General features: G+C 42.9%; 1 protein-coding gene across 1 annotated transcript; it reads left to right on the top strand.

Moving 5' to 3' along the window:
• Nucleotides 1-29,960: 29,960 nt before the first annotated feature.
• On the top strand, nt 29,961-88,381 carry LOC134573698 (histo-blood group ABO system transferase 2-like). Its single transcript, XM_063433481.1, has 7 exons — nt 29,961-29,997; nt 39,604-39,678; nt 46,931-46,990; nt 48,901-48,945; nt 72,399-72,434; nt 74,645-74,779; nt 87,667-88,381. Coding segments are annotated over exons 1-7 (1,068 nt in total). The 5' UTR covers nt 29,961-29,995.
• Nucleotides 88,382-139,929: the final 51,548 nt, after the last annotated feature.

A 139,929-nucleotide genomic window follows, 5' to 3' on the forward strand; every position in this document is an offset into this window, starting at 1 on the left:
TTCTTGCAGGCCTCACTTCCAAGGGGTCTACGGACCCAGTAGCGCACGAATTGTGCCAAGTGGTCGGGCAGTGACTAGTCCGAGGACCTGGGGCGTCGGATAGATTGAGGCTCTAACAGAGGTTCTCCAGTAGTGCCCAAAAGGGTATCGTCCCCCAACATTGTCGTGGGGGCCCTAGTCGGTGGCGCGTCTTCCTCTTCCCAGCGTCCACCGGGACCCTCACCAAGGTCCTCAACCCAAACATCTTCTCCATCTGAGGGAGGCTGGTCTGCCCGCCACACATCCAGCGCGGCCAAGGTGGGGGGGGGGTAAGGAGGCCTCCTCCCCTGCGCCCGATAGGCGGTGGCGCCTGACCGGCGAGGTTGTCAACCTCAAACCACGTCACTTCGCCGGAGTCTTGCCCGTCCGGGAGCGTGGTTCAGGGTCTTCACCCTTTCAATAGCGCGTTCGCGCACTTGCATGCTCTCGCACCTGAGAGTCTGACTCATCCGAGTCTTCTGCCAAATGAGGGGTTCCACACACACCCCTGTCCGTATGTGGTTGAGGGAGGGCCCTAGCCAGGGCTTTTTCAACAGATGCGGTCACAGCCGCATTAAGTAAAGCCTGCAAATTCTGCTCCTGTGCAGAGGCGTCTTAAAGTCTGAGTCTATGATACTTGATACCTACGAAGCTAGAAAACAGGTATCATTAGCAGGCAAAAGGGGCAGCACCCCTAGTGTTGGCAGAGGCAAGTAATAATGCATGCAGGCTCAACAAACCGTTATCCAGGGTATGGAGCCACCAGTCCCATAGCATGCATAGTATGGCACAGACAAAGCAGGCCAATCATGGGGCACAGACAAAGCAGGCCAATCAAGGGGCACAGACAAAGCAGGCCAATCAAGGGGCACAGTCAAGGCAGGCCAATTATAAAGGCACAGACAAGGCAGGCCAGTATAAGGGTACGGGCGGTACCGACCCATAGGTATAATGCAGGCGGAAACCTAGATCCTTTTAGACATGTAGTAGAATCTTGACTATTAGGGTGCAGGGTAGAGACGAAGCTGGGTCCTTATAGGCAAGGTTCTTCAAGATAGCGAAACACTTTAGTTTTTATATGGCTGTGCCTAATCCATTAGGCCACAAAATACGAGTGCCATGCTCAACCACCCAGATGGGGTCTGAACCCACAATCCCTGGCTTTGGACGCCAGTGCTACCTCCATCAGGCAACTGAGGCTTGATTAGAGCAGTCCTAGTTCAATAAGTGGGTAAGGACACCAGGCAGGGACACCTGCAGGAGGCACACAGTGCCATGTGGAAGTCAGGAAAACCAGTAAACCGTAAAACCATGTCCATAGAAAAACATGCAGGGCAAGCACACATGCAAAGAATCGAAAACTAAAGTCTATTGCTTAGTTACTTGGGGAGGTGAGGGGGATTGAATCTGCGACCCTCATATATGGGGCATAATTTATGATGCAAGGGCTCACAGAGCTGCCTCACATGGACAGAAAAGAAAGCTTTCACCAAAAAATACGCACCCCCAAACCGCCCAGGAGATGGGGAAACACACTGGACCAACTAGTCACTGAACCTTTAATAAGGCAGTGACGCGCGCGGCAAGCACAGAGGAGAGCCGCGCACCCGCTGCCCGACCACGCGGTCGCGGGGAGGGTGACCGGGAGCGGAGGCTCCCGCGGCAAATGAGTAGATCCCTGCTCCGTCCCCACTCTGATAACAGTGTTAGCGAGTGAGCGGGGACGCGGGCAGGGTAAAGAACGAAACGGGGATTCCCGCTCGGCGGACGAAGCCGGCGGGCGGGAATCAAAGGCAACACACGAGGGATCGCAGGAGTCTTTCTCCGCGGTCCCGGCGGTCGGCACGGGGAGCGGTCGGAAGACCGCTTCTCGGCGACCACCACGGCCAATAAGCCAGAGGAAACAGAATAAACAATAAAGCCAACAGGGTAAAACAAAACTCCCCAGGAAAAAACAGGCACAAAAGAAATAAACACATGGTAAACTACCAGTAATCTGTATAAATAAACACATGGCAAACTACCAGTAATCTGTATAAATAAACACATGGCAAACTACCAGTAATCTGTATAAATAAACACATGGCAAACTACCAATAATCTGTATAAATAAACACATGGCAAACTACCAATAATCTGTATAAATAAACACATGGCAAACTATCAGTAATCTGTATAAATAAACACATGGTAAACTATCAGTAATCTGTATAAATAAACACATGGTAAACTATCAGTAATCTGTATAAATAAACACATGGTAAACTACCAGTAATCTGTATAAATAAACACATGGTAAACTACCAGTAATCTGTATAAATAAACACATGGTAAACTACCAGTAATCTGTATAAATAAACATATGGCAAACTACCAGTAATCTGTATAAATAAACATATGGCAAACTACCAGTAATCTGTATAACTAAACACATGGTAAACTACCAGTAATCTGTATAAATAAACACATGGTAAACTACCAGTAATCTGTATAAATAAACACATGGTAAACTACCAGTAATCTGTATAAATAAACACATGGCAAGCTATCAGTAATCTGTATAAATAAACACATGGCAAACTATCAGTAATCTGTAAAAATAAACACATGAAAAAACTATCAGTATTGTAAAGGAAACATTCCCCAAAGAAAATAAAAGAGCCAGAAAGGCACATAAATCTCACAACCAAGCATAGTTTATAACAATCATAAATAAATCACACTAAATCCCAAAGCCACCCACTAGAAGCAGGAGGCAGTGGTACTCTGACCTGTACTGATGCAGAGCAGCAAAGAAAGAGGAAATGGTGGCTTAGGAGGAGCCTTATATAGATACCTTATGTTTTGTCTTTGGTGTTTATCTCTCTATGTTAATGTGCTTCTGTGGAGTTCTAGTAAAGAGAGACTTAAGCAAATATGAAGCCTCCTGTCATGCTATAAAATTTATATTGTACATAAGTTGCTTCCTCTTGATGGAGTGCTATACTAAGTGTTGATAATTTGAAATGTTTTTATTGTCTTACAGAACTGTACCAACAGAGAATATTTTTGCATACCTTTTAAGTGTTTTATCCACAAGCCGGGACCAATGCAATTTTTTTAAATATTAAATTGTGGTGTTTATTTAAGCATTTATCTTTGTTGCAGACAGCTGCTGTAAAAAAAATAAAAATAAAAAATCTTCCCTTGCTAATCTAATAAACCTCCTTTTTTATGAATATTTAAATGCTCCTATATTTAGATCCATAAAGAGTATGAAAACAAGTTTCAAGAGTCATATTATGAGTAGATCAGAAGTTCAAAACATCATTATGTGTCACACATTCTCTAAAGAATAACCATATAAGAGGCTCATCATTTCTTACACTCCCCCGTCCCGCCCCCCTCCCCCCCATTTATTTTAAATAAGATTTCAAAAACAATTAGTAAAGTGTAGAAAGATTATTCACAGAAATGTAAATAATTCTAAGAAACATAATAAGGTGACATTGATAAGTTGATGTTCTCTTCCTGCTGAAATATTTTATTGAACATGGAGTAGGGGTGACGTTTTTTGGGGTTAGGATACTATGGAACAAGGAGCGAGTCGTCTTTTATCTCACCCTTATAAACTCAATATGACGGTTCAGTTGAAAGATAAGCCATACCAATCATAACATGGCATTAATGTAATTCTTGAGTGTTTTAAAAGGAGTGTGGGGGAGCGGGGGGTAAGCTCATTTCTTTGTAACATGATTTAAGGTACTTGTTTATTGCTTTGAATGTTGTAATGTTATCACCAAATTATCTAATTACCTTCTTATATACTTAATACTATTAAGTATACTAATGTGATTGAAATAATACAAATAAACAGAAATATAAAATGAGATATAAATTATCTATATAATGGTATACCACATAGACATATGCGGTATATACTGTAGTAGGTAAAATGTGTGAATTAACAATCTTTAGTAGGACAAAATAATATGTTATTCTGTATGGATGTAGTGTGTAAATGTGTTGATATGTTTTGGATACCAGTTTGTTAACTTAATACTTGTTCTTTGTACTGGACTGTTAAATACTATAGCCCATGCTGCCACCCAAGTGGTAGTTGGAGTGCAAGACTTCATCCAACGTGTAATAACTTATTGTGTCAAGGAGTTCCTCAGTCCCGGTATGGACATTTGTAATGTTTTGCATTCAGTACTTATCTGTTAAGTTAATGGTACAGAAGAAGTAGGAAAATTGTAAGTAAAAGACTGTTTGGGGTATGTGTTATAAAGGGCTTAGTTAAGAAGTAGTTGGAAGAGAAATTAGCCTGGATCTTTGTGAAGGATTACAAGATGTGTTTTGGTTTAGTTGGTGAAGGAACATTATTGAACTCAGTATTTAAAAGTCAAGAGAGAATCTGCATTGCAGTTTTCTGTATGGAGTCATGTTTTACGAACCTGTATTAAATTGAGTAATGTAATCACAAGAAGCAATCATTAAGTTTGACATTGGTTTATAAAACATAAAAATAAATGTATACCTCTGGGTGTCCATTCTATATATCTACCACTTTTCTTTCTTTTGTTTTGTAGGATATAAAGATTAATTATTTTAGAATGGTGGATTTATTTAGGCGGTGTAGTATGATTGTTCAATATGAACTAGTTGTGATTTATATAAGATAAATTGTATGGTTTTTGTATGTGTGATGTATTTAGTTTTGTGGAAATGGATCTTTGCCCGTGTAGACAAAAATTCTTGCATCGGTCTAGTGCCTGATAGACCTCAATTATGCACTTCTTTAGATCTCCTGATACCAGGAGTGCCATGTGAGCCCTCTTATTATGGATAAAAATTACTCAGAAAATCATCTCTCTTAATGCAAAAGGGTTCAATAGCCCTAGAGAACATAGACTTCTGCTCAGATAGATTAAATGACCTTGAGCAGAACTGACCTTTGTCCAGGAAACCCATATTCCTAAGGCCTCCAATATAAAATCAACTGATCATATTTATAACAGAGCCTACATCTCAAGTTCCTAGATGAAGTGACCATACTAATCAAAAAGAGCAGTCTGCTATGAGTGAACAATGTACTTTGAGATGAAGAGTGTAGATATGTCTGTATAACTGGCACCCTATATGCTTAAGTACACCTTTTCTTTAATAGTTGTGCCCCAACTTGATATGACCCACAGTTTCTGGAGACATTACCACTAGAAGACCAGGGCTTATAAATATTAACAAGTAGGGGGGGGGGGGGCTTTAATTCGGCTCCATGTCCTGGACAAGATAGGAGAGCCCGACCAGGGATACAGAGATCACACAAGATGTAAGGCAAAGATAAACTCTTAAGTTTCTCTTAGGTTTCAAACCCAGCATGATTGATGCTTGGTGGGTCCTAGAGTAAAAGTTTTACTCAACTAGAATAGAAATGTTTCCAAATGAGCTCTCCATTACTACATATAATAGAAGGGAATCAATCAAATCCATAACGGATTCTGATTATGTGGACATTGCAATCTACATAACTCCTGCTGCCACAGCCTCACCTGGATTTGGAAGTTGAATACCTCACTATTCTGCAATAGGCAGGTCATGGATGAGGCTGCCGCATCCATAACCTAATATTTCTCTTGATGTCCAAATGTCTATAGTATGATCAGCCCAAAAGGCTGTGATGAGGGGCCACTTTATTAAAGTAAAGTATATGTCATGGTGCAAATGCCTTTTTGTCATGAAAAAAGCAATAGAATTGACTCCTTATTGGCTAGAGGACACAAGTCTAGACTGTGGAAACCACCTATCAAGGCAATTAGTACAGCTGGGGGAATGGTAGTTACATCTCTAGGCAAGATCTTAGTAGCCTTTACGGCATATTACAGTTACAGTCATACACTCATTCTCCAATTAAAAGAGAAAACAGTCTGACACACATGGAAGATTTACAGTCTTTCTTTTCGTCTTTGCAGCTCCTGGACCATCTGGATGAAGCTATGGCATAATTCGGCTAGGAAATCCTTTTGGAGGAAGTCCAATCTTCTATTCCTGCTCTCAAGTGGTCCAAAGCTCCAAGTCTATGGTGTAGCATATTACAAAGTATTCCACGATATCATAGGGTCCATTTCACAATCCTGGTTAACAAATAACAAATACTACAATAGAAGACTCTTGTACTGTTTGTAAAGAACAGACTACTGTATTCCTGTAATAACAATAATGTATGCCTGTACATGTCCTCAATTTTATGGCATTACAGGAGGCTTCATATTTGCTTAAGTCTCTCTTTACTAGAACTCCACAGCAGCACATTAACATAGAGATAAAAACACCAGAGACAAAAAAAATCAGGAATCTATAAAAGGCTTCTCCCAACTAACTATTTCCGATTTCTTTCCTGCTCCTCAGACAGTACAGGTCAGAGTACCACTGCCTCCTGTTATATATGGGTGGTTGTGGATATTTGACTGTATTTATATGTTTATTACTGTATTGATTTATTTGTTTAGAGGGTATTTTTTCATCTACCTTCTTAGTGCTGTAGTGATTGATTTATTTAGCTATACTGTATTTTTGTACAGGTTGGATCCCGCCCGCCGGCTCAGTCCGCCGAGCGAGATCCTCTGCTACCCATACAGTGCGGTGGCCCCGAGCATCCACTTCCCCGCGACCGCGTGGTCGGGTGGGGGCGGGGCCGGCCAGTTACCAGACTTACCGCATTAGTTCCGTCGATGGCAGGCACATGTGCTGTAGCTTTGACTGGGACTCAGCTATGACTTGGGCGCATTGCACCCTCAGGCTGTCCTGGCTTTGTGCCCCATGTGGCTGCCAGGATAGGCTACTGGGAACCATAGTGGATGATATAGATCACAGGCATGCTATATAGAGCTGTGCACAACCCCTCAAGGGTTACAGGCACAACTGGCAGTGTTACCACTTATACTCATCCCCCCCCCTTTTTGTTTGTTCAGATGATTGCTTGCAGCGCTCTGTTTTATCATTTTGACCAATGGAGCACTTCTTGTGAGGTAACTCAGTTGGTGAGTTCCCTGACTACAGGTGTACTCATTATGCAAGTTCACTATTTACGGAGTGTCAGGCACTATTTAACTGAAGTGCGTTATCTACAGTTACACAATGGAATGCTTGGTGCAGTCACACAGAAGAATGCTATCTACAGTTACACAGTAGAAGGCTATGTACAGTTACATAGAAGAAGGCTATGTACAGTTACATAGAAGAAGGCTATGTACAGTTACATAGAAGAATGCTATGTACAGTTAGATAGAAGAAGGCTATGTTCAGTTACACAGAAGAAGGCTATGTTCAGTTACACAGAAGAAGGCTATGTACAGTTACACAGTAATATACTATGTACAGTTACATAGAAGAATGTTATGTACTGTTACACAGAAGAGTGTTATGTACAAATACACAGAAGAATGTACGTACAGTTACACGGAAGAGTTGTACGTACAGTTACACAGAAGAATGTTATGTACAGTTACACAGAAGAATGTTATGTACGGTTCCACAGAAGAACGAATTGTATGTTTACACAGAAGGATGTTATGTACGGATGCACAGAAGAGTGTTACGAACAGTTACACAGAAGAAGGTTACGTACAGTTACACAGAAGTGTGTTATGTGCTATTAATATGAAGAAGTGTTATGTACATCTTATCTGAAGAGCGAAAGGTACATTTTATCGGAGAATGGAATGTGCAGTTCCTCACCTGTACATTTCTGAAGGTCCTGACTTGTGTGTGCCCCAGGACTTGGCCGGCTTTGTCCGTGCCTTACTGATTGGCCTGCTTTGTCTGTGCCCCATTGATTGGCCTGCTTTGTCTGTGCCCCATTGATCTGGCCTGTGCTGTCTGTGCCAGAATGTCTGCATGCCAAGCCTACTGCCACATACTCACGCTTGTGCATTGCATGTGCTGCCCAACTTGCCTCGGTCACTATATGGGGTGCTGCCCCTATCTTCCTACCGGTGACTCTTGTCCTCTATACTCCTTGAAGTCACTTTGCCTGGGACCGCTGCACAGGAGAACCCTTATCGGGGTTAACAGTGCAGACAATGACTACTATGGCAGTGACCGCCTCTGTGGAATTAGGCTTCAGCCAGGGTCCTCCCTTAATCTTATCAGGAGCGTAACGCTAGAGGGCCCACCTTTAAAACGGCAGACGACTTGAACGAGTCAGACTCTCCTGGAGGAGAGCAGGCAAGGGCACATAAGCGCTACTGGAAGGGTGAAGGCCCTGAACCAGTGACTTGAATGAGTCCGACTCTCCTTGAGGAGAGCAGGCAAGTGCACATGAGTTCTACTGGAAGGGTGAATGCCCTGAACCAGGCTCCCGGAAAGATAAGACTCCGAGGAGTGGCTAACCCCTCTGCAGTCGGCCAGACTGCCCTGCCTATATGGTGCGGGGAAGGCGATGACCACCGGATGCGTCAGTGACCACTTTCTTAAAAAGGCAGCCGACTTGGAGGAGTCAAACTCTCTGAGTGGAGAGCAGTCAAGGGCGCATAAGCACTATGGGTAGGATGAAGGCCCGGAACCAGACGCCCGGAAAGATTGGACTCCGGAGAAGTGTCTAGCCCTGATATGATCGACCTTGACGGCCAGACGACACTGTCTATGTGACGCAGGGGTGAAGGTCCCCGTAAACCCCCCACCATGGCCGCCCTAGCTGAATGGCGGGCGGACCGGTTCCCCTCGGAGGGAGAGGACGATGGGGGTGTGGATTATGATGACGGCCCCTAGTGGCACCATTAGATGTAGAACAAAGTCCACTACAGGTGCCCCGACGACCTTGGAAGAAGAGGTCGTCTCGTGAATCGCCCCTGTTCGACCCTCTATCCATTGCTAACCTGGTTTCTTTGGAATGATCTCTGCCTGATCACCTAGCACCATCGCTGCGTTTCTGGGCCCGTAGACCGCTGGCTTGAGAAGCCCGCAGGATAATTCAAGCGGTATTCCCAGCTGGGCTCCCGAACAAAGTAGCCGCAAACCCAGACTTAGACCTCGATGGGGCACTGCGGTTTTGCTGGTTAAGCACCTGTCTAGTATTCAGGAGATCCTGAGTGCGGCCCACTGCAGTGCCTATACTATTAAGTCCGCACTGGAAAGCCGATGGTTCTCCGCTACACGAGCGAGTTGTGCTAGCGGAACATACGAGGTAGTATAAGAGCTGTCCTTTTTTACATGGAAGTACTTCACGGAGGCTTATCTCAGCTCCAACCCATACCTTTTATAGGGGATTGGACCCTTGACCCGGAATTTCACACTTGCCTCCACTTTCGGAGGACATCCCAGACAGGGCCCCGAGTCTGGGGTGGCAGACGACCCTCTCCTAAACGCAGTTTGGACCGCTGGAGGTGCTTGGGATAAAGGGATCAGAGCCCCTCGGAGTCCCGGCAATATTCATTAGTTACTGTGAATTAGACGCGGCCCTCAAGAAACTTCTAGGGACCGCGGGGCCCAGTTCTGGTAAGGTGACCTCTATTTTCTCCCTGGTGAGATAGGTATCTTGTGCATCAGTTATTTGGGCGACAATACAACCTGGTTGGCAGGTTGGGAGGAATTGAGGACATTCAGGAATACCAGAACTATCTGAAGAGATCTTTCTCGTTTTCCACGCGTTGGGACCCGGACGCAACTCTTCATCGATATAGGACATCTTGCTGTACGGTCTACCTGGACTGGCTTGCCGGACCCCGTGCGAGGTACCTCCCAGACCAAAAGGTCAGATGCTCCCTGCGTTTTCCCTTGCATGGTGACCCTGACCTAGTTGGACCTCCTAATTTTGCTACCGCTTTTACAGGGTTCGGGTATTGTTCGGTCACTTTATTACCGGGGACTGCCATATTAATTAGATTAGGTAGCGCATACGACTGTTGTCGGTGGGCCTCGCTCTGCTTAGAATTCCCTTTACGATTCCTGAGGACGGGTATTCATCTCCCCAGGGGGTACAAACATTTTTGTCATGCTCTTATGGTGGGTTCTGTCGGGTTTTGCCCATTCACTGATTCTGGATTTATTTCAGTTATTATACCTTGTTTTTCTTTCAGATGGGTTCGGCGGTTCGGACCTTAGTTGTCTATCAGCCTTAGTCGGACCCGAGGGTCATATTCTTACTTTGGTAGCGCTCCCACCTTTAGGCGGTGTTCGACGTCACTGTTTGTTTAAATGGTTCTTCCCTTTTTCTCGCCCTTCATGTACCGCTTTGTTGTGGTTGGCATTGGCAGGGCGTATAGGTTTTTTTCAGATCACTTCAGTCCGTAACACGGCGACTTCAGGTACCGACATGGCGGGCGTTTTTCTCCAAGACATTGTACGCCGGTTACGAGGGGCTATCTTCATAGAGTTTATATTGGTACGGCGGATCGTGTTTCTTTGGTCTTTGCTGTCTGAGCGTTAAAACAGCAAATATGAAGCCTCCTGTCATGCTATAAAATTGTAGATTATACTAGCTTTAGTGTAACTATAATCTTAATTTTATTAATGACAGGAGGCGAATATTTCCCTCCCAGTTTCATCCTCCCCTTGTTGTTTGTTGGTTTGACTGACTTGTTGTTTTTTCACCTGGTCTCCTGGGCTAGGTTGGTTATCTGGTGGAGTTGGGGTTTATCTGGGATACGGTACCGTCAGTATTTTATGATGGGGATTCAGGTTTTTTCACTATCTGGGATATTATACTGTCAGTATTTACGATGGGGATTCATGTTTTCTCAGTACATTTCATTCGCTAATCAGTGTTTACGATTCTGTTTATCTTGTTTCAGTTTAATGGTTTGGCTACAGTTCTTAGATCCGACTACTCTACAGGATAAAGGTCAAGTCTTCACCCACTGGTTCCATGGTTTCAAGTTCGCATGGCATTCATCGTTATGTTATGTTTGTTTCTCCTGTTATTGTAGTTGTGCTGTATTTTTCATGTACTTTATTTGACGCAGTGTGAAAGAGGAAATAGTTAGTTGGGAGAAGCCTTTTATAGATTCCTGATTTTTTTGTCTCTGGTGTTTTTATCTCTATGTTAATGTGCTGCTGTGGAGTTCTAGTAAAGAGAGACTTAAGCAAATATTCGCCTCCTGTCATTAATAAAATTAAGATTATAGTTACACTAAAGCTAGTATAATCTACAATTGTTATATCTGATGTTGCTTTGCTGGTGCCTGTCAAAAATAGAGAATAAAAAAAAAAAAATATAGAAAAATGTATTTTGACAGATGCAAGAGTTAAAGAGGGCCCTGCTCAGGTGTGCATACAATCTAGAACTTTTATAGTTTAATTACATATTAAACAATGAGAAAGTAGGAATTTTTACATAAGTAATCGTTACCAACAAACACTATTCACCAACAATTAGCTTAGATATGAATTGTCATGCAATTCAGATTGGACTTTACCCTTATAAACTTTATTAATAGACTTCAGACCTTTTAGATCTTATCTCTGTACAACACACAAACATAATTTTGTCCAGTAGAATTTTTTTTTTCTTCATTCCTTAGACAGTGATGAAGAAATAAATATATTTTCTGATTTATAGCTCAGAGATGTGGGTCCTGGGTGTGTGCACTTTGCTTCAGTCTGTATGTGTCACGGAGTATAACCCTAACACGCAGAGTTTAGGATAGCAAGGAACAGACTAAGGAAATATAACCATCTTACCGGGCCTGAGAGTGGCCAGACTTAACATTAGACAGACTAAAGCGTAGACGAAATACAAACAAGACAGGCAAGGGTTAAAGAGAAACTCAGTCATGAAACAAAGCCAAGGCCAATACCAAGATGCAATGCAATAACTCAAGCAACGCACTAAAGGGTACTGGGAACAGAAACCACAATATGGCACGGAATCTAGGGCTAGGTAGATTTAAAGGAACACTATAGTCACCTAAATTACTTTAGCTAAATAAAGAAGTTTTAGTGTATAGATCATTCCCCTGCAATTTCACTGCTCAATTCACTGTCATTTAGGAGTAGTGATGTACCGAACTGTTCGCTGGCGAATAGTTCCTGGCGAACATAGAGTGTTCGCGTTCGCCACCACGGGCGAACACATGGGTGGTTCGATCCGCCCCCTATTCGACATCATTGAGCAAACTTTGACCCTGTGCCTCACGGTCAGCAGACACATTCCAGCAAATTAGCAAATTAGATTGAAGAGCAGTTAGTTGTCTGCCAGCTTCTGTGTCAGGCTCAGTGGATACTGTGCCCATTTGCCCAGTGCCACCACTCATATCTGGTGTCACAATAGCTTAAGCTTGACATTTAAAAATATTTTTTTTTTCACTGTAATAGACTGAAGAGCAGTTAGTTGTCTGCCAGCTTCTGTGTCAGGCTCAGTGGATACTGTGCCCATTTGGCCAGTGCCACCACTCATATCTGGTGTCACAATAGCTTAAGCTTGACATTTAAAAAGAAAAAAACTTTTTTCACTGTAATAGATTGAAGAGCAGTTATTTGTCTGCCAGCTTCTGTGTCAGGCTCAGTGGATACTGTGCCCATTTGCCCAGTGCCACCATTCATATCTGGTGTCACAATAGCTTAAGCTTGACATTTTAAAAATAATTTTTTTTTTCACTGTAATAAATTGAAGAGCAGTTAGTTGTCTGCCAGCTTCTGTGTCAGGCTCAGTGGATACTGTGCCCATTTGCCCAGTGCCACCACTCATATCTGGTGTGACTATAGCGTGCCTTTATAAACAAAAAAAGTGTTTCACTGTAAGCTAATAGCAGTTCGTTGTCTGCAAGCGTCTGGGAGTCAGGCCTTCAGCGTGTGCTCTGCCAACCTCAGCAAGTGTAATTTGCCACTCATATCTGGTGTCTGTATAGCGTGCTTTTACAAAGAAAAAAAGTTTTTCAGTGTAAGCTAATAGCAGTCAGTGTCCTTAAAGCGGGTGTCAGGCCTTCAGCGTGTGCTCTGCCAACCTCAGCAAGTGTACTTTGCCACTCATATCTGGTGTCACAATAGCGTGCATTTAAAACCAAAATACTTTTTTCACTGTTATAGATTGAATAGCAGTTAGTTGTCTTCAAGCGGGTGTGTCAGGCCTACAGCGTGTACTCTGCAGACCTCTGCCATTGCACATTGCCACTCATATCTGGTGTCACAATAGCGTGCATTTAAAACCAAAACACTTTTTCAGTTGGCAGTGTCACGCCGTCTTGGGTTTGACTTGCTTGAAAGCAGAGAGTCACACCGGACAAGCACTCCTGTCCGCCCTGAACGCACAGGTGGAAAAGTGGCTGACTCCACAGCAACTGGATATCGGCAAAGCGGTTTGTGACAACTGAAAAAAATTGTTAGCGGCATTGAAGTTGGGCAAGTTGACACATGTGCCGTGCATGGCACATGTGTGTAATCTGATCGTACAACGCTTTGTGCATAAGTACACAGGCTTACAGGACGTCCTGAAGCAGGCCAGGAAGGTGTGTGGCCATTTCAGGCGTTCCTACATGGCCAAGGCGCACTTTGCCGATATCCAGCGGCGAAACAACATGCCAGTGAGGCGCTTGATTTGCGACAGCCCGACACGTTGGAATTCAACACTCCTTATGTTCGACTGCCTGCTCCAACAAGAAAAAGCCATTAATGAATATTTGTATGACCGGGGTGCTAGGACAGCCTCTGGGGAGCTGGGAATTTTTTTGCCACGTTACTGGACGCTCATGCGCAATGCCTGTAGGCTCATGCGTCCTTTTGAAGAGGTGACAAACCTAGTCAGTCGCACCGAAGGCACCATCAGCGACATCATACCATTTGTTATCTTCCTGACGCGTGCCCTTCGAAGAGTGCTGGATCAGGCCGTAGATGAGCGTGAAGAGGAAGAGGAAGAGTTGTGGTCACCATCACCACCAAAAACAGCCTTATCAGCATCGCTTGCTGGACCTGCGGCAACGCTGGAAGAGGATTGTGAGGAAGAGGAGTCAGAGGAGGAATGTGGCTTTGAGGAGGAGGAGGAAGACCAACCACAATAGGCATCCCAGGGTGCTTGTTGTCACCTATCTGGTACCCGTGGTGTTGTACGTGGCTGGGGGAGCCAGAAGCTCAAGGAAGCAGGCTGAAGGGTCAGTGTTAGGACCCGCTTAGGGGGGTCTGCCTTGACGTTGGCAGGTGGGCATTCCCTCCAATGTCCATTGGAGCAACTAAATGACATCCAATTGTCTAAATATACATAGGGATTAAGGAGAGAGCGCAGGTAACTTTTTCTTTTCTTTGGTTTTTACAAAATACACATTGCAAAAACCTTGTTATATGTGTATATGCCAAAATAAAGAAAAAACATAATTTCACTCGAATATTTAGCAGAGATTGGCGATGAAAAAGTATCAAACTAACCTTTGGTAAATAGCCTGTGATGTCTACTTTATATAAATATATACTTTTGTGTGGCAATTTTTTTTTCTGTGATGGCTGCTAAACCTACAAGACAAACATACCAACTTCTAAAATTTTTGCAAATTGAAATTGTATTTTAGTCCTTGTATTTTGTGACCTGTAACTTTCAAAATAAGCTGAAATCCGGGGGGCGTGTCCTGACCGCACATGTGAGCAGACGTGCAGGACTGGAGCTCTCCCGGCCCGCGGCACCTCCACAGTGAGAATAACCCTCGAAACGAGCGAAAAAACCGACATCCCGGCAGGTAAACGCCCCAGCCCCTGATGGCATCAAAAAAATTTAAACAAAAAACCCTAAATCCACACTTAGAACGGCCGCAACCCGCGGAGCCAAAAATCCAAGATGGCGCCGACGGACAGCACTCGCCTGCACACAGCACTGACACAGGAGAATGCCTGTCAGAGCTCAGCAGCCCAGCAACAAATGTCTCTATCAGGCTCATAATGCAAGAGCTCCAGACCTCATTTAAAGCTGATATCCAACAAATGACCGCGGATATTAGAGCAGACATCCACAGCATGGGGGAGCGCACCACCCGCCTAGAGGACAAGACAGAGGAGCTGGTGGAGGCACATAACTCTATGGCAGAGGCCTACACAGACCTGGAACGCAAGTTAAAATCCCTGGAGGAAAAAGTGGCTGACCAAGAAGACAGGAGCAGGCGGAACAATATACGTTGAAGGGGTATACCAGAGGCCATATCACAACAAGATCTGCCTAGGTATGTCAAAGATTTATTTAAAGCCCTGATCCCCACCCTGTCTGAATTTGATCTAATCCTGGACAGAACCCACAGGCTACCTAAGCCCAAACATCTTCTGCCCGACACTGCAAGAGACACGATCACAAGAGTACATCATTTCACCGTCAAGGACAGAATCATGCAGACCTCCAGAAACATGGACAAATGGCCGGAAAGGCATAAAGATATCAAGATTTTCACAGATCTATCTTCAGCGACCATGCTTAAACGCCGAGCCTTTGCACCAATAACAGAGGCGCTGAGAAACGCAAATATCCCCTACAAGTGGGGCTTCCCTACAAAACTACTAATTAAAAGAAACGGCGTGGGCAAACCCATCATGACTCCAGAATACGGCAAAAAAGCGCTTCAAGAATGGAACGTACCCTTCCTGCCTACCAGCCCGTGGAAGAAACAAGCAGCAGCCCAAGCGCCAAAAACACTCTCCAAAGACTGGTCGCGAGTCCACAGGGCCCCCCAAGCACGCACAGACCAAGACCAGTCACCGACCTGAAGGCCCAGACTCGCCGCCGCACCACTTCCTCCAACGGACTTATCGTACAGGTTTCACTTGTTTATGTTTATGTTAAAATTGCAGTTTACCTACGATGCCCAATAAGGGTACAACTGAAGGCCATAGGCCTAGCCGCACCGGGCGAGTGACTCCCCGATGCATTGAGCTCGACCCAGGTTATTGTTGATCTCCTCCATACAGAGATCCCAGTACCACACTTCGTGTAATACACCCCTACGGCTCTAGTAGCCCAATTTCTCCGTTGCTCTAGGCAACCATATGCCACCGAATGGTGACTTACGGAATGTTGTATATAGTTTACCCCCCTGTTTCCCCCTTCTCCTTCGTACCACCCTCCCTCTAAGAGTACTCTGCAAATTCTGAGTAATGGTTATACTAGATTGTATGATTCTCAGGCCACCAGTGTACACGATTTTGAAACGCAAACCCCTGATACAGCTCCTCCCACGATGGCCAGATGGGGATTAAGCTCATGTCCCTAAATGTCAAGGGGCTTAACTCTCCCAATAAAAGGAGATTAGCCCTACAAGAAGCGAAGAAATGCGGGGCCCAGGTAGCATTTTTCCAAGAGACCCACTTCCAGTGGAGCTCTCGACCCAAATTTAACTCTAAATGGTATCCTCATGATTTCCACACATGTTATTCGGCTAAGAAAAGAGGGGTCTCCACGATGATTAGCAAAGAAGTGGCATTCTCCTTAATCAGGAAAATTAGTGATGAAAAGGTCGATATTTAATTTTACAATGTATGTTGAATAATGCACCATATACTCTAATCAATGTGTATAGCCCTAATGAAAATCAGAACGAGTTTTTGCAGATGATATTGGCTTTAACTGATATGTATAAACACGGGGAGGTGATCATTGGAGGCGACATGAATTGTCTACTAGACAGCAAACTGGACTTCTCTTCCACTGCCCAACTCAAGAGTAGCACACTCAAACACAGAACTACACTAACGACAAAAATATGCTCCACACTAACGACAGCTCGCATAGTAGATCCATGGCGCATTTTACACCCAACAGACGTAGACCATACATGCTACACAGCAGCCCACAACAGCTACTCCCGGATAGATTGATTCCTTGTCCCCGCCACATCGATGACCCAAATAGAAGGAGCTTCAATTGGGGTAATGATGTGGTCGGACCACGCTCTCATCACGCTCAGCATTAAAGAAGCATTTACTAATAAGGGGTCCGGCTCCTGGAAACTTAACGAATCCCTTTTAGCAGACCCGTCCATAATATCCCAGATAACGGAAGATCTACGACACTATATTGAGTAAAACACGACTGCTGATTCCACTATTGAACAAATCTGGCTAGCCCACAAAGCGGTTATCAGGGGCAGTTTTATAAAACATGCCAGCTACACTAAAAAACAAAGAATAGCTGAGTATACCAACCTTTTAGAAGAAATCCGCACCCTGACTCACTCCAACAAAAGAGACCCGCACCCAACCACAAAATCAAAACTTCTAGCTCTCCAAAGCAAATTAAACAACATCGAGCTAGCCAAAACCACATACCTACTTAGGAAACTGAAACACAACTTTTTCACGAGCGGTAACAAAGCTAGTGCAATTCTTGCATCACAACTAAAAAAAAAAGAAATGTCGCCTCCAGGATCGCCTTCGTTAACGACTCTAAGGGTAAAAAGGTAACGAACCCCCAAGACATTGTGGACCAATTCGCCCATTACTACGGTGAACTGTATAACCTCAAACAAAACCCCAATGTGACCGCACCAACCCCAGACAAAATAGATGAATTCCTAGCTACCTTAGACCTACCCAAACTGACAGAAGAGGACCTGGCGCCTTTGACGAAACCTTTCTCTCTAGATGAACTCACAAACGCAATCTCCCAACTCCCAGCGCACAAATCACCGGGTCCTGATGGTTTATCAAACGCATATTGCAAAACCTTCTCGCCTACCATAGCGCCACTGTTCCTCCAACTAGTCAATAAATGTGCTACGACAGGCGCACTCCCGAAGGAAATGCTTTTAGCTCATATTTCTACCCTTCCCAAACCGGGCAAACCCCCCACACACTGTAAAATTTTTCGGCCTATATCCCTTCTAAATGGGGATGCCAAGCTCTATGCGAAGCTACTCAGCAATCGTATTGCACCCCTCCTACATAAAATAGTTCACAACGACCAATCTGGGTTTGTCAGGGGCCGCCAGGGCTCGGACAACACCAGGAAAATTTTAAATATGATCTCCACATTGGAGTCCAAAAGATCATCTGGCCTCCTCCTCGCATTAGACACGGAGAAGGCCTTTGATCGCCTGCACTGGGCTTACATGGCTAAAGTCTTGGAACGTTTCAACTTCCCAATATCCACCATAAATAGCATAATGGCTCTATATCATCACCCGGCAGCAAAGGTATCACACGGAGGGTTCCTCTCAACTACATTCTCCATCACCAATGGCACCCGCTGGGGATGCCCCCTTTCGCCCCTGCTGTACATACTTGCCCTAGAACCCTTGGCCCAAAAGATCAGATCACACCCCGAGATACCGGGAGTCAATATTCACAACAAAATGTATAGTCTAGCACTGTTTGCTGATGATATCTTTATAGCTCTATCAGACCCGAAACGATCTCTCACTCCTCTGTTAAACTTACTACGGGAATTTGGCGATGTCTCTTACTACCGCCTAAACCAAGACAAAACCCAAGCCCTACCAATAAACATGCCAAAGCCACTGTTAGACACACTCCAGACCTCCTACCAGTTCGACTGGAAACAGCAATCTCTAACATACCTAGGAATAAAAATAGCACCCACGATCTCTGCCATATCACAACTAAACTACAAACCCCTGCTAACATTATGTAAAGTGGAAATGAACAAATGGAAGCACACAAAACTCTCATGGTTAGGCAGAATCAACTCCTACAAAATGATGATCCTCCCACGGATACTTTATATTTTTAGGATGATACCATTGGGGATCACACCCCAATTTTGTAAAGCCCTACAAAAATTATGTGGCACCTACATCTGGCAGGGGAAAAGACCCCGAGTATCCCTAGCACTTCTCCAGACTGCCCCACGACTCGGAGGAGTGGGCCTCCCAAATCTGAAGCAATACCATAGGGCAGCGATTCTATCCACAGGCATACTCCTACATGCCCCCCCAGGCACACTACAATGGGTGGACATGGAGAGAACACAATTTCCAACCACATCTCTAACCGACTACATATGGACGCCGAGGAAGTTTAGAATTAAACGCACAGGCCTATTCCCAACCACACAGCTCACAATTTCCATATGGGACACCTTTATGGACACTATAGGACACAAAGACATATTACACACCAAATCTCCAATCTCGATAGTACCCGGCATCCCCCTCAGAGACTGGAACACGGCAGGAGTGACAAAAATCTCGCAGCTCTTAGATGCCAAGGGCGTAATACCGTTCCCGATCTTGCAAGAGCAGTGGCAACTCCCCAGTAGGGCCACTTTCTCCTACCTACAAGTAAAAAGTGCGCTGCAAGCACACTCACCTGCGCTAATTCCAACACCAGACACAACCAGACTTACCTCTTACCTACTCCTAAACAGGTGCTGGACAGCACCCACGAAAGCCAAATCACTTGCTTTATGCTACAAGGCATGGCAGGAAGTCTCAATCACCACAGCACACCCCTACAAACTTCATTGGGAGACAGACTGCGGGACGGTGCTGACGGACAGCGACTGGCTAAGTGCACTTAATGGCCTCTCCAAGTGGACGAAGTGCTACACGCACATAGAAGCCCATAAAAAACTCCTCTACCACTGGTACATGACCCCTCAGAGGCTACATCGCATATATCCCAACACACCCAACACCTGCTGGAGGTGCGGGGCATCTGTGGGCACATTAGAACATCTGTGGTGGTCATGCGTCGGCATCCGAACGCTCTGGACTGCCGTATCCACGACACTTGACCAACTCCACATCCCTACATTCCGACTCTCGAGGACCTCGTGTCTCCTACTCCTATTTCCAACACACCTCACCCTAGCACAAAAACAAATCGCAGCTCTCACTATTCTAGCGGCAAGGAACCTGCTAACGCTGCACTGGAAATCGCAGATATGCCCATCCCTGGCCCAACTCCAAACCAAACTCACACAATACAAAATCTACGAAAGAATGGCAATAACATCCCCACAAAAGAAACTACCGTATATACTCGAGTATAAGCCGACCCGAATATAAGCCGAGGCCCCTAATTTTATCCCAAAAAACTGGGAAAACTTATTGACTCGAGTATAAGACTAGGGTGGGAAATGCAACAGCTACTGGTAAATTTCTAAATAAAATTAGATCCTAAAAAAAATATATTAATTGAATATTTATTTACAGTGTGTGTATAATGAATGCAGTGTGTGCGTATGTGTGTGTGTATGAGTGCAGCGTGTGTGTATGAGTGCAGTGTGTGTGTGCATGAATGCAGTGTGTGTGTGCATGAATGCAGTGTGTGTGTGTATGAATGCAGTGTGTGAATGCAGTGTGTGCAGGGCCGGTGCAAGGATATTTGCCGCCGTAGGCAAAAAAAATTTTGCCGCCCCCTCCCCCCCCCATATGTCCTGACTTCCCCTCCTCCTCCCTCAGTGGTCCTTACCTCCCCACCCCCGTGTTCCTTCACCCCCCCCCCAGTGGCCCTGACTCACCCCTCCCCTAGTGGTCCTTACCCTCCCCTCCCCTAGTGGTCCTTACTTCCCCCTCCCCTCCCATAGTGGTCCTTATCCCACCCCCTCCCTCTCATAGTGGTCCTTATCCCCCTTCTCCCTCCCATAGTGTTCCTTATCCCCCCCATCCCTCCCATAGTGGTCCATATACCCCCCTCCCTCCCATAGTGGTCCTTATACCCCCCCTCCCTCCCATAGTGGTCCTTATCCCACCCCCTCCCATAGTGGTCCTTATACCCCCCCTCCCTCCCATAGTGGTCCTTATACCCCCCTCCCTCCAATAGTGGTCCTTATCCCCCCCCCCCTCCCTCCCATAGTGGTCCTTATCCCCCCCTCCCTCCCATAGTGGTCCTTATCCCCCCCCCTCCCTCCCATAGTGGTCCTTATACCCCCCTCCCTCCCATAGTGGTCCTTAACCCACCCCATCCCTCCCATAGTGGTCCTTATACCCCCACCCTCCCATAGTGGTCCTTATACCCCCCCCACCTCCCATAGTGGTCCTTATACCCCTTTTTTTTGTTATTATTAATTTTTTTTATTATTATTATTTTTTTATTATTATTTCTTATTTTATTTATATATTTTTTTTTTCGTCCCCCCTCCCTGCTTGATATATGGCAGGGAGGGGGGCTCTCCTTCCCTGGTGGTCCAGTGGCAGTTCAGTGGGGGGGAGAGGGGTGCTGGCAGAGCTGTACTTACCTTTCCTGCAGCTCCTGTCAGCTCTCTCCTCCTCTGCGCCGTCCGTTCTGCTCTTCTGTCAGCTTACACTGTAAGTCTCGCGAGAGCCGCGGCTAGCGCGAGATTTACACTGGGAGCTGACCGAGGTGCTGACCGGACGGCGCAGAGGAGGAGAGAGCTGACAGGAGCTGCAGGAAAGGTAAGTACAGCTCTGCCAGCACCCCTCTCCCCCCCAGTCTGTATTATGGCAATGCAAATTGCCATAATACAGACCTTGACTCGAGTATAAGCCGAGTTGGGGTTTTTCAGCCCAAAAAATGGGCTGAAAAACTCGGCTTATACTCGAGTATATACGGTAACATTTGACATAAACTGGGGTGACTGGGAGGGAGAGGTGGAGGACACAGGAGACACACATAGATAAACTCTAAGCCACAAAATACGTCAACGAACTAGATGTCAGGGTACCTGTAGTCTCTACCCCTGAGACGGGTAGAGACTTAGACGTTTTTCCATCCAGACGGCATGATTCTCCCGTTCCTCGCGGTCCCCTCGCGCATGTAAACGCCGGCCGCGAGAGAACTATGCCTTTTTGTAACGTGACGCTCAATAGTCGACGTCATGACGCTATTCTAGCCTGACCTGTCAGTCAAATCCCGGACACGAATCAGGTCTCGGCGGAGGCGTGATTAGTCTCTAGAACCAGGGTATTTTAGGGAGCTCTCAGCATTTGCTCATTGCCCTGTCGTGGTTCTAGCCAGCCTAGTCACACAGTGCTCTTGTATTCTCCTGTCTTTTGGTTCTGACCCGGCTTGTTATTACTTACCTGTCTTCTCTGTTATCCTTGACCCGGCTTGTCTCTCGCTTACCTGTCTTCTCGTTCCCTCGACCTCGGCTTGTCCCTGACCATTCTATACGTAGTATTACGTTAAGTCCGGCCATTCTAAGGTCCGGTATACGTATCTGCTACTCTTTGTACTCTGCGTGTTGGATCCCTGTCCCGATCCTGACATTACGACAGGGCCAATGGATCCTGCAGGTACAAACTGTCAGCTTGGTTCTCCTGATCCTAGGTTTGACGCCATGGATCATAGAATGGATCAGATGGCACTAGCACTACAGGCGTTACTATCACGTCCTAATAATTCACCTGAAGAGATGCGTAACACTTCTATTCCTCCTGTGAGTTCAGGGCTAGAGGTAGCCACTGTAGGTGCTTCTTCCCGAGTTACCCCACCTGTACGTTATGCTGGTTCTCCTGAAAGGTGTCGTGGCTTTTTGAACCAGATCAGTATCCATTTCGAGCTACAACCCCGTTCCTACCCTACTGATAGGGCAAAGGTGGGATTTATTATCACCTTACTCATTGAGAAGGCTCTGAGATGGGCTAATCCGTTGTGGGAGAATGATAATCCGTTAGTCTATAACTATAATGCCTTTGTAGCTGCTTTTAGAAGAACTTTTGACCCCCCTGGCAGAAAGGTCAATGCAGCTAGATTACTGTTGCGCCTTAGACAAGAGAACCGAACACTTGTGGATTACGCACTAGAGTTCAGGTCTTTGGCGGCAGAGGTTAAGTGGAATGAACAGGCTTATATAGACGTATTTTTAAACGGATTATCCGATGTAATACTTGACGAGGTAGCGACGAGAGAGCTTCCCGAGAATTTGGAGGACTTAATTTCCTTTATCTCTCGCATTGACGAACGTCTAAGAGAGAGGCAGAACACTCGAGATAGAACCGGTAGACCTTCCTTTAGACCAGCTCCTTCATTTCAAAGTCCTGAAACCAAAACTCCACAGTTTCCAGAACCTATGCAGATAGGCCTTACTCACCTCTCAGAAGAGGAGAGACAGTACAGGAGAAGGGAGGGACTGTGTATGTATTGTGGAGTCAGAGGTCACTTACGTTTGAATTGTCCCAATCGCCCGGGAAACGCTCGCACCTAAGTTTCTCTAGAGGACAGGCCTTGGGTGTTTCTATTGTGTCCTCTACTCATAACTACAAAGAACACAGGCTTCTATTACCCGTCTCTTTAACTTGGGAGAAGGGAACTTTAGAGACTGTGGCATTGATAGACTCCGGAGCTGCTGAGAGCTTTATCGACCAAGTTTTTCTCACCAAACACGCTATCCCATCCCAGTTAAGGAAGACACCTTTGGCTGTTGAGGCCATAGATGGTAGACCTTTAGTTGAGCCTGTGATTTTCCGGGAGACTACACCTCTTAACTTAACTACTGGTATTCTACACAAGGAGGAGATATCTCTACTACTCATTTCATCTCCTTCTGTTCCCATAGTCCTGGGATACTCCTGGCTGAAGAGACATAACCCCATTATAGATTGGAAATCAGGGGAAATAGTCTCGTGGGGTCAGGGTTGTCAAGAGAGATGTTTAAAGAGAGTGTCACCCCTTTGTATTGTTAACACACTTAATAACTCTACCGACTCTACCAAAGTACAGATACCGTCCTTGTATCTAGATTTAAAGGCGGTATTTGACAAAGGAAAGGCTGATACCTTACCACCACACAGGCCTTTTGATTGCAAAATTAATTTACTTCCTGATACTATGCCTCCCAGGGGCCATGTATACCCTTTGTCTACGAATGAGAACTTAGTCTTAGAGGAGTATATTCGTGAAAACCTAGACAAAGGGTTCATTAGGAGATCCTCCTCCCCTGCTGGGGCTGGATTTTTTTTTGTTAAAAAGAAGGATGGTTCTTTAAGACCTTGCATTGACTACCGAGGTTTGAACAAGATAACCATTAGACATGCCTATCCGATTCCCTTGATCACCGAGCTTTTTGATCGATTAAAGGGTTCCAAGATTTTCACTAAGTTAGACCTCAGAGGTGCTTATAACTTGGTGAGAATTCAGCAGGGACACGAGTGGAAGACTGCGTTCAATACTCGTTATGGGCACTATGAGTATACTGTAATGCCTTTTGGTCTCTGTAATGCCCCGGCGGTATTTCAGGATCTAATTAATGAAGTTCTTAGGGAGTTTCAACATGACTGTGTTATTGTATACCTCGATGATATACTTATACATTCCAGGGAGATTGAGACTCACCACGGACAGGTCAGAAGGGTTTTGCACAAACTTCTTCAACATGGCTTGTACTGCAAATTGGAGAAATGTAGCTTTGACCAATCCCAGACTACCTTTCTTGGTTACGTGATTTCTGGAGAGGGGTTTGAAATGGATCCGGAGAAACTCCAATCCATTTTAGATTGGCCTTTACCTAAGGGTCTCAAGGCCATTCAGAGATTTATTGGTTTCTCTAATTATTACAGACGTTTCATTAAGGGTTACTCCTCTATTATTGCTCCTATCACCAATATGACCAGACAAGGGGCTGACACTAAGAATTGGTCTACTGAAGCACTTCTGGCTTTTAAGACTCTCAAGGAGCTGTTTGCTTCCGCACCAATTTTAGTTCACCCTGATACTACTCTGCCTTTCCTACTCGAAGTTGACGCTTCTGAGACGGGTATAGGTGCCATCCTGTCCCAAAGGTTGGGTGTGGATAAACCATTACATCCATGTGGGTATTTTTCCAAAAAATTATCGGGTACTGAGAGCATACTGAGATATGACATTGGTGACAGGGAACTCCTAGCGGTTATCATGGCTTTAAAGGAGTGGAGACATCTATTGGAGGGGACTTTGCATCCTGTTACCATTTTGACGGATCATAAAAACTTATCCTATATTGGGGAGGCTAAACGATTATCATCGAGACAGGCCCGTTGGTCTATATTCCTCACTCACTTCAATTACATACTCACATATAGGCCTGGTTCTAAGAATTCTAAAGCTGATGCCTTGTCTCGCCAACATGAACCTTCTGCCATATCTGAGCCGGTTTTATCCTCTATAGTACCTAAGTGTAACATCATCGCTAACACAACTCTCAAAATCCATTCTCCGCTTCTGGATCAGATCAGGAGCTTGCAGCATCTGGCACCTAGACTGACTCCTGCGTCTAGACACTTTGTTCCTCCTGAACTCCAACTGGAGCTCTTACAGTGTCTTCACGAGAGTAAGGTGGCTGGTCATCCGGGCGTTCACAAAACATATTCCTTGATCTCTAAGGATTTTTGGTGGCCTTCTTTACGGAGGGATATTAAGGATTTTATCGGAGCCTGTGAGGTCTGTACTAAGACTAAACTACCTCATTCGCTTCCTTGTGGTCTCTTACATCCCCTGGAAGTTCCAGAAAAACCTTGGTCCTGTTTGGCGATGGATTTTATTGTGGATTTGCCTGTTTCGAAAAAGCACACTGTTATTCTCACAGTGGTGGATAGGTTTACCAAGATGGCTCATTTCGTGCCTTTACCTAAACTTCCGACTTCACCTGAATTAGCGGAGATTTTTGCTAAAGAGATCTTTCGCTTACATGGGATACCTTCCGAGATTACTTCTGATAGAGGTTCACAGTTTGTTTCACGTTTCTGGAGATCATTCTGTTCTCAACTAGGCATTAAATTGAATTTTTCTTCTGCTTATCACCCTCAGTCTAACGGAGCCGCTGAACGTACCAATCAAAAGATTGAACAATATCTGCGTTGTTTTGTTTCTGAACACCAGGACGATTGGGTCGGTCTGATTCCTTGGGCAGAGTTCGCACACAATAATCTTGTTTGCGATTCAACTCGCTCTAGCCCCTTTTTCATGAATTATGGTTTTCATCCTTCCATTCTTCCGTCGGTTCCTTCTTCCCAGGGGGTACCGTCAGTTGATACTCATGTTGCCAATCTGAAGAAGTTATGGGATCAGACTCGACAAATTCTCCTACATAATTCTATACTGTATAAAAAACACGCTGACAAACGCAGAAGGCCGGCTCCTAGTTTTGTCCCTGGTGATAGGGTATGGTTGAGTACTAGAAACATTCGTTTGAAAGTACCGTCTATGAAATTCGCTCCTCGCTACATTGGACCCTATAGGATCCTGAATCGAATTAATCCTGTTGCGTATCGCCTAGCGCTCCCCTCTGCCTTACGTATTCCTAATTCCTTTCATGTTTCCTTGCTAAAACCCCTGATCTGAAACAGATTCTCTTCCAAGGTCTCCTTTCCTCACTCTGTTCAGGTTGAGGGTCAGGAGGAGTACGAAATCAACTCCATCATCGATTCTCGAATCTCCTGGGGGAAAATTCAATACCTGGTTGACTGGAAGGGATATGGTCCAGAAGAGAGGACCTGGGTACCACAGGAGGATGTCCATGCTCCTCGTCTTCGCAGGGCTTTTCATTCCCGCTTTCCATCTCGTCCCGGTTCCTTCCGCCCGGTGGGCGTTTCTGAGAGGGGGGGTACTGTCAGGGTACCTGTAGTCTCTACCCCTGAGACGGGTAGAGACTTAGACGTTTTTCCATCCAGACGGCATGATTCTCCCGTTCCTCGCGGTCCCCTCGCGCATGTAAACGCCGGCCGCGAGAGAACTATACCTTTTTGTAACGTGACGCTCAATAGTCGACGTCATGACGCTATTCTAGCCCGACCTGTCAGTCAAATCCCGGACACGAATCAGGTCTCGGCGGAGGCGTGATTAGTCTCTAGAACCAGGGTATTTTAGGGAGCTCTCAGCATTTGCTCATTGCCCTGTCGTGGTTCTAGCCAGCCTAGTCACACAGTGCTCTTGTATTCTCCTGTCTTTTGGTTCTGACCCGGCTTGTTATTACTTACCTGTCTTCTCTGTTATCCTTGACCCGGCTTGTCTCTCGCTTACCTGTCTTCTCGTTCCCTCGACCTCGGCTTGTCCCTGACCATTCTATACGTAGTATTACGTTAAGTCCGGCCATTCTAAGGTCCGGTATACGTATCTGCTACTCTTTGTACTCTGCGTGTTGGATCCCTGTCCCGATCCTGACACTAGACCAGGGGTAGGCAACCTACGGCACTAGTGCCATGCACGGCACTCGAGGTGTCTTTGCACGGCACTCAAGGCTGCTACAGCCAAACAGGCTCTGGCCTATCAGGAGTCCCAGTGAAACTGCAGATATCTGCTAATACCAAAAGGTGGTGAAGGACAATCCTCAATTTATGCATTGCAGCACATAGAGGAAGTGAATGGGAATCCACACTCTAGAAGAGCAACCTGCAGCTGCTGTCCTTGACCTGTACCTGGCCAGCCTGGTTCCCACTGGAACCCAGGGAAGCCACCCACACTGCTAGATTTACTCTAACAAATAATACGAACAGCCCACAAACAAACATACATACAATCCGCACAAACGTAAGCCGCTAACAATCCACATACATGCACACAACCCCACATGCAACCCCAAACAGCCCCCACACATACACACACTACCGAACACACAATGTGGCATTTCCATCCACACACACACACACACACACACAATTCCACAAGCAGCCCCCATACACAGCCCACATTCATATGTATCATACACGATACCACAAACTACTCCTGAACATATACAATATAATAGCTCATATGCGCACAAATACAACGATACAAAGCATTTACAGTATAAATAACACAAGCAGAATACGGCAGCATACACACCTCAATTTAAAAAAATAGGACCGGCACGCCACGGGACATCACAATCCTATATCGGCACAGTGCTGCTAAAAGGTTGCCTACCCCTGCACTAGACAAACCCCACCACGAACCAGCGAGACCTAATATCAGAAGAGAACAGGACACAAGCGATTCACATATAGTACTATACCATGCTCTGACAGTACTCTCACACCCCTCTTCCCTTCCCTTACCCACCCATCGCCTACCCAACACCCTCCCCGCCCCCACACCAAGTTCTCACTCCACTAGGGGGGCTACCCACTTTCGTACTAGCTCTCCCATTAGTTGAGGTATGTTCTAGCACTCCCCAACACATGGACCAAATTCGAGTTGACAAAACGAAGCACCATGAGCCTTACAGCCCATAATGATACTCAACTCGACTAACTCGACCATGTACACCCACAGCCAGAGCCACGGGAGATCCCCCTGCTTGGCTCCTACAGACGAATACTCAGCATTTAACAGATCTATGGATACAACCCGACTCAATAGGACGCTATGTATGTTTGTACCACTTTACCATGTATTATCTCAGCTTCTGTAAAAATCAATGGAACAGATGACCGAGTAAAATGCCGAAAAGCTGTACCGCCCTCTAATATACCCTTTTTACTTCTGTACCCCCTCACGTTTTCAAGAAATCAATAAAATACAAATTTGAAAAAAAATAAGCTGAAATCCTATACACATAAATTAATTTATTTTGAATTACGTTTTCTAAGCTGGACATATTATGCACACACTATTATTGTCAAAACTGTGAAAAAAAATTATTTTAATTAATGATAATGTATCTATGTATATGTGACATCAAAGTAAAGCCCTGTTTGCCCTCTAAAAAACTGTATATAATATGTGTTGGTGCAATAAATGACAGAGATGCAAATTGTGTTTGAACACAAACAGCAAAGAATGCAAAAATGGCTTGTGTCCTTAAGGGTAAGTCAAGCTTCTGAAGCTGTGTCCTTAAGGGGTTAATAAAGCTATTTGAAAATAAACACATTAATAAGATAAAAGATTGAAAAATATTTTTACGGTCTAATCCCTAACAAGGAGGGGAAGAGATTTACATTAAGATGTTCTCGTTGTAAAGCTGCTGTTCATTAACAAATTATTGTTTAATTTTAATATCACATTTTGTCAGCTAGATCGTACAATGTATAATATTAAATCTTAGTAAATCTGGATCCGCCCTCCCTCATCTTTATGATTTTCAACAATTAACAATTTGTTAATAAGCAACCGCTTTTTTTATCCACTTGAGAAAGCGGAAAGTTGAGAAACATGTTGTATTTAATCTTTTTTGCCATTTTTATTATTTTACGATCTGGCATCTGAGTTTTACTTATTCCAGAGAGATACTACTCCAAAGCATCCTTGGTGGGGATTATACCACTTATGCCCTATCATTGAGCAGTGTCCCTGTCCGCCCAACTAAATGTGAGTAACCATTTAGTATTTTTACACACTCTCCTGGTTTTATCACAGTGAGCACTATTGTTATTTTTTTATGTAACATATGGTCCCCATCTGGCAAGATATCTACTTACAACACTCCCTCATGTATTCCATAAGTGGGGAATATACCACTGTATGCTGTTTATACTAGAACTAGTTTTTAGCTCTCAAAAATGTGAGTAGGACCATATAGACCTTTTTTTATTGGCTGCTACCTATTTGGGTTTTATTGTACTGTTAGATTTTCTTTTCTCTTTCATACGGATCCCACGAACCCCTTGATCCCACCATTCCATAGACGTCTCTACCTCAGATAGAACTGTGATTGTTCTCTCATCCCAAGGTTTTACTGGACTCTTTTTGTACTGTTCTTTATATATATATATATATATATATATATATATATATATATATATATATATATATATATATATATATATATATATACATATATATATATATACATATATATATATATACTGTGTATATGTAAAAATATACCTATTATTATTTTATTGATCTCTCTCTGTATTATGTATCATTGTTTATTTCTATATTACTACTTGCTTATATTTAATTGTACAGATTATCTCTGTGGTGCCACCTTTTTCTACTTCCTTATACCTATATACCTATAGGGCCTGTGAGGGAGCCCTATCCTTTAGGAGCACTGCCTTTATTTAAGTTTTTAAGTGCTGATTCTTCTTTACACTTTTCACCAGATCATGCTATGTATAATAATAATTAATCTTTCTAAATATAGATCCACCCTCCCCTGTAGTATTTTCATGTGATAAGCATAGGCAAATAATAATTAATAACAGCATTACAACGAGATGTATATCTCTTCCTCTCCTAGCTCTGGTTAGTATTACCTTTATCCTGCGTAGATTGAAGAATGTAAGTACTTTCATGTCTGTGTTATTAAAAACAAAAAAATCTAATACACAACATATAAGGTATACGATATGCAAAGAATATACAATGAATATGTACTTAACTAAATACCACCAGAACAGAATGTTTGTTGTCAACATTCAATGATTATTTAACCCCTTAAGGACACAGCTTCAGAAGCTTGTCTTACGCTTAATGACACAAGCAATTTTTGCATTTTCTTGCTGTATGCGTTCAACTTCAATTTGCATCTCTCTCGTTTATTGCACCGACGCATACTATATACTGTTTTTTTAGAGGACAGAAAGGGCTTTAATTTGATGTAACATATATATATATATATATATATATATATATATATATATAAATGCTTATTTATTATTAAAAAAAATACAGAAAAATGCCAAAAAAAGTTTTATTTTGTGTTTTTTGTACAGTTTTTGCAATAATAATGTGTGCCTAATTAGTGCAGGTTAAAGAAAGTAATTAAAAATAAATTCATTTAGTTGTTCTGATTTACAGAATATATAATGTGGAGCGATTTTAGAGTTTGGTATGCTTGTCTTGTAAGCTTAATAGCCATAAAAGAAAACAAAATTGCCACACAAAAGTATATATTTATATAAAGTAGACATCACAGGCTATTGTCCTAAGGTTTTTTTGACACTTTCTATGTAGCCATTTCACCGCCAATCTCTGCTAAATATTGGAGTAAAATTTAGTATTTTGGGGTTTTTGGCACACAAACTTATAACAAAGAACTTCTCATGTGTATTTTGTAAAGTTGGTGTGTGCTATTCCTGTACAAGGTTTTATTATGTATTCAGTTACTTCTGCTGAGTACAACGGTACCCCCATTGTATGTCTTTGGCACTATTTTGTGAAGCTACAGTGCCATATAGGAGACCTGTCCGTTTCAACATTTACAGTAGAATTTTGACAGGCGGATTTAATGGGCCTATGCTTCAATTTGGGGTATTATAGCAGTTTGACTTTTCAAAAAAAACTCACAAAGGCCTACCATTTGTAAAAGTAGACACCTCAGGGTATCTCATATGGTGCATATTGTGCTTTAACATGCCCCCATTTTTTCACCAATATATGCCAAAGTATGTGGTAAAATATAATTTTGGGCATTTTTTACATATGGATTGCATTTTTGCTGGGCATTTTGTACATTTCATATGTGCCACTAAGTTCAAACCCCCCAAATTATGCTCAGCTAAGCCTTCTGAGTAAAACATTATGCCCAATGTATGACCTAGACACTATTTTGTGAAGTTACACTGCTGTAAAAGAGACATAACAAGTTAAGTTTTTTAAGTGTTAATTTTCATGGAGTGTTTTGATGCATCCGTGTCCCACTTTGGAGCACTTGAGCAGGCTACATATTACAACTACACTATAAAGGCATACCATTTCTTAAAGAAGACATCCCAGGGCAATTCAAAAGGCATTTTTTGAACCTTAGCGTGGGATAATTTTTCCGCTAGCTTGTACCAAGTGTAGTGGTAATACGCATTTTTTCTGCCTTTTTGACACACAAAGTGAGTTTGCGCAGTATATTTTTCAAACCTTATGTGTACTACGACTGTATAATACTTCATATGTTGCTCAACTATGTCGGCTGAGTACAGCAATACCCCCGTATGTACCTTTGCCAGGTATATGTGGACATTGAAGGGGCACATTTGAGACACAGCCATTCCAGTTTTTTTCAAAACTTTGAATTTTTACGCTGTGTCCATGTCCCATTTTAGAGTATTTTACAAGGCTATATAATCCAATTACCCCATAAAGGCATACCATTTCTTAAAGAAGACATCCCAGGGCAATTCAAAAGGCATATTTTGAACCTTAGCATGGGATAATTTTTCCGCTAGCTTGTATCAATTTGTACCACATTTGAGACACAGCCATTCCTGTAGCCCAATGTAGCCAAAGCACAGCTTAGCGGAACAGGGCCTTGACAGGGGTTAGGGAGCGGGCTTAGGAGGAAACGGCCAGGACTGGTGGTTTGTGGGTAAAGGGGGTTTGGCTATTTAAATAGGTAGCCATTTTGTAAAGATCACTTTTAATCTCCTACCTGGTTAAGTTTGTCCCGCCCACCCTCCCTAGGTCTGTATGGGACTGTGGGGTATCCCGTTTTGTCACAGCGGCAGGATAGGGAGCCTAAGAAGAGGAAGGAGGCTCCCCAGGAAGAACGTGATGGACAGGAAACATTGTGGTCATTGGTGGTTGGTAGGTTTCGAGTCCTGGAGGTGGCTCAGAACCTGGTGGGGTAGGGGTATCCGGGTATACCCCTGCCATGGTTTATTATGTTGGCACTTTAAGTTATTTATGTTAGAGTAAAGGCGAAATGTTATATATATATATATATATATATATATATATATATATATATATATTTGTGTTATCTATGTGGGGTCATTGCCTTTTATATTAAAAGAAGGATACGGATGTAAGGGCGGAGCATGGGGGGACAATGACCCATATTACATGTTAAGTTATTATGGTTATATATATTATATTATTATTCTAATTATTCTAATTGTTATTTTGGAGATTGTTTAATAAAGCTGTGGACGATTTAACCCATATTCCTTAGTGTCAGAGTGTTATTGGGAGTAGGTATATGGGGGGTGTTTGTCCTAGATTCCGACTGCCCATATGGCGACTATACACCGGTCAAGTTTTTTTCAAACTTTGAATTTTTACGCTGTGTCCATGTCCCATTTTAGAGTATTTTACAAGGCTATATAATCCAATTACCCCATAAAGGCATACCATTTCTTAAAGAAGAGATCCCAGGGCAATTCAAAAGGCATATTTTGAACCTTAGCGTGGGATATTTTTTCCGCTAGCTTGTACCAAGTGTAGTGGTAAAAAGCATTTTTTCTGCCTTTTTGACACACAAAGTGAGTTTGCGCAGTATATTTTGCAAACCTTATGTGTACTACGACTGTATAATACTTAATATGTTGCTCAGCTACCAAGTGTAGTGGTAATGAGCATTTTTTTATGTATTTTTTTACTTTGTAAATCTTTTTTTTACTTTGTAAAACTTTTTTTACTTTGTAAAACCCGTTTTTAAACTTTTTTTTTACTTATTAAATGTTTTACATTTTCTTAACTTTTTTTACACTTTTACATTTTTTTCTAAACTTTTCTTTTACCGTTAACCCCTAACTAGCAGTAAGCAGCACTAACAGTAAATTCCCCATTTTCCCATAACTCCCACCCACCCCAACTAGCAAAATATATAATTAGAAAATACGTAAATGAATTAATTAAATAAATTGAACCCCTGAGGGTTAAAATAAATAAAAGTTAATCCTCAGGGGTTAAAAAAAATTAGATCACAGTATAATACTGCGATCTGTATGTTGATCACTGTAGGCAGTGATCAACTGGCAGGGAAGGGGTTAATTTTTATTTAGACTGGGTAAAGGGGGGTGGTATTTTTTTTTTACCTAAACGTTACTAAAACAGTTAAAAAACATTTTTTTTACCTTTTCAAAGCTTATTTTAAAAAAAATGTAACGTTAACCCCTAGTTAGCCTAACACCAAATTCCCCAATTCCCCACTAACTTCCACGCATTCCAGCTAGCTAAATATATAATTTTTAAATATTTAAATTAATTAATACAATAAATTTAACCCCTGAGGGTTAAAAAAACAAATAATTAACCCTCAGGGGTTAAAAAAAATCAGATGACATTAAAATGTATACCCTGCCAATTGATCACTGTAGTCAGTGATCAATTGGCAGGGAAGGGGTTAATTTTATTAAAACAGGGGAAAGGGGGGGTGGGATTTAACTTTATTTAAAGTCCCTTTAACTTTATTTAAAGTCCCTTTATTTTAAGTCCCTTTAAGTGCAGGGAGGCGGAAGGTGAGTATTTGGAGCACATGTGCTCACTCTGACATGCTGTCAGAGCGAGCACCGGTGCTGGGGCAGCCCGATCGGGTGCTCCCGGTCTGCCTCTAATACTGAGGCAGACCGGAGCACCGTTAACCCCCCGATCGCCGAGATTGCGGCGATCTGGGGTTAACTTTAGTAAATGACGGAAATTTTCCGTCAGCGGTCCTTAACTGAAGGACAAGGTTGACGGAAAATTTCCGTCACCGGTCGGGAAGGGGTTAAAACGTTCTTTTTATTTACATGTACAAACTGCTAATATTGAAATGGGGTAAATTTACAAAAGAATTTCTAAGAATTTGCAAGAAAATTTTCATTTCAGGCCAAAAAAAACTGAACTGCAAATTTAGAGGAATTTTAGGTTTTTATAAATTTTCTCGTGTTATTAATAAACTCCAGATATCTAGTCAGATCCCAACATTATTTCATTATTGTCTATGATATTCGTTATCTATAAAGATGTTTACACTGCAGCACTTTGATGTCTTCAAATCAAGAATTTTTTGTTAGATAATAAACCTTTAAACACTACTGACTTGTATTTGAGTGAAACATTTATAAAATGTATAAAATTTATAAATGTAGTGCAAAACGGGAATTTGATATATAGGGATCTCTATTCAAAAATGCATAAAAATATAATATATTAATGTAAATACAAGCAAATTTATATTTTGAATACATCTGTATGGTATATATCTTTCTTCACATTTATTCTGACAGAACCATTTGCATGCAAATTGGCATTTTACAAAAAACAAAATATCAAGTATGTGATAAACTCAAATATATCGTCATAAGGGTGAAATATTTTGCTTACAGTATTTTTAAGAATTGTCGTATAAAGCAAAATAAAAAAGAAATTTGAGTAGAAGAAAGGCTGTAAGTTGTATTATGCGTGCTAGAGCTATATCATTTTTTGTGTTTATGCATGCCACTTATTAGTTCAGTTTAAAAAAAAATGTTATATGTGTTTAGTATTTTTTATTATGTATATATTTTTTTAAGTTACCTGTCCTTAAATAGGTCATGATATTTCTCATGCAGATATAGTTTCTACTTTATCTAAAAAGCGAACAGAATGTATCACACAACAAGTATGCTATTATAAATGTCATTTTATTTTCCAAAATGTATTTTAAATTCACTTGTCAAAGTTTTGGAGACACATTTACTTCAAATGTGCAAATAGTTCAAAAAAGTGCATTTTCAATTCTTGGTCCTGCTTACTATAATGAAGCCCATGGAATAAGCAAAGCTAGGTGGAATGGGCCTTGACAGAGCCCCCGGTGCCGGGGGATGGTTTAGTTTAATTGGGGGTTGGTCGGTTTTTGGTAAGTGGGATAGGTCAGGAGGAATACTTACCTTTAGATTTGGTGGTAGGTTTGAGCTCGGCGGTAGCTACGAACCTGGGGGTGTAGGGGTGTCTCGGTATGCCCCTACACTGGAAATGGATGCCCTTGGTGGCTGGGATAATGGTGTAGGGGTGTCTTGGTATGCCCCTACAGTGGAAAGGGATGCCCTTGGTGGCTATGGTAATGGCGTAGGGGTGTCTTGGTATGCCCCTACAATTGGAAATGGTTGCCCTGGGTGGCTGTGTTAATGTTTATGTTATTTATGTTATGTTACACTGTTATAAGGATGTATTATGTAAATATGTTTTGAGGTCATTGTCTGGGTATTTAGTCATGTTAATTGGGGGGATGTCTTTTCAAGCGTTGGTGACAATGACCTCTTAAATTTATATCTTATTTCATATATATATATTTATATAATTTAATAAAGCCGTGGAATATTTTTGCCAAATAATTCTTGTCTGTGTTTATTGAAGGTTAGAATTGGTTATAACAGGAATAGGCCAAAGAGACGACAATGCGCATGTCATGATTTTAAACCAATGTATCTTAAAAACAATAACAGGTGTAATGCCTCTAGTTTTACTGTTTTTTTTTTTTCATATTAAAACGCATGCATTGAAATAGTTTAACATAATTTATATTACAAAACAATGTTATCTCCAAGTCTCATGTGTCTTATACATGAACTCTGCATCGAAGTCAGGGTTATTCAATAAACTCTGAAGTGTATCGAATTAAAATCTAAATTGCAAACGTTCAACAAAAAATTACTGATCTGATAAAAATTCTCCAACTTAGCTTTGGTCACAACTTGTCTATTTTAAACCCAATTTTACAAGTCAGAGATTGAGTTGCTACAATTCAGAGCTTAGTGAATAGCCCTTAGTGTATTGTTACAAGGTTGCATTTTTGAGCATTTATCGAAGACAATTATACATTAGACATGATGGCAGGAAAAGCTATTTGGTTAGACTGAACTTGTAGGCAGACAAAAGAAAGGTGTATCCCGCGCCTAGTATTTTATATGTGCAAAATATACATATATATGTTCTCAAGTATATCCAGAAGAAACCGAACCTCGGAATAAAACAGAGAATAAAAAACAATAGTGCAATACAGTAATTAAAATATTTTGGGCGGTGGTGAGTATAGCTATATATAATCCACTCACATTTATACGAGCTATAACAGAGCTCAGCTGTGAAGCGCTTGGACGGTACAATCCCCGTCTTAGGATATGTTGTTGTGGTACATACAGGTGCTTCCAAAGTGCAATATGCGTGGTATATGCAAAAAAAAGGAAAATAGCAGCCAATGGTGAAGTAAGTACCAGTAATAGTGTAAATAATGGATAGTATTGTACTTACAATTGCTAGAGCATGTAACCTGCTCTAGTATGATCAGCTTAGGTGGTATAATCCCCACCAAGGATATACAGGATCCAGGAGGTAAAAGAATGAATATAAAAAATAACTTTAAAAGTATACTTTAATATAAACAAAATATAAACAAAAACCATAAAAGGTATAAAAAGTTAATGTCGCCAATCCTAATTGTAGCTATATTTACAAAATGCTGCCATTAACCATATTGCCAAGTAATTCCATGGTAGAGGAAGTTAAGTTTAGTATGCCACAATAATTAAAATATTTTTATTATAGTATTAAATTTATATTGTATCAATAATTGACTTATCCTTTTCATTAAATTTATATCATATTAAAGTATTATTTTACCAAATGTGATGCAACTAATTGTGCAGGCACAGGACAAATATTGTCACTCAGACGGCCACCAGAGGGACTTCCTATCATGCAGGGCCCTAAAAATGCCCTGTACACGTCAGCCTGTCAGCAGAGGAAAGCCTGTCAGCCTGTCAGCAGGCAAAGACCGCGAGCTGAGCTGTCAGTCAGCTCAGCTCGCGGCTTTGCACACCGCGCTCATGCGCAGTAGTGTGCTCGGGACTTCAGAGGGCGGCATGAATGCCGCCCTCTGAAGTATGTGCTTCCAAATGGAAGCGTCTGATTGCTCCCTGCTCGCGCCCGCCTATTTCGTCATTTTGACGAAATAGGGGGCGTGGCTTCACGAGGCTCCCGGCGCTGGAACCAGGTGAGTAAAAGACTCTGCCTGGAGAGTCCCTTTAATAGTTATTGAATTTTTTTGATAGATTATAAAAAGACAAACATGTCACATAGCCGAGCAGGATGCTACATAAAAAGGCATTTTAACCCGGAAATAACATACAATACCTTACAAACAACAACTAAGACAGAAAGTATCAATTTACAATATTAAATTCAATAATTGCAGAAAATAAGCATAACCACACCTACACAGAAAGACAAAGATGGGCTATAGCTTACAAACAGGACACTCACAATTGGTCTTACAAAGGATAAAAAAAAAAAAAGAGAGAGAGAGTCAAATTACCCATAAATAAAGTTACTTTAATATCTACTAAAGGATCAGAGAGATCATAATAAACTATCCTAATCTTGCTTTCATCACAGCTTGGCCAAAATTGACATACATAGTACCCAAATTCCAGCCCGTTACCAGCCTGTAATGTCTACAATACATTTAGAATAAAACTCACAAAGTCCCTCATTAGGGAAGTTATTACTCAAGAGTAAGCCCTTCTCCATCTCAAGTTGATATAATAGTTGTGCTTTAAGTTTGCCTTTATTTGGGATTTCCGTATTTTTCCAAAATCTAGCAATTAGAATTTTAGTTGGCATTAAGCAATGGACCGTCATCAATTCTAGATTACCTTGTATTTCTAAGCCAAAGAGATGGAGAAGTGCAAAATCCGCTTTACACTCAGGACGTATACTTCCAATTCTAAAAATAAGATCAAATATGATATTCCATAGAGGTTTAATTCTGGGACAAGTCCACCAAATATGGAGTAAGGTCCCTTCAGGATAGAAGCACCGCCAACAATTTGGGGGGTTAGAAATTGATATTTTAGAAAGTCTTACAGGGACCAAATACCATCTAAACAAAATTTTTGTGAAAGTCTCAAGGATATTCAGGTTATGTATATGTTTCCTCGTCAACAGAAATGCTTTACACCAGTTATTATAGGGAATGGAGATACCCAAGTCTTCTTCCCATTTAGTTAAAGCATTAGGTATATCCGGGACCCCCTGTGAGTTTTATCAAATCTATCGCAAGAGAGAATACCTTCTTTACATCTAAGCCTGAAAAAATCTTCCTGAACAGGTTACCCTTATCATCAGCTAAAGAAATAATATGATCTTTAAGAAACCTCTTAAGACCTAGATAATTAAATATTTCTTTATAGTAAATATATACATATTGTATAATCTTGATTATCTGAGCAAGCCCAATGCTTCCCCACAGGAAAGCAGTAGGAGGCAAGTGCGCATGCCTACCAAATTGCTGTGCTGCACCAACTAAATACTAATCTAGTCTTCAGCATAGGAGTAAGTTTTTTTGTTTGTTTGTTTTTTCTTTTAATTTAAAATTACCTATTCAATGTGTTACATTTATTTAAAATATTATTGATAAAAAAAATTTTTTATTTATTCACTCCACGTCCTTCCATAGGTCTTCTAAATGTCAGTATTGTGTTAGTTATGCATAGTAGATCTTTAGGTGAGGACTGCACTGAGAGAACTGATTTGTCGTCGGTTTCATTTTTTGGTATTTTGACACATATACAAAACATTGTCTTTCCCTGCTACTTTTGTAACCCTAATGCGTACTAACTAAGCAAAAGACTATCAAAAGATGAGAGGGGCGTATAATGGGCAGGATCCTGGTTTGGGGGCTGGTTGACTGACTGGTCAATGAAAAACTTAAAACATGAGTAACATCATGAGTCTATAGCCCTACATTTGGACCACTTCTATACCATCTCTTTGAGTCTTTAAGACTTTACAGTTTCCTTTATTTAATTAATCTTTTTTAATCCATTTTGAATTAAATAAATATATTTTTTTTAACAGATTATCACAATTCTTACACAATGTCTTAATTCATTTGAGGTTGGACTTCCTCGAGGATATGTCCCTTGAGAAGTGGATGCTGAAGTGATTGCAGTCAATTAGCATGGCAAACATTGTACTACAGAGCAAAGAGCTCTTTAGCCATCCACATTGCATTTAATGTATCTGTTAAACACAAATTAGGGCCCGGCAGGCTGAATATTTGCCAATTTGGACATATCAGGCCTGTATTACTGTAACCCATCAGTAAGGAATTAGAACGGGTTTTATAGAGAGCCTAACACAGGTAAGAACAGATAGCATTCTCAGATATAATGATGATATTGTAACTTCTTCTTCATTTTTCTGTTGCAGGGCAAGCCTGTATCTACAAAAATGGGTTCTGTTGATTTTACTTGTACTGCTTCTATTCTCGGTGTCATGCATCTGGTGAGTATAGCTGGTTCTGAAGGCTTTCCCATATGTTCAGCAGTTTTTCCTCCAAGTAGTTCAGTAAAAGTATTGTGATCAATTGTGACTGGTTATTTGGGAAGTCCACAAAGGTAAGTGAATACTACCGTTACCACATGCCATCAAAGTAACCTTGTAAAAAAAATTAAAAATGATGTGGTTATTTAACAAGCAATAAGTTGTCTTGTGTTTTTGAAAAGCAAGGTCATTAAAACGTAGCCATGAAGCCTCATTTATCTTGCCCTACTCTACATTGTAAGAAATTATGACCATCTTACAAGGATATTATTTTAAGGAATGTGCGACAAATAAGGCACAAACACAAGTGTATAATAAAATGTATTGTCAATATTGATTTAGAATACTGTTACAGATTTAAAAAGGATTTACACAATACACATTATAACCAATACAGTACAAAACCAAAAAGGTACATTGAAAAGGGCAATACTTAAACATTTAAATGAAGATCTTCCCCTTGCGCCTTCATCTTGGGTAATCTGAAACAGTCTCTCTCCGTTTACCATGGCACCTGTGCTTGCTGTACTGTCCTCTCCAAAAGAGACAAAGAGAGAAAGAGAGGAGAGAGTTGAGGAGCCCTACCTCCTTGGCTGTTGTTCTTTTATAGACTGATTCTTGCAGTCATTAACTACCCAGAATCCCATTTCCCTCCCAAAAGTGTTTTATCCAGACCCCTTTTTCCAGAGAGTTTTGTCTTTACACAAGTCTTTCCCTTTGAACTCTTCCCTCCAGCTATACTGTAACATTGTGTAAGATGTGACCAGTTAGGGTTGGTTTTTGGGTAGGTCGGGAGCAAGCCTGGACTTCTTTTAGAGACAGGATGGCTTGGAAAAAAACACTTCAATGGGTACACCTAGATGTTCATTACTCTGATCTTCTGATACCATGATTTGTACCCTTTGTACCCATTGATGACAACCCCCTTTAAAATGTAAATGGAATTCCATTGTGAAACCAGATAGCTTATTACACAACTTTCCTTCACAAAGCATATGTCAATAAATTAAAATAGAAAATATAATTTTTAAATGCACCCCATTTCTTACACATTATTACTATCGACACTCTGCACTAAACACAACTCAGTAGAGCGGTTAATTTATTTTCCAAGCCTCGGCTTTGAGAGGGATTGCAAATGCTTCCCAAGCCATTTTCCTGTCATGCTGTACAGAAGCCTTTGTAGGTCAGCCTACAGGGTTTAATATAAGCAGCTGAAGTAGAAAAGGGTGTGCTGAGCAGATAAAGTACTACTTTATGGTAACTATGTATAGTGAAAATGAACATATGGGTTAAGTAAAACCTCACCCAGAGGTTCCATAGTATGAGGTAGCACTTAAAGTATCAATAGACAAAAAAACACCTTGTTAAACCTCGATGGCCCTAGGGTCACTGAGGTTTAGGATCTATAAAAGGGGATATGTATATATTGGATGTGCCAGTAACAAAACAAAATAGAAATGGTCTTTATTACACATGGATCAATCAATAATATGCTTATGATAGTACATACAGATACAAATTGCAGGTTTCACTCCTAACTAGGTAAACTAAAAAGCTGTATTTGATGGGCTCTTCAAGGAAATCTATATATCTAATGGATAGCATGCATACAACATTGAATATGAAATCCAAGATACCAACAGAGGAGTTGAAAGAAAAAACAGCTATATAAGATGTAGGCATTCCATAAAAATTATAGGCTGAACAAGGGATGATGCTAATGAAGGCACAAGGAACAACAAGCTATGATAAAGTAATATTTGGCCAAGATGATGCACTGCAGATGTGTGTTACAAAGTTGACAAAATGCTGCCCATTCTTTGCTTGGACCAAGTGAACATTCTATGAATATCCTTGCAATATAAATGCTGTCCCTGAATAGGTTGGCAGCGGAGATACTTTGATCTCCCCTGTCGTCTTGCGGCCCACCAGGCATTTCCCCGGTTTACCCTACGGCCAGTCCAGGCCTGCTGTCTTGTCAAGTCACACCAGCAGCTGATAGTGGGTGATAACTTTTTTTACTAATATATGAATCCCCTTTTTGCTTGTCTATATTTCGTTGTGGTCAGATGAGCTTATTACGTGAAAAAAACTGTGAAGGCAGATTAAAGTGGCACTGTCACAGTTTGGGTACTGTGCCGAATTCTCAAAGTCCCCCAAAGGTGACATCGAAGCTGGAGGTGGATGACAGCCAGAGGAATTGACACTTAGGCTCTACTTTGGGTCAAGAAAAGTCAGGTGAAGAAGAAATACAGAGACAAAGTAGTCCCTATACTATAGTATCATTGGTATGCGTGAGAAGATAAAATGAGAAAAACTTATCATTTGGAATATGGAACCATACTACAAATTATCTGTTGTGATAATGTGTTATAATGCTTAATGGATACATACAATAAAAAACAGGTTATACCCTTGACCTCTAACTGCAGTCTCTATTACTGCAGTAATATGAATAAACCTATCTCTCCTAGATAGTCAAACAGTAATATACCACAAATGACAATTGGAACAATAGTCAATAGCAGATCTTATATACTGAATGCAACAGACTAAGTAATAAAGTCCAATATTAGTCTGTGCAAGTCTCCTTTATCCCAGGTATTTTCTTGGATAGTAGCACTCCACAATAGAGGTGAATATGTGAAAAAGATACAGAGAAAAATGAATTAGTGACTCTCTGTATTAATACAGTACATGAGAAGCAGTCCAGATGAATTAAAAATACACCTTGCTTTATTAGAGTCTTAGCTCTCAGCTAAAATCAGTATGTAAAAGCTCAGATAAAACTTTTCAATAAAATAATAATAATCAGACTTCATTACCATGTATCTATAAGCTGATATACAAAGTGCATATTAGGTGCAGACCTTGTATTGCTCATGGCGTCTAGGATCAGCAGCTTAGATGTTACTTTGCTGGATACAATACAGGTAAGTGTTCCCTAGATGCTGGCTTTCAGTAATCAGCAATCAGTCCTTCCAAGCGCGTTTCTCCGTCAGAACGGCTTTTTCAATGGATACGGACTGTCAGGCAGTTGCCGCTTATATAGCAATGTATTTCCCTCAATTTTCACATATCAATAAACATGCATTTTAAATCATTTTACATACACAGTATTTAATATTGTTACATCATTATAATATTGGCACATATTCTTAGATTCTCATTCTTAATCTCAAATATTATGTTGCATTTCTTGTTACCACTTGTGACCATAGTTACTCCCGTTGGATATCAGTTTAAACGTAACGGTCATTTACTTAAACTCTTATTTCATTAATATATTACGGAAGAATGATCAAACTGAATAATGTGCATCACTATACTCCATAGCGCATACTGTTTATACTGATCTCGGAGGGGAATCTATTGGAAAAATAAATTCTAATGCAAATGGTGCTTGTATCTTCTATCTAATATTGCAATAGTGCAACATATTAACTTGAAATAATGGATAGTACTATATTTATATTAATCCCTTCTACTATCTTATCATGGATATTTATTAAAGAGACCTTGTCCTTTTCTTTTTAATGTGTAATTGGGACATTATTGATACAAAAAAGGATAACAAATAAAAAATAAAAAATAAAAATAATAAATATAGAAGTAAGAGTAAGAGATAATGATAAATGATAAATGAGCTGTCTCAATGGCAATATTACAGGAGTAGAATCTAGACATAGATGAAGTAGAAATGTCCTGCATAGTGAGGTAAATAAATAAGACTCTCAATGTCAATAATTGCAGGTTTAAAAATTTAAAAATAATTAAAATAATTAAGAATTGAAACATAAATTTACAGTATGATAAAAATAGTGTCCTATATGGAGAAATAAGTGTCATTTTCAATCATACTATACACTGCTGTATATAAATAGCATCCTCATTAAAGGGACCTGTCCTGCTAATAAAATTTTAATTTACTTAATTGTTATTCTAAAATGTTTTCAAGCATGATAGAAACTTCCTAAATGATTCTATAACATTCTCTTCTTTCTCAAAATGGTGTTGCATAGAAATAATCGGCTCATTTCTTAATTATTATTATTTTATTATTATTATTATTATTATTATTTTATTATTTATATAGCACCAACAAATTCCGTAGCGCTGTACAATGGGTGGACTATCAGACACATAATTGAGATCAGACAACTGGACGTACAGGAACAGAGGGGGTTGAGGGCCCTGCTCGATGAGCTTACATGCTAGAGGGAGTGGGGTATAGTGACACAAAGGGTTAGAGTAGGGGAATTAAATAGTTTGTTAGAGAAGGGTTTATTGAGTGCTGGGTAGGTCATTTTTACAGTTGCAGGAAAGGAGTCATGGGGTGGGGGATGAGAAGCCTGCTGACAGTGTAATTGATACGCTTTAATGAAGAAGTGAGTTTTCAGAGATTTTTTGAAGGAGTGGAGGCTGGGTGAAAGTCTGATTGAGGAGGGAAGGGAGTTCCACAGAAGAGGTGCAGCCCTGGAGAAGTCTTGAAGGCGAGCATCAGAGGTGGGGATCCGGGCAGAAGATAGGCGTAGGTCTTGGGCTGAGCGCAGGGGTCTCGACAGGGCATACTTGTGTATGAGGGAGAATAGGTATGTTGGAGCAGCATTATGTAGGGATTTGTAAGCAAGCGCCAGAATTTTGAATTGGGCCCTATATCTAACTGGAAGCCAATGCAGGGACTGACAGAGCGTGGAGGCGTGGTAGGTGCGACCGGACAGGAAAATAAGCCTCGCAGCCGCATTCATTATAGATTGCAAGCTGGGAACATGTAAGACCAGTGAGAAGGGGATTGCAATAGTCAAGGCGAGAGAGAACAACAGCATGAACCAGTACCTTCGCTGCGTCCGGTGTTAGATATGGGCGGATGCGCACTATGTTCTTGAGTTGGAAGCGACAGGATTTGGCTATCGATTGGACATGGGGAGTAAAAGAGAGGTCAGAATCAAGAAGAACCCCTAGGCAGCGAGCTTGTGAGGTAGAAGTGATAGTAGCGCCGTTGACTTGGATGGAGACAGGCACAGGAGTAGCAGCACTTGAGGGATGAAAAACTAGAAGTTCTGTTTTGGACAGGTTGAGTTTAAGGAAGTGAGCAGCCATCCAGTTGGAAATAGCAGAGAGGCAGTCAGAAACACGAGTCAAGGTGGGCGGAGAGAGATCAGGGGAGGACAGGTAGATTTGTGTGTCATCTGCATATAAATGATATTGAAAGCCAAAGGAGCTGATGAGTTTACCAAGGGAGGCAGTATAGATAGAGAACAGTAGGGGGCCGAGGACAGAACCTTGGGGGATGCTGACAGAGAGGGGTTGGGGAGAAGAGGCAGTGTCAGAGAAAGAAACACTGAAAGAGCGCCTTGAGAGGTAGGAGGAGCACCAGGATAAAGCAGTATCCCGTAGACCAAAGTTACGGAGAATGTGAAGAAGCTGTTGATGATCAACAGTGTCAAAGGCGGCAGAAAGATCAAGGAGGATTAGGATAGAGTATTGGCCGCGAGATTTAGCAGCAATTAAGTCGTTGGATACTTTGGTCACAGCAGTTTTGACAGAGTGACCAGCGCGGAATCTAGACTGAAGGGGGTCAAGCAGAGAGTTGGATTCGAGAAAGTCTGTCAATCTGGCGTACACAACTCTCTCGAGGATCTTGTAGGCAAATGGCAGTAGCGAGATAGGGCGGTAGTTGGATGGGGAGTTGGGATCAAGGTTGGGCTTTTTCAGAATCGGGGTTACAGTTGCATGTTTGAAGGGTGAGGGAAATGTGCCAGAGGAAAGGGAGAGATTGAAAATGCTAGTGAGAGGAAGAGCAAGAGAGGGAGACAAAGTGCGGATGAGATGCGAGGGAATAGGATCGAGGGAGTAGGTGGTGGGGCGGGAGGACAGGAGCAGAGCAGAAACCTCTTGTGCTGTAGCAGGTGCAAATGAGCATAGGATGGCAGGGGGAATGGGGTTGGGTGTTGTATTGATAGGGGTAGGAGAGAGATTAGAGATCTCGTTCCTGATTGTAGAGATCTTCTCAGTGAAATGAGATGCGAAGTTTGTGGCGGACAAGGTGGTGGAAGGAGGGGGAGTCACAGGGCGAAGAAGGGCATCAAAAGTGTGAAACAGGTGTTTGGGTTGATGGGACAGTGTGCTTATGAGGGTGTTGAAGTAGTTAACTTTTGCAGAGGAAAGAGCCATGCTGTAGGAGCGCAGCATAAATTTATAGTGGACAAAGTCAGATGCAAAGTGAGACTTTCTCCAGCAGCGTTCAGCAGTTCTGGAACATTTTTGGAGGTAACGGGTCAGCTTGGTGTGCCAGGGTTGTAATTGGGGGCGCTTGCTGCGTTTAACTGTAGGAGGTGCCATGATGTCACGTTGAGAGGAGAGAGTGGAGTTGTAGAGTGTGGTTGCAGAGTTAGGGCAGTTGAGATTTGAGATGGGTAAAAGGAGTGTTTGGAGTTTGGTGGAGAAGTGCTGGAGATCGAGGGACTTGAGGTTTCTGCGAGGTTGGAGAGTTGATGGTGGTGCAAATTTTGATATGGGGTATGCAGATGTTAAATGTTAGCAAAAAAACACGTTAATTGGCACTGTAAAATTAGTTTTCATTTATAGATTTTTTGGTAAGCAAATGTAAGTCAGTTTGCTTCCATGAACTCAGAGATTGTAAGTTTGTTTGAGCAGACTCGTCTTCAGCTCTAAATACCCCCTTTGTATAATTGTAAAATGCTGCAAAATATGTTTAAGTTATATAAATGCTAATAACAATAGTATTAATAATAACGAATGCCATGAACAAGTCAAAATCAGTCAGACAAATTACTTCAGACAATTTATATATATCTTGACCAAAAGGCACTTCCTCATTTTGTGTAAACCACGTTGGGTTTGCCATTTTCTTGGCATTCTCAAGATTTGACTTACATTTGTGTAATCCATCCTTACAAGATTAGTTACTTCAGAGCCAATTTACAAACGTTGTGCCAAAAATCACTTCCTTATTTTTTATCAAGCACGTTAAACACCTTGTTCTTGGCAAAGCTTTGACTTACATTTATCTAATCAATGCTTACAAAAGGAAAACATATACTGAGAGGACTCGCACAGGCAGATTTCAGTTTAACTTCTGTTCTTTTCAGACTTTTATTGCTTGTCCTGTACACTATCCACTGTTTAATTCTTCTAGGTCAAAAGTAATCATTAAATGAAAAGTGAAACGTGTTTTTTTCTTCTTCAGGTATACTTCTAGAACCAATGCTTGGCATCGTGTCTTACTATTTGCAAGCAATGCCGAGGAGTGAGTAGTGTTACAGTTCTGCAAATAAAATATTTCTTATCTAATCTAAGATTTTAATTCAGCTTAATGACCAACCTAGGTGCCTGTTCAACTCTGTATATATATATATATATATCAATCCTTCCCTTAACCCTTCAGACTTTCCTTAAATTAAGAATACTCATGAGAACAGATAGAGCAATCTCGACCATTAAGGTGGCTCTGTCACCTCAAACTTACATTCCTCCCATTGTTTCCTCTTTCATTCCTCCCATTGTCTTCCTCCCATTGTCTTCCTCTTTCAGAAGCTGTTTTTATTTTCTTCTTGTCTGATCTATTTCTCTTTAAAACATAAGCCAAAGTAGGGACTTCTTTGTCTTAAGTATTTTTCCTATGCTTGACAATTGTGACAAAAAGGGTGGAGCTCCACTTCCTTTGTCAAGATTCCAAACTGTAGTAAAAATACATTAAAAAAAAAGTAGTCACCCATTTGTCTTTTGTCTTTAAAAAGAAATCAGAAAATAAAATCAGAAAATAAAAAAAGAGCAACAGGTTCAGAAAGTGGAAACAATAGGAGAAAGTAAAGTTTGAGGTGATAGAGCTACAGTAACTAGCACCTTAATTATACATTATTTAAAATAAGAAATGGTAATTGGCCTAAATGTAATGTATTAAACAATAAGAAGAAGTACCATATTGTGGAAAAGATCTCTGGATCATAAATATCTGTCTCTTCTCATGATCCAAGTAAAACCATTTATACTTTAATAGTTAATGCACAGAGGCCCACAATAGGATTATATACACTGATCAGCCATAACCTTAAAATCACCTGCCTAATATCATGCAGGTTCCCCTCGTACTGCCAAAACAGCTCTGATCAATCGAGACATGGACTCCACAAGACCTCTGAATTTGTCCTGTGGTATCTGGGGCCAATACATTAGCAACAGATCCTTTAAGTCAGCCTTCGTCCCATAGTGCATATTGCTGCCATCTGTTCCCCATGTAAGCAATGCAAATGCACCCACCCATCCCTTGATCTAAAAGAAAATGTGATTAATCAGATCAGGCAACTTTCTTTCATTGCTCAGTGGTCCAGTTCTATCGCTCATATCCCCATTATAGGTGCTTTCGGCAGTAGATAGGGGCCATCCTGGGCTCTCTGACCATTCTGAAGCTATGCAGCCCCATATGTAGCAAACTGCAATGCATTGTGTGTTATGAAACCTTTCTTTCATGGCTAACACAAGGTTTTCAGCTTTTCTGTATGATCTGACCAGCTGGGCTTGCTTTTCATCATGTGAGTCAGTAGGCTTTGGGCTCCCATGGCCCTGACGCTGCTTTACCCATTGCACTAACCACTTCAAACCGGGAACACCTCACAAGACTTGATTTTTTTTGTGTTGTTATGACCCAGTCATCCAGCCATCACTATGGCTCAGATCTTTTTTCGCTTGCCCATTTTTGCTGCTTCCAACACATGAAATTTAAGAACAGACCATTCACTTGCTGCTTAAGATATCCCACCCCTTGACATGTGACATTGTAATGATATCATCAAAGTCATTCACTTCACCTACCAGTGGTTTTATCGTTGTGGATGATCAGTGTATACAGCCAACGAGGATCCTGCTAACCAAGTAGACATCCAAAACAGACAATACCAATCAGGTCCACAACGGCTGGTCAGCAGTATAATTTACATAATGTGAAAAATGGTAACTGACACAATAATTGGAATATTTGCAGTTTATGTGAATTCTACTAGAGTTAAAGATCATACTTTTTGACTGAGAAATATGGTGAAACTAATTTTCTGATTTAATTTGCTTTCTGTTTATTTTTCAATATCATTGAATGCTTGCTGCTGATGTCATGTGGCAGTTTGTTTTATATCTCATATAATTATTTTAAACCTGTTGTTACAGTGTATTCAGTGCAGACCAAATAAAAGAACCAAAACTTCTTCAACGGTAACTTAACATCTGATAACATAATGATATTGTATACTGGTGCAATCACAAGGAGTTTGGTACAAATGATTCCTTGTACTATTATTTATTGATACTACAATATACTATTTGTATGAGTGTAGCGGATTCCACCACAAAATCATTACTGTCAGTAACTCTGTCGGCTACATAATAACACTGGGAATCACAGCAGTGGCTGTGTGATCATATTATGCCACCCACTACCAGGGCCGCCACCAGAAATTTTGGGGCCCTAACTCAGCTCAGGGGGTGGGCCCCCTGGGGCCCGCCTCCAATCCCGCCCACAGGGTCCGCCTGCAAATCCCGCCCACAGGAATACACACAGACACAAAAACACACACTGATACAAAAGGACACAGACACACACACACACACACACAAGAATACATACTAACAGACATACATACTGAAACAGAAAGACACGCATATAGGCATATGTACTGACACACACATACTGAGACATATACACATTTACAGACACACAGGCATACATAGTGACAGATAGACACATACTAACATACATACAGACACACATGCATGAGGACTTACACATATATACACCGACATTACATACATACACACAGACATACATTAATTCATACTGGCATACATACATATATACATACAGACATACAGACATACAGACATACAGACATACACACACATACATAGTCACAGACTTTCTGACATACACACAGACATACACACAGACATTCTGACATACACACAGACATTCTGACATATACACAGACATTCTGACATACACACAGACATTCTGACATACATACAGACATACTAACATACACACAAACATACTGACATACGTACAGACATTCTGACATACACACAGACATACTGACATACGTACAGACATACTGACATACAAAGACATTCTTACATACATACTGACATACACACAGAGATACTGACATACACACAGACATACTGACATACACGCAGACATACTGACATATGCACAGACATACTGACATAACATACGTACAGACATACTGACATACACACAACAATACTGACATACACACAGACATACTGACATACGTACAGACATACTGACATACACACAGACATACTGACATACATACAGATATTCTGATATACATACAGACATACTGACATACACACATACATTCTGACATACACACAGACATTCTGACATACACACAGACATTCTGACATACACACAGACATTCTGACATACACACAGACATACTGACATAAATAGAGACATACTGACATAAATAGAGACATACTGACATAAATAGAGACATACTGACATACATACAGACATTCTGACATACATACAGACATACATACATTCTGACATACACACAGACATTCTGACATACATACAGACATTCTGACATACATACAGACATTCTGACATACATACAGACATACAGACATTCTGTCATACATACAGACATACTGTCATACATACAGACATACTGACATACACACAGACATACATACATTCTGACATACACACAGACATTCTGACATACATACAGACATTCTGACATACATACAGACATACATACATTCTGACATACACACAGACATTCTGACATACATACAGACATGCTGACATACATACAGACATTCTGACATACATACAGACATACAGACATTCTGACATACACACAGACATACTGACATACATACAGGTATTCTGTCAGACATACAGACATACTGTCATACATACAGACATACTGACATACACACAGACATACATACATTCTGACATACACACAGACATTCTGACATACATACAGACATTCTGACATACATACTGACATACACACAGACACACAGACATACGGACATACACACAGACATACTAACATACATACAGATATTCTGACATACATACAGACATACTGACATACATGATACAGACATTCTGACATACACACAGACATTCTAACATACACACAGACATACTGACATACATACTGACATGGCTCAGATCTTTTTTCGCTTGCCCATTTTTGCTGCTTCCAACACATGAAATTTAAGAACAGACCGTTCACTTGCTGCCTAAGATATCCCACTCCTTGACATGTGACATTGTAATGATATCATCAAAGTCATTCACTTCACCTACCAGTGGTTTTATCGTTGTGGATTATCAGTGCATACAGCCAACGAGGATCCTGGTAACCAAGTAGACATCCAAAACAGACATTCCCAGCTAGGGAACAGAAATGCTGGCCAACATTATCATTTACAAAATGTGAAAAATGGTAACTGCCACAATAATTGGAATATTTGCAGTTTATGTGAATTCTACTAGAGTTAAAGATCATACTTTTTGACTGAGAAATATGGTGAAACTAATTTTCTGATTTAATTTGCTTTCTGTTTATTTTTCAATATCATTAAATGCTTGCTGCTGATGTCATGTGGCAGTTTGTTTTATATCTCATATAATTATTTTTAAACCTGTTGTTACAGTGTATTCAGTGCAGACCAAATAAAAGAACCAAAACTTCTTCAACGGTAACTTAACATCTGATAACATAATGATATTGTATACTGGTGCAATCACAAGGAGTTTGGTACAAATGATTCCTTGTACTATTATTTATTGATACTACAATATACTATTTGTATGAGTGTAGCGGATTCCACCACAAAATCATTACTGTCAGTAACTTTGTCGGCTACATAATAACACTGGGAATCACAGCAGTGGCTGTGTGATCATATTATGCCACCCACTACCAGGGCCGCCACCAGAAATTTTGGGGCCCCTAACTCAGCTCAGGGTCTGGGCCCCCTGGGGCCCGCCTTCAATCCTGCCCACAGGGTCCGCCTCCAAATCCCGCCCACAGGAATACACACAGACACAAAAACACACACTGATACAAAAGGACACAGACACACACATACACAAAAATACATACTAACAGACACACATACTGAAACAGAAATACACGCATACAGGCATATGTACTGACACACACATACTGAGACATACACACATATACAGACACACAGGCATACATAGTGACAGATAGACACATACTAACATACATACAGACACACATGCATGAGGACTTACACATACATACACCGACATTACATACATACAAACAGACATACATGAATTCATACTGGCATACATACATATATACATACATACAGACATACTGACATACACACACATACATAGTCACAGACATTCTGACATACACACAGACTTTCTGACATACACACAGACATACACACATACATTCTGACATACACACAGACATTCTGACATGCACACATATATTCTAACATACACACAGACATACTGACATACATACAGACATACTAACATACACACATACATACTGACATACGTTCAGACATACTGACATACACAGACATTCTTACATACATACTGACATACACACAGACATACTGACATACGTACAGACATACTGACATACACACAGACATACTGACATACATACAGATATTCTGACATACACACATACATTCTGACATACACACAGACATACTGGCATACATACAGACATACTGACATACATACAGACATTCTGACATACATACAGACATGCATACATTCTGACATACATACAGACATACAGACATTCTGACATACACACAGACATACTGACATACATACAGACATTCTGACATGCATACAGACATACATACATTCTGACATACATACAGACATTCTGACATACGTACAGACATACAGACATTCTGACATACACACAGACATACTGACATACATACAGGTATTCTGACATACATACAGACATACTGATATACACACAGACATTCTGACATACACATAGACATACTGACTTACATACGTACATACATACATACATACTGACATACATACAGACATTCTGACATACATACTGCATACATACATTCTGACACACACAGACATTCTGACATACATACAGACATTCTGACATGCATACAGACATACTGACATGCATACTGACATACACACAGACATACTGACATACACACAGACATACAGACATACATACAGACATACTGACATGCATACAGACATTCTGACATACATACATACAGACATACATACATTCTGACATACACACAGACATTCTGACATACACACATACATTCTGACATACATACAGACATACTGACATACATACAGACATTCTGACATACATACAGACATACTGACATACACACAGACATTCTGACATACATACTGACATACACACACATACATACACACAGACTTTCTGACATACACACAGACATACACACATACATTCTGACATACACACAGACATTCTGACATACACACATACATTCTAACATACACACAGACATACTGACATACATACAGACATACTAACATACTAACATACACACATACATACTGACATACGTACAGACATACTGACATACACAGACATTCTTACATACATACTGACATACACACAGATATACTGACATACACACAGACATACTGACATACACACAGACATACTGACGTACGTACAGACATACTGACGTACGTACAGACATACTGACATACACACAGACATACTGACATACATACAGATATTCTGACATACATACAGACATACTGACATACACACAGACATTCTGACATACACACAGACATACTGACATACATACAGACATACTGACATACATACAGACATTCTGACATACATACAAACATACATACATTCTGACATACATACATACATTCTGACATACATACAGACATACAGACATTCTGACATACACACAGACATTCTGACATACACACAGACATACTGACATACATACAGACATTCTGACATACATACAGACATACATACATTCTGACATACACACAGACATACTGACATACATACAGGTATTCTGACATACATACAGACATACTGACATACACACAGACATTCTGACATACACATAGACATACTGACATACATACGTACATACATACATACCGACATACATACAGACATTCTGACATGCATACTACATACATACATTCTGACATACACACAGACATTCTGACATACATACAGACATTCTGACATACATACAGACATTCTGACATACATACTGACATACACACAGACATACTGACATACATACAGATATTCTGACATACATACAGACATACTGACATACACACAGACATTCTGACATACACACAGACATACTGACATACATACAGACATACTGACATACATACAGACATTCTGACATACATACAGACATACATATATTCTGACATACATACAGACATTCTGACATACATACAGACATACAGACATTCTGACATACACACAGACATTCTGACATACACACAGACATACTGACATACATACAGACATTCTGACATACATACAGACATACATACATTCTGACATACACACAGACATTCTGACATACATACAGACATGCTGACATACATACAGACATTCTGACATACATACAGACATACTGACATACACACAGACATTCTGACATACATACAGACATACATACATTCTGACATACACACAGACATTCTGACATACATACAGACATGCTGACATACATACAGACATTCTGACATACATACAGACATACTGACATACACACAGACATTCTGACATACATACAGACATTCTGACATACACACAGACATACTGACATACACACAGCCATTCTAACATACACACAGACATTCTAACATACACACAGACATACTGACATACATACAGACATTCTGACATACATACAGACACAATCTTTCAAAATACAATGTAATCAACTGTATTTGAGTTCTCATTTTAAATGACATCACTTTATATTTAGAAAACACAATACTGTATAAACAAACAAAAAAGTATATTCTTAGATTCATCCTATTATGTTATATGTGTTTAATGCCCGTTAGGGTATAGAGATTATCTAATATTATATTGCTTACTTTTCATACCATCTCAATTGAAAACTGCCTATTTTTTATTATTACAATTTGTTCATTTATATTTTTTATATAGCATATAATTACTTTATTAATGTAATAATTTATTTATTCTGCAATTATACTGTATTTATATTGATACACGAGCAATAGTCTTCTTTTCAAATATTCTATCAATTTTTTTCTAAATTATTTACATACAATATAATACGAAACATGTTGATAGCTTCAGAAATTAATTAATTAATTCAAAATATTGACCGTTCAACTTTTTTATTCATGTCTTTTATATTTTTATCCATATGTAAATTTAAACAAAACACACCAGGTCCATATTGGCGCTCAATCCATTTATCCATTTTTTCTGTATGAACTACTCTCCAATCAGGATAAACATGTTCAAATTCTAAAAAATGTTTTTAGCCCCTTAGTGACCATACAGTTTTTCAATTTTCTTACCGTTTTGGACCAGGGCTGTTTTTACATTTCTGCAGTGTTTGTGTTTACCTGTAATTTTCCTTTTACTCATTAACTTTACCCACAGATATTATATACCGTTTTTCTTGCCATTAAATGGTCTTTCTAAAGATACCATTATTTTCATTATATCATATAATTTACTATACATTTTTTTTTATAAATAAAAAACACACTTTTTCAAACTTTGACCCCCAAAATCCATTGCACATCTACAACCGCCAAAAATGTTGTCCTGATCTTAGAAATACCCAATGTTATCATGTTCTTAGCTTTTTTTGCAAGTTATAGGGCAGTAAGTACAAGTAGTACTTTGCTATTTCCAAACCATTTTTTTTCAAAATCATCGCAAGTTACATTCTAACACTGATGTCTGTCAGGAATCCCTGAATAACCCTTCACATGTACACTGCTCAAAACAATAAAAGGAACACTTAAACAACACAATGTAACTCCATTCAATCACACTTCTGTGAAATCAAACTGTCCACTTAGGAAGCAACACTGAGTGCCAATCAATTTCACATGCTGTTGTGCAAATGGGAAAGACAACAGGTGGAAATTATAGGCAATTAGCAAGACACCCCCAATAAAGGGGTGGTTCTGCAGGTGGTGAACATAGACCACTTCTCAGTTCCTATGCTTCCTGGCTGATGTTTTGGTCACTTTTGAATGCTGGCGGTGCTTTCACTCTAGTGGTAGCATGAGACGGAGTCTACTGGCTCAGGTAGTGCAGCTCATCCAGGATGGCACATCAATGCGAGCTGTGGCAAGAAGGTTTGCTGTGTCTGTCAGCGTAGTGTCCAGAGCATGGAGGCGCTACCAGGAGACAGGCCAGTACATCAGGAGACGTGGAGGAGGCCGTAGGAGGGCAAAAACCCAGCAGCAGGACCGCTACCTCCGCCTTTGTGCAAGGAGGAACAGGAGGAGCACTGCCAGAGAACTGCAAAATGACCTCCAGCAGGCCACAAATGTGCATGTGTCTGCTTGAACGGTCAGAAACAGACTCCATGATGGTGGTATGAGGGCCCGACGTCCACAGGTGGGGTTTGTGCTTACAGCCCAACACCGTGCAGGACGTTTGGCATTTGGCAGAGAACACCAAGATTGGCAAAATCGCCACTGGTGCCCCGTGCTCTTCACAGATAAAAGCAGGTTCACACTGAGCACATGTGACAGATGTGACAGAGTCTGGAGACGCCGTGGAGAACGTTCTGCTGTATGCAACATCCTCCAGCATGACCGGTTTGGCAGTGGGTCATTAATGGTGTGGGGTGGCATTTCTTTGGGGGTCCGCACAGCCCTCCATGTGCTCGCCAGAGGTAGCCTGACTGCCATTAGGTACCGAGATGAGATCCTCAGACCCCTTGTGAGACCATATGCTGGTGTGGTTGGCCCTGGGTTCCTTCTAATGCAAGACAATGCTAGACTCATGTAGCTGCAGTGTGTCAGCAGTTCCTGCAAGACGAAGGCATTGATGCTATGGACTGGCCTGCCCATTCCCCAGACCTGAATGCAATTGAGCACATCTGGGACATCATGTCTTGCTCCATCCACCAACGTCACGTTGCACCACAGACTGTCCAGGAGTTGGCAGATGCTTTAGTCCAGGTCTGGGAGGAGATCCCTCATGAGACCGTCCACCACCTCATCAGGAGCATGCACAGGCATTGTAGGGAAGTCATACAGGCACGTGGAGACCACACACACTACTGAGCCTCATTTTGACTTGTTTTAAGGACATTACATCAAAGTTGGATCAGCCTGTGGTGTGTTTTTCCACTTTAATTTCGAGTGTGACTCCAAATCCAGACCTCCATGGGTTGAAAAATTTGATTTCCATTTTTTTATTTTTGTGTGATTTTGTTGTCAGCACATTCAACTATGTAAACAACAAAGTATTTCAGAAGAACATTTAATTTATTCAGATCTAGGATGTGTTATTTTTGTGTTCTCTTTATTTTTCGGAGCAGTGTATATAATTTTTTTTTTTTTTTTAATTCTTTATTTTTGAGTGCAGTGTTAAATTTACATTTCAGCATTATCACATAGCTTCAGAGGTAGAGTAACAATGTATCTGTTAACGTCATCATGGTGTGCTGCACTTTTTTTTGTTTTTAGTACATAAGTTATAGCAGTTTACAAACAGGCGTACCAGCAAACATGCTGAACAAAATATGAGGGTAAAGATTGAAATAAGTTTGTAATTTAGTGTTTGTAGTGTTTAGTTTCAGTGTATGTAGTGTAGGTTAAGTTAATAGTTAGATGAGTAGCGTGCAGTTCTTCTATTAGCGTAGACATCAATATATTGTGTAACATAAGGAGCTGTGTTGGGGTTTCAAGATGTTGTGTGCATACCGGTGAGTGTCTTCTAGTAAGAAGAGTAATGTTATTCAGGCTAAGCATGCTATCTATGAACATATTCCTTCAGGCATGACAATGGTTAGACAAACATGTGAAAGCAGAGGACATAATACTTCTCATTTTGTTTGTCGTGGAAACCATTAAAATAACTCAAGAGTAAAGCTACAAAAAACAATAACAACAACAAGGATAATGGTTTCTTGTTTCAGGACTATGGTATGTGTGGACCTCGTATGAGCAGGCTGTAGTGTAGCGATATGTTGTTAGTGTGTAGGCTAGGGTGCATGAGAAATGCAGGCTAGTAACACAGTTATGGTATCATACATTCTGAGTGTTGTGTGTGACTGTCATAAGGCAATTACAGCGTGGGTTAAAGTGTGCATAAAGCATTTGTCAGTATGTTATCACTTATAACTTTGCTTATCTGCAGGTTAGTGAGTCCGTGGCAGTTCAGCGTTAGGCATGTCAGCCATGTAGATAAAATGCAACAGGCGTCTCAATGAAGGATACAGCAGGCGTGAGACACATGTAGCTAGTCCACTCCCGGCCCTTAACCCACGCCAGTTCTCGAGGCCTGTCGCCTGGCAGCAAGGTTCTGTTCGGCAGTATGGAGTATCCAGCCGTCTCGCGGGAAGCAGGAGGTCATGTTGGCAGCGGTGTCAGAGCTCCGTTCTCCGCCATAGCCCCTAAACTGGACATCTCTGCTGTGGAGGTCTGCTCCGGTGTTGCTGTGCGGGGTGTGTATCCTTTCTGCCTTCTGTGTTGCGGCGTTGGCCGGGAGGGTTTGAAGCTTGCTGCGTTGGGTGCCGGGGTTTTGGTCGATGGGAATACTCGTGTGCTTGGGTTGTTTAAAGATCCTGGTGTCGCTTGCTTGTGGATTGTAGCGTGCTCCCCAGAGGTATGGCACCCTTTCCCGCCTCAAGGCCCGCTGGAGTCTGCGTTGCCGGATGGCCTTCCTGGAGGCTCGTGGTATTTGCACGTAGTGGCTACGTCTCGTTGCCGGTCTTATCCACGAGGCCACCATGGTGTTCGCTTGGTGGGGGGTTGCTCCACTGCTCTGCAGAGCATCCCTGAAGCTCGCGCAGAGCCGATCGAAGAGCTCCAGCGGGGACATGGGTGGCTGGGTGTGGGTTTTCCGCCCTCTTGGTTTGTGCCGAGCGGCCATTTTGGCTGTGCCCCATGTGCCTGGCGTTACCGCGTTTCTTGTAGCTGGCGTCCCTGCTTTCCAGTCTGGTCGGTATGTCCAGTGGGGACCGGGATGACCCCCACCGGTCCAGAGGGGGGAGGGGAAGGCTGAGTCGATTTTGCTCGAGGGCTCTTGCGCCGAGGAGAGCGGCCGTCTCCCCCCGGCTTCAGCCCCAGTAGGCCGCATTTGGATCTCTGCTTTCCTGGTCCTGACGGGCCTCGGGATGGTATCGTTAGGTGCAGTGGGGCACTCCCTACATGGGTGGTGCACCCTCAGGCGTCTTTGGGCTTTAAAACTGCCGCTTATGTCCCGAAATCTGCCCGCCAGGCAGGAGCTCATGTCAGACACGTCTGCACGGCTCAGTGGTCAGGCTCCGCCCCCTCGCAACTGTTTTTAAAGAGAATCACTTGATGCATAGTTAGCAGTGTGTTGATTTCAAACCACACATGCAAAAAAAATCAGTGTATATAATTTTTAAACGAAGACATCCCAAGGTATTAAACTTTGGGTATTTTGATTCAATTCATGCTCTTTTCATGCAACCATTTTATCACCAATCTATGCCAAATAAAAAAAAAAATTATGGTGATTTTTTTTTACACACATAGCAATTTAAGAATACATGTACTGAGAACTTTAAGGGTTACTGCCGAAGAACACCCCTAATATTTGTTCAGCAACATCTCCTGAGTACAGTGATACCACTCATGTCATCATGCACCTATGTCCTATTTGGTACATTTTTTAAGCCGGCCAATGTAATTTACCCCCATAAAACCATATATTTTTTAAATGTAGACACGCTAGGGTATTTCAAATGATGGTATTATAACACTTTCCGTGCACTTATTCTACCACCAGTCTTTCCCAAACCTTTGGATAGTAATTTTTTTGTGTTATTTCTCTCTCACATTGTACTTTAGGCATGTATTCTCAGTTCCTGTTATGTGTTACTGACAAAGAACACCCCAATATGTGATCAGCAACATCTCCTGAGTACAGTGATACCACCCATGCAGGCCCGGACTGGCCATCGGGCAAACCGGGCAAATGCCCAGTGGGCCGCGATGGCCACGGGCCGAGGCCGGGGAGATCCAGCTGGTCTATGCAGGGCCGGCGCTATCCGAGCGGCGGCCCCGCTGTGTTGCATGAAGGGCCAGTGAGGGAGATCAAAGATCTCCCTCACCGGCGCACATGCAGCCGGCGGGGAGAGAGGGAGGGAGACAGCCAGCCTGGAGAGAGGAACCGGCGGAGCTCTAACTTGCAGCTGCGCCGGGTTTCTCTTGCTCGATCCGGGCTGTTGCCATGGCAACCGGTCAGGTCTCGTGACAGTGAGGCTAGAGTTCACTTACCACAAGGACCACCAGGGATGGATGTCAGCAGCCCACCTCCCCCCCCACCCCCCATTCAAGGCTACAGGTAAGAAGGGAAAGGGGGGGGATATCATCTATTTATTTTTATAATAAAAATAAAAAAATAAAAAAGACATCAATATTGGCATTTACCTGCCTCCCCCAATACACAATCCTTGCAAACACACACATCACCCTCACCCAGCACCCTAACACTCGCACAGCACCCTAGCTCACACAGCACCCTAACTAACACAGCACCCTAACACTCACACAGCATCCTAACACTCACGCAGCACCCTAACTCTCACACAGCACCCTAACTTACACAGCACCCTAACACTCACACAGCATCCTAACACTCACGCAGCACCCTAACTCACACAGCACCCTAACTCACACAGCACCCTAACACTCACACAGCATCCAAACACTCACGCAGCACCATAACTCTCACACAGCACCCTAACTCACACAGCACCCTAACACTCACACAGCACCCTAACACTCACACAGCACCCTAACACTCACACAGCATCCTAACACTCACACAGCACCCTAACACTCACACAGCACCCTAACACTCACACATCACCCTAACACATAGCACGCCCACATAGCACCCACACACAGCACCCACACACACAGCGCCCTCACACACACAAACTGCACCCTCACACACACATACTGCACCCCCCCCCCACACACACAGCACCCTCCCACACACACAGGACCTTCCCACACACACTATACTCCTCACAAATGCACACTACACCCCTCACACACACAGCAGCCCCCAAACACGCTGCACCACTCACACACACACTCACTAGATCTCCTATACGCACATGCCCTGGAAGAGCATTGAACCAACATGCTCACTTTGAGATGGGGCGTGCTTGTCATTGGGGATGAGAAAACACACCCTATCTGGCCCCGCCTCCTTTTCAGTGGGCCGCTGTGAATAAAAAATGCCTGGGACGAATTTTTTCCCCAGTCCGGCCCTGCACCCATGTATAGGTATGTCGGTTTCTCTGGGGGCTAAAAGACCTTATTTGGAGGGTGCGCATTTCAGTTTTCCAACTTGGAATTTTCACAGCTGGTCCCCATGTAATTTGCACCCATGTCCTATTTGGGACATTTTTGAAGCTGGCCAATGTAATTTACCTCATCAAACCATTTTTTTTTTTAAAGTGGACAACGCACGGTATTCAAAATGTGGTATGTCCACTATTTTTTAGTAGCAACTTAGTTACAAACCTTGGCCAAAATTTGCATTTCTATTTGTTTTTTGCATTTTTTACACATAAACTGCCATTTCACCGATGATCTTATCAGTATAATTCATTTTACTGCTCTAAAATAAAAATTATTTTTGTAATGTCTCACACGTACAACAGTACCCCTCAAGTATAGGTTTTATGGTGATTTTGGAAAGTTAGAGGGTCAAAAATAAGATTTGCCAATTTCTATTTTTGAAAATTGCTATTTGCCAGATTGTTGCCTTTGGAATGGTATGGCAGCCCAGAAATTAAAATTAACCCCACCATGACATACCATTTGAAAAAGAAGGTAGCCAAGGGTATTCAAAATGGGGTATGTCCAGTCTTATGTAGCAGCCACTTAGTCACAAACACTGGCCAAACTTAGCATTTATATTTGTTTGTGTGAGAAAAATGCAAAAAAACTAATATGAACGCTATTCCTTTGAGACCACATGTTAGCCCTGGAATAAGAATTACCCCCAAGATTGTAAACCATTTGCAAATTTAGACAACCCAGGGTATTCAAAACGCAATATGTCCAGTCTTTTGTAGTAGCCACTTAGTCACGAACGCTGGAGTTAGTGTTTTTATTAGTATTTTGCATTTTTTAAACAAAAACTGCTCTTTCACTGGGGATATCATCGTTGTGATACGTTTTACTGTTTTGAAACACTCATATTTGTGTTTAGCGAAGTCTCCTAAGTATAACACTACCCCCGTGTACTGGTTTTATAGTGTTTTTGAAAGTTACAGGGTCAAATATAAGGCTTGCCTATTTCATTTTTTTCATTGAAATTTGCCAAATTGGTTATGGTGCCTTTGAGACCGTATGGTAGCCCAGGAATAAGAATTACCGTCTGATGGCATACCATTTGCAAAAGTAGACAACCCAAGGTATTGCAAATAGGGTATATGTCCAGTATTTTCTAGTAGCCACTTAGGCACAAACACTGGCCAAAGTTAGCGTTCATATTCTTGTTTGCATTTTTCACACACAAGCAAATATAAATGCTAACTTTGGCCAGTGTTTGTGACTAAGTGGCTGCTATAAAACACTGGACATACCCCATTTTAAATACCCTGGGTTGTCTACTTTTTCAAATTGTATGTCAAGGTAGGGTTAATTTTCATTTCTGGGCTGCCATTCCGTCTCAAAGGCAACATAGCCAATCTGGCAAATAGCAATTTACAAAAATAGAAATTGGCAAATCTTATGTTTGAAACAAAAAGGAAAGTGGGATGGAACAGCGCTACAGAACTGATCACAGTAAGGAACAAGGCTGCACACCTGGGGGGAAGGGTAACCCTCAAAACCTTCAAAGAACTGAGAAGACACAAAACAGCGTGTACAGGGTGCACCAAATAAAACCGAAAAATACCAAAAAGGTACCAAAAGCAAGCAAACAAAGTCTCTTGGTATCAAATGTATTTATTCATGAATTTATAAAACGTCTTGAGTCAAATCCTCAGCATTATACGAAAAAGAAAAAAACAGTGGTGCAATAACGTATAGGAGTGTGGCCACAAACAACACTAAGGTTAAAAAGTGCCAACTCACATTTATGAGAGCTATAACCAGCTACAGGTAAAACAGCATACAATGATATTTAAACTCCCCACATGTGTAATATTCCTTTGACGATAACCAGCTCCAGGTAAAACAGCGTACAGTGGTATTTAAACTCTCCACATATGGGAAATTCATTTGACAGCCTTTGCAGAGTAGATCACATGAAATAAAATCACAAGAGAAGGCCCATAGTGCTCTTTATAAGTAAAAGTGCACGATATAATAAGAAATGTACTTACAATTTTCAGAGCAGACAAACCGCTCTATGTACCAGGCCTGGGTGAAATAATCCCCACCTAGGATTCTTTAGGTGATGGTACTGGAACTTCAGATTGTAGGTTGTGCCAGGTAAAAGTGAATATAAAAATATATAAAATAAAAGTAGAGAGACTAACCAAGATATATAGGCAGTCCAAAACAAATACTTTTATTAAACAATAGATAAAAACACAACGTGTTTCGCCCTAATAGGTTTTATCAAGTGTAAAAACAAATACTTTGCAGTATACATTTATATATAGGTAGCTGAATGACATACATTTTAATTTTAGCACCAAAATGACATCATCGTCATGTGACCGTGATCACATGACTTTGCTTGGTACAGTACGTATAATTAGTTAAAACAATATTTTGTTTTAAATTTAAAAGTAAATGAAAACATTTTGGTGATAAATACTAAATGTATAATTGTGGTATTGGTATAAAATAATTAGAATTGGTAATATGAGCGGTATGTCGCGAAATTGCGGCAACCGCAAGTGGCTGAGTAATATCATAGACTGATATAAGTAACAGAAGGACAGAGATAAATCATATGGCTGATGATTAGTTTGGAGAAGAATATAAACAATATAGATGCGATCGGCAGAAATACCGCAGTAGCCATGAGGTGAAAGGGTGTATGGGAAATCTAGTCCCTTTAGACGAAATCACGTCCGAGTTACAGGACGTGATGGGAAAGGGGAGGCCATTTTGGGTAAGGTGCAAAGGTTCTCTATGATAGTGATAGAAAAGGCTATCTAAGCCTAAATTAAAGGAAAATAAAGAGGCAAATGATGTGAAACAGATATGGTAATAAAACAGAACTCCATAAAAATAAATAAAGGGACAGAACTATTAAGACCTCAATTTGTACACAGAATAATATAAACTTATAAAAACACATATACTCTGCATTTAAAATAGTGTATAGAATAATGAAGGTTAGCACATATATAAGTTATAAAAAATGTAAAAGATCAAAATCAGAATTCAAGTCTTTTGGTAATAATGTTTTTAAATTAAAAACCCATTCAATTTCGGTTCTACCTAAAATCTTTTTTATATCTCCTCCTCTCCATGGGATTGCACATATGTGGATAGCTGTAAATTTTAAAGCACATGGATTTTTTTAATGAAATGTTAAACAATGTTTTTGAGACCGTATGGTTCTCGTATCCATTTTTACAGTGTTTGGATATTCTTATTTTTAGGCTTCTAGATGTTATGCCCACATATTGGAGGCCACAAGGGCAGTCAAATAAGTAGACTTCATTTTTTTGATACAGTAGATGAAGTCCTTTATATTGTATGTTTTGTTAGTAACATTTGATCTAAATTGAGTGGTTTTGGTTGGAAGTGACCCTTGTGTAGTTTTACAAACAATGCATTTTCGGCATTTAAAGAAGCCTTTAACATTAGATAGGGTAACATGAGATAGGGTAGAGGGTTTGATTGTCTTGTTTTTTTGTATAGTTTTTGGTGAGAAGGGATTTAAAAATGGGGGCACCTCTAAAGATAATATTCAAATTTATAGGGATGATCTTCTTTAAGATAATCTTGTAATAGGATATGCCAATGTTTTTATATTATTTTTTTGATATCTCTATTTTTGTTATTATAGTCGAATATAATTGGAATGGATGGGTTGGTCTTTTTCTTTTTGGTACTTTTATCTCTATATGTGAGAAGACTATTTCTATCATTGGATTTTACTTTCGTGATTATAGAATTTAACTTATCTTCCGAATAATTTTTTTCTAAAAGCGTATTTTTCTAAATGGTGGTTTGTTCATCAAAATCTTCTGGTATAGCGCAATTTCTTTTTAGTCTTAAAAACTGGCTTATGGGGGCACTCTCAAGCCAGGGAGTATAATGACAGCTTTTCTGACCAATCACTGTATTTGTACAAACTAGTGATGTCGCGACCATAAAATTTTCCGTTTGCGAACGGCGAACGCAAACTTCCGCAAATGTTCGCGAACGGGCGAACCGGGCAAACCGCCATAGACTTCAATAGGCAGGCACATTTTAAAACCCACAGGGACTCTTTCTGGCCACAATAGTGATGGAAAAGTTGTTTCAAGGGGACTAACACCTGGACTGTGGCATGCCGGAGGGGGATCCATGGCAAAACTCCCATGGAAAATTACATAGTTGATGCAGAGTCTGGTTTTAATCCATAAAGGGCATAAATCACCTAACATTCCTAAATTGTTTGGAATCACGTGCTTTAAAACATCCGGTATGATGTTGTATCGATCAGGTAGTGTTACGCCCGCTTCACAGTGACAGACCAAACTCCCCGTTTAACGCACCGCAAACAACCGCAAACAGTCCATTTGCACAACCGCAAACTCCCCATTTGCACAAGGTTGGATCAGTGGTGTATCCTGGTTTTGTGCTGCCCTAGGCAGGACAACACTCAGACGCCCCCCTCCCGCGCCACCCCCACCCATCCCTTCCCTCGCCCCGCCTTCTAAATACACACACACACATTCACTGACAGATACGCATACACTAGCTAACAGAAACACACACACACTAACAGACACACTCACTAACAGACACTCACTAGCAGATACACACACTCACACTAACAGACACACACACACAGTCAGACACACACTAAGACATACAGACACACACACACACACACACACACACTAACAGACATACAGACACACACACACACTAACAGACACACAGACACACACTAACAGACATACACAGACACACTAACAGACATACACACACACTAACAGACATACACAGACACAATAACAGACACACACTAACAGACATACACACACACACACACACTAACAGACATACACACACACACTAACAGACACACACTAACAGACATACACACACTAACAGACACACAGACACACACTAACAGACATACACAGACACACTAACAGACATACACACTAACAGACATACACACACACTAACAGACATACACAGACACAATAACAGACACACACTAACAGACATACACACACACACACACTAACAGACATACACACACACACACTAACAGACACACCTTTGGGAATGCTGGGGGGGTTCCCTCTCTTCCTGGTGGTCCAGTGGCTGCTGGGCGGCGCTGGCGGGTGGCTGGCGAGGGAGCACTTCCTCTGAGCTGTCTGCTCAGCTCCCTCGCGCGCCGCAGAGTGAGGCTGGGAGCCGGAATATGACGCCAACCCAGCCGCCCGCCAGTGCCGCCCAGCAGATCTCCCGCCCAGAGGGCTTGTCAGTTAGCCGCAAGGCTATCAAGGCATTTGCCCTGGGCATTTGGGGGCGGCGTTTTTTGCCGCCCCCTGGACAATGCCGCCCAAGGCAAATGCCTTGTTTGCCTCGCGGCTAATACGCCCCTGGGTTGGATACCAAGCTAGCCATGTCCCGTTCCTTGTCCTCACTGATGTAATTGAAGGTCTCTTCCTCCACCCAGCCACGTACAACACCAAGGGTCCCCGAAAGGTGACAACAAGCCCCCTGTATTTTTTTTTAATGTACACTACTGTTACACCAGATATGAGTTGCACTGGTGTGACACTGTGCCCTGGCAGGCCCTGAAACGCACATGTGTGAAGGAAACTGACTGCTATTATTTCACAGTCAAATTTCTTTTTTTTTTTTTTTAATGCACACTATTGTTACACCAGATATGAGTTGCACTGGTGTGACACTGTGCCCTGGCAGGCCCTGAAACGCACACGTGTGAAGGAAACTGACTGCTATTATACTACAGTCAAAAAAGCTTTTGTTTTTTTTTAAATGCAAGCTATTGTGACACCAGATATGAGTGGTGGCACTGGGCAAGTGGGCACAGTATATGCTGTGAGCCTGACACACACGCTGGCAGGCAAGCAACTGCAATTAGATTACACAGGAAAAAAAAAAGCAGACTGATGTTCTAGCCCTAAAAATGGCTTTTTGGGGTGCTGTCCTTAGAGCAGAGATCAGATGAGTCCTTCAGGACTGTAGTGGAGCTCCGTAACCCCCCCCCCTCGGACCGGTGGGGGTTATCCTGGTCCACCCCTGAGAGGCTGTCTGGAGCTAATGGACACACAGAGCACAGCCGCCCAGGCTGACATACTCATCTGCGACTCTCCCAATATGGCGGCAGCTGCGTGTCCTCCTGGTACCAGCAAAGCATGGCAGGATATTGAGTCTAAGCTGGACAGACTCTTTAATCAATTTTGGAAGCAAATAACAAGCAGGAAGCCCCAACAAGCTCCACTACAGCCCCAACAAGCTCCACCACAGCTAAGCGAAGCAGTCCCCATTAAAATCCACCAACGCAAAAGGCATCGAAGACGGGACCGGAGGCACAAACAGAAATGCAGAGCCTGCCCGACGTCAAGCACTCGCCTCCACCTTAAGCCACCACAATCCTGCACCGGACGTGAAGCACCCCCGGGACAGATCCGACCACCCGACAAAACAAACTTCCACCACCTCAAGCCGCGAACCCGGCACTCAGCCAGAGACTTGCCTTTGTTGTTCCAGGTATCAGGAACTCCCAGGGTCTGCACCTGGCGCCCAGAAGGGATCGGATGAGCACAAGCAGTAAACAGCAGCCTGCCAAGCATGTCCCACTATAGCCGATCCTCCACACCATGCCTTTGATCACATAGTTACATAGTTACCTAGCTGAAAAGAGACTTGCGTCCATCAAGTTCAGCCTTCCTCACATATGGTGTTTGCTGTTGATCCAAAAGAAGGCAAAAAAACCCAGTTTGAAGCACTTCCAATTTTGCAACAAGCTAGGAAAAAAATTCCTTCTTGACCCCAGAATGGCAGTCAGATTTATCCTTCAATCTACATTGAAAGATTATATCCTTGAATATTCTGTTTTTGCAAGTATTAGCTGTTAGCTGTAGTAGCTGTTTGAACATCTGTATGGACTCTGATAAAACCACTTCTTCAGGCAGAGAATTCCACATCCTGATTGTTCTTACAGTAAAAAAACCTTTCCTTTGCCTTAGACGAAATCTTCTTTCTTCTAGTCTAAACGCATGACCTCGTGTCCTATGTATAGTCCGGTTTGTGAATAGATTTCCACACAATGGTTTGTATTGGCCTCGGATACATTTGTATAATGTTATCATATCCCCTCTCAGGTGACGTTTTTCTAAACTACATAGGTTTAAGTTTGTTAACCTTTCTTCATAGCTGATATGTTCCATTCCTTTTATTAATTTTGTAGCCCGCCTCTGCACTTTTTCTAGGGCCATAATATCCTTCTTTAGAACAGGTGCCCAAAATTGCACAGCATATTCAATGTGTGGTCTTACCAGTGATTTATAAAGAGGCAAAATGATATTCTCGTCCCGAGAATGAATGCCCTTTTTCATGCATGACAATACCCTACTGGCCTTGGCCACTGCTGATTGACATTGCACATTGTTGCATAGTTTGTTGTCTATAACAATTCCCAAGTCCTTTTCGTGTGTTGTTATCCCTAATTCGCTTCCATTAAGGGTATACGTTGCTTGTGTATTCTTTACGCCGAAGTGCATAACTTTGCATTTTTCAACATTAAATTTAATCTGCCATTTGAGTGCCCAGTCCTCCAGTCTATCTAAATCCTTCTGCAGCAAAGTAATATCTTGCTCTCATTGTATTATTTTACTAAGTTTTGTGTCATCTGCAAACACTGAAACATGACTTTCAATGCTGTCTTCAAGATCATTTATAAACATGTTAAATAGAAGGGGTCCCAGAACAGACCCCTGAGGGACACCACTTGCTACCTCTGTCCAGCTTGAAAATTTACCATTAACAACAACTCTTTGTACTCTTTTTTTAAGCCAATGTTCTACCCAAGAACAAGCATTTTCATCTAGACCGATTTCCTTGAGTTTGAACACTAATCTTCTGTGTGGAACTGTATCAAATGCCTTGGCAAAGTCCAAATAGATCACATCCACTGCAACAACCTGATCTATACTTCTACTTACTTCTTCGTAGAATGCAATCAAGTTAGTTTGACACGACCTGTGCTTCATAAAACCGTGCTGATTTTTGCTGATAACCATGTTCTTCTCAATGAATCCTTGAATATAATCCCTTAATAACCTTTCAAATATTTTACCAGCCACAGAAGTTAAGCTCACAGGTCTATAATTTCCAGGCAAGGATTTTGAACCCTTTTTGAATATAGGAACCACATCTGCCTTCCTCCAATCCTCCGGAACACTTCCTGAAAGAAAAGAATCTTGAAAGATTAAAAACAGAGGTTCACTTATTTCTACACTTAGTTCCTTAAGTACACGTGGATGGTTACCGTCAGGCCCTGGAGCTTTGTTTATATTAGCTTTCTTTAGTTGCTGCAGCACCTTGTCTTGAGTTAACCAATTACAATTATTCTGCAAGTTTTTAGTAGCAATCATTTGCACATTTATTTCCATGGGTTCTTCCTTAATATATACATGAACTGCTCTCTGCACATTAACTAATCGTAAAGTAGCAAGCGTTTAAACAGGTCCTTATTTCACCGCCTAAAGAGTTTATTGTCGTAGTTCCTTACTTGCCTTTACCTTAACCGTTCATGTATTATGTTATTCACTAGTCTCATCTCATGGGGCGACTCACACTTGATTTATAACTAGTGGTGGAGCTGATGATATAAATACACAGTTGATAATGTGCAAGCTACACCCTAAACATGACAGCCATCTTTCACAACAATGTACTGCTATATACTCATACCCTCAGTGCAACTAGCCATGATATACGCACGTTCAGCCTAGCATGCTCAAATATAACACACTTCTGTCTAAAAAATAATAATAATACAAAAAATAATACAAAAAAAAGAATGCAGCTTCAGAATTAATCTAAATTGTATGCTGTCTAGAAGGTGGGAGGGTCTGTGAGGGAGGGTCTGCTGCTGATTGGCTGGAATGTGTCTGCTGACTGTGAGGTACAGGGTCAAAGTTTACTCAATGATGAGTCCGTGGCGAACGCGAACAAACTATGTTCGCCAGGAACTATTCGCCAGCGAACCGTTCGGGACATCACTAGTACAAACCTTTTAAAAAAAAGGTTTTGTATATATTTACTGTACTACAGTAATACTGTACTAAATTTCACATACACCCTTTCACCTCGCGACTACCGCGGTATTTCTACCGACTGCATCTATGTAGTTTATATCCTTCTCCCAACTAATCATCAACCATATGATTTATCTCTGTCCTTCTGTTACTTATATCAGTCTATGATATTACTTAGCCACTTGCGGTTGCCGCTATTTCGTGACATATCGCTCGTGTTACCAATTCTAATTATTCAAACCATTTTACACCAATACCACAATTATACATTTAGTATTTATCACCAAATTGTTTTAATTTACTTTAAAATTTAAAACGAGCATTATTTCTGAATATTGTTTTGTGTTGTACATTTAATTACTGTTCTGATTGGTTTGTAAGCTTTGTGTCCCTGTCCCCCACAAGGTCCATGTGGGCGTATACCTTGCTTGGGGACTTGCATGAAAGGCCACCTGTGGCTTCCATTAAACAGACTTGTTTTACCCTTCATGAAGTCGAGGCTCATGTTTGGGGGATTGGAGAACTACATTCACTCTGGGGATTGCTATAATCACTATACTCCCCTGAGTATAATCACTAAGCTCTAGTAAGGAGAGGACTAGGAGAGGTCTACCTACTGGAAGCTGGATCCTGGTCTCGGGTCCAAGATGAGTGGAGGACGGCGAGACCCCAACCAAGCTGCGGCGGTTTGTGGGGTGTATTATATATATTCTTACACACATATATAATATACATTTAAAATAAAAAATACATTATATTTATTTATATGTATATATATATATATGTATGTGTATATATATATATATATATATTTATCCCCCAAACGCACATGTTTTTATTTCCTATTTATCTATAATGTATTATAAAATAATTAAAGCATTTCATAATATATTATACATATATTATGCGTATATATGATTACATTATAAGTGTATTTTGAGATATATGTATATGTATATACGCCGGTCCAGGTGAGTACTGGGGTGATTTTAGCCGCAAACGTGCAGGGTACGTCCGGTACAGCACTTCTTAATGGTGAAAAATATGTTGGCCTTAGGGCCAGTACCATTAAAATTAAAGAAAATGGTTGGTGTATAGACCAGCTCACAAAAAGGCTGCTCACAGACCTTCTGCACTTCTTGCAACATTTATTTAGTAAGACCTGGCTGATAAAGAGACAGCTTCAGATCCCAGCAGCTGTATTATGAAACTCGCTAGGCCAAATGCAGTTGCATAGGTTGCCCCAAATATATATATTATAATATTATTATATATTATACTATATTATATAAGAAATAGCATAATCAGTGTTTAGTAGATATAACCTAATTAAAACATGCATGCATTTAGTTATGCATTTTATTGGTGTCACATCTAAAAACAGCTTGCAAAAACTGCATATCTCTTGTCCAGACTTTCTGTGATTGTCCAATCACAGACTCCCCAATGCAGCTCATTGAGAAGTCTTTGCAAGGCAGGAGCTCTGGGCAATTGCTGCCTCTTGAGTTTAGCTTCACTGAGCTAAACAACCAGGAATTAATAGTATCTGTTATCTGATTGACAGCCAGATAGCCAGGGGGTATATCAAGGCTAATTTATAAAACAACCAATTTCTATTGACATCAAGCTGAGGTGCTTTAGGAGCCTAGAGTGTTCCTTTCAGTCTAGTTTGGCTATTTTTACCTTCAATTTTAATTTTACTTCAAATTCACTTTGAATTCTCACTTTATTGCATACCCTGTAAGTGTCTCTTTAATTCAAACAGACATACATATCACTGAAGCCGTGATTCTTCTATTCATTGGTAAAATTTGTTATAAAAAAAAAACATCTGCAAAATGTCACCAATATATGTGTACATCTTATTTGTGCTAATAACAGCTTTAAATCTTAATTAAAATACAATCTATTTTTTTTTCCAGAATGTTGTATGAGAAGCCACAAGCTCTTACCCCACCGTGAGTTTTACGTATTCAAACTTTTATATTTTTCTCTATATTTTCATTAGCAGTGGTGATAGTAAAGAGCACAGGAACTAAACTAAACAAACCATCAATTGTGCATAGTCTCATCCAGAGTGAGTTATTGCTTCCATGCTGTGTTAAGAACTAACAATACTAGGAGTAGGAAAACTGAGAAAACATACACATATAAAAATAACAGAACAAAGCTGATATAAGTAAGCATATCATGACTCATCCGGGAGATCAACTGGTGACCACTGCATATGTAGCCAGTGGAGACTTCCGTGGGACGAATGTTGTCACCTTCATTGGGTCTTAAAGGTGGGCTGCGGATCCGGCTGCTTGAGGTCTTACCGGTGCCAATGAATCCAGCGGGAGTCCCAATGTAGCTAATAAGGTTGTGGCTTTGGTCAGATCGTGTGCAGTATATTGGGAGTTTCCATGAAAGATCATCAGCCTACGGTCAGTCGCCAGCGGTATTAAAAGTCGTGCTTCCTGTGGAGAGCTGTGAATAGTCTGAGGGACCTCCGTCACACCAAAGTGCCTCTTGACAGGTCAGAAGAAAAGGTAAGCCACATTCCCTCAAAAGTATAAAGAGCTTGGTCTTTTAGAGCAGTTAGAACTGCTGCGTTATCCCTGCCATTGTAGAAGTGGACTATCAGGTCCCGTGGAACTGCTGCAGGAGCCATTGGTGATTTGGGGAATGCGGAAGCAGCCTTCCAAGCCCTCTGACTTGGCCTGCCACGGGGATAACAACGCTGCAATGAGTCATCTCAGCATATGTGGCAGTTCCTCTGTGGGAACTTCCTCTGGGATGCCCCGTATTTTAATGCTATTCTTGTGCCACGTGTCTTACAGCGCATCAAAACGCTGGTCATAGAGTTTGTTCTGTTTTTGGAGCCCCAGCATCGTCTGCTACATAGAAGATAGTTGTTGTGTGTGCTCTTCCGTCATGGATTACACCATGCCAAGCCGGCCTGTTAAGCCCTGGAGACCAGCACGCAGAGTTGTCACATTGACTAGGATATTTTTCTGTAAGTCTGCCAGCAGGTCTTTAAACACCGCTGTCGTGACTGGAGATTTGTCAGGGCTGCTAACTATCGATGTTGGGGCCGGTCTGGGTAACAAAGCACCTTCCTCCTCCCCCAGAGACAGCTCGTCCGACAGGTCTGAGTAGACCTAGGGGTAGTCAGCCATTTTGGGCCCACTCACACCTTGTGCCTGCAGCAGGAGGTCTCTAATGTTGAGGCCCATTCAAGGTTTTTCAGGCTTCTGATTTTTGGTCTTTTAACTCATTTTGTTTCCTATACCCCACTCCTGCACCGGTAGCTTACAAAACTGGGAACCGCTAATAAGAAAAGGACATGCATCAATTGATGGTAAATTTTTTTTAACCCTTTTTTAAACCCTAAAAGCAAACACTTTTTAAATTAATTAAACATACAAACAAGAAATGTTTTTAAAGAATTACATAAAATTTGGTAAGATTGCATTGTTGGACACGCCTCTCAGCTAAGGGGAGTTTCTTCTGGCTCTGTTTGTAATATGTGACAACATATATCATATAAATAATAAATAAATCACATCTTCCAGTCTTCTGGCAAGTGTGCTCAAAAACAGAGGAGCTTTTAATGTAGCATTTTAATGTAGCAAAAGCTTCTATATGCCTCTTCTGACTTAAAGAGAGCCTTCAGCATACTGTGATTTGTTGGTTTGTTAATGGCCTGATGCAATTAGTTATAACTGAATTAATGAAAACGGTAAAACAAAATAATATGCATCTAATGGAAAGCTATATAAATTGTATTTATGCTAAATAAAACATGTTTTGACAAACTGTAAGTTTCTTCCTGTGTACTGGTCTATTCAGTAATTTTTACATAAATACAGTAAATACAGAATTGCAAATTCTGACAATTCTGAATTTCATTGCAAACAAATGCCTTTAAAATGTAAAAAAGTAAAAAAAAAAGTACAATTATTTCTGTACTTATTTGAATACTTCACATGGAATTCTGGGATAATAACAATATAATTGCCAACTGCAAAAAGAAAAACTTGAAAAAAATTAGATAATGTTACAACATTTTAAAATATTTTCCGTTATTGAACCAGAAATATTATTCGAAACATGAATCAGCAAATCAGTGATTTCATACAGAGGGTAAAAATGTCTAACTCTGCATGTATGTTCAATATTATAGCCGAACAGATGTGGTGATGATGACACCGTGGCTTGCCCCTATTGTTTGGGATGGTACCTATAACATCGATATATTGAATGCCCAGTTTAAATTAAGAGGAGTTCGCATTGGTCTTGCAATGTTTGCCATTAAAAAGTAAGTAATAATAATTCAAAATACTTCATTATAAAATTAGTTAGTTGTTTTATAAAATAAGAGCAAAAAATGGTTGAATTACAAGAGCCTGATGAAGCTTATTTGTGGTAGATATGTGCAATTAATTTCGTCCTGAATGTACATTTGGAAGAATTTTGGGCACTTCGGACATTCGGATACTTCCAAATGTCCAAATTGCCAAAGTGCCGAATTGCCGAACTGAACCGAATTGAAGATGTGTCGAATTGTTGAATTGCAGAATTGAACCAAATTGACGTGGTGGTTCGGATTTCAGAAAATCCCAATGTGGCTATTTTGGCCAAATATTTTAATTTCTACCAATGGAAAATTTAGTGAAGGACACTGAATTAATTAAAAACCAATGTCATTTGTATAGAAAGAGTAGGAACTGCGGATATCTCCCCGTTATACATCTAATCGTCATGTCATACAGAGAAATGTTCGACAGATAGACTGCGTGTTCCCAACATATAAACTGAACTTGTTCTGACGCTGGGCCATGTGCTGGGTGCTGCAGCGCTGCCAGGTACAGGACAGAAGACATGGTACCTGCTGTCAGGGCGAACGCTAGTGCTGTATTATTGTCTGCAAAAGGAGAAGAGAGATCATATCACAGCTAACCCCGTAGTACTTGAAATATGCATTAACATTGCCCCAAAGTGTTCTATGGACACGACAAATCAGTGTGTTACCACATTTTCATTTTCTACAGCCAGACGGTTGTCAGTTACATCATGTCACAGTTTAGTGAATATAACCCTCCTATAACAAAGCTCCTTGTGAAACCCCCGTGCAGAGCTCACCAGACTCAATTCTAAAAATTCTATCATTGGCAAGTTTAGGAAGCCCATGTTTGAAGATAAAATTAGTGCTGGCTTTCTTCTGCATTTCAAGCAAGTTCTTCCAGACAAAACAAGTTTATTTATTGCTGACCAGACGGCATCTATACATGTATGGCATGCTGTATTGTTTTGTAATAAATATCATACAAAGGAACTCTTACTAATTATAACCTCTGTTACACAGTATGTATAATACACAAGTTCCAGTTTAGTAAATAACCCTATATCATCCATACATTATTATAACACAGCATTTATAATACACAATATTTGATCCAAACATTATTATTACACAGTATAGTACACAATGTCTGTTCTATTCGATTCATACATTATTCTGACAGTATAATACACAACGCCCAGTCTATTTGATCCATACATTATTATAATAGTATAATACACGATGCTTGACCCATACATAATTATGACAGTATAATACACTGTTTGATCCATACTTTATTATAGTATAATACACAGTATTTGATCCTTAAATTATTATAACAGTATACTACACTGCCCATTAAAGTTGATCCATATATTTATTATAACACAGTATAATACACAATATTTGATCCATACATTATGACACAGTATTATTTGATCCATACATTATTACAACACAGTATAATACACAATGTCCCTTCTATTTGATCCATACATTATTATGACACAGTATAATATACAATGCCCGGTCTATTCGATCTATACATTATCATAATAGTATAATACACAATGTTTGATCCATACATTATAACACAGTGTAATACAGTGGGAGCCCTATAGATGTGTAAGTGGTTGTGGTGGCAGTCCAGGCACTGGGAGCCCTATAGATGTGTAAGTGGTTGTGGTGGCAATCCTGTCACTGGGAGCCCTAGAGATGTGTAAGTGGTTGTGGTGGCAGTCTGGGCACTGGGAACCCTATAGATATGTAATTGGTTGTGGTGGGTAGGGTTTGGTTTAGGGTTCGCGGTTAAGGGTTAGAGAGCCCTACAGATGTACAGACTGCTGAAGTCCCGAATTGTGACGAATTTCGGAAGTGCCGAATTTTTTTACTTACCCGAATTTCAGAACCAAACCAAATTTTTTGCCCATGCATATCCCTAATTTGTGGTGTCACAGCAAATGTACGACACAATGCAAATTACTATCTTGAATATCTTTTCCACTACGCCTGAAAAAAGTCTAACTGGATTGAAATGTCTCCTAGAATCCACAATGTTATTCGAATTTTTATAAATACACTATTTTAGTTTCCTATGTGTAATACATTTAATATATATATATATATATATATATATATACCCCCTATTTTTTTTTTATCCAGTGCTTAGGCCAGTGGCCAGTGGCGTACTAAGGGGGAGGGGGTGGGGGGGGGCGGTCCGCCCCGGGTGCCATGAGGCAGGGGGGTGCCACCAGGGCTGGCCAGGCTTGTAGTTCAGTGAGCTGTGTGGCTGCACCGGTTGCCATAGCAGCAGGGGCGCCGGGCAGCCGACACAGCTCACACGCAGGGGCTGGGAGCAGGAGCTAGAGATCTGGCTGCATGGAGATTTGGGGGCGGAGCCAGAACGGTCGTGGGGGCGGAGCCAGAAGGCTGTGGGGGTGGAGCCAAGACGGACGTGGGGGCGGAGCTACATGCAGCCTCATACTGCTGCACACAGAGGGGAAACACGAAGGAGTCCCTGCTTCCCCAACTACAGCACAGGAGGGACTGGATCCACTCCTCCTCCAGCCCAAGCTTACTGTAAGTGAGAGAGTGTGTGCTGTGTGTAACTGTGATTGTGACTGTCTTTGACTGTGTGTGTGTGTGTGTGTGTGTGTAACTGTGATTGTGACTGTCTTTGACTGTATGTGTGTGTGTAACTGTGATTGTGACTGTCTTTGACTGTGTGTGTGATTGTCTGCCTGTGTGTGTGTGACTGCCTGTGATTGTCTGCCTGCGATTGTCTGTGTGCCTGTGTGTGTGAATGTCTTCCTGTGATTGTCTGTGTGACTGTGTGTGTGATTGTCTGCCTGTGATTGTCTGTGTGATTGTCTGCCTGTGATTGAGGGTTTGAGTGACTGTCTGTGACTGTGTGTGTGACTGTCTGCCTGTGATTGTGTGTGTGTGTGTGTGACTGTCTACCTATGATTGTGTGTGTGTGTGATTGCCTGTGATTGTCTGCCTCTGATTGTGTGTGTGTGACTGCCTGTGATTGTCTGCCTGTGATTGTCTGTGTGACTGTGTGTGTGTGTGTGACTGTCTGCCTGTGTGTGTCTGTGTGTGTGTGTGTGTGTGTGTGTGACTTTCTCTGACTGTGTGTGTGTGACTATATGATTGTGTGTGTGTGTGTGACTGTCTGCCTCTGTGTGTGTGTGTGTGTGTGTGTGTGTGTGACTGTCTGTGATTGTGTTGTGTGTATGTGTGACTGTCTGCCTCTGTGTGTGTGTGTGTGTGTGTGTGTGACTGTCTGTGATTGTGTTGTGTGTATGTGTGACTGTCTGCCTGTGTGACTGTCTGCCTGTGATTGTCTGCCTCTGATTGTGTGTGTGTGTGTGACTGCCTGTGATTGTCTGCCCGTGATTGTCTGTGTGACTGTGTGTGTGTGACTGTCTGCCTGTGTGTGTCTGTGTGTGTGTGTGTGAGTGACTTTCTCTGACTGTGTGTGTGACTATATGATTGTGTGTGTGTGTGTGTGTGTGTGACTGTCTGCCTCTGTGTGTGTGTGTGACTGTCTGTGATTGTGTTGTGTGTATGTGTGACTGTCTGCCTGTGTGACTGTCTGCCTGTGACTCTGTGTGTGACTGTCTGTGACTGTGTGTGTGACTGTCTGCCTGTGATTGTGGGTGTGTGTGTGAGTGACTGTCTGTGACTGTGTTGTGTGTATGTGTGACTGTCTGCCTGTGATTGTGTGTGTGACTGTCTGTGAATCTGTGTGTGTATGTGTGACTGTCTGCCTGTGTGATTGCCTGCGTGTTTGACTGTCTGCCTGTAACTGTGTGTGAGTGACTGTAGCGGAGAGCCGATCTTGCACAGCTATTCTCCACTAGAGATCCCAGTGAGGCTCAGGAACAAGGTGATGTTAAGTCCACAGGCAAGGTTTCCAGCAGGTAAAGTAATACAGCAGTATCCCCATCGCAATCCCAATAACTGGACGACACACAGTTTCAGGAGTAGTCTGACAAGCTTTATTCCACAGTTCCTTATAAAGCCCTCTCCCATGCAAGGGAGGAGGTTCTAACACTTAAGACATTATCCAATCTCTAAGTAGTAACCTCCCACAGATCTCCTCCCCTCCTCTAGCATCATAATCCCCTTATTGTGTACACAGTTTTCCCCGAGTTTTGGATATACCCTAAATACTTGGGGTACATCCACAAATCCAACATCCCCAGATAGCTCTATTCTGGGGGACCAACATACTTAAAAATTAGCCCATTCGGATGAATGGTTCGTGAGATATGGGGTTCTAAAGATTTGACCGACCGCATGGGTAAAGTATCCGAAAACAGTTCCATGCATTTTGGCCCTGCGGTCGGTCACAAACAAGGGAATGAAAACAGGCGAATTGCCTGTGTTATAGAGCCTGGAGAGGGTTTGAATGAATTCCCTTGTTTATGGGGCTCTTTCTACCGAACGGCGGGTCATTCGGTAGTTTCCATACGAATTTCTGGAAGTATGGAGGTCTCAGCGGTGTTTGCCTAGTCAAGTGTCCGATTTTAGTTCCAGACACTCGACGGCAAAACACCGCTGTTCGGTAGTTTAAGATGGCCGCCGCCACGTGTTTGTTTCCCGAATGGCGGCCACCCAGAGGACAAAGACCACACTGCACTGATTGCCAATTACCTGTTTGCAACATTGTTGCAAACGGTAATTGGAGGCACACTCATTCCTGGGTGGTCTGGTTGTTCGGTAGTTTCATTCCCTTGTTTTATTTGAATGATTCTACCGAACAACTAGAGGAATACAATTCTTTACATACATTTAACTGTCATTATACCCGGATACCATGCTTTCTATACATGTACATACACATTAAACCAGCCATATGACCAAATACACTTATTCTCATACATGTCGTGGGACAGCCCGGTACCAATCCGCTACACTGCTCCCCCTTGCCCACAAGCCGGCATACACAGTCTGATCCAACACGGATCGGCTTGGGGATGTCCGGGGGCTCACGGATCATTTCTCTAAGTCAGTTTGTCTTGACAACCCGTCAGCATTTCCATTCTGCTTACCCGGCCGGTACTGGATATTAAAGTCAAAAGGCTGTAGCGCCAAACTCCAGCGCAGCAGCCTGGCGTTGTCTCCAGCCACCCGGTTCAGCCAGACTAACGGGTTGTGATCCGTGAGCAAGGAAAAGGGCTGTCCATATAAATAGGGTTGTAGCTTCTTTAGGGCCCACACCACAGCCAGGCATTCCTTTTCGATGGCGGCGTAGCTTACTTCTCGAGGTAACAGTTTGCGACTGATGTAAGCCACTGGATGTTCCCCGCCATCGGCCCCGACTTGACTCAGTACTGCCCCCAATCCAAACATAGAAGCGTCTGTGTGAACAAGAAAACGTTTAGTTGGATTGGGAGCTGCCAAGACAGGGGCATTTATCAGTGCATTTTTCAATTGTTGGAATGCCTGCTCACACTCCGGGGTCCAGTTTACTTGGCGGGGAAGGTTCTTACGGGTCAGGTCAGTGAGGGGTTTGGCCAGGGCGCTATAATTGGGAACAAACTTCCGGTAATACCCTGCTGTCCCTAGAAACGCTAAAACCTGGGTCTTAGTCCTAGGGGTGGGCCACTGGGCTACAGCCTCTACTTTGGCGGGTTCGGGTTTTTGTTTACCGCACCCTACTCTATGTCCCAGGTATTGTACCTCAGCCATGCCGATACTACACTTGGCCGGCTTCAAGGTTAGACCTGCTTCCCTTATCCTATCTAGTACAGCTCCGATGTGAGCTAAGTGTTCCTGCCACGTATTGCTAAAAATAGCAATATCGTCCAGGTAGGCACATGTATAGTCCTGGAATCCATCTAGGAGTCGATCCACCATCCTTTGGAAGGTGGCTGGGGCGTTTTTCATCCCAAATGGCATGACCTTAAACTGGTACAAGCCAAATGGGGTGACAAAGGCCGACTTCGGGATGGCGTCTGGGGCCAGGGGGATTTGCCAATACCCTTTACACAAGTCAATAGTGGTGAGGTATTGGCCCCTGGCCATTCTGTCCAGTAACTCGTCTATCCGGGGCATCGGATAGGCGTCAGATACAGTCTTCTCGTTCAATCTCCTATAGTCCACGCAGAAGCGGGTCGTACCGTCTCGCTTTGGTACGAGGACTACAGGAGATGCCCAAGGACTGTCTGAGGGTTCAATCACCCCCAGTTGGAGCATTTCGTCGATCTCCTTACGCATGTTTGCCCGCACCGCTTCTGGGATGCGGTAGGGAGTCTGGCGCATGGGTAGTTGCCCTGGGGTCTCGACCCGGTGAGTTGCCAGAGGCGTGTATCCAGGTACATTAGAGAACGTGTCGCGTTTCTCTTCCAATAGTTGCTGTACCTCGATCCGCTCCTGTGGGCTCAGCCGATCTCCCAGCGTAACTTCCCCTAAATCTCCGGACAGCTGCCCATCCCCCAGCAAATCGGGGAGGGGTAAGCTGTCAAACTCTTCCGTGTTAGGGGCACAGATGGCGGTTACCTCCTCAGTACGCTCGTGGTAGGGCTTCAGCATGTTCACATGGAGCATGCGTCGCCCCCCAGTCCCTGTGCAGGGGCCGATAATATAGGTGGTATCGCATCTTTGCTCCACCACCTTATATGGGCCCTGCCAGGCGGCCTGTAACTTATCATGTCGGACAGGTTTTAAAATTAGTACCTTCTGCCCGATCTGAAAGCTACGGTCCCTGGCTCCCCGATCATACCATGTACGCTGGCGGGTCTGGGCCTCCTGAAGGTTTTCCCTTACCGTCTTGGTCAACGCTTCTAGGCGGTCCCGAAAGGCCAACACATATGGTAGGATGGGAGTGCCATCTGTGCTCCGGTCTCCCTCCCAATGCTCTCTAATAAGATCTAATGGGCCTCGGACCCTCCTTCCAAACAATAATTCAAACGGGGAGAACCCTGTGGATTCCTGCGGCACCTCCCGGTATGCGAATAGGAGGTGCGGCAGGAATCGTTCCCAGTCCTTGTGGGTCTCTGCGAAGGTTCGGAGCATCTGCTTCAAGGTACCATTGAATCGTTCGCAGAGCCCGTTCGTCTGGGGGTGGTAAGGGGCACTGATAATAGGCTTAATGCCACAGATCCTCCAGAGGTGTTGGGTGAATTCTGCGGTAAACTGGGTACCCTGATCCGAGATAATCTCCCTGGGTAATCCCATCCGGGAGAATATCCGCATGAGGGCATCCGCGACCGTCTCAGCGTGGATGTTGGTCAGAGCCACTGCTTCTGGATACCTGGTGGCATAATCTACGACCGTTAAAATATACCGTTTTCCTGACGGGCTAACTTTATTGAGGGGGCCTATCAGATCCACCGCTATTCGGCTAAAAGGTTCCTCTATTATGGGTAAGGGGTGAAGTTTAGCCTTCCTGCGATCCCCCCTTTTTCCCACTCTCTGGCAGGTATCGCAAGTCGTGCAATATCTGCGTACTTCCTGGCTAATCCCTGGCCAGAAGAAACTCTGGGTTAGTCTGTATCTGGTGCGACTAACCCCTAGATGTCCGGATAGCGGAATATCATGCGCTATCCGGAGTAATTCCGCCCGGTACCGCTGTGGTACCACTAATTGTCTCCTCGCTATCGGGTCTAACCCCGTAATCTGTTTGGTTGTTTCCCTGTACAACAGTTGTTTATCCCAGATAAACTTCTCTCCCTCCGCCCCGGGGGAACCCGTGCCAACCTTGTCCCTATACACCTGAAGCGTGGGGTCTGTTGCGACTTCAGCTACAAATTCGTTAGGTGGAGCCCAGGGGACACATTCTAGAGGGGGGGTAGGGTTGCTTACCTGGACCTCCGGCAGTGTGTTGTGGTCCTGGGTGCGGGCCTGTTGTCGGGTGACTACAGGGTTGACCTCTCCTGTGGTGGGCGACTGGGGCTCAAAAGCAGAAGTGAGCCTCCCCAGATCGTTCCCCAATAAAACCTCCGCCGGTAAATGTGGCATCAACCCCACCTCCACTTCCCCTGCCCCCGCTCCCCAATGTAAATGTACCCTTGCTGTAGGTAGCCGGTACACTGCTCCCCCAGCTACCCGGACGGCAACAGTTTTGTTCAGTTTTGCCTGATCTGAAATCAGGTGGCTCTGTACCAAAGTGATGGTGGCTCCCGAATCTCGTAATCCCCGGACTGCTGTACCATTCAGATATACCGTCTGTCGATGGTGCCGTAGATTATCCACATTGGCCTGGACCGGATCTGCCTCGTGCAGTACCTCCCATTGTTCCACAGTAGTAATGGGGACTGCGGAACCATACGGGGTGGTGACTAGGTCCTGGTAGTGGTGGGCTGCGGCCGCCCTGGGTGGAGGTGGGCCTGGACGAATCCAGGTGGAACGGTCCCGTAGCTGTGGGCATTCCCTTTTATAATGTCCCCACTTCTGGCAGTGATGACAGGGGCCAGCGGTGGGTTGTCGGAACCGGGGCTGTGCAGCGGGTGGTGGTGGTGGTGGTAGCGGTCTCGGTGGAGCTGGGGTGTAGGTGTTTCCCCCGAATGTTTTGAAGGTTTCTTTTGGAGCTGCAGGTTTTTGTGACCTGCGTGCATCCAGGTAGTCATCCGCTTTCCTAGCAGCCTCGGTAAGGGAAGTAGGGTTTCTGTCCCTTACCCATTCCTGGACCTCATTGGTTACTCCCGCATAGAACTGCTCCATCAGCAACATCTGTATTACATCCTCCATAGAACGTGCCTTGCTAGCTTGCACCCACCCGAGCGCTGCCCCCTGTAATCGGCATGCCCACTCTGCGTGCGAGTCCTTCTCTGCTTTCTTTAGATCCCGGAACCTCCGCCGGTATGCCTCGGGTGTTATAGCATACCTGGCGAGTATAATTTCTTTCACTTTATTGTAATTCCTTATTTCGTCATTAGGTACAGTCCGATATGCCTCTGCTGCCCTCCCGGTTAACCTTCCGGCCAAAATAGGTACCCAGTCCTCTGCGTTAATTTTATGCAGTGCACACAGTCTTTCAAAGTCTTGCAGGAAAGCGTCTATATCTTCCTCTGCCTCCACATATGTTTTAAAAGCCTGGTATGGTATTTTAGGCTTACCTTCCTGTGGCACATTAATTGCAGAGCTTTGTTCTGGTGCTTGGGTCCTTAGGATGAATTCTTGTACCTCGGCCATTGTCCTGGTAACAATTTCTGTTGGGGGGTTTTTCCCATAAAAGGATAGCCTGAACTGAACCTGCCTCTGGAATTCCGATCCTTGTGGTGTTCCTCCCGGCTCCCTCTGTGCCGGAACTGAATCGCCCTCCATTCTGTACTCTGCCATGAGTTCTGTAACAAGTACTGCTTTCTTCTTATTGCTGGCTTGTATACCCCTTGCCTCTAGGAGGTCCTTTAGCGTGGAGCGTTTTAGCGCAGAAAAATCAATCTCCATCCGTACTCCATTTACGCTTGTTCCTCTGTGAGTTTGGATCCCACCGCTGCCAACCAATGTAGCGGAGAGCCGATCTTGCACAGCTATTCTCCACTAGAGATCCCAGTGAGGCTCAGGAACAAGGTGATGTTAAGTCCACAGGCAAGGTTTCCAGCAGGTAAAGTAATACAGCAGTATCCCCATCGCAATCCCAATAACTGGACGACACACAGTTTCAGGAGTAGTCTGACAAGCTTTATTCCACAGTTCCTTATAAAGCCCTCTCCCATGCAAGGGAGGAGGTTCTAACACTTAAGACATTATCCAATCTCTAAGTAGTAACCTCCCACAGATCTCCTCCCCTCCTCTAGCATCATAATCCCCTTATTGTGTACACAGTTTTCCCCGAGTTTTGGATATACCCTAAATACTTGGGGTACATCCACAAATCCAACATCCCCAGATAGCTCTATTCTGGGGGACCAACATACTTAAAAATTAGCCCATTCGGATGAATGGTTCGTGAGATATGGGGTTCCAAAGATTTGACCGACCGCATGGGTAAAGTATCCGAAAACAGTTCCATGCATTTTGGCCCTGCGGTCGGTCACAAACAAGGGAATGAAAACAGGCGAATTGCCTGTGTTATAGAGCCTGGAGAGGGTTTGAATGAATTCCCTTGTTTATGGGGCTCTTTCTACCGAACGGCGGGTCATTCGGTAGTTTCCATACGAATTTCTGGAAGTATGGAGGTCTCAGCGGTGTTTGCCTAGTCAAGTGTCCGATTTTAGTTCCAGACACTCGACGGCAAAACACCGCTGTTCGGTAGTTTAAGATGGCCGCCGCCACGTGTTTGTTTCCCGAATGGCGGCCACCCAGAGGACAAAGACCACACTGCACTGATTGCCAATTACCTGTTTGCAACATTGTTGCAAACGGTAATTGGAGGCACACTCATTCCTGGGTGGTCTGGTTGTTCGGTAGTTTCATTCCCTTGTTTTATTTGAATGATTCTACCGAACAACTAGAGGAATACAATTCTTTACATACATTTAACTGTCATTATACCCGGATACCATGCTTTCTATACATGTACATACACATTAAACCAGCCATATGACCAAATAAACTTATTCTCATACATGTCGTGGGACAGCCCGGTACCAATCCGCTACAGTGACTGTGTGTGGGACTGTGTGCATCTGACTGTGTCTGACAGTCTTCGCCCTGCAGTGAGCCGGCAGCCAGGATATGATGTCATCGCGGCCTCGGCATCATTACAGGGCGTGCGATGGACCTGTGCAGAAAGAGCACAGAGATCCCAGCAGCAACCACTGACCACCAGGGACTGAGGATCCACTCCAGCCCTTCTAGAGCAAGGTAGGAAGGCTGGGTGGACCTTGTAATTATTAAATGTGTGTATGTATGTGATGTTTGTGTGTGTATGCGATTGTGTGTCTGTGATTGTATGTGTGTGGGTCAGTGATTGTGTTTGTGTATATCTGTGATTATGTGTGTGATTGTGTTTATCTCTGCATATGTGTTTAGTAGATAGCTCCCTTATTTCCTGTCCTTAAATATTGCAATCCCACATAAGGATAACAAATAAGGGATTTATCTACTAAACAACTGAAAATAAGAAAAGGGTGTTTTTATTTAATCCTTTAGTTGTTTAATAGATCATTCCCTGAATTGGTGCCCGTATGTGAGATTTCCATATTTAAAGATACCAAATGAGGGTGCTGTTTAGCAGATAGCACCTTATTTGGTGTCCTTAAATATGGCAATCCCACAAAGGATAACAAATAGAGGAGTTATCTGCTAAACAAAGATTGAAATTGAGAGGTGTCAGCCAGCCCACAACAAGAAATCTAGGTGGCTAATGTGAATTATATGCAAATGTGTAGTAGATGCCATGCAGAACACAGCATGCTGGCATCAGACAGCCAATGACAGCATATTACCCCATCCCCTAGTGAGAAGTTTTACTGCTCCCCCTCCTGTTTTGACTGTGGTATCTTATGTGTCCCCCCATATATATTGTTCCTAGAGTCGCCACGATGTCTGCATGTGTATCTGTGTGTGACTGTGTTTGTGTGTATATGTATCTGCATGTGTGTATGTCCGTGTATGTGTATATGTGCAGACATCTAAAAATCTCTCCAACACTACACACAAATACACTCATGCATTTCAATGTTGACACTACATACAAACCCCACCATTATATATAACCATACCACTGCATTCAAATACCACACAACACACAAATGCATGCTTGCATTCAAACGCCAACACTACATACAAACACACCGCTACATTCACTCACATATACTCCATACAAAAACATGCATACATTTAAACACACAAACACTGCTTAGTGCTAAATACATAAAAACATTTTTTGGTTGTTTTTATATTTAAAGTTGGGGGGGGGGGGGGGCAAAAATAGGACCCGCCCCGGGTGCCAAATGCTCTAGGTACGCCCCTGGACAAGGCATAAGGTTTTCTACAGAATTATACCATCAAAGGCTACCTAGCTTAGCCTGACTGACCATGTATGCCATTAAAAGAGAAAAGCACTAATCAAATAACCATATACAGATAGCACCAAGAAAAATACTTCAAACACAACAGTATATAATAAGAACAATAAAAGCAAATAGAGCAATAAAAAACGCACATGATCTCAAAAGCGTCCACAATAAAATTTGAAAGAAATAAAAAAATGCCAAATGGTACAACACAGTCTCAAAGGTGGCAATAGATCTTCTAGTACAGAAATAGGACTTTTTGGTAGCTTCGCTTAATAGCAGTATATGAAAAGGAAACAAAAACAGAAGCAAACCAATAGTGCAATATAGTAGTACATAGTAGGACAAAAGACACTTAGATAAGATGTCAACTCACATATGGTAGAGCTATAACCAGCTCTAGGTAAAACTGCATGCAGTGGTATACAATCCCTGGTTTTGGTACACAGTAGATTTATAGTAAATCACAACTGGATAACTATAAGGTAGATCATATGGAATGACAAAAAAGCAGCCAATAGTGCTCTCTATATATATAGGTAAGTACCAACAAGGTAAGTAAAATATACTTACAATAGAGTGAGCACACTAACCACTCTATGTATCAGTCAACAATAGAATCTTACCCAACATGGCTGCTCAGACTGATTAAAAAGAGTAAAATTACTCCAAAATTCAATGTATATTATTTTTAAAAAATTATAACGTTTCATTAAATATAAAACACTTTTAAAAAACAGAATTAAAAATTTGATGACAGTTGTCCTTTAAACAATTTACACTTTACACAAATCTATAAAAACATGCACTCTCAGTTAGGAGATTTTGCCATCTTACAGCTGATGTTATGTATCTTTATAGCAAAATCACAGTTACCTTATTTACGTAGAATCTTTTTTTTTTTTTTTTTTATTCATAACTGATTTATATATCTATGTCCTTTAATTTCAGGTATGTAGTGTTCCTTAAACAATTCATAGAAACGGCTGAAAAATTCTTCATGGTAGGACATAAAGTCAACTATTACATACTCACTGACCGAGTCGAGGAGGTCCGCCAGTACAATTTTAAACTTGGTGAAGGGAGACAGTTATTTACCCTACAATCTCCCACGTACAAAAGGTGGCAGGATATCTGCTTCAGGCGCATGGAGATGATTCGCAATTACACTCGTGACAGATTCATCAATGAGGTTGACTACCTGGCTGTGGCGGATATTGACATGCAGTTCAGTGACGATGTTGGCGTAGAGAGCTTAAGTGAATTGTTTGGGACCATACATCCTGGTTACTATAACGCACCTCGACAGAGTTTTACGTATGAACGGCGGCCAGAGTCTAGGGCCTACATTCCAAATGATGAGGGGGACTTTTATTACGCAGCAGGTTACTTTGGGGGAACAACAGAAGAAATATACAAATTGACCAATTACTGCCATAATGGCATAATGGCGGACAGAGAGAAAAATATTGAAGCTATATGGCATGAAGAGAGCCATTTAAACAAATACTTTATTTATTACAAACCGACAAAGCTCCTTTCACCTGAATATTTATGGGACAACCGTATGGGTATCCCAGGATTCCTTAAAAGACGAAGATTTGTTGCTGTTCCAAAAAACCATAATGAAATCCGGAACAAAAGATCAATCAAAGAAAAACGCTAAGCATTAAAATAAAAAAATAAGAAGTTTTGCAATACTCTGCATATTATCTCTGACACCACTGTCCCACTTCCCATATTCTAAAATACTTATTTTTGTTGATTACTGCAGATATTACAGCTGTATTTTTTACCCTCCCTCCTATCCTGCAATATTCAATAACACTATTGCACATGTTATTGGAAAGCAGTGATAGTGCAGCTAATGGCTTCTAGGAGTTAAAACCAGGTAACTAAACTATAATGGAACTACTATGAAAAACTGCTTGCGTGTATATATATTAAGCAACAATTTTAATGTATTTAAATAGTATGGTAATGAGAGATCACTAAAAACTTTTGAAATACCACCTTTGCTTATCCAAATCATTCTTAAAAATGACTTGAGGATAGATTGCTTCACTTTATATTGCATATTTAATGTAGATAGCCACATAAAGTTATAAGGCTAAAGGAAACAATGCCTGATCTAATAGATATGTATCTAAAATTCGATTATTTATTTCTAGTATAGCTAGCAATAGAAAATAGTCAAGATTTATAGTAAAAGCCATATACAATGTGTTAAGTAGTTTAAAATCACAAAAATATTTGTCATTCACAAATCCCAAGGGGTTGATAAAATCCCTAAAGTAGCACTGATTATTATTATCTCTGCATTTGTTTAGAAATTGCTTTACTTACACATTACGCAAACTTTGTGTGTGGTCATGATGTTCGTATTTACTCCGTTTATTTCGCACTCCGTTTATTTCGCTTCAGTCACTGCTGATCGTTTGGGTTGCAAAGGTCTTGTTCCAGAGTCTTGTTTAGAATATCAATCTGTAACTAAGTAATTCCTTTCTCATATGTACAGGTTTTCCAACATTATATATGGTTGGTCTCTAACATTTATTTGCATATTTTCTATATCCTTAAGAACAACAGAACAGTGTGCTAGGCGCGTCGCAAAAAAATTATCAAAGCATGTCCAAAAAAGGTATAAATAGTGTAATTGATATAAAAGTGCTTTCCCAACACTATAAGCATAAATATTGTATGCACGGATTTTTATTTGTATTTCTATATCCTTAATGTCCGTGTACCATGTAAACTCTTGCTGGTGGATTTAATGCCAAGCAGGGTAAAAAAATTAAATTTAAATGGTCACTTTTTTTTTTATTTGCAGTTTATAAGGTACATACAGAGATCAAGTGTTTTACAATACATACAGGATAATTTTACAGTATTTCGGGTTCACACGTGCATTTCCACATTGTCATTAAAATGAGTATACAACATGTAGGCAGATATTTAGGCATAGCTTTCTTGTTTCCGTGGGTTATTGCGTGCCCCATATTCTGATACGTTATCCACCTACTATTCACATAATCCCGTATATTCTCGTGCCTGCTTTGTCTTTTATAATAACATTTCTCAACAAGGTGTTCTCAACTGGGCGTAGAATAAAGATATGGGTGGTATGTGTTGGGGTGGGGGGGGGGGGTGAAAGGAGAGGAGGGTAGGGTAGTGGGAGTAGTGGGAGTGGCAGGAACATGGCTTTCCCATATTGTGTCTCGTTTCGGCTTGTTTTGGCATGCTTCTTTCCCTTCTTTTGTGGTCCTTATCTTTTTTTTTTGGCTGGTCAACTCTGGCCTAGGTTTTGCGTTTTTCTATAATTATCCCATAGGTTCCACGCGTCCACCCAGAATGTTTTGGGGGCTCAATACACTCTGGTCTTGCTTTCATAGAGTTTGATAGTTTCTATTTGGTCTATACATGCCGTTAACAGCGGCGGTTCTTTTTTAAGCCATGATTTGGCTATGGCAGTGATAACTGTCAGGATAATATGGTAGGCAAGGTACTTGTGATGCTTGGCTAGGGTTGTGGGAAAGTGCTGAAGTAAGAACACTTCTGGGGTGAGCGGTATGTCTATACTATCTAAATTATATATAAGTCGTCTCACATGTTTCCATAGTGTTGCTATTATTGGACAATGCCACCAGATGTGTATTACATTGCCTGTTGCAAATCCACAGCACCAGCATTCTCCTGACTGTGTGAGGTCTATGTGTTTCGTCTTGGTGGGTACCATGTGCCACCTGTAAAGCATTTTCCTAGTCATCTCTATCTGGGATGTGCAGAGCGTGAACTGTTTGTTGACTGTAAAGCTGCGTAGCCATTCCTGTTCTGGGATGTGTTTGCCTAGGTCTTTTTCCCATTTCTGTATAAAACCCATGTGATGTGTCTGTGTGGCGGCCATAGCTTTCATAGATTTTAGCCATGGTGCCCCGTGTTTTTTGTGTGGTGTTGCATACTAGTTCTAGTTCTGTCATGTGTCCCCTGTTTTTTTGTGTATGTGTCATTTCTTTGTGCCGTTTGATCCATGAACTGATCTGTCTATGTGCAAATCCCGCTGTAGTCGTGTCAGGACATGAAGGGGTGCTGCCCTGCAACAGCACTGTCCCTTTAAGTGTGGGAACCAACTTAGCAGAGAAATAATGCTAGGACACGATAAATGGAGTAATAAAGAAAATGTATTAAGGAAAACCAAAAGGATATATATATATATATATATATAATATATACAAAACAAAATATGACAATGCCACAAATATATAAATATATACAATAACCCAATATATACAATAGAGCAGGCAGAGTCCACGATAGTCCTAGGCAAAGGTAAAGGCTTAGTCAGGGTAGTGCAGCCACCAAGTACTAAATGAACATCAAGGGGCAAAGCCCTAAGCAGGTCACACAGAAATAATGCAGCAAGGTCAGAATCACTGGAGAAGGAGTCTAGGCAGGAACACTGCAGGCGAACACTGGAACAGGAGGCACAGGACACAGGACCAGGCAGAGACAAGAACACAGGACCATAAGGACATCGGAACACCGGATCAGGAAACACAGGATACTCAGGATACACAGGAAACAAGACACAGGAGACAGGAGCAAGGAGCCAGAATCACGGGAACCAGGAAACAGCAGGTACAGGGTCAAGGATAGAGGATAATGATCTGACAGGGAGTGAGGGGAGAAACCAGAATATATAGGTGCTAAACAAGGGCCAGGTGTAGTGCCTAACGAAAGGAAATGAGAAACAGTGCCAAACAGAAAGAGTGGTGAGTGCGAGTACTGCACGAGGGCATATTGACTAAGGAGTGTCGTGACAAGTCGGTAGTTCGTATTGTTTTCGTAGTTTGTGGAAGGGGATAGGTTCTCTATTGTCCAGGAGTTGGTATATGTGTGTTAAGCCTTTGTCCGCCCATTTACTGATATTGATATTTGGTATTATCAATTCAAAGTTAGTGAAGTGGTAGCGCACATGTGCAGGAAAGTCTTTCTATATTTTTTCTCTATCCCTGCTAATGTGGTGATTTTGATACCATCTGTGTGAAAGGCTTCTATTTGTACCCATGATGGTTTATATGCCGGAAGGTGAAGGGCCGTTACTAGGGGACTGATCAGTGCTGCTTTATTGTACCTTTCTATGTTTGGCATTCCCATTCCCCCTTTCTTCTGGGGCATGTACATTATGTGTGCGGCTACTCTGGGTCTTTTTGTTGCCCAGATAAAGGAATTGAGTGTTTGTTGTGCTTCTTTGATATATGTTACTGGCAGACGTATAGGAAGGGTTCTAAATAAATATTGGAGTTTTGGGAGGACCATCATTTTCACCACGGCTATTCTGCCTGTCCATGAAATATATTTGTTTGTCCATTGCAAAAGCTGCTGTTTAATTGCTTGGAGAAGGGAAGTATAGTTAGTCTTGATTAGTCTTTGCTCTGACTTTGTAAATGTGATACCTAAGAAAGATAGGTGATCTTGTTTCCACTCAAAGGCATTCATATCTTGTAAACGTTTGGCTTCCGCTGCGGGTATATTGAACCCCATAGCTTGGGTTTTTGTTTCATTTAATTTATAATATGAGCACGCACTAAATTCTTTTAGTGTTGCTTTAAAAGCTGGGATAGATATTAGCGGGTTGGATAATGTCAGCATGACATTATCTGCGAATGCTGGAAGTTTGTGCTCTGTGTTACCGATGTTAATGCCCATGATTTGGGTGTTGTCTCTAATCGCTTAAAACAGCGGCTCCAACGCTAAGATGTATAATAATGGGGACAGCGGACAACCTTGCCGTGTTCCATTAGTTATACTGAATGGTCGCGATGCGAAATCCCCATTTGTTACTCTCGCGGTGGGTTTTGAGTATAGTGCTCTGATTATGTATGCAGCTTCCAAATGAAAATGGATGCTGTCCAGGAGGGTCTGCTAGGGAGGGTGTGCTGCTGATTGGCTGGAATGTGTCTGCTGACTGTGAGGTACAGGGTCAAAGTTTGCTCAATGATGACGAATAGGGGGCGGTTTGAACCGCGCATGTGTTCACCCGTCGTGGCGAACGCGAACACACTATGTTTGCCAAGAACTATTCGCCAGCGAACCGTTCGATACATCACTACTGAGCTGATGTCTTTATAAAAATGTTATTAAAGCAGATTCACACAAGAGAAGCTGTGTATATCTTTATTCAGGCTGTGCCATTGATCACTGCATACTGGTTTCTATAGAAACGTTGCAGGAGTCCCAGAAATGATTGGGAATATAATAAATGTATTATAAAATACATAGTCGAATTGAAATGAATAAAACAAATAAATTTGCCGAAATGTCATGTGTTCGTATGTGTCACGTTTAAACATTTGTTATGAAGGAACACAACTGCAGATTTCGTATAGTTGAATTTTTATTAACGAAAGTAAAAGGAAAAGACTTTAATTCCAATTTACAGGTACTGAAGCTTTAAGTAGTAAATGATAACTGAAGTCCACAGTTACAGGCACTGTAGCTTTAAGGAGTAAACGGTAGTAAATTGCAGACACTGAATCAATAAAGAGTCTCTTAGTAGAGTTAACGGTTTAGGTGATAAGTAATTACAATAGCTGTTCCATACTTTAACTGAAGCAAGACAGATGCAGATAACTGATATGAAGTATGAGTTGAAGTTAGCTGTAACGGGATTGTTTTTACCGAAGGACTTTTGGAGACAGGTAATAACAGCTTTTAGATGCAACTCTTATCACATTGGTTTTACTTAGCTTCCGGCACATAGAACACTGGTTCCCGAGATCTCCTCAGAGGCGTATGAAGAGTGTTTAATCTTTAGTCGTGGATGAGGAGAGGTGAAGGGAACTTTGCAGAGTCTTTCAGTCCGGTCTGGTAGCAGAGGCTTTCACCATGAAGTTGTAGCCGGGTTGTGAGTAAGGAACGTAGTTCAATAATCCAGCCTTGATCAGCTGGTGCAGTCAGATTAAATAGGCAGACCGTGTCATACAGGGGTGTGGCTAGGCTCCGTGGAACCAGGAAGTAAGAGGATACCATAGTTAAGGCATTACAGTACCCCCTCTCTAATGAGCAACCTCTGGGTGCTATTGAGTTGGCTTAGAAGGGTTATGCTTGTGAAATTTGGAAATCAATTTATTAGCATGAACAACAGAGGAGTTTTCCCATGTATCTTCATCAACACCATATCCTTTCCATCTGATGAGGTATTGTAAGGAGCCACGATGGATCCTTGAATCCAGTATACTTTGAATTTCGTATTCTTCTTCACCCTGGACCAATATGGGATCAGGAGAAGTAGTGACATTTCTTTGGAAAGGGTCAGGATGATAAGGCTTTAGCAATGACACATGTTTGGATCTTTGGCATACAGAACAGGAATTGACATAAGATTCAATAGTTTGGTCTTGACGAGGCCACCAATAGTATCTTTTAGACAATTCAAGGGTCTTTTTCATACCTGGATGACCTGCCAGAGGAGAATCATGAATAATTTCAAGTACTTTAATTCTGAAAGAGGGAGGTACATAAATCCGGTCTTTAAAATAGTAGAGACCGTTTTTCTTGGATAATTTACTTGATTTAGGAAGTTCAAGAGCGTCTTCACTGAGACCTTTAACGTCGTCGATAAGAGAAGATAGGATTCCAATGACTGTAGGAGGAGGAGACTCCAGTTCGGTGTCAGAACAACATGAGGTTTTAGCTGGTTCTTTCGTAGACTGGAGAATTGGAATACGTTGCAAGCATGTTTTCTTGCAATAATCAGAATCAAATGCAAGAGAGAAGGGAAACCATGAGATTTGAGGGTTGTGGTTCCTTAACCAGTTGATCCCTAATACAATAGGAAACAATGGTGATGAGATGACATCAAATATAAGACTTTCCGTATGAGTATGATTGATGGTTACTTTTAGAGGGATGGATTCATGAAGTATTGGTCCCGATGAGATGAGGGACCCGTCAATCACTTTAACAGGTACAGAAGTTCTTTTACGAACACAAGGAATTTTATTCTTTGCTACAAAGGCTGAGTCGATGAATACTCCATTTGCACCGGAATCGATAACAGCCTTGGTTATAATTCTTTTATTGTCCCACTGTAATACAAGAACGATAGGGGACATTTGAGTATTTGCTGTAGAGGGAAGTACACTTAGGATGGAAGAGGCATGAGACTGCCTTCTGCCTTTTATCCGTTTCAATGAAGGACAATCAGAGACTAAATGAACTTGAGAGGCACAATACATGCATAGGTTTAATTGACGTCTTCGATTTTTCTCTTCAGGAGTGAGGGGACTTCTTATTATCCCTATTTCCATAGGTTCACTTGGTATGGAAGTCTTATCTGGAGCTTTTGAGGGAGTGAAAGGTTTGCGGTCTTTTGAATGTGAAAGGGCTTTTTCGGCATTTCTTTCTCTTAATCTTCTGTCAATGCTGATTGATAGGCGAATTAGAGCGTTCAAATTAGTAGGGAGTTCTGTTCTAGATAATTCATCTTTTACAGCTTCCGATAAACCAATTCGAAATTGGTTGCGCAATGTGATGTCATTCCATTGCGTTTCTATAGCCCATCTTTTGAATTCAGCAATGTAATCTTCAACGGGTCTATTTCTTTGCTGTAGTGTTCTGATTGTTAAATCAGCTGTAGCTTGTTTGTTAGGATCTTCATAGAGAAGAGACATGGCTTCAAAAAATTCATCCAGTGAATCTAAAATGGGGTCATCGTTTTCCAGAAAGGAATGAGCCCATGACATAGGTTCACCTCTTAGAAAGGAAATAACCGAACAAACTTTAGTTCTTTCTGTAGGATAGGATCTAGGTTTCAAAGCAATTAAAAGTTTGCAAGAGTTGAGGAACTCCCTGTATCTGGAACGATCTCCATAGAACTTTTCAGGGTTACACACAGCAGGATCACTAGCCGAGTGCAGAGTAGTATGAGGAGTATGAGTTTGTAAATCTCTGATATAAGTGAGAAGTCTTTCATTAGTAACTTGCAGGTCTTGCACACTTTGGGCTAGTGCATTAACTCTTTGATTCAGCGTAGCTATAGTAGAATCGAAATCTGCTGGATCCATTACAATGGCTGGATTATTCTGTCACGTTTAAACATTTGTTATGAAGGAACACAACTGCAGATTTCGTATAGTTGAATTTTTATTAACGAAAGTAAAAGGAAAAGACTTTAATTCCAATTTACAGGTACTGAAGCTTTAAGTAGTAAATGATAACTGAAGTCCACAGTTACAGGCACTGTAGCTTTAAGGAGTAAACGGTAGTAAATTGCAGACACTGAATCAATAAAGAGTCTCTTAGTAGAGTTAACGGTTTAGGTGATAAGTAATTACAATAGCTGTTCCATACTTTAACTGAAGCAAGACAGATGCAGATAACTGATATGAAGTATGAGTTGAAGTTAGCTGTAACGGGATTGTTTTTACCGAAGGACTTTTGGAGACAGGTAATAACAGCTTTTAGATGCAACTCTTATCACATTGGTTTTACTTAGCTTCCGGCACATAGAACACTGGTTCCCGAGATCTCCTCAGAGGCGTATGAAGAGTGTTTAATCTTTAGTCGTGGATGAGGAGAGGTGAAGGGAACTTTGCAGAGTCTTTCAGTCCGGTCTGGTAGCAGAGGCTTTCACCATGAAGTTGTAGCCGGGTTGTGAGTAAGGAACGTAGTTCAATAATCCAGCCTTGATCAGCTGGTGCAGTCAGATTAAATAGGCAGACCGTGTCATACAGGGGTGTGGCTAGGCTCCGTGGAACCAGGAAGTAAGAGGATACCATAGTTAAGGCATTACAGTACCCCCTCTCTAATGAGCAACCTCTGGGTGCTATTGAGTTGGCTTAGAAGGGTTATGCTTGTGAAATTTGGAAATCAATTTATTAGCATGAACAACAGAGGAGTTTTCCCATGTATCTTCATCAACACCATATCCTTTCCATCTGATGAGGTATTGTAAGGAGCCACGATGGATCCTTGAATCCAGTATACTTTGAATTTCGTATTCTTCTTCACCCTGGACCAATATGGGATCAGGAGAAGTAGTGACATTTCTTTGGAAAGGGTCAGGATGATAAGGCTTTAGCAATGACACATGTTTGGATCTTTGGCATACAGAACAGGAATTGACATAAGATTCAATAGTTTGGTCTTGACGAGGCCACCAATAGTATCTTTTAGACAATTCAAGGGTCTTTTTCATACCTGGATGACCTGCCAGAGGAGAATCATGAATAATTTCAAGTACTTTAATTCTGAAAGAGGGAGGTACATAAATCCGGTCTTTAAAATAGTAGAGACCGTTTTTCTTGGATAATTTACTTGATTTAGGAAGTTCAAGAGCGTCTTCACTGAGACCTTTAACGTCGTCGATAAGAGAAGATAGGATTCCAATGACTGTAGGAGGAGGAGACTCCAGTTCGGTGTCAGAACAACATGAGGTTTTAGCTGGTTCTTTCGTAGACTGGAGAATTGGAATACGTTGCAAGCATGTTTTCTTGCAATAATCAGAATCAAATGCAAGAGAGAAGGGAAACCATGAGATTTGAGGGTTGTGGTTCCTTAACCAGTTGATCCCTAATACAATAGGAAACAATGGTGATGAGATGACATCAAATATAAGACTTTCCGTATGAGTATGATTGATGGTTACTTTTAGAGGGATGGATTCATGAAGTATTGGTCCCGATGAGATGAGGGACCCGTCAATCACTTTAACAGGTACAGAAGTTCTTTTACGAACACAAGGAATTTTATTCTTTGCTACAAAGGCTGAGTCGATGAATACTCCATTTGCACCGGAATCGATAACAGCCTTGGTTATAATTCTTTTATTGTCCCACTGTAATACAAGAACGATAGGGGACATTTGAGTATTTGCTGTAGAGGGAAGTACACTTAGGATGGAAGAGGCATGAGACTGCCTTCTGCCTTTTATCCGTTTCAATGAAGGACAATCAGAGACTAAATGAACTTGAGAGGCACAATACATGCATAGGTTTAATTGACGTCTTCGATTTTTCTCTTCAGGAGTGAGGGGACTTCTTATTATCCCTATTTCCATAGGTTCACTTGGTATGGAAGTCTTATCTGGAGCTTTTGAGGGAGTGAAAGGTTTGCGGTCTTTTGAATGTGAAAGGGCTTTTTCGGCATTTCTTTCTCTTAATCTTCTGTCAATGCTGATTGATAGGCGAATTAGAGCGTTCAAATTAGTAGGGAGTTCTGTTCTAGATAATTCATCTTTTACAGCTTCCGATAAACCAATTCGAAATTGGTTGCGCAATGTGATGTCATTCCATTGCGTTTCTATAGCCCATCTTTTGAATTCAGCAATGTAATCTTCAACGGGTCTATTTCTTTGCTGTAGTGTTCTGATTGTTAAATCAGCTGTAGCTTGTTTGTTAGGATCTTCATAGAGAAGAGACATGGCTTCAAAAAATTCATCCAGTGAATCTAAAATGGGGTCATCGTTTTCCAGAAAGGAATGAGCCCATGACATAGGTTCACCTCTTAGAAAGGAAATAACCGAACAAACTTTAGTTCTTTCTGTAGGATAGGATCTAGGTTTCAAAGCAATTAAAAGTTTGCAAGAGTTGAGGAACTCCCTGTATCTGGAACGATCTCCATAGAACTTTTCAGGGTTACACACAGCAGGATCACTAGCCGAGTGCAGAGTAGTATGAGGAGTATGAGTTTGTAAATCTCTGATATAAGTGAGAAGTCTTTCATTAGTAACTTGCAGGTCTTGCACACTTTGGGCTAGTGCATTAACTCTTTGATTCAGCGTAGCTATAGTAGAATCGAAATCTGCTGGATCCATTACAATGGCTGGATTATTCTGTCACGTTTAAACATTTGTTATGAAGGAACACAACTGCAGATTTCGTATAGTTGAATTTTTATTAACGAAAGTAAAAGGAAAAGACTTTAATTCCAATTTACAGGTACTGAAGCTTTAAGTAGTAAATGATAACTGAAGTCCACAGTTACAGGCACTGTAGCTTTAAGGAGTAAACGGTAGTAAATTGCAGACACTGAATCAATAAAGAGTCTCTTAGTAGAGTTAACGGTTTAGGTGATAAGTAATTACAATAGCTGTTCCATACTTTAACTGAAGCAAGACAGATGCAGATAACTGATATGAAGTATGAGTTGAAGTTAGCTGTAACGGGATTGTTTTTACCGAAGGACTTTTGGAGACAGGTAATAACAGCTTTTAGATGCAACTCTTATCACATTGGTTTTACTTAGCTTCCGGCACATAGAACACTGGTTCCCGAGATCTCCTCAGAGGCGTATGAAGAGTGTTTAATCTTTAGTCGTGGATGAGGAGAGGTGAAGGGAACTTTGCAGAGTCTTTCAGTCCGGTCTGGTAGCAGAGGCTTTCACCATGAAGTTGTAGCCGGGTTGTGAGTAAGGAACGTAGTTCAATAATCCAGCCTTGATCAGCTGGTGCAGTCAGATTAAATAGGCAGACCGTGTCATACAGGGGTGTGGCTAGGCTCCGTGGAACCAGGAAGTAAGAGGATACCATAGTTAAGGCATTACAGTATGTTTGAAACATGTAAGTGGTGAATGATAAAAGTCGAACGGCTGAAATAGCCGAACGTGACTATTCCCGCCGATTACCTGACGTTCGGTAGATTGAGTTTAACAACAGTGCTGCTTGGCGGGAAGGCAGCAAGGAATGACGGGACCGGAAGTGTGCTGACAGGAACTGGCTGTCCGTCTAGAAGAGGGGAGCTGAACAGCGTGCGTATCCGGCAAGGTAGGAAGGGGGGGGGGGGTAGCGTTTATATAGGAACGCTAACTCCTCCCACAAATACAGGCCTTCGGCCTTAAACATACGAGATCTATCTGGTAAGTATGCAGCCATTTACTATGAAAAAATATAGAGACGTTCATTGAGGATGATACAAGATACAAGAAACATTGTACATAGGGCAATGATTCCTCAGTCCTCTTCAAAGTAGGCACCTTGGGACCTCACAAAGTTCTCTCAGGGTCTCTTCCACTGTTTCAAACACTCTGCAAAATCCTTTGTTGATTTGCCATCAGCTGCCTCGTTGTACACCCTGATTCCTCTCCTACAACTACTAAGTTGTAGGAGAAGAACTACTACTAAACTACTAAGAACTAGTGAATACTTTTCTTACAACCTACTTTTATTCTTTGTCACTATACAACACTCCCTCTAGCTGGCGCATTATAATTAATAATCATAATAATTTACCTGAATTTCATTGAAGGCCTGAAATTTCTTTCCTTTAAAAGGTGATTTTAATTTAGGAAAAGCCAGAAGCCGCAAAGTTGAAATCTTTCAACAGATTCTTAACCATCTTGGAATTGTTTGTGCTACCCTTTTTTATTTGCATTGTACTCAGGGCCGGCGCGTCCATAAGGCGGCACAGGTGGCCGCCTTAGGGCGCACCGGGCCAGGGGGCGCAAAAGTCCGGTTGACCGACAGGAGGGAAGCGCACAGCTCCCCTCTCCTGCTGGTCACTTCTTGTAGCGTGGCCGAGCGCCAACTGCAGTGCCGCGGACTGTGTGGAGGGGGCGGGGATATGACACGTCATATCCCTGCTCCCTCTGTAGCACACAGCGCGGCTGGCGCCCAGCAGGGGCGGAGCAACAGCCGGCCACCTTCAACTCAGCATGGGAGGAAGTCCTCCCAAGAAGACTGGAGCATGAGAAGGCAGAGAGGAGGGGGGCTGGGCAGGACCAGCTCCTCCAACTCCCAACTACCTCAGGCTGCACTTTGGATCCCAGGTAAGCCACCCTCCTGAACCTGTCTGTCAGTGTGTCTGTGTGTGTATATGTCTGTCTGTCAGTGTGTCTGTGTGTGTATATGTCTGTCTGTCAGTGTGTATGTGTGTGTATGTCTGTCTGTCAGTGTGTATGTGTGTGTATGTCTGTCTGTCAGTGTGTCAGTGTGTCTGTGTGTGTATATGTCTGTCTGTCTGTGTGTGTATATGTCTGTCTGTCACTGTGTCAGTGTGTCTGTGTGTGTATATGTCTGTCTGTCAGTGTGTCTGTGTGTTTATGTCTGTCTGTCAGTGTGTCAGTGTGGCTGTGTGTGTATATGTCTGTCTGTCAGTGTGTCTGTGTGTGTATATGTCTGTCTGTCAGTGTGTCTGTGTGTGTATATGTCTGTCAGTGTGTCAGTGTGTGTATATGTCTGTCTGTCTGTGTGTATATGTCTGTCTGTCAGTGTGTCTGTGTGTGTATATGTCTGTCAGTGTGTCAGTGTGTGTATATGTCTGTCTGTCAGTGTGTCAGTGTGTCTGTGTGTGTAAATGTCTGTCTGTCAGTGTGTCTTTGTGTGTTTGTGTATGTCTATCATTGTGTATGTGTTTATCTGTATGTCTGTCAGTGTTTGTGTGTATCTGTATGTGTGTGTATCTGTGCGTCTGTCTATCTGAATGTGCATCAGTTTGTGTATATGTGTATATGTGGACAAAAAAAGGGGGAGGAAAAGGAAGACTTGGACGAGCACTCAAAAGGTAGGGGGTAACCCTCAAAACCTACCAAGGTAGTTGCAGAAAAAACATACATAGGATGAGTGCCCTGCGATATTAAAATATAACTTTTAATAGTAAATTTAAAGAAATACGGTGAAAAACCACCAATGAGTGAAGAACAAATAAAATCTGTACAATTCCGATAGAATACAGTATCCCACACACCAGATAGGTACTGAGTATATGGGTCTATACGGATTATATACCAGATGTTCCAACATGTGGGGGACTGGAACCCAATATTGTAAACCACCACCCTGTTGGAAATAAAACACTGCTGCAAATTACAGAAAAGGAGAAAAAAGAGAGAGGACCGAGACAATTAGCCTCTTAGATCTACCCCTATACGCTGGGGTGAAGGAGATATTAACACTGATAACAGGTAAAATATTAACAAAAATTGGCAAGTGTAGCCGTGAGAACCGAATCCTCAATCAAAGGATCCCTCAGGCCATAGATAAGGTGACAGAATATAAATTAGCAATCATAGGTATATACCCTGATGCATAATAGCCCTAGAGAGAGGTCCTGTTCAAAAGTTTTCAGTGTCCTCTCTTAGATACCTAGGTGCAAAAGAGCAGTAATTTTGCACGTAACAAATTAATAAGAACAACTGAGACCTCAAGTGTATGAGGTATCAGATAGGTCACATGGACATAAAGTGTAAAGGATAAGGGTTGAGAGCAGTATGCCTAGATAATACGAGCAGCCCTAATAGCAAATTGTACAAATAATAAACACCCCTCAATAAACAGGGAACCCTAAATACCTAACACATATATGAACGGTAGCACACTCAATAATGTGCCCTAAGTGACAAAACTCCTGATAAGTTAAAGAGAGACTTCAGCATATACCCGGGAGACACAGGATGCAGCCCGATCAACACAATAGTTAGTAATAAAGAGGTAAATGGGCTGCTGCAGTATCCCTCGTAAACCTTAAACAGCTCTACGGGTTTCGCCTGATGGGAGTTGAAATCCGCTCAGGATCCATTGTATCCCTGTTGCCATGATGCGCTGAGAAAATAGGAGATACAGCTGGATCGTCGGCCCCCTGTGTATCTGTATGTGTGTGTATCTGTGCGTCTGTCTATCTGAATGTGCATCAGTTTGTGTATATGTGTATATGTGTATCTGAATGTGTGTCAGTGTGTGTATCTTTGTGTATGTGTATCAGTGTGTGCGTGTGTGGCAGTGTATGTGTATATGTATGTGTGCATATATCTCAGCATATATCTCAGCATTCAAACACCAACACTACACACAAATAAACACCTGCATGCAAACGTCAACACAACATACAAACACACCCCTGCATTCAAATGTCAACACTACATACAAACACACCTCTGTATCAGACACCAAAATTATATATAAACACTCACCTGCGTTCAAAAACCAACACTACACATAAATGCATGCTTGCATTCAAACACAAACACTACATACAAACACACCCCTACAATCATACAAACATACTCCATACAAACACATGCTTACAGTCAAACACACAAATACTGCAAGCATGGGGAATCGGTAGAGCCCCAGCTTTCAAAGCATTGTTGAAGTTGCACGATAGATGGGGATCTATCTTTTAGCCATCCTGTGTACATACACAGACCGTCATACAGAGACATACAGTCTGTACAGTCTGTATGTCTCTGTATGACTGTGTATGTATTCAAAAGGAATAAACGCAGGCAACACTCCAATAGTAAGGATGGTATATTTATTGATAGGTGAACCACCCCAAAGAAAGTGTGACGTTACAGCTCAACAGAGCCTTATTGCATGAGCTGAAACGTCACACTTTCTATGGGGTGGTTCACCTACCAATAAATATACCATCCTTACTATTGGAGTGTTGCCTGCGTTTATTCCTTTTGAAGACTTTACTGGTGGATCCAGCGACGTCCGCCTGACACGGAGCATCCACCACTGTGGATGGCCGGAGCATTTACATGTTATCAGTGTGCAGGGTTCTTTGTTTGTCTGTGTATGTATGTCTCTGTATGCCTTGTCTGTATGTCTCTTTATGACTGTCTGTGTATGTATGTCTCTGTATCATTGTGTATGTATGTCTCTATATGCCTATCTCTATGTTTCTTTATGTCTGTGTCTGTATTTCTGTGTGTGCCTGTGTATGAATGTATGTCTGTGTTTGTACGACAATGTACCTGTATGTGTAGATTGTATGACTGTGTTTGTTTGATTGTGTGCCTTTTATGACTATGTGTCTGTATATCTTTGTGACTGTGTGCCTGAATAATTATGTCTGTGTGCTTGTATGGTTGTGTGTCTGTATGTTTGTGTATTTGTGCATGTATGTATTTTTGTCTGTATCTATGTCTATGTGGGAGAAAAAGAGAGATAGATAGGGGTTGGGGGGGAGAAAGAGACAGAAAGGGGCTGGCGGGGAAGTAAGAAATACATAAGAGGGGTTGTAGGAGACACACTAAAGGGGGGTGTAAGGCACAAAGGGGCCAAAGGGGTAAGACATTCAAGAGAGTGGATATGAAACACTAATGGGGGTAAGAAATTCAAAAGGGGGCTACGAGACACAGAGGTGAAGATGCATTGTTTATTTTGGGGGGTGGGGGGAGTGGGAGGGGGCGTCAAAATGCATCTTCGCCTGTGTAGTCAAAAATCCTAGCACCGGCCCTGAATGTACTCATTGCATCATCCGCATATTTTCCGCTGAGGAATGTGCGAAAAGTGTCTAGTGTCCCCACTGAAAAGCACAGTGAAGTTGTCGTTGTTCAACCATGCACATGCAAGTCCACTTTCCTTGGATGCCAGGCTACATCAATGTTGGGGAAACCTTTCTCATTATTAAGAGTGGTTGGACTTTTTCCAGAAATACCCTGTGTCTTATCTTTCCTTTACATATATATACAACCGAAAGCCTTTCAGGAAATGGAACACAGTCTCTTACAGCTGACAATTTTGATGCACCCTTAATTCGCCAGCTTTCAAGGAAAATTCTAAATTTCTGTTCTCGTTGGGCAACAAGCTGTTTCTTGGCTTGTGTTTCATTGTCTGCTGTCCTGAGTTCCTCTTTGCTGAACTCAAACGTTCCATCTTTCCCTGATGTCAGAGTATGTATGAGCCCGTGAGTACATATGAATGTGTCTGTGTGTGTATGAATGTGTTTGTCTGTATGAGTTTGTGGATCTGTTTGTGTGCATGTATATAATGTGTGAATGTGTGCATCTGGGGATCATGTGTTGGTTTAGCACTTGAATGTTTGTTCACTTGAATGAAAGTATGTGTGAATATGAATGTGGATGTATATGTCCATTTCAATATAAGTATATATGTATAATTCTATAACAAAAGTGGGGGGTGGTGTAAAGCCAGATCCAAACAAAATATTTTTTAAGGATTGCCAAATACTTTTCTGCCCCAGGTGCCATGTAACTTAGGTAGCAAGAAGAGCCAGAGCGACTGCTAGGCGAATAAGGCAGCTGCATGTGCAGCTGCATGTGCAGTCCTCCCTCTTATGCTGGTCACTTACTGTAGCATGGCCGAGCAAAACAAGGTAGATGATCCTCTTGACAGGTGTATAGTCGCCATTTGGGCAGTCGGAATCCAAGACAAACCAAACCCATATCCAACCCAATAACACGCAGACACTAAGTAATATGGGAAAATTTGTCCACAGCTTTATTAACCAATAATAATAATAATAATAATAATAGTAATAATAATAACGATAATCATAAATTAACAGGTAAACATGGGTCATTGCCCCCCATACTCCGCCCTCGTATCCTGTTCCTTCCGCTACCATACAAAAGGCAATGACCCCCATATAAATAACACATATACATACTTATAACATACACCAACATTATTCCAATCCACCAATTGTAAAAGTGCCAACCATCCATTAACCACGGCAGGGGTATACCCGGATACCCCTGCCCCACCAGGTTCTGAGCCACCTCCAGGACTCGAAACCTCTCAACCACCGATGACCACAACTTGTTTGTTCCACCTCACGTTCATCCTGGGGAGCCTATTTCCTCTCCTTCAGCTCCCCGTCCCGCCGCTGTGAAAGAAACGGGTAAATTGACACATAATAAACAAAGGGAGGGTGGGTGGGACAAACTCAACCAGGTAGAAAGTTAGAATGACTCACCTAAAATGGCTGCTCATTTAAATAGCCAATCCTACTTACCCATAATTCCAACCCTTGCTTACTTCCTCCTAAGCCCGCCTCCTAACCCCTGTCAAGGCCTTTTTCCGCTTAGCTGCGCTCTAGCTACATGGGGCTACATGACAGGTGTATAGTCGCCATTTGGGCAGTCGGAATCCAGGACAAACCAAACCCATATCCAACCCAATAACACGCAGACACTAAGTAATATGGGAAAATTTGTCCACAGCTTTATTAACCAATAATAATAATAATAATAATAATAATAACGATAATCATAAATTAACAGGTAAACATGGGTCATTGCCCCCCATACTCCGCCCTCGTATCCTGTTCCTTCCGCTACCATACAAAAGGCAATGACCCCCATATAAATAACACATATACATACTTATAACATACACCAACATTATTCCAATCCACCAATTGTAAAAGTGCCAACCATCCATTAACCACGGCAGGGGTATACCCGGATACCCCTGCCCCACCAGGTTCTGAGCCACCTCCAGGACTCGAAACCTCTCAACCACCGATGACCACAACTTGTTTGTTCCACCTCACGTTCATCCTGGGGAGCCTATTTCCTCTCCTTCAGCTCCCCGTCCTGCCACAAGCTCAGACCTTGACCCCTTAAGCTGTCTGAGCTCCGCCACCCCGAAGAAACAGTGCCATCTGCATACCATCCTGCCAACCCAAGTTGAGCAGGTCCAGACCCACCTCCGAGAGATGGACACCATCCGAGCGGTAGTATCCTGGCAACCCTTCCTCCAACTCATGGTGCCTCACTACCACACCCCCCACCTTTCTGACAAAGCTTGCCATCAAGCTGTTCACCTTCTTCCTGCACTTGTCCACCGCCACCGGATCCCATGCGTGCCGCCATCGGCGCCGCGGGACAATCTCTGACCAAACTAACGCAACACCCGGAAGCAGCTCCCTCAACTTGTTAATGTCCTGCTTCATCCACTTCACCAGCCGGCGTTGCGGCGTAAGACCCAGGTCATTACCACCCACATGTAAGACCAACAAATCCGGCTTGTGCCCAACCGCCAGCATCCTAAACAGTGCCCCACAAACATACCCAGAGCAAAACCCCCGATACCCAAACCAACGAACTGCCAACTGGCCTCTCGGAAAACCCAGCTGCTGGCCTTGTGCTCGAGCTGCGGCCCAGAAGACAAAGGAATGGCCCACGATCCATGCCACACGCCCTGGGGAGGAGAAAACAAACGATGAGGGAAGCCGACAGAGACCCCCCCACCCCGGCCCAAAACATTAAAGTGCTCTCTCTCCTATTATTTTTATCGCTTTTTTTTTTTTTGCATTATTCCCCAACCACCTCACTCCAATAAACCCAATCGAACATACGAACGGAATCTTACCGATTCCCACCTCCCTATCCGTTTCACCACCTCATCCCCCAGTCCCAACCGTGCGGCCTCCGTGGCCGCCCCAATACGGAACGAGTGCGTTCCAAAACGTTCCGCCCGAAGCCCCAGTTTACGTAGACCCAACCGAAAAACCTTCGAGAACTGGAACCGAGAAAGGGATGAACCGTCAGCATGTATCAACATGGAACCCCCTACCGCCGGCCTCCTCGCCAGGTACTCTGCCGTAGCGGCCAACGGGCACAAAGCTGAGCCCGGCAAGGCCCACAGCGTCACATCCCGGCCCACGCCGCGGACGTCCGTTTTGGATCTGCCAAGGTGCACTATCACCTTCCCATCCAAAACTCGAACCCCCGAAAATTGCAGACCCCCTTGTGCCACCTTATTCACACTTACCAATTCCCCTATGCGGAACGCCCCAAAAAACACCAAAATAAACGCCACCTTGAATAGAGAAACTTCAAACCCATCGAAACAAACCTCGGGCAACAGACCCACCAAATCCCCCAACACTTTAACCGACACCGGGCGCCTGGTATCCGGCGACCTACGTCCCTTGCGATAACCCTTCAGGGCCTGCCTGACGACGAAGGCCTTGGTAAAGTCCTCCTTCCCACGCCACCTAAACCAAAATGCCATCGCGGCCATGGACCTATCCACCATGGCTGGGGACGCCCCTTTTGCCAGCAACTGACAGGTGTACCACAGGAAAGCATCCCACATGGCATCCCCGGTGTCCAAGGCCAATCCATCCAGCGACCGCTCCCAAGAGACCCAAACCTTACTGTATGAGGCCCAAGTGGCCGGCGCCAGAGAAGCCTTCACAAGTCCTCCATGCAGGATGCTCCCTGCTGCCATATCTCGTCCGGGCAAGCCTGCCCTTCCTTCGATGCCCCCGGCGCTGCCAGACAAAATCGGGACCACTGAAAACGAGACAGAGCATCAGCCACCTTGTTCAAATACCCTGTAACATGACGCGCGTGAAAAACAATATTCCGAGACATACACAGCAAGATAAAACGCCTAAGCAGCTTAACCACTGGCTTCAAGGCCGCGGACTGACGGTTTACCGCGTGTACCACCGCCATGTTGTCCGAGAAAAAGACCACCTTCCTATCGCGCAGCCCGTCGCCCCACAGTGCCATTGCGACGACCAACGGGAACAACTCAAGGAAAGCAAGGTTGCGCATAAGTGGGCTCGACTCCCAAGACTCCGGCCACCTCTCCGCGCACCATCATCCGCCGAAATAAGCCCCAAAGCCCACACTGCCCGATGCGTCAGTGAAAAGCTCCAGCTCGGCCGCCGACTGGCCCTCCTGCCAGAAAAGCACCGTTCCATTAAAATCCCGCAAGAAGACATCCCAGATGCCTAAGTCTGCCCTCATGGCCGCCGACACCCGGATAAAGTGGTGGGGGGACCGAACCCCCGCAGTAGCAGCCGACAAGCTGCGACTGAAGACCCTCCCCATTGGAATAACCCGGCATGCAAAATTTTGCATTCCAATCAAAGACTGCAGCTGCCGCAGGGTAACCTTGCGCGCCCCCGCCACAGCAGCCACCGCCCCTCTGAGTCTGTCCAGCTTATCCCGGGGCAGCCGGCATTCGCCCAACCCCGAGTCAACCTCCAGGCCCAGAAAACACAGACACATGGTAGGGCCTTCAGTTTTATCCGCCGCCAGCGGAACCCCGAAGCGGCCCGCCACCCACTCAATCGTCCGCAGCAGGCGCAGGCATTCCAGGGAATCGGACGGCCCCACACACAGAAAATCATCCAAGTAATGAACGACAGAACGATTCCCTGCCTCCTCCCGTACTACCCATTTGAGAAAAGTGCTAAATTTCTCAAAATAGGAGCACGAAATGGAACAGCCCATAGGCAGGCACAAGTCCACGAAGTAGGCCCCTTCGAAAAAACACCCCAACAGGTGATGACAGTCCGGGTGGACCGGCAGCAGCCGAAACGCTGCCTCAATGTCCACTTTAGCCATCAAAGCCCCATGCCCGGCCCGTTTGACCAGCTCGACCGCCCGGTCGAAAGATGCATACGAAACCGAGCATAAGTCCTTACTAATACCATCATTCACCGACTCCCCTTTCGGGTATGAGAGATGGTGAATGAGTCTGAACTTCCCCGGCTCCTTCTTGGGCACCACCCCGAGGGGAGAAATCCGAAGGCCCTCCATCGGAGGCACTGTGAACGGGCCCGCCATGCGGCCCAGCCCGACCTCTTTGCCCAGCTTTTCCCTCACCACGTCCGGGAAGTCAGCCACAGACTTCAGGTTGCGCAGCCTCCCCGATCCCCCCCCTGCTCCTGGAACGGAATAAAGAACCCACTCGAAAAGCCCGCCCGGAGCACAGCCGCATCAGCCCTGTTAACGTAGCGGCTTAGCCACGGATCCATCGCGCCTAACCTCACCGGGGTTAGGCCCCAGGGAAGCGGACGCCCCCCCTCCCCCAGCTGCGACAGCTGCTCCGGCGTTTCCGGACTTACCCTTCTTGAAGCAGCGGTTGAGCCCATGAGCACCCCCGCAGCCGGAGCACTCGTGCTTGAAACGACAGGTGGCCCCCCATTTGCATTGGCCCTCATTATAGAGCCAGCATAAGCCCTTTTGTAAGGCGGCCGACGAGGCGGACTGCCCCCTTGCGCCGGCCGAGTTATGAAAGGGCTGCGCCTTCTGCGCCATCATTAGCTTCATCCAGAGCGGCAGATCCATCTGATCCCACCTCATACCTGGATTAGCCGACAGGCGCTGCCTAAATTGCTCGTCATACCGCCACCAGGCCAACCCCCCATAAGTACGATATGCCTCCCAAATGCCATCCAGATAGCAGAACAGAGACGAGCATAACCCCGGCGACTTCTCGCCGAGCACACTAGCCAGCATGCAAAAAGCCCTCAACCAATTACCAAAGGATTTCGGAATCTTGCGATACCGCTTCCTCTTTTCCTCCTCCTCCTTCTTCTCATCCTTTTTATCCTCCTCCTTGAGGTCAATAAAGTCCTCGGGAGAAGGGAGAAAATCTCACAAAACTCACCCTTCCAGATTTTGTCCTTCACGTCCTGTTTCAGGTGAACCCCCAGCGGGCCCGCGAAGGATACATACGCGTGCTGCCTAGCCGCGTCGGGGATACCCCCAGTCAACTCAGCCCGCTCACTCCCAGCCTCCCCGACGTCCTGCGGCACCACCGTGTCCCCGCCCGAACTAGGCCCCGCTGAATACCCGGCCCGAGAACCCGTAGCCCCAGCTCCAGGGGCCCACACCTGACCAACGCCGCCCCCGATGTCACCCCCCCGCCCCCAATGAGTGGAGTAGTGCTTGAAGTGTGGTAAGTAACGCGCTGGAGTGTAGTGACCCATTGGACTCACCGGCCAAGCCCCCTGACAACTGAGCGGTGGGGGCTGCATTGTCGATCGCCCGACGTCCAGGAAGAGGAAATTCCTCCGCCATCTCGCCAACCGGGGAGCCAACCTGGTGCCTTGCCTGCGAGGAGATGGAACGTCTCCGAGATCTAGGAAAAGGAGAAGAAGTCCTGGGTAGGGTGTAACGAACATCAACTCCCCTCCCGTCACGACCCCGGGAGCGCCTGCTCTGAACCGAAGCCTCCCGCTGAGCTCTACTTCCCCGCGGCACATGAGAACCCCTGGGACTACGACTCCTCCCGTCCCTACCCGTAGACCGCCCCCGCCGACCATACCTAGGGGCTGCCTCACCATCGCCTGCTGAGCTGTCCGAGGGGGAGCAATGCCGTCCAGACCTACCCCGATTACCCTTAGACCCCGAGGATCTAACCGCGAGGGGCTGCCACTACTACTCCCAGAACCCAAACCCCCTTTACGGCCGCAGCCCCCCAAAAGCCCACCCCCCGCGGAAGATCCCAACCCCCCACCTACCCCGCCTCTCTGCCTAGCTGCACCCGAAACCCCCCTCCCCGCACCAACCGCCTCAGCCCCCTTACCTCCCCCCCCATGCGTACCTGACCCGGACAGCCCAGGCCTACCCACACCACCCCTGGAGGACCCGCTCACTGACCCAGCAGCACCCCCTAAACCCCCACCACCCCCAGTACCCACTCCCCTTAGGCCACACTTACTCTTAAGGGCCCCAGAGCCCTCCCCCCTTACAACTAAGACCCGGGCGCCCCCCACTGGCAAACTCCTGCCCCCCCTGTAGCAGAGCTCCCCCCAGCATCCTTCCTGCCAAGAGGGCCCCGGCCGGAGCCCTCTGCACTTGCCTGTTGCCTCCTGGGCCGGCCCTGTGTCCTCCCGGATCCGGTCCCGTCATCCTCGCTCTCCGATAGGGGGGAGGCCCTCCTGGACCTCACCTCCGTGGTCCCCGACCCACCAGGGGGCCGCCCGGTCACCTCCGACCCAGGAGCCGCAGCGCCCCCGTCCGCGACATCCTTCCGCCGCTGAGCACTTATCCGAGGCTCCGGCCGCTCGCGGGGAGGCGGAGCCTCGACCACGCGGCTACCGGGCCTGCTGCCGCCCGCAGCGGAACCGCCACTGCCACCAGGGATGTCTTCACCGGGCCCCACGCCCAGGCTTAGCCTCCTCGGGGGCCTCCTGGCCCGGACCGGTCTGCCACCGCCGCCGTCCCGTTCCGCCGCCTCCGCCAGGGCAGGGCCTAGCTGGGCCCGCAGCCAGTCTGCTCCCTGATGCCTCGCCGCTGACCTGATCCCCTCCAGCAAACGCTCCACGTCGTCCATCGTACCTGCAGAGGAGACAAAAAGGAAAATCCCACCAAGCCAAATCTGTGCACACAGGGGTGAACACAAACTCAACCAGGTAGAAAGTTAGAATGACTCACCTAAAATGGCTGCTCATTTAAATAGCCAATCCTACTTACCCATAATTCCAACCCGTGCTTACTTCCTCCTAAGCCCGCCTCCTAACCCCTGTCAAGGCCTTTTTCCGCTTAGCTGCGCTCTAGCTACATGGGGCTACAGTATACTCTACCAGGTCTGACAGGAAGTGCTCGCTGGGAGCAATGAACAGCTTCTTGTGAAAACGGGTATAGGAAACAGAAGATCCTCCACCGCAGTCCACTCGACCACGCTATTTGGAGAGAGGTTAGCAGGCACATTAGGGGAGAGGGGGGAGAGACCACAAACGGAGAGTGACAAAGAGGCAGACAGTGGGCTGAGAGGGGGCCAAGAGGTGCACAAAGGGCTTAGAGGGAAGGATACACACAGAGGGAAGGGCGGAGAAAGAGGCACAAAGAAGGGGTTAGGGGACAAAGACACACAAAAGGGTTGGGGGGAAAAGAAACACAGATTGGCTGGGGGGGGGGGAAGAGACAAACAGAAGGGCTTAGGGGGGACAAAGAGAAACACACAGCGACTGTGGGGAGAGAAACAAAAAGGGTCTTGGAGAGAAAGACACACACGGGCTGGGGGAAGAGATACACAGAGGTGCTAGATACCCACAAAGGTGCTATGGAAAGAGACAAACAGATGAGCTGGGTGAGAGGAAAAAGAAACACACAAAGTTGCCATTTTTTTGGGGGTGGGGGTGCAAGTAGCTGATCTTGCCTAGGGTGCACAGTAGACTCGGACAGGCTCTGGTAGCAAGCACTGGCTACCTGATACATGGTAACCCTCACATTGCCAAGGGTGATCTAACTAAAACTTTGATTTTAACCTTCAGGAGATTACGCATTGACAAGGTGACCATTCAGACGTTAGTCAATCACGCTGTTAGTGAATTTCAAATTTAAGGTCAAAGTAGCTAAAATGTAAAAAAATAAAATCTGAGTCAGTGATGCTTTCAGTTTGGTTGCACTGGCCTTAAACTTGAAATCCGCTTTGAATTCTCACTTTAGTAAATAACACTGTTTTATTTTTTCCATTCCATTGTAAAGCCAAATGTTTTTTTTTTTTTTGTTTTTTTAAGGAAAGTGCATTTTTGTATTTTTTTATTACAAGGTGACTGTATAGTGTACATATCACAATCTCCACCTATTTCTTCTTGGTGTTGCAACATAACCCTTGTCTACCTTGTTTACTTAAGTTCCCCCTATAATACCAACTAGTTTTTTATATAATGATAAAATAAAACAGGAATATTAGGCCAGAAGACTCTCCTATATTCAGTTACTTGTTTTTAAAATAAATCCTGTTGGGCTGGTATTACAGCCAAATGTTTAATGTATTGTTTTATTTGGCCTGTAATCAGTCTGTAGACTACTCCTAGTTCTCCACTGCTGAAGCTTTTTATTAAATAAACACTCCACACCCCTGAAGCACTCCAGTTGCGCCATCCACCACCTAAGAAGGATAAGGAAAAAACAATCAACTGTATGGTTCCCATAACGAGTTATAGATTGCTGAGATAATTAAATTAATATATTACTTGCCAAGGCTATCTATTAATTGGGGGTAGGCGGGCAAAAAAATATAACCTTGTTTCCCATGCATCTATCGCCACACTCATACATGTGCCCTTGTCCGCTTAGCTGTGCTTTCTCCCCAGGGCCTTTTATCTTAATTAGTTTTCAGTCTGATAACCTGTGCAAATGTTTTTCCGTTGACTACTGAATCCATTTACGTCAGTTATAGGTTTCATCACAACTGGTGAATGTCATTATGCCACATTTATATCCATTTTCTCACAACAATAATTCCAATTATTAAAATATTATCGTAAGCCAATGAATTTCATATTGGAAAAGAAAAATCTTTTACATTGCAAATATATGCTTTGGTGAACTAAATTCCATTTAATAGTTATTGGGCTTATCAGATTCAACAGCAATAGCAGACAGATGGCAAATTATTATAAATAGCCAAATGGGTCAATATGACCCACACACTAGTACAAGGAAGGTTTTAAGCTTTCCCCATGCATCCACAGGTCATGTCATCAGCTGAAATAGGTCTGCTAAACAGTGAGCAGCCAGGGTGTGCTTTCTGTAATAAGACTATAGCTGCCCAGTCCTTTTTAATATAAATAGGGGTCCTGGTACAGGGCAACGGGTATAAGTAGACATCAGGTGGGGACTTCAAAACACTGGAGATGAACACATCACTGTACGGCTCCCATGCATCCACCACTGGTCAGTAGGAGGTGGCTATTACATTAATGTAGGTAACGCAAATTGGCAGACAAAGCTTTTTCCAGCAGAAGCTTCAGATGTATCACAATGGTCACCGGAGGAGTGGATTGAATGGAGGGCGGAACTGGAAGTGACGCGAGTGATAGCATGGATGGCAGTTTGGCACCAAAATCTGCGTTTTAAAAGGAGAATTGAACACACCAGTAATTAAGCACCTGAGGAAGATGCAGACTACGTTGAAATGCGTTGTGCTACCACTTTGAACTTGTTTTATGGCACCCAGCAAATCTGAATGTAAGGTTTTGATTTTTGATGTTTCATAAATCTTGATATTTTAATCTTCTACTCTTCTACTTTTGCCTTGATGTTTATGTGAGCAGGATATTGTTTTGTTGCAGAGGGATTTAGATAGATTGGGGGACTGGGTACTCAAATGGCAGATAAAATTGAATGCAAAGTTATGAACTTCGGGTTAAAGAATGTACCAGCAACTTACATCCTAAATGGTAGTGAATTAGGGATAACAACACATGAGAAGGATTTTGGAATTGTTTTAGACAGCAAACTAGACAACAATATACAATGCCAATCATCAGTTGCTACGGCTAGTAAAGTAATGTCATGTGTAAATAGAGGCATTGAATGAAAATAGAAAATAGAATTTTGCCTTTATAAATCGCTGGTAAGACCACACCTTGAATATGCTGTGCAATTTTGTGCACCTGTCTTAAAGAAGGATATCAAGGCACTAGAAAAAGTGCAGAGATGGGCTACAAAATTAATGAAAGAAATGAAGCATTATAGTAATGAAGAAAAGATTACAAATTTAAATCACTTTAGTTTATAAAAAAAAAATAGCAGAGGAGATATGATAGCATTATACAAATATATTCAGGGCCAGTGCAATCCATTGTCAGGAAATCTGTTCATAAACAGGACTATACATAGGACATGAGGCCGTGCATTTAGACTGAAAGAAAGGACATTTGGTACAAGGCAAAGGAAAGATATTATTTAAAATAATAACATTAAGGATGTGGCAGTGGCGGATCCAGGGGGGGAGGAGGGGCAACGAGATAACAAGGCAGGCCGAGGTCTCCCCTGCCGGCTAATGCAGGGCTGGCCTACAAGGAGATCTCCCTCCCCGGTTCGCAGGCACTTTGCAGGCAGCCAGCAGGGGAGGGAGGCAAGGCAATGCTCCGAATCTCGCTGCGGGCTAGAATTCACTCACCACTAGGACTAGGGATCCCCACGGACCACCAAGGATCGAGAAATACATAATGTATATTTAATTTATTAAATATATTTTTTTTAAACATATTAATAAAAAGCCTCCCTACACTCCTGCCCCCCCCAAACATACACTTCCCCCACATACACATACACTGCCCCACATACATACATTCACTCCCCCCCATAAACACATTGCCCCACACAATACACTGCCCCCATACACACATTGCCACACTTCACATACACTGCCCCCCATACACACATTGCCCCCCATACACACATTGCCCCACACACATACACACACTGCACTCCCATAAACACATTGCCCCACACACACTGCCCCCTATACACACATTACCCCACACAATACACTGCCCCCATACACACATTGCCCCACACACTGCTCCCATACACACATTACCCTACACACATTGCCACACACACACACACACAAACTGCCCCACACATATACACTGCCCCATACACACATTTCCCCACACACATACACTGCACACCCACACACATTGCCCCCCACACACGCAGTGCCCCACACACAGATACAAACTGCCCGACACAAACACTGCCCCACACATACACTGCACACCCATACATACATTGCCCCACACACATACACTTACCCTTACCCCCCACACACACTGCCCCCATACACACATTGCCACACTTCACATACACTGCACACCCATACACACATTGTTCCACACACACATACAGTGCCCCACACACACTGCACACCCATACACACACTGCCCCCATACACACATTGCCCTACACACATACACACAAACTGCCCCACACATATTCACACATTGCCGCACACCCATACACACATTGCCCCACACACACATGCAGTGCTCCATACACATTGCCCCACACACACACAAACTGCCCGATACACATACACTGCCCCTATACATGCATTGCCCCACCCACATACACTGCACCGCTCACACACACTGCAGCTCTCACACACACACTGCGCCACAGATACACTGCCCCCAACACACACACTGCACCCCTGACATACACTGCCGCCCTCACACACACACACTGCAACCTTCACACACTGCTGACACTCTGTCCCCCTCAAGCACACACACACTGCACCGCTCACACACTACACCTTTCACACAAACTGCACCCCTCACACATTGCACATTGCACCACTCATACACACCACTGCTCCTATGCACTATATCCCAGCAGACCCCAGGTAAGTTGTCAAACTGTTCTTAAACGGTTTGACTACTTACTCTGGGAGGGAGTCCTGGCACTACTGGCACCATAACCACTACACTGAGCTGTAGTGGTTATTGTGCCTTGATTATTTCTTAAAATAATCTACAAGTGCCCCTCCCGAAATTAGGCTCTGGGATGTGGACAGTGGCGGAACTACCGTGGTCGTAGGGGTCGCAGCTGCGACTGTGCCTGTCACTCCAGGGGGCCCAGCCGCCCTGCGGACCCCTGTGACCCCGCTACCCATGCCATGTGTTGCGGTCTTGGCCTGCGCAGTATAACTGCCGGGCAGCACATTAAGGGGCCCATCCTGTGACCCAGGCTGTTAGGGCCACCCGATGGCTATGGGTTTCCAGTGGACTGGTCAGTTCTGCGGCTCTTTAACAGCGAGACTGGGCCCCCTTTGATGACATCACAGCAAAGAGTACGTTACTGCACTGTCATGCCTCCAGCTTACAAGGGGAGCCACGTGGGAGGAAGTAGAGGAGGGAGTCAGAGTGAGGACTCTGACTCCCATCAGGCTGAGGCTGAGCCGCCACTGGACCCCAGGGAAGTCACCCTCTTGTGTGTGTGTGTATGTATGTTTGTATGTCTGTGTGTGTTTGTATGTGTGTGTCTGCATGTGTGAGGGACCACGTATGGGAGGGTAGACCTATGGGGTGGTGGCGGGGGATAGATGTATGGGGGGGGGGCCATGGCAATTTTTGCACCGGGGCCCCGTGGTTTCTAGTTACACCTCTGGATGTGGAATTATCTGTCTAAAGAGGTGGTTTTAGTCTATACAGACTAACCAGCAATTGGATAAATACTTGCAAAAACATAATTATGCAGGGATATAATGTTTAATAACTTCTTGATCTAAGGATAAATCTGACTGCCATTCTGGGTCAAGAAGGAATTGTTTCCTAGTTTGTTGCAATAAACTGGGTTTTTTGCCTTCTTTTGGATCAACAGCAAAAACAAATGTGAGAAAGGCTGCACTTGATGGACGCATGTCATGCCATTGTCCCCCCCCTCCAAATTGTCACTATAGTCCAATCCCCCAGGCAGGGGCGGACTGACTGGTCGGGCACTTCGGACATGGTCCGAGGGCCCGGCCGGGAGGGGGGCCCGCCGCCAAGGTCGCCATCAGGGGGCCCCGCGGCAGGACTGGATTGGCCCACCGGGGCCGCGGCATCAGGGTGCCACCGGGTGGCCGGTCCGGTGGCACACACTCTGAGGGGGCCGGCCACGTTATATGCTGGAGCCGCCGGGCGGTCCGGCGGCATTCCTGTTCTGGCTGTCACTGACGCTGAGGACGGGAGGAGGGAGGAGCATGTGTCTCTCTCACTCACTCATGCTCCTTTGCGGTTCCCACAATTCCCAGCACAGCATCCTGTGCTGGGAATTGTGGGAACCGCAAAGGAGCATGAGTGAGAGAGACACATGCTCCTCCCTCCTCCCTCCTCCCGTCCTCAGCGTCAGTGACAGCCAGAACAGGAATGCCGCCGGACCGCCTGGCGGCTCCAGCATATAACGCGGCCGGCCCCCTCAGACTTCTGGTAAATGGAGGGGTAGGATAAAACAGGGGGGGGGGATAAAACAGGGGGAGAGGAGCAATAAAACATGGGGAGGGGGGAATAAAACAGGGGGGGCAATAAAACAGGGGAATAAAACAGGGTAAGGGGGGAATAAAACAGGGTGAGGGGGCAATAAAACAGGGTGAGGGGGCAATAAAACAGGGGGGATAAAATAGGGGGAGGAGGGGGCAATAAAACGGGGGGAGAGGGGGGAATAAATCAGAGGGGGAATAGATATGGGGGGAATAAAATGGGAGGGGGGCAATAAAACAGGGGGGGATAAAACAGGGGGAGGGGGCAATAAAAAGGGGGGGATAAAACGGGGGGAATAAAACAGGGGGAGGGGGGCAATAAAAAGGGGGGATAAAACGGGGGGAATAAAACAGGGGAAGGGGGAAATAAAACAGGGGAAGGGGGAATAAAACGGGGGGAATAAAACAGAGCGGGGGAATAGATGGGGGAATAAAACAGAGAGGGGGAATAGATAGGGGGGAATTAAACAAAGAGGAGGAATAGATAGGGGGAATTAAACAGAGAGGGGGAATAGATAGGGGGGAATAAAACAGAGAGGGGTAATAGATAGGGGGGAATAAAACAGAGGGGGGATAGATAGAGGCAGGAGAAGAGGGGAGAAACAGACAGTGGGAGAATAGAGAGAGACGCAGGGGGAGGAGGGAGAAGGAGACAGAGGGGGAGAGAGAGAGAGACAGACGGGGAAGAATGAGACACAGGGGGAGAAAGAGGGGGAATAGAGAGATGGTGGAGGGGGGAGAAAGAGACAGAGAGGAAGAGAGATGTGGGGGAGAAAGAGACACAGGGGAAGAGAGAGACACAGGGAGAAAGGAGAAAGACACACAAGGGGAGGGGGAGAAAGAGGTAGAGGGGTAAGAGAGACTGGGAAGGAGAGGGGAGACATGGACACAGAGGAGCAGTGAGGGGGAGAAAGAAACATACAGAGGGACTGGGGGGAGACAAAAAGGCACACAGTGGGACTGTACATATCACTGGTGGATCCAGGGGGCAACGGCGCAATTGCCCCTCCCCTGACGGTCGATTTCTCTCCCCGGTCCGCAGGCACCGTGCGGGCAGACAGCAGGGGAGGGAGGAAGAGAGGACCCGGGAGCTCAGCCTGCAGCTCCTCTGGGTCTTTCTTGCGTGAGCACAGAGCGTTGCCGCGCTCTGGCTCTCGCGAGAGTTAACTCTAGCCCTGGAGCTACGGGCTAGAGTTCACTCTCAACACTGTGACCACCAGTGATTCCTGGTGGTCACAGTGGTGAGAGTGAACTCAAGCCCCATAAACACACTGCCCCCATACACACACCATACACATTCACACACTGCCCCCCCACACACACACACACCATACACATTCAAACACTGCCCCCACACACACCATACACATTTACACACATTGCCTCACACACACACATACACTGCCCACCCATACACACACAGACTCCCCATACACAGCCCCCCATACTAACATTGCCACACACATACACAGCCCCCTCATACAGACATTGCACCACACACCCTACACATTCACACACTACACCCCCCACACACACACACTGAACCTTTCGCACTGCACCCCGCACACATTGCACCACTGCTCCTATACCCTACTACAGCCCCATATCCCAGCAGACCCCAGGTAAGTTGTCAAACTGTTCTTAAACGGTTTGACTACTTACTCTGGGAGGGGGTCCCGGCCCTCCTGGCACCAGAGCAGTAGTGGTTATTGTGCATGGATTATTTCTTTAAATAATCTACAAGTGCCCCAGTAGCCAGCCAGCCAGCCTACAGACCAGCCAGCCCACAGGCTGGCCAGTAGCCAGCCAGTCAACCCATTGGCCAGCCAGGCCAGCAGCCAGGCACAGGCCAGTAGCCAGCCGACAGGCCTACAGCAAGCCACAGGCTTACAGCCAGCAAGCCCACAGCCTGCCAGTCGTAGCCAGCAAGCCACAGCCTGCCAGCCCCAGCCAGCAAGCCCACAGCCTGCCATCAGTAGCCAGCAAGCCACAGCCTTCTAGCAAGCCCACAGACTGCCAGCCAGCAACAGTAATTAAGGTAAGAGGAGCCAACTTGGCCTAGGTATCAGCAAGCTATGTTGTGTTGCTATATTGTGAATAGGAACCAGAGTGTTGGAGAGACACCCCTGCAGGCCCCATTATACTCCATTGTAGTCTCTAATGGGGCCTGGAGGAGATTCTTTCTAACACACTCTCACTGCGATAGCCTCTGCTAGAATGACCCCCCCTCCATGGCCCAGTAGCTGTCAATTGTAATCTCTACTGGGGCCTGGAGGCGACTGTTTCCAGTAGAGGCTATCTAATGGACGCTGAGATGGCCTCTGCTAGAAAGACCCCACTCCATGGCCCATTAGCCCTCAATTGTAGTCTCTACTAGGGGCCTCGAAGGGATAATTGCACTTTTGTTCCTTGTGCCTAAAGATTGTGTAGGGTGTGGCTGGAGGCGGGACAAGGGTGGCGCTTGCTGTGGAGCATGGGTGGGGCCTGTAAGGGGGCCCCTGATTTATTTTGCCCGGGGGCCCTGAGGGTTCTCAGTCCACCCCTGCCCCCAGGTGTCTAGGAGTCCCTACAAATACCTGCCTACATCTCTCACCATAAATTCCTTTAAAAAAATTTACTTACATAGAATGTGACGGCAGATAAGAACCATTCGGCCCATCTAGTCTGCCCAATTTTTTAAATATTTTCAATAGTCCCTGGCCTTATCTTATAGTTAGGATAGCCTTATGCCTATCCCACGCATGCTTAAACTCCTTTACTGTGTTAACCTCTACCACTTCAGCTGGAAGGCTATTCCATGCATCCACTACCCTCTCAGTAGAGTAATACTTCCTGATATTATTTTTAAACCTTTCCCTCTCTAATTTAAGACTATGTCCTCTTGTTGTGGTAGTTTTTTCTTCTTTTAAATATAGTCTCCACCTTTACAGTGTTGATTCCCTTTATGTATTTAAATGTTTCGATCTGTCTCGTCTTTCCTCAAAGGAATACATGTTAAGATCCTTTAACCTTTCCTTGTAAGTTTTGTCCTGCAATCCATGAACCAGTTTAGTAGCCCTTCTCTGAACTCTCTCTAAATTTGCAATATCCTTCTAGAGATATGGTCTCCAGTACTGCGTACAATACTCCAAGTGAGGTCTCACCAGTGTTCTGTACAATGGCATCAGGAAGGCTGAACTTGATGGACGCAAGTCTCTTTTCAGCTATGTAACTATGAGCACTTCCCTCTTTCTACTGCTAATACCTCTCCCTATACAACCAAGCATTCTGATAGCATTTCCTGCTGCTCTATTACATTGTCTGCCTACCTTTAAGTCATCAGAAATAATCACCCCTAAATCCCTTTCCTCAGATGTTAAGGTTAGGACTCTATCAAATATTCTGTACTCTCTCTGCCCTTGGGTTTTTACGTCCAAGATGCATTATCTTGCACGTATCTACATTAAATGTCAGTTGCCACAACTCTGACCATTTTTCTAGTTTACCTAAATCATTTGCCATTTGGCTTATCCTTCCTGGAACATCAACCCTGTTACATATCTTAGTATCATCAGCAAAAAGACATACCTTACCACTAATAAAAATATTAAAGAGAATGGGTCCAAGTACAGATCTGAGGTACCCCACTGGTGACAAGCCCATGCAGGGCCGCCATCAGAGATTTTGGGGCCCCTGACACAGTTCAAAGTCTGGGCCCCCAGACCCGCCCCAGTGTCTGCCCACGGGGCCCATTCTGAGTCCGCCCACAAGGATGCCATGTCTGTGTGGTGTGTAAAATGGATACAGATTGCACATTTGTATAATGGATGTAGTTTTGTGTGTTTTAGATAAAGTGTGTGTTTGTGTAGTGAATGCAGAGTGTGTTTGTGTTGGTTTTAGTGGTGAATGCTGTGTGTTTGTGTTGTGGTTTTAGTGTGTGTATGGTGAATGCAGTGTGTGTTTGTGTTGTGGTTTGAGTGTGTGTGTATGGTGTATGCAGTGTGTGTTTGTTTTGTGGTTTTAGTGTGTGTATGGTGTATGCAGTGTGTGTTTGTGTTGTAGTTTTAGTGTGTGTATGGTGAATGCAGTGTGTTTGTGTTGTGGTTTTAGTGTGTGCATGGTGAATGCAGTGCGTGTTTGTGTTGTGGTTTTAGTGTGTATGGCGAATGCAGTGCGTGTTTGTGTTGTGGTTTTAGTGTGTGTATGGTGTATGCAGTGTGTGTTTGTGTTGTGGTTTTAGTGTGTGTATGGTGGATGCAGTGTGTGTTTGTGTTGTGGTTTTAGTGTGTGTAAACTTGTGAAATAGGGGGCTGCATTGGGGGGGGACCTTTTTGGTAGTTTTTACATTTTTTTTAACACCATTTTATTCCCCCCTCCCTGTTTCTTACCTGACTAGGGAGGGGGGAATTGCATCCCTGGTGGTCTGGTGGAGGGAGCCAGCTGCTGTACAATGTAGACGGGGGCCAGCCAGCACCATCTTAACTTTCCAGCAGCTCCTGTGCCTGTAACCCTTGCGAGCTGTGCCTGAATGCCGCGTGGAGCGTTGCCATGGTAACCCGTGACAACGCTCTGCCGGCCGCGGAGCTCGCGAGAGTTGCAGCACAGGAGCTGCTGGAGAGTTAAGATGGTGCTGGCTGGTCCCCGTCTGCATTGTACAGGTAGCCGGGGCACGCAGGTGCACATATAGATAGCGATAATCGCTATCTATATGTGCACATATGAAATGTGCGGCCCGGGACTCCCAGAGCAGTACGGGCCCCCCAGGACCGCCGGGCCCATGACAACCATTACCGTTATGGTTGTAATGCCCTGATGGTGGCCCTGAGGCCATGCTTCGAATATACCCCATTGACTACAACCCTCTGTTGCCTGTCACTCAGCCACTGCCTTACCCATTCAACAATATTGGAATCCAAACTTAAATATTGCAGTTTATTGATAAGCCTTCTATGTGCAACAGTGTCAAAAGCCTTACTGAAATCTAGGTAAGCAATGTCTACTGCACCACCCTGATCTATTATTTTAGTTACCCAATCAAAAGAATCAATAAAATTAGTTTGGCATGATCTCCCTGAAGTAAACCCATGTTGTCTCTGATCTTGAAATCCATGTGATTTTAGATGTTCAACAATCCTATCCTTTAACATGGTTTCCATTACTTTCCCCACTACTGAAGTAAGGCTTACTGGCTTATAGTTGCCCGACTCCTCCCTACTACCTTTCTTGTGAATGGGCACAACATTCGCTAACTTCCAATCTTCTATGACTACTCCTGTTAACAATGATTGGTTAAATAAATCTGTTAATGGTTTTGCTAGTACACCACTAAGCTCTTTTAATAACTTTGGGTGTATTCCATCAGGTCCCATTGACTTGTTTGTCTTTACTTTTTACAGTTGAAATAGAACCTCTTCCTCTGTAAACTCACATGTAATAAATGACTTATCCTTTTTCCTAACTGAGGCCCCTTTCCTTCATTTTCATCTTTAAATACTGAACAAAAATCATTAAGGCAGTCAGTTAGACCTTTATCCTCTTCTACATACCTTCCTTCTTTTGTTTTTAATCTAACTAATCCTTGTTTTACTTTCCTTTTCTCATTTATGTATCTTGAAAATGTTTTGTCCCCTTTTTATACTGACTGTGCTGTTTTCTCTTCTGTGTGTGATTTGGAAGCTCTTGCTTAGCCTCTTTCTGCCTAATCTTATAGATCTGTCTGTCTTCCTCACTCTCTGTTTTTGTTTTTTTTTTATAATTACTAAATGCTAACTTTTAGGTTTTTTTACTATTTTGGCCACATCTGCGGCGGTCCACAGTGGTTTCTTGAATTTTTTTAAAATTTTGTAAAATTTTTATCCACCCTAGGTATCCAAACAGCTTCCCTAAACCCATCTTACCCTTATGTTAGGCTTAATTATCTTGGAGTAGCAATAGTTTTATTTTAACTTTAGAAACCACTTACCTAGAGGTTAAGACATAATCTGTAGGCCGGACCCAGGCATCACCCTGAACCCATGCACCAACTGATGCCTCATCTCGCCCTGCACAGATCTAGAAATTACTTGGTCCCTGTTTGTAATGGCTCTTCCTAAAATCCTGTGGGACAAATAACACCACGGCTGCCATTTCTCTTAAAGCTAGACAGCAGGTACGCTCTTTGGCTTGCTATTGTCAGGTACCAACCTGTATACATGCATAGAGCAGTACATACTTTAATTTTCTTTTTGCGTTTTGCTTTTTACATTTTAAATAGCTGGATGCCATCTACTGATTGTGGGTTCTCTCCCAGCTTTTAACGGAAGCCCTCATTTACTTACTGCAAACATCTGGCTACCTTCATAGATTTATTTTTTATGCACCGTACACTTGCTTGTGGAAAGACTTAATAATTTTTTTAGCTTCCAGACTTTCAGGTACCAATAAGTCAGTTACTGTACATACTTTACGTTTACTTTTTTCTTTTCTTTACGCTTTTTTTATATACATATATTTTAATTTCCTGATTACAACTATCTGAATGCCTACTACAATTTTTTTTTCTGGATGCACTCAACATCATAAAACTTATTGTTTTACTTGTTATTTCCTGTAATACTATTTTTTTGTCTACAAGCCAAAAACTGCATTTAGTAAGTTTTGTGTTGTTTTTTTTGTTTGTTTGTTTTCTATATTTTGCTGGTCAGTACCTGATTATTGGAGATCTTCTCCCTGCCTTCACTACGCCTTTAATGTCCAACTGAGGCTGATTGCATGTTTTCTGACTTTGCATTTGAACTTTATACAATTTAACAGCCACTGCACCATTTGAGTCCCTCTGTTCTCTTTGTAACATATTCACTTGGCATAAGAGCATAAGATGGAGTTCCCAGGCTGCAGATATAAACTATTAATGCAAATACACTATGAACTTGGCTCTTAGACATGTAAGTAGAATGCCAAACCCCTTTAAACAGTTACTGTTATGGAATTACACTATATTTTCTTTTTTCTTTTCTATTGGGTACACTGCCATCTCGTGGGCTACAAACAAAATAGCTATTGTGGACTGAAGCAGAAGTTCAGTGTAAACGAATAAACTGATACGTTACTGCTTAGACTTATTCTTTTTGCTATGGAATTGCTATATTTCTCATAATTGACATTGCTATTGTATTATCTTTGATACGGGGGGTGGGATTTGCACAGGTAACCCCTGTTATTCGTTCAGGCAGCCAAGGCTTGGAGATTCCAGCGAGGGAGTCGAGGTAAGATGTGACAAATGTGGACTTACATTTTTTTTATTCGCTATGAATCTACCTGTAAACCTAACAAATCTCGCTTTAGTGAATAACTCTGGAGATATTTTTAGGAGAATTTTACCGAATTGCTGTGAAGTAATTCAACCTCTCTGTTCCTGTGTGTCCAACTTGTCTGGTTACAACTACATGTCTGTTCGTCCACCCATTGTAAAGCGCTGCGGAATTTGATGGCGCTAAATAAATAATAACATAATAATAATAAAAGTAAACACTCTTGGGTAATTATCATATATGTTACCTCTATTAAATTGCCTATAATAAATACCTGAAGGCCAATCAGGTCAAACAGTGGGGGTGGGGGGGGGGGTGGGAGGGGGTCATGTGTATTTAGAATAAACATATTTACTATTCTTGCAAAGCACATTTCCATGAATTTTATTTCTATGGAGCTCTGCATTATGTTTATGCACACTAATGTATGAACAGAAATGTCAAGTTTATCCTAGTTGGAAATATGATATCAAAGAAATTACTTAAAAGAATAGCATTCAAAAACAAGGTATGCACAAAACTATCCACAAATAGTGTATCACAAAAAAAAAAAACACCACCTATTTACCCCTTCACTACCAAACTCTTAAAAAAAATAGGATAAGAATAATTTGAAAAAGATGCATAGCTAGCACATTGCTATATTGTCTCGCTTTTTATTTGATCACATGTGGTATAAATATTAGTGCTATTTTTGCTTTTAATTTCGTTTTTTAGTTTCTTATGTTTAAAAGTTTTCATGTAGTATATTTTTATTTGACTTCATTTTCACTAATCTATTTATTTAATGCATTTTACACTGAATTGTATGTTAATATCGTTATGAAGTATTATTGTTTTAAATGTTCTATATGTTTATATACGGTAGTTATGTTTTGCTTTATTTAATTTGATTTTCATTTGACATCTATTAGTTTTGAGAATCAATATATAATTCCTTATATTTTGTTGTTATGGTATAATTTCAGGACTATACACATCTATTAAAAATATACTTTAGTGTTATTATCTGTGCATGATGCATGATAGTATGATACATAAAGATAGTAGGATATGTGAAAACAGAAATGAGACATACATGACTCTGTGTAGTCCTGAGAGGGGAAGGTATTATGAAGAGAAATGTCAAATTTGTGAATCTGGGTCAACATAGTTGTTGATATTTATTTATAAAATATTTTACCAGGAAGGATACATTGAGATTTATCTCGTTTTCAAGTATGTCCTGGGTCCACAAACACTGCATTGATACGATAGGGTACAATAAAATACAAAAACAATATTAATACACAATATATACAAAATTTTACATAGACCAGGTAGGAAATATATAATCACCCATGACAGGTGCATTCTGTTTTGAGATATGTGGGAGGGATCTCTTAAAGGATATTAGGCTTGGGGAAGATTTAAAAAGTGTGCAGGAGGTCGTTCCATAATTGCGGCTCTCTGTAGGAAAAGGAGCCGACGCACCAGCCCGGGCAAAGCTGCAGCTGCCTGAGGCTCTCTACAGAGCGCTCGGGCGGCTGCAGCATGAGGGGGGCCGGCGGAGCTGGTGGGATTTCCCCATAACCAGCCCCTGTCATGGCCGTTACTTGCACTGCCTGTCTCTTCCGGGTTGACGGACTGTAGCCACACCCCCCTCTGACGCGGTCTCATTGCGCTACATAATGCGACCGCGCCAGGCAACAGACGCTGGATTAATGAACAGCGAACCGCGGAATCATACCGGCTGCAACTTTTCTCTTCAAACTTACCTGTGTACCGAACCGGACTCGTAAACGACTAACCTCCTTCTCCTTCCTCGACCACGGCTAGCACTTGACTCCTCTCGACCTCTCTCCACGGAACCTCTCCGGAAGGCACTCTGGAACCAACTACAACTCCTCTGGAAGCTAAGTTACCTCGCTGTATTATACGAACTTTCCCTGACTACTGAGCTCAAGCTCAGCCTGCTCACACATGCTCCTATCGTTATAGGAGTAATTCCTAATTATTTACCTTTCTACCTCCATATGAGTTGTTTTCTATCAATTACGCTAAAACGAATCTCTGCAAGTTAAAACTACATTGCTTCCTTCATATTATTGCTTCAATTCAATTGTATAAATTAATCTAAGAATCCACTCAACAACTTGAACCATTTAAAGATACAGTACCTGTGTTTATTCAATCAAGATTATTAAAGACACAGTATCAGTTAACTCCCTGGTGAACTGTCATCTCTTTATTCTCTCAACTCCTCACATTCACATCTAATTAATCAGAAATCTGCAGTTGAGCTCCTTCAAACTCTATGTGAACGTGACAGATTAATCCAGCCTTGTAATGGATCCAGCAGATTTCGATTCAAAATTGACGATGCTGAATCAAAGAGTCGATACACTTGCTCAAGGCATGCAAGATCTACAGGTTACAAATGAACGGATTCTTACTTATGTCAGAGACTTACAAACCCACACTCCTCATGCTGTTATGCACTCAGCCAGTGAACCTGCTGTCTGTAATCCGGAGAAGTTTTCTGGAGATAGATCAAAATATAGGGAGTTCCTAAACTCCTGCAAACTATTGATTGCTCTAAAACCCCGATCTTATCCCACCGAAAGATCTAAGGTTTGTTCAGTTATCTCCTTCCTAAGAGGTGAACCTATGGCCTGGGCTCACTCCTTCTTGGAAAATGATGATCCCATCTTAGACTCATTGGACGAGTTCTTTGAAGCTATGTCTCTCCTTTACAAAGATCCTAATAAACAGTCTACAGCTGATTTAACCATCCGAACCCTCCAGCAAAAGCATAGACCTGTTGAGGATTACATAGCTGAGTTCAAGAGATGGGCAATAGAAACTCAATGGAACGATATAACCCTACGCAACCAATTTCGAATTGGATTATCCGAAGGAGTAAAAGATTAACTTTCTCGAACTGAACTCCCTGCTACATTAAACGCTCTTATTCAACTATCTATCAGTATTGACAGACGGCTTAGGGAAAGAAAGGCTGAAAGAGCTCTCTCAGGTTCATCAATTAGGAAACCAGCTGCTCCTCCAAAACCAGCTGAAAAACCTTCATTGCCTTACGAACCTATGGAAATTGGCACTATAAGAGGTCCTCTCACACTAGAAGAAAAATCTAGAAGACGACTACTTAACCTTTGTATGTACTGTGCCTCACAAGAGCACTTAATCCCGGACTGCCCTCTGTTGAAAAGACCACGGAGTGGTAAGCATGCTCATACCACTTCTATACTGAGTGCACTCCCTCCTAAATCATCCACTCAATTTTTCTCCATTTCTCTCATATTACAGTGGGACAAAGAAAGAATAACGACTGAAGCCATCGTTGACTCTGGGGCTAACGGAGTGTTCATCGATTCATCCTTTGTAATCAAAAATAAAATTCCTTGTGTCCGTAAAAGCACTTCTGTCTCTGTCAGAGTAATTGATGGCTCCCTCATAGCCTCGGGTCCTATCACAAAAGAAACTATTCCTATACGAACAACTTCACTTAACACTCATACCTCATTTTCGATGTTATCTCTTCTCCCCTTTATCCGGTCATCCTAGGGATCAATTGGCTAAGGGACCACAACCCTCAAATTACCTGGTCTCCCTTTTCTCTCGCTTTTAACTCTGTGTACTGTAAGGAAACGTGCTTACAACATATTCCACTCCTCCAAACTATCGAAGAACCATCTATACCTTCTTGCTATTCAGAATTCTCTGATGTATTCAGTAAAAAGGAAGCTGAGACACTTCCACCTCATCGTCCCTACGACTGCCCTATCGACCTCATACCTGGTGCCCCCATACCTTTTGGGCTCATATACCCTCTCTCTGAATCAGAATTAAAAATCCTCAAGGAATACTTGGAGGAAAACCTCCGTAAGGGGTTCATTAGGCCTTCCAGCTCACCTGCGGCCTCCAGTATGTTTTTTGTGAGGAATAAGGACCAGACCACCCGTCCCATCATTGATTACAGAGCTTTAAACAAGATAACAGTCAAAAATCGTTATCCTCTTCCCCTGATAAACGAGCTAATTGAAAGGTTAAAAACAGCCACTATCTATACTAAGCTTGACCTCCGTGGGGCATACAATCTCGTTAGAATCAAAGCCAACGATGAATGGAAAACTGCCTTCAGAACTAGATATGGTCTCTACGAGTATCTTGTGATTCCTTTTGGCCTCTGCAATGCCCCTGCCACCTTTCAACATTTCATAAATGACATCTTCAGGGATCTTCTGGACGTCTGTGTTATCATTTACTTAGATGACATTCTTATATACTCCAATACACCTGAAGAACACAAAAAACACGTGAGATGGGTGTTATCCAGACTGCGAACTCATAAATTATACGCTAAACCAGAAAAATGTCTCTTTAATGTCAACGAAATAACCTTCTTAGGTTACGTTATCACTCCTCATTCAATTGGAATGGATAACTCAAAAATCAGTTGTATCCTCAACTGGCCCATTCCTTCTAACGTAAAAGAATTACAAAGGTTCTTGGGCTTTGCTAACTTCTACAGGAAATTCATTAAAAATTACTCTGACGTAACTCATTCACTTAATTCACTTAACAGCAAAAAACATGCTTTCAATTGGAATGAAAAGGCCCAAAAGGCTTTCGATGAATTGAAAAGAAGGTTTACAACTGCTCCTATCCTTCAACTCCCTGATCCCACATGTCTATATGTCCTTGAAACAGATGCTTCAGAAACTGCTCTCGGAGCTGTCCTTTCCCAACACAAAACTCCTCAAGATCCTCTTCACCCTGTTGCCTTCTTTTCCCGTTCCATGTCTCCGGCTGAAAAGAATTACCCTATAGGAGAAAAAGAATTATTAAGCATAAAATTAGCTTTAGAAAACTGGAGACATCTTCTAGAAGGAACCCAAACTCCTATAATAGTTTATACTGACCATAAAAACCTTGAATATCTTCACTCCAACAAAACTCTGTCTGCGAGACAAGTAAGATGGAACCTCTTCTTCTCCTGGTTTAATTTTCAAATCGTTTTTAGACCTGGGGCAAGGAACAAAAAGGCGGATGCCCTCTCCAGAATTCATCAAGAACCTGAAGTAGAAAACCCCCATACAGTCATCGGAATTGTCACATCCCTAATAGATGACATAAAAGGTCTTCATCCAGATGCTCTTGACCTTCCTAAATCAACTAAATTATCACTGAAAGACGGTCTCTATTATTTTCATGATAGAATTTACATTCCTCCCCCGTTTAGGAATAAAATACTTGAATTAATTCATGACTCTCCTCTGGCAGGTCATCCAGGTATTAAAAAGACCCTCGAATTATCCAAAAGATATTATTGGTGGCCGCGTCAGGACAGCACCATCGAATCCTACGTGAAAAACTGTTCAACCTGTCAAAGATCCAAATCTGACCATCATCAACCCTTTGGTCAGTTGATGAACCTACCAGTTCCAGAGAGACCTTGGCAATCCATCTCTATGGATTTCCTGGTGGAACTTGCCCCTTCTCAACACCATTCTACCATTTTAGTAGTAGTAGACCGATTCACAAAGATGTCCCATTTCATTCCTTTGAAGCAGTTACCCTCATCATCAGAACTTTCAAAAACATTTCTCGATAACATTGTGAAACTTCATGGACTCCCAGATGAAATCATATCGGACCGCGGAACCCAGTTTACCTCCAAATTCTGGAATGCATTATGTACTTCCCTTCGTATCCAACGTAAACTATCTTCCCCTTATCATCCTCAAACCAACGGGCAGACTGAACGAGTTAATCAATGCCTGGAACAGTATTTACGTTGTTATTGTTCACACCTACAGGATGATTGGATAACGTGGTTACCTATGGCCGAATTTGCTTATAACAACTCAGTTCATACAAGTAGCAAAATGACTCCATTCTTCTCCAATTACGGATTTCATCCCTCCTCATTTCCTTCTCAAATCATTCCCTCATCTAACCCCACTGTCTCGGATCAAATCTCTCATATGTCCTCCTTATTTCGACAATTACATGAAAATCTTGAAGTGGCATCTTCTAACCAGAAGAAGTTTTATGATGCTAAGAGACAACCTTCCCCTTCTTACAAAGTTGGCAATTTTGTCTGGCTCTCCTCAAAGAACATCTCCACCAACCGTCCCTCGAAGAAGTTGAGTTCCCTATTTCTTGGCCCTTTTCAAATAACGTCTATCATAAACTCTAATGTTGTGAAATTGAAGCTTCCACCTACTTTTAAGCTTCACCCTGTCTTTCATGTGTCCTTGCTCAAGCCCTATCATCCTGATCCTTTTCAAAGAAATGTAATCACTTCTCCTGATCCTATCTTGGTACATGGTACTGAGGAATACGAGGTCCACAAAATTCTTGATTCAAGGATCCATCGTGGCTCTCTACAGTATCTCGTTAGATGGAAGGGTTATGGAGTTGATGAAGATTCATGGGAAGATTCCTCTGAGATTCATGCTGATAGGCTGCGTACAGCTTTCCACAAACGTTATCCATCCAAACCACATGGATAGCACCCGGTGGGTGCTCGTTACAGGGGGGATACTGTCATGGCCGTTACTTGCACTGCCTGTCTCTTCCGGGTTGACGGACTGTAGCCACACCCCCCTCTGACGCGGTCTCATTGCGCTACATAATGCGACCGGGCCAGGCAACAGACGCTGGATTAATGAACAGCGTACCGCGGAATCATACCGGCTGCAACTTTTCTCTTCAAACTTACCTGTGTACCGAACCGGACTCGTAAACGACTAACCTCCTTCTCCTTCCTCGACCACGGCTAGCACTTGACTCCTCTCGACCTCTCTCCACGGAACCTCTCCGGAAGGCACTCTGGAACCAACTACAACTCCTCTGGAAGCTAAGTTACCTCGCTGTATTATACGAACTTTCCCTGACTACTGAGCTCAAGCTCAGCCTGCTCACACATGCTCCTATCGTTATAGGAGTAATTCCTAATTATTTACCTTTCTACCTCCATATGAGTTGTTTTCTATCAATTAAGCTAAAACGAATCTCTGCAAGTTAAAGCTACATTGCTTCCTTCATGTTATTGCTTCAATTCAATTGTATAAATTAATCTAAGAATCCACTCAACAACTTGAACCATTTAAAGATACAGTACCTGTGTTTATTCAATCAAGATTATTAAAGACACAGTATCAGTTAACTCCCTGGTGAACTGTCATCTCTTTATTCTCTCAACTCCTCACATTCACATCTAATTAATCAGAAATCTGCAGTTGAGCTCCTTCAAACTCTATGTGAACGTGACAGCCCCCCCTGCATGATTTGCTGGGGGGGGATTCGTCCCCCCCCATCCCCCCTGGTTCCTACGCCCATGGATATATAAACAAATAAGTAAGCATCATAAGAAAGTAAGTTAGCGGGTAGTACCATATCAGATAGGAAGGGGGTGAGGGAGGGAGGTTAAGGGGAGGAGACGAGGGAAAAGAAGACACACCTATTTTTTTTTCCTCACACTTTGGAGGTAAATATTGTACAACAATGAACGTGTTACATATTCACAAAACACCACAATTCGAGTCTGAATTAGAGACGCTTATCTGAAACGTTTATACTATGTTCACGAATATAACAAATAAAGTGTAAATGATGAAGGGGAAGGGAGGAAAGAAAAAAAATACATTTTTAAATGGTTATCACATAAGATATAGATATAGATAAAAAAAGCACATAAACACTAATTACTATATGAGAAAAGACACAAAATTCAGCTGATGGAATTGTTTAAAAAAGGTGGCTAGTATGAAATATTAAAATAATTTATACAGAATTTACTCTATTTACAAAGGAAAGAAATTAATGAATAATAATTTGTAAAACACTTATATAGATATAGGCATTACTTTTGCACAATATAAAGACAGAGTTTCCAGGTATCCAAATCTAATATTATCTCTTTAGACAAAATGAAATTCCAGGGTTATACAATATTAGCCAATGCCTCAATGATAAATTATAAAAAAAGAGGAGTCTCTATATTAGCAACCAAGACGCCAAATATAACCTGTTGATATGCAGTATAAATCAAAAAATAATGACCCTGATAAACATATATGCTGCTGCCAGAGAACAGATAAGTACTTTGAACAAAATAATAGATATAGTTGAGAAAGTTAGAAAAGGACCGGTTATATGGGCTGGAGATTTCAATATGGTAATTGAGCCCAACCTAGATAAAAAGCTACCAATCGGTTCGGTCCTACCCAGGGACGTAGTCAAACAAGCGCAACATTTTAATAGATTAGGAGAAATGGTCTCCATGATGTATGGCGCACCTTCCGTCCAGATGAAAAGGATTTTACGCACTAGTCGAGGGTACATAACTCATATTCTCATATAGATATGATTCTGTGTGAAAATATACTTTTACAAAAGATAAATAAGATTGGTTTTATTGAAATAACTTGGTCAGACCACAATGCTATTTTTTGGGATATACAGGACCAGGGAAAGATGAGGCCCCGTACATCCTGGAGGCTTAATGAGACTCTTTTCGATTCGGATAATAATTGTAATCACCTGCAACAAATAACAATTTTTTTTTTATTTTTTTTTAATTCTTTATTTTTGCGTGCATGAATGATAACAGACAGCTTACCTCGCCACAACAGCGTTTGGAAACCGAAACACAATACAGTTATTATACAGTTATGGAATTGAAACAGTGCACATTTTTTTTTAAAAGTGAAAAAAAAGCTTATACGTTGTGAGGCAATATAGGAACATTATAATGGTAGAGACATACTACCGTCGATTGTTTAAGCTAGAGGTATGTAGAAGTAAACATGCTGGGCCTATGGTAGACTTATGCTAGTGTTGGTACGCATCCCACTGGGTGTGGAGCCTAGACATGGTATAGGAAGGGAGCGACTCAGGTAGCTTATTGCTTTGCCCATATCACTGGAACTTTAAGTGGTAGAGGGTAACAGCAGGTGCCGAGTGGGCCCATGCATAGAGAATGCTGATTGTAACATGGGCACGGTATAACTGGTATTGGCTTATGTACACACATTTAATATACGAGATTTACTGGGCACATATTATGCTAAGGCTGGAAAAATTGAAAGCTGAATGAAACATGAACACTTTGGTGGGTCACATCATCACAACAGTAGTATGCAATTGTAGGTTAAGTAAGAGCAAAGTGCCCACGGGGTGCACCCCGATGATACCAGCTAGGTTGATGCAAGGATGTAGCAAACTATGGGTTAAACATTGCTTTTCATGCTAGTCTCGTGAAACATGGGCGGCCTGGGGTAAAGCCTAACATTTCTTGGGGTAAATTGCTTAGGCTACTGGGAACAAAGGTATTCTCGAATGTCCAAAGGAGCACACATTAGTGCTGGTCGTGGCCTGTCTCTCGGGTGTACTAGGCATCAAAGTCTGGGTGCTTCTTTGCTGTGATAGCACTTTAACTGTCCAGGTTAAGAGTACCTGTGGAGGGCGGTATGCTTGGTGCTTTAGCCGATACCTATTGCCGGCCAGCGCATGGCCTCTTCCCTCTGAGTCTCTCTCCTGTCGCCCTCTGGTCCGTTGTTGCCGCTGCGGGAGTTAGCTCCGGCGGTGTGTCGTGGAGACATCTGCTGCACAGTCACTTGTGTCGTCTCGTCGTGTGCATGTGGTCGGCGCAAGCTGCTCTGCATGCCGAGAGCTTGATCAGAGAAGTCGCTGGCGTGCAGCGGTTGTTTCGCCGGTCTGGATGGGTACAGCTGTGGGTAAGGGGATGCACCCGATAGGCCTCCCGCCATTTTTCGTCGCTGGGCCCGCTTGCGTCTGCATAGTCGGGCGGCCATTTTGGAGCCTCGTGGTGTCTGCCCGTAGTAGCTCCGTCGTGCTGCGGGCCGCATCCACGAGGTCACCATCCTCTCTGCTTGCCGATAGGTAGCACCCCTCTTCTGCAGGGCATACATGAAGCTTTTGCAGAGGTGATCAAAGGTCTCCAGAGGTGACTTAGGTGGCTGGGTGTGTGTGCTCCGCTTCCCGTGTTTGCGCCGAGCCGCCATTAAAGATTTACTCTGTGGGTCTGTTTCCCCGGAGTGGCTTGTGTCTAGGTCGCCTGCTTGCTTCCAGCATGGACCGGGGTATCCCCCGCCGGTCCAAAGGGGGGGGTAGGTTGCAGAGTTGTCGCTTAGTGGCTTTTGTGTCTGGGATAGCGTCCGCTTCTCCCCGGTTTCAGCCTCAGTAGGTCGCATTCGTTTCTTGGCTTTCCCGGCCTCCACGGACCCCGGAGTGGTATCGCTGGGTTCAGGGGGGCACCCCCGACGTGGGTGGCGCACCCCCGAGTTGCCTTGGGTGAGGTGGTCGCCGCTTTGGCCTCGGATCGTGCCCGCTCGACCGGAGCCCATGTTGGCTGCGTCTATCCTGCTCGGCGGTCAAGCTCCGCCCCCTTTTATTTTTTTTTGACGAAAATGATACCCCAGATATTTTCCCTGAAAAAATATGGGCTACATATAAATGTGTGATAAGAGGCCACTTGATTCAAATGGAAACCAAAGCTAAAAAAGAGAAAGGTCTATCAACAGCAGATCTATATATAGCTCTTTCTAAAGAAAATGAGCTAAACAAGGAAAACCCTTCTATATTATCAGCTTCTCGTATCAGTAAACTTAGAGAACAAATAAACCAAAGGCTAACAGAAAATATAAAGGACACTTTAAAAAAAGCTAAATCAGATCTATTACTCCAAAGGAAAGAGGGCAGATAAGATGTTTACGGCTAAACTAAATAAACGCTCTGACGCACAAAGAATATATAAAATATCAAATAAAGGAAAAAATATTTATTCCCCCAGAAAATAGATTAAGCTTTTGGATCTTTTTATCAAAATATGTATAATTTAGAAACACTCAAAACAAATCAAGAGATCCATCAGTATGTGTACTCTTGCTGTGGACCAAATAAGAATATTAAACCAACCAATAAGGCTGGAGGAAGTAGGCCTAGCGGTAGACAAAATAAAAAAAAAAAATAAAGCTCCAGGCCCAGATGGCTTCTCTGGAATATTTTACAAAATCATGAAAGTAGACTTAGCAAAACATCTTGTAAAACTATTTAATTCCTTTCCAGAAAGAGGCGAAATATCAGCAGAACTATTGCAGGCAAATATAATACCCATACTGAAAAATAAAAAAGACCTGTCTCAGATCGAAAATTATCGTCCAATATCCCTGATTAATGGAGATATAAAAATATATTCAGCTATTATAGCAGACAGATTAAAACCCATAATCCCATCCCTAATCCATATTGAACAAACGGGATTTGTAGCCGGAAGATATCCTTCTGACAATATCCGTCGAGTGGCAGACGTGATCGATGTATCCAATAGAAGGATTGAACAGGCTATTTTATTATCACTTGATGCGACCAAAGCCTTTGATAGAGTTAACTGTAATTTCATGTTACAGACATTAAGAGACAGGGGATTCAAGGGATGGATATTTCAGGCAATCTTTGCTTTATAGACAAACCCCTCAGCTAGAATCATAGGATCGGGTATCATCTCCCCCTGGTTTAAGATTCAAAATGGGACTAGGCAAGGCTGCCCTCTTTCTCCAATGCTAAATATTCTTACTCTGGAGCCTCTTTCCCAATATATTAGAATGAATAAAACCATCAAGGGAATTCAATATGATCATATAGGGCAAAATAAAGTTTATATGCTGACGATGTCATTATAACTTTGACGGACCCCCAGAACTCGATAAATTATCTACTTAAAGAACTAGAAATTTTTGGAAATATGTCAAACTATATATGTCAAACTTAATACTTCTAAATCAATGATTATGAGTCTAAATTTGGATTTAAAAATTCAAGAAAGATTAAAGAAAGAATTTACCTTTAGGTGGGCTATAGATAGTATTGAATATCTCGGTAATATTATTACTGCCCACTCAAAAAACTTAATTAAATCCAATTAGGAGGCACTGCTAAACCGGACTTCCATAATGCTTTATGATTGGAAGCCTTTGGAAATTTCCTGGCTGGGACGCATCAACGTTATAAAATCTTCCGTACTACCTATATGGAATTATCACTTTGGGACCCTCCCTACATACCTACATAAATCGAGCTTAATAAAAATACAGAACATTTTCTCTGAATATATTTCGAACTTCAAGTCAAGAATAAAGAGAAAGATTCTAGAGAAAAGTGTATATATAAAGGAGGGCTAGCAATACCCAACATTAAAAAATATAATGATGCCGCTATGCTTAAGCATATTAACAAATGGTTCAAAATAGCTCCAAAAGACTCTTGGCAAGACATAGAAAACTATATGTTGGAAATATCAGCTCTTTCCCGTCTCCTGTGGGTTGACCATAAAAACACTTGGCATAGACAGTTCCCCAGCTAATAATGGAGGCAAAAATAGTCTTAGTAATCAAATTCTAAAATTCTGGTCTAAATTTAGAAGAGAATATAATCTCATGGGAGAATACTTTCCATTGTAAGAGTTATATTAGCCTTTAGGAATACAATATGGAGGAGTTAAACTTATATACCTGGAAGGAAATGGCATAAAGATTCTTTCTGATATCCTAAACTACTCTTATATAAAATCTTTTCAAGAAATAGTCGTTGAATATCATATCCCTACAAAATACGTTTTTCGATATCTTAGAATTAAAAGTTCTCTCCAAAAATACATCTGTAAAAAAATATATGAAATTCCGGGTTTAGATAGTTTACTTAAGCATGGAGACAATGTCAGTACTCTGACGAAAATCACTCTTTTTTTTTTTAATTCTTTATTTTTGTAGTGCAGGTGAGTACAAAATATAAACTTACGCCACAACAGCGTTCATTAATATAGGAACATAAATATGTTGAACAGTGGTCTGCATAAACATGCACAGTTTTTGTTTTTGTTGATTAGAAATTCAAGAGTAAACGTAAACGTAGACAGGCGTAACAGATTATCAGGTACATTCAGGTTATACAAGCTGTGTAGCACAATGTTGTCCAAGATCCCAACATTATATTTATTCATGTATTGCAGGCATTCTGCTTCTGTCCAAATGCATATCTACTTGTGGGTTAACTTGAAAGGAGCCCTGTATATGGGAGACAAACCAGTGAGCCCGGGTTAAGCTGACAGGTCTGTATTCTATGCAGGTGCTGTACGTTTTAAGTTCAGCTTTACGGTCCACCAGCCTGTATAGGGGGCTATGTAAAAGAGCTGAATGGGCCATGCCCCTCCAGTACATATACGGGGACAAAAGCAGATTCGAGATCCAGTGCATGGGGTCAAGCCGGGTGGGCTTTGATTATTTCGAGATACTAGGCTACAATGAAACATTTATAAGTGAGATTCTGATGTAAGCATATACAGATATAATGTGATACGACAAGCAATCGGGTTATACATGTTATCTAGTGCTAAGTTGCTTGAGATCATGGCACCATGCTTAGGCATGTGTTACAAGCAAGACTGTACCATTTAAAAATGTTTAGATATCCCTGGGTTAACTTGTAGGGAACCGTGTCTATAAGAAACAAGCTAGTAACCTCATGTGAAACCGACTGGTCTGTACCCTATGCTGGTGCATTGCGTGTTAAGTTCTGTATTGTGGTCACTCCGCACGTACCAGAGGCATGGTAAATAGGCAGCGTGAGTAATGGCCTGTGGAGTGCACACAAAAGCAGAGGCCTATTAGATATCCAGTGCGTGGGGTCGCGTAGGGTGGGTTTTGAGTTCCACACAAAGTTAGTCTACAACAAAATATCACAATAATATCACAGTAATATCACCATAATGTTAGAACGGTCCCTGGGCGCTTGTGTTTAACCGTGGGATATGGTATTGGCAGGCTATCACCTTCTGATGTACCTACCCGGGGGGGGGGGAGGAAATGCCCCCCCCGGGGAGATACCGCATCAGCCATACCTGTCTGTTGGATTAGTATGGGGGGGGGGAGGGAGTCCCAGTGGTGCTAGTGTGCTCTTCTCTACGAAGAGTGGAAGAAAAAATTAGTCTAGCTGGTATAAAGGTGACGAGGAGAGCAATTCTAAACATGCAACATAAAAATAAAAAAAAGAAAGTTAGTTTTCGGTTAGGGTGAAACATCAGTCCTCTCCAGCGCATTCGTGGTCGTAGTGATTAAGGACTCTGTCTCTGAGGTTGTACGCTCGAGTGTTTGATAAAATATGAGAAGAACACCCTTAAAGTGGATGTGATTCCGTTGTCTCGGTTTTAGGGCGGCGGGCACTGTGGTATTCAAGGTGGTGGAGGAGTCCCTGGGCAGTGTGAGCCCCTCAGGTTGAGTTGCCTGCTAGCGTGACTTGCCGGGATGACCTGGGTATGAATTCTTTGGCGTTGGTGGGGTCCAGCCTGGTGGCGGTGGTCGCGGGTGCCATATGCAGGGTTTTCAGGCCCAATTGGCCCAGGTAAGTGTCTAAGTCCTGAGGGTTTTTCACCCGGTAGGTAGTACCCTTGGCAGTGAATGTGAGTAGTCGCGGTGTGCCCCAGCGGTATTGGATGTTATGAGCTCTCAGTATTTGTAAGCTAGGTTGCAGTGCTTTTCTCCAACTTAATGTGCTTCTTGTGAGGTCAGGGAAGAAAGCAATTTGGGAGTCCTCAAATGGTAAAGGGGTTTTCTGTCGGCTCCCTGCCAGGACGGTGGCTTTGTCTTGGTGCATCTGAAATTTTACAATGACATCGGCTGTGGCAGTCGGGGGTGCATTTGGTGGTTTATTCAAGCGGAACAT

This window comes from Pelobates fuscus, chromosome 9, assembly GCF_036172605.1.
Source record: "Pelobates fuscus isolate aPelFus1 chromosome 9, aPelFus1.pri, whole genome shotgun sequence".
Lineage (NCBI taxonomy): Eukaryota > Metazoa > Chordata > Amphibia > Anura > Pelobatidae > Pelobates > Pelobates fuscus.

Coding starts and splice junctions, on each gene's coding strand:
- LOC134573698 (XM_063433481.1), top strand. Junction 39,679..46,930: donor TTCTCGGTGTCATGCATCTG/GTGAGTATAGCT, acceptor TTTCTTCTTCAG/GTATACTTCTAGAACCAATG. Junction 74,780..87,666: donor GCAATGTTTGCCATTAAAAA/GTAAGTAATAAT, acceptor CTTTAATTTCAG/GTATGTAGTGTTCCTTAAAC.